The 144179-nt window shown below is 34.1% G+C and overlaps 5 protein-coding genes across 5 annotated transcripts; 3 read left to right on the top strand and 2 right to left on the bottom strand.

Annotated features, from left to right (window-relative positions):
* The first annotated feature begins 50780 nt into the window (after positions 1-50780).
* LOC133327791 (beta-alanyl-dopamine/carcinine hydrolase) lies at positions 50781-88090 on the top strand. Its single transcript, XM_061536327.1, has 8 exons — positions 50781-50885; positions 67681-67774; positions 67966-68069; positions 85619-85729; positions 85786-86020; positions 86298-86418; positions 86483-86599; positions 87790-88090. Exons 1-8 carry the CDS (start codon positions 50802-50804, stop codon positions 88088-88090), a joined length of 1167 nt encoding a protein of 388 aa, XP_061392311.1. The 5' UTR covers positions 50781-50801.
* Positions 88091-91683: 3593 nt separating this feature from the next.
* Positions 91684-95170, top strand: LOC133327788 (zinc finger protein 420-like). Its single transcript, XM_061536325.1, has 4 exons — positions 91684-92100; positions 92160-93171; positions 94446-94977; positions 95037-95170. Exons 1-4 carry the CDS (start codon positions 91684-91686, stop codon positions 95167-95169), a joined length of 2094 nt encoding a protein of 697 aa, XP_061392309.1. The 3' UTR covers position 95170.
* A 4551-nt stretch (positions 95171-99721) lies between these two features.
* LOC133327785 (acetyl-CoA acetyltransferase, mitochondrial) lies at positions 99722-101213 on the bottom strand. The gene is made up of 2 exons (XM_061536322.1): positions 100949-101213; positions 99722-100720 (listed from the first exon to the last, which is right to left on the bottom strand). The coding sequence occupies exons 1-2, from the start codon at positions 101211-101213 to the stop codon at positions 99747-99749; spliced, it is 1239 nt and encodes a 412-aa protein (XP_061392306.1). The 3' UTR covers positions 99722-99746.
* A 3405-nt stretch (positions 101214-104618) lies between these two features.
* On the top strand, positions 104619-106113 carry LOC133327787 (zinc finger protein 780A-like). Its single transcript, XM_061536324.1, has 3 exons — positions 104619-104744; positions 104818-104971; positions 105074-106113. The coding sequence occupies exons 1-3, from the start codon at positions 104619-104621 to the stop codon at positions 106111-106113; spliced, it is 1320 nt and encodes a 439-aa protein (XP_061392308.1).
* Positions 106114-135378: 29265 nt separating this feature from the next.
* Positions 135379-140128, bottom strand: LOC133327786 (transcriptional regulator ovo-like; the record flags this gene model as incomplete). The annotated part of the gene is made up of 5 exons (XM_061536323.1): positions 135379-135570; positions 136226-136756; positions 137381-138028; positions 138137-138741; positions 138868-140128. Coding segments are annotated over 5 exons (3231 nt in total), but the record flags the coding sequence as incomplete, so codon positions are not given.
* Positions 140129-144179: the final 4051 nt, after the last annotated feature.

The following is a 144179-nucleotide window of genomic DNA, read 5'->3' as shown; positions in this document are numbered from 1 at the left end:
CTTTAAATATTCTCCACAAAACAATACAAAATGTTTTTATTCCACAACATAATCTTCCTGAACGAATTGGAGAAACATGCGCCATTAACTACTGAACTAGATTAAACTACTGAACTAGAAGACCGACCTAGTTCACTCTAAAGAGATTAACCAAAAAGAACGATCAGCTAACGCACTCCTCTCTCTTTTATACATTAGTCTAAGATAGGTGAAGTCATATTTTCATACTCAGTTCGTAGCAACTAGAATTGTGTCGTTCCGAAACGAACTAGTTCAATGGAACTATACCGAGCCAGGAACTAGGTCCGGATCTTTAGCTAGATACTTTGTAGAGTCGGAAATGAATATTTCGATGAAAAGGAATGACAAAATTAATATTCCTTTCCGATAATATACTTTATATAGGTTTATTATTACGTATTTATTAAGTCTTAGTCACGCTTTTCAACCAAATTGGCTAAAATTAGCACATCCGGGTTTCCGGATAACTTGGTAGATTTTTGTCGATATAGGTTTATAATTAGACCTTTATTTTCCAACCTAAGTAATTAAAGCATGCATTTTTTGGCAGCTGAACATACTTACTTACTTAGCTGGCTTGTGACAGAACTTTCCATAAACCGAGCTTAAAAAAGATTTCCAGGCGAGTCGGCCTTTTACGCAGTTTTTTCCAGTTTGAAAGATAATATTCGGGAATGTTGTCTTCCACTTGATCTTTCCATCTTATTCGTGGCCTGCCCCTTCTGCGTGAACCATCAGCTGGTTCGCTTTTATATGCCTTTTGGGGTGGGGCATCTTCATCCATTCTCACAACCTTACCTAACCAACGTAGTTGCTGCAGCTCAATACGTCTAACAATGCGATATCCACCGTCAACGCAGATCGGCCCATAGATATTTCGGATAATTTTTCTCTCAAACACTCCAAGAACTGCCTCATCTGCTTGCGTAAGTACCCATGCTTCAGATCCATATAATAGCACGGGTAGCATCAGCGTCTTGTAGATATTGAGTTTGGTCTAGCGGGAGGTGGTCTTGCTTTTGAGTTGCTTACTCAGACTCAGTAGCATCTGTTGGCCAACACTATCCTTCTCCGAATTCCAAAACTGATGTCATTGGTTTTATTTATGGCAGTACAAAGGTACATAAAATCTGTAGTTCTCAAGTTCCACAGTTGGCTCGAGTCTACTGGACGTTTTGCGCTTCGATACCATCAGCTTGGTCTTTTCGCCGTTTACTACCAGACCCATTTTGGCACACTCCTTCTCAATTTGTTCAAAGGTGGCAGTTACCGCTCTCAATGTTCGACCCATTACGTCGATGTCATCGGCGTAGCCGAATAACATTTGGTCTGCAGAGTTCCATTTCTGTTCACTTTTGCCTCTCGTATGACCTTTTCCAGCAGGATGTTAAATAGGTCACACGACAAACTGTCACCTTGTCTGAATCCTAGTTCGTTATTAAAGGACTCCCAGACGTCCTTTCCGACTTTAACTGCTCATCTTGTGCCAGTTAAAGTTATCATGCATAGCCGAATTAATTTTGCAGGAATGCCAAACGCAGACATGACTTTTTACACCTTTGAATGACTAGGGCTCCCGAATGCGATTTTATAGTCGACGATTAGATGGAATGTGTCGTTGTGGGTTTTTTCCACGATTTTGGCGCAAAGTCAAAATCTGGTTAATGGTGGATTTGCCAGGTCTGAAGCCGCATTGGTATGATTCTTTTGTATTGTCTCATTTTTTGTGCACGAGACACAGGATGCTGAGGTTCTAATCATTGGGCAAACATTCCTGCAGCCAAATTGTACTAATCAGCTGGAGCATGCTCTTTACCAGTATCTGACCACTAGTCTCGAATAGTTCGGCACCTGCTGCTTTATTATTCTTCAGCCGATTGATTGCTATTTTGACCTCATCTTGGCTAGGTGGTAAACACTCTATACCGTCATCTATTATTGGTTCTGGGGTATCCTTTTCACAGCTTCTATTTGTTACCAGAAATTTTTCAAAATGCTCCTTCCAGATTCTCAGCATGCTTCATCTCTACAGGAAGATTCGCATGCACTAAAGCCTTCGGTTTGGTGTTTTACTCGTTTGTAAAATTTTCGGACTTCATTCTGACATCTCGATTTGCTCACGCTCACGTTTTTCTTGTTCTTTCTTCTTTTTTCTTAATATACGTTTTTCCTGTCCTTTTCTCCTGATAATTCTCCCTCACATTACGTGTTGCTACTGTCTGCAGGGTTGCCTTATACGCTTTTGGTATCCAATTGTTGATTTTGCTGCAGTTTGTAGGGAGTGGGTAATTCTCTGCCATTGTGCTTCTATACTATTATCGGGACAATAAGTGCTTTCGTCAAGCAGGTGGGTAAGTTGAGCGGAGTAGGTCTCTGCTATCTCTTGTTTTTCGACGTCGAGTTTCCGTGTTACATTAGATCACGCCTCTGCTGCTACATTAAGACGGGTGCGGACCTTGGCTGCCACAAGGTAATGGTCTGAATCGCTATTCGATCCTCGTATCGATCGAACGTCTAAAACACTGTCTTCCGTCTATCACAACATGGTCAATTTGATTTCTCGTTGCTTAATCAGGAGAAATCCAGGTGGCCTTGTGTATATCGAGATGCTTGAATCTGGTGCTGCTAACTACTATGTTTTTTGCTGCCGCAAACTTAATCAACCCCATACCGTTGTCGGATGTTTCTTCATGGAGGCTGAATTTTCCAAAAATATTTTCCCTTCTGAATTTTGCATTAAAATCTCCTAGCAGAATTGTAATATCATGGCCAGGGCAGCGGTTATATGCAGTTTCTAGGCGCTCGTAAAATATTTCTTCGGTCTGTTCATCTTTGTCTTCCGTCGGAGCATGGGCCGACTGATGTAGAAGAACTTCGATTTTATACGGATTATAGCAATTCGCTAACCTACTAGAGTGAATCTGCAGACGAGGTGTTTTATTCTCCTATTAACCATAAATCCGCAGCCAAATTCACGTCTCCTTTCATGGCAGCTATAATACAGGGCGTAATCATCTGATTTACTTACGCCAGTCCCTTTACATCGCATTACCTATATGGCAATAATATCGGATTTGTACTTTTTGAGTACATCCGCCAAGGCGAAAACTGTGCCTGTTCTATACAGCGTGCGCACATTCCAAGTGCAGATTCGCTGATCGTGGCGGGGGTCGTCCATATTAGGGGGTTTGGTTTTCTTTTTCGTTGCTTTTTCATAGTAAGAGGGGTTTTCCGAGTGTGGGCAACTAACCCGACGCCTCCACCCATTTTTTATAGTTTTATGGGTGAACTCGCGGCGCACCTCAGCTCACTGTTTCAATTGATGAGGAAAATAGTTACCACAGGTGACACCAAGGGGAGGTCAGTGTCCACAATTGAGATGAAAGAGGGACCAAGATAAGCCTGGACTTCGCCATGTTAAAACCAATCAGAGCCGTTGCTTGGTATATATCATCCCCTACGTCATTTAGCAGGCTAAACTTTTTTAACATTTATATAGTCCATATCTCTTATAAGAGAATTTCACAATTCCACTGTAATATGTCACTAATATATAATATGTATTTGGCTCACCTGTATACTAAGAACTTTGCTGCTACTACTGTATTGACTCACTAAATTATGTAAAGTTAATGTTATGCATTTGATCTAAAATATAATAGAAAATATCTTTTTAAATAGTCACTTCAGGTGTATGGTAACCCTCACCATATCCATGCAAGATTTTGAGGCAATTAAAAACATGGGAACCTGTAAAAGCGCTGGAATCAGAAGAATGGTAGCTGAAACCAAACAGGATTATAAGAAATTGTTATACCCCAAAATGGTGTTCATACCATATTTCTCCCATCCGATATAGTGGCTATAGTAAGCAAAATATAAATCGACCACTATCCGAACATACATTACGAGCAATACTGCTACAATCGATAGACTGCATGAATTTTGAAAATGTTCATACATTTCATATATACGCTGATAGATTAATTGTTTTTCTAAGAGTTTGCAACGAAGATGTTTTTCAAAATTCCACAATCCAAAGTCATATGTTTTCAACTGCGAATAGTCCACCAAGAGTTGGAGATCCTCTTGAAGCCTTAACAACTCAAGGCGTATTAATTCAATTTGAAATATGAAATTCATATTTCTTAAATGTACGGTATAAATAAATGGGCCATAGGTGCACCATACCAGCACCAATTGACGATCTTTGTGTTGGAAAATACCAAAGAAAAAGACGAACAATATCTCCATTAGAACCACGCCATAGAAGGATATGAAGTAACGACGATGTTTGTGGAATTCCTCACGCCACGCAGGTTTTTGCCAGCAATGTTGATTCCCTCGGTGCTTAGTTTGTAAGTGGGAATAAATCAACCAAAAATGACGGGTATTGTCCCGTTTAAATATCGCTTCCAAATAAATTGTTGTTATGGCAATATCACCGAAAACGAATTTCAAAACATCATTGAAGAACCCGAATTTATCCTCATTGTAGAGGATATTGTTGTCGGTGAAGAGGGCACTGCCAGCAACAATATTGAATGCCAACAGCAGGAAAAAGGACCACAGGTGAAGACATCGTTCGGTTATTGTGGATTTCTGTTGATTTCCGCTGAAGCTTATTGTATAAAAGCCAAATATTTGAAATAGGGCGATATGCCAACGAAGTTGAGGTGTTATCTGCACTTTCATTATTTCAGTTAAACTATTCTTCAATATTTTATTTTGTTGGTTAACTGTTCGGAAAATATGAATTCTTTGGAAACCAATTATGACAAATGGACAGTTTCGTCCTTGTAATCGATACACATTAGATAGGACACAAAATAAATTATAAAGCTAATCGAGAAATTTAATTTTTTCTAAAGACCATCAAGGCGTGGAATTTTAAAAGAAAATTTTTCAAAAGACCATTAAGGCGTGGATTTTTTTAACAGAATATTTTTTTCCAAAGACGTGGATTTTTAAAGAATATTTTTGCCAGGGACTATATAAGGCGTGGATTTTTTTCCAGGGACTATATAAGGCGTGGATTTTTTAAAGATTATTTTTGTCACGGTATATGGTCGTGTATTTTTAAAAGATTTTTTTTTCAGAGACTATATAATGCGTGGATTTTTAAAAGAATATTTTTTCAGAGACTATACAATGCGTGGATTTTTAGGGGATATTTTTAGAGATTATGGATTTTTAAGGAAGTGGATTTTTTAAGGGGGTGGCGTAGGGGATGATAGATACCAAGCAACGGTTCTGATTGGCTTTAACATGGCGAAGTCCACGCTTATCTTGATCCCTCTTTCATCTCAATTGTGGACACTGACCTCCTCGCGGTGTCACCTGGGGTAGCTATTTTCATTACCCGCTGTAATAGTGAGCTAATATGTGCCCACACTCGCAAAACCCCTCCTACTATGAAAAAACAAAGAAAAAGAAAACCAAACCCCCCTAATGTTGACGACCCCCGCAAACGACGACCCCCTTGTGCAGAACAGGAGCAGTTTTCGCTTTGCCTTACAGGAAATGCGAAGCTCCGAACGAAGACAAAGATGAGCATATTTTATTTATTTTATGACCGTCTAGAAATGCATTCATCCAGTGATCGATTCGGACCCATCTTAATGTAGCAGCATTGGTGCGATCTAACACAACACGGAAACTCGACGTCGAAAAGCTGCAAACACACCAGGTAGCCGATGCTTACTCCGCTCAACTTACCCATCTGCTTGAAGAAATCTCTTTTTGTCCCGATAATAGTATAGAAGCACAATGGCAAAGAATTGCCAACTCCATACAAACTGCAGCAAAAGCAACACTTGCGTACCAAAACCCACGACGAGGAAACCCATGGTATGACCCGTATAGAAGCACAATGGCAAAGAATTGTCAACTCCCTACAAACTGCAGCAAAAGCAACACTTGGGTACCAAAACCCACCACGAAGAAACCCATGGTATGACCAGGAGTGTCGTAATGCTACTGATGTGAAAAACTTAACGTATATGGCAACCCTGCAAACAGTAGCCACTCGTAATGTAATGGAGAATTATCGGGGGAAAAAAGGAGAGAAGAGTAACGTGTTTTCAGAAAAAAGAAGAAAGAACAAGAACAACGTGAGAGTGAGCAAATCGATATGTACAGGAGTCAGAATGAAGTCCGGAAATTTTACCAACGAGTAAAACAACAAACCGAAGTTTTTGGTGCAGGCACATCCTCCTGTAGAGATGAAGAAGGAAACCTGGTGACAGATACAGACAGCGTGTTGAGGGTCTGGAAGGAGCATTTTGAAAAGCTTCTGGTATCCAATAGAGGCGGTGAATAAGATACCCCAGAACCAATAAGAGATGATGGGGTAGAGTGTATACCACCTAGCCAAGATGAGGTCATAAAATCAATTAATCGGCTCAAAAACAATAAATCAGCAGGAATCGACGGGTTACCAGCCGAACTATTTAAGACTCGTGGTCAGATACTGGTCAAGAGCATGCAGCAGCTGATTAGTACAATTTGGCTTGAGGAATGCATGTCCAAAGATTGGAACCTCAGCCTGTGTCCCGTGCACAAAAAAGGAGACAAGAAGATATGTGCCAGATATGTGCCATAGAGGAATTAGCCTTCTCCCCATCGCATATAAAGTGCTATCCAGTGTGTTGTGTGAACGATTGAAGCCAATGGTCAATGACATTATTGGACCATACCAATGCGGCTTCAGACCTGGCATGTCCACCATTGACCAGATTTTCACTCTGCGCCAAATTCTGGAAAAACCCACGAAAAAACACATCGACACATTCCACGTATTCGTCGAGCGGTAACAGCCACCTTTGAACAAATTGAGATGGAGTTTGCTAAAGTGGGTTTGGGTAAACGGCGAGATGACGAAACTGATGGCAAGACGTCAGGTAGACTCGGACCAACTGTGGAACTTGAGAACTACAGCTTAGGCGTAGTTACAGATTCTATATACCTTGGTACTGCCATAAATAAAACGAATGACATCAGTTTTGAAATTCGGAGAAAGATTGTGATGGCCTACAGATGCTACTATGGTCTAAGTAAGCAGTTTAGAAACAATGCCGTCAGACCAAACTCACACTTTACAAGACGCCGATACTACCCGTGCTGTTATATGGATCTGAAGCATGGGTACTTGCGCAACCAGATGATGCAGCTCATGGGGTGTTTTTAGGCACTGTATAAGGATTTTTAGGGACTGTATAAGGCGTGGATTTTTAAAAGAATATTTTTTGCAGGGACTATATAAGACGCGGATTTATTATGGACTGTATAAGGCGTGGATTTTTAAAAGAATATTTTTTGCAGGGACTATATAAGACGCGGATTTATTATGGACTGTATAAGGCGTGGATTTTTAAAATAATATTTCTTCCAGGGATGGATTTTTTAGCTTACCTGCACGCTAATGATGTTATTATCTTTCTTAAATTGGCTGATAATTCTATGCAAATTTTGGGTTATAAACTGTACCTATAAATATAAAATAATATATATATTTAAGTATCCCTACTGTGGATTCATAAATATCAGATGAGGGATCTTACCATATCCATACACGATTTCGATGTTATTAAAAACATAGGAAATTGTATAAGAGCTGTGCTCAGAAGAACCGTTTCTATAAAAGGAATTGAGTCGAAGTTAAAATTTCTATATTTTAAAGAATGAAACTATTTTGCATACCACATTCATCGATCTGTCGAAAATGACAATAATAGCCAAAATATGAATCAACCAAAATCCGCACATAAATCATCAAAGGTACAGCACACATTGAGAAACCAAATGAATTTTGAAAATGTTCATACATTTCATAGATCCATTGATAGGTCAACTGCTTCTCCCACATTTTAGAACGTAATAATTCTACGAAGGTATCCGCCGAGCGCTTGCCATCCACATGGAACATTGCATATTCAGCCATTAGAACCAAATCTTGTTTCAATTTCAGCAGCTCTTGACGTATTAGTTCAAGGTGAAATATAATTTGCATATTTCTTAAATAAACAGCGTAAATGAATGGCGTGAAGACACACCAAAATAATATCACTTGTCGTTCTCTGTCTTGATTTATTGCAAATACCCCCATGACCACAATTTCCATAATTACAAGGGTATAGAACATAATTAGAAATCTGCGATTGGTTTTGAAATCTTTTAATGTAAATTTATTTTCTCGATCATTATATCCCCATGGCTTTTGTAATTTCATATAGGTCGCCCAAAACCGGTGGACATGCCGTCGATTTAATATAGATTCCAAATATGAAATTGTCACAGCAATATTTCCAAAGACAATTTTCAAGACATCATTGAAGAAGCCAAACATGTCACTCGTAAATAGAAATTCATCGTAGCAGATTAGCACAACGAAGGTTATAACATTGAAATAGGTCAGCAGGAATATCGACCATATTCGCAAACATTTTTCCACAATTGTAGATTTTACGGTATTATTTTCAAAACTTTGTGTACAAAAGCCAATTGCTTGAAAAATTCGTAGATGACACTTCAGTACAAATGAAATTTCACCGTTCATGGTTTTAACTCAACTATACTCTTTACTTTTAATAACGACTTTACGCAATGTTTTAATAAATGATTAATCAATAATTTAAAAGTGGGGGAATGGAATGGGTATTTGTGATGGCAGCTGGTAAACAGAAAAAAGAGGACATGGTCAATCGAATATGAACATAAAATAAATAACTCTTTGGAGTATAAAATTTTATTATTACTCAGAGATATTGTGAAATTTTTAGATTACAGGTTTTGATACAAGTTAGTTATGCTGAATCGAAAAAGTAAATGAATTTTGTATAAAATTCAAAAACTCGCAGTGTAATTTTTATACTTTAACAAGCAAAATGCATTTCCATAAACGTACTTAGTATGATCTAATGTCCGACCATGTGTTGTGTCGTTTATAGTGATTTTAAAAAACGAGTTTTAAAAAATGGAACTAACTTATGAACATTGTCGTAAGGTCACGATTAATTCGACTAATAAACTTATATACATTTATGTAGTATTTTTGATCTGTTATGCTAACTACCCTCTCACATTCAAATTTCAATATCATACAAATTCCACACATAACCTATGATTAAAATTATTAAAGTTGTACTTTCTAGTTCATTAACAGGATCGCTCTTTTTAGTTCAGCTCTCATGAATGAACTAGTTCGTTTTTTTAGTTCAGTAGTTCAATAGATCGCCGCCACAGAAACATTGGTGAACGACGATTGTGAATCATACACTGAACGATTCTTTTATTTAGTTCGTGAAAATCAGGTGTATATGAATGCAAATACAAAAGGTTGCAAATTGATGGCAAAGCACACCAAATAAATATTTAAAAATTGTTGTTGAAAAAAAATAAATATTCTCTTATAAATAGATAATTCATAATATAAAAATGAACATTTTTGTTTTTAATTTTTTTAGTTGTTTTAATATATGTAAGTTAAGTTTAGGCCAACACAAAAGCTACCGATTTAACGAACGATTAAATAGTTCTGATGGCCGAAAAATAAAAAATGAACTATAAAGAACGACTTTGACTGAACTAGTTCACTTGCTCTTTGAACTGAATCGTTCATCTGAAGTAGTTCGTTCGCGAACTATACATCTTTAAAAATTATACATTGGATATGATGCAGGTGTCTACTTTAAAATCGAGCGTATTTCTTTCCAAGTAACGCTGACATTTTTATTTTTGAATTTTACATTTAAAGAAAATTCGAAAGATGTAGTTACCATAACAGAACCCCCTTGGAGTAGTTACCATAACAGAATCCAAGGGGGTTCTGTTATGGTAACTACTCCTTTTCCTTGGAATTGCAAAATGATTTTTTTGTTAATTAATATAAACCCAAAAAGGAAGAAATGGATCAAGTGTTCACGGTAAACCTATGAATAACATGAGACATTGGTTGTAGAAATCGAAGAAGAGTGTATTTCTTTCTAAGGAACGCTGACATTTTTATGATTTCACAATTAAAGAAAATTCGAACGACGCAATATGATCCCCTTTGGGATCTGTTATGATAACTACTCCTTTGCATTCAAATTGGTAAATTAATTATTGTTTCTTTTTTAGATTATATAAACCCTAAACAGAAGAAATAGATCAGTTGTTATGAATTCCACGATAAACTTATGAATAAAATAGGAGATTGGTTTTAGAAAACAAAAACTTGTCGTTTTTTTTCACAATTATGTACAGGTGTCCAGTTTTAAATCGAGCGTACTTCTTTGTAAAAAACGCTGACACTTTTATGATTTTCACAATTAAAGATACAAATGGTTATGTCTTTTTTATGCACTACACGTGGCCGGGTATATCATTGGGTCCTTTTATGGTAGCTACTCCTTCCCATCCAATTTATATAGATTTGTGTCTTTCCTTATGATAGCTGTATTATTATTTTAACAGAAACCACATTTATGACCTTTTTACATTATAATGCAGACGTGTACGTGTATAGCCACCATAATAATGATAATTCACAAGTTCCTCTCTCAACACGTCGTTCAAGAAAAACACTTCTACTGGGGATAAAAACAAGGACACCTGAATAAAGAGCCTAGTCCTGTTTCAAGCGTCATAAAATAGGCCACCTGGCAATTGCTAAAGCGAACGGATTCACATGCCCCTGAAGATACATGTCATTGAACGTTTCAAATTTCTTTATTTCACTACAAAGAGATGTACAGAGAGGATCGCAATAATTGATATAGAGTTAAATGTCTGTGGACATTGAAAAATGCGCAACATTGATTCAATGAAGAAACGGTTTGAGAACTTCTACAATATGCAAATTGAGGGTAAAGGCCACGCTCTATTTGGAGAACTTTGAATGTCAGAATTAGGCTGATGACGCTTAAATTGAAAGATGGGAAAGCTCAAACAAACACAGATTGTCAATAGTTATGACAAGTTCAAATGCAGGCAAAAATTCAGACATTATAGTTCGACTGGATCAAATACTCGAAGAGAAATATTACCCTGCACTCAAATTCATTAGTAGCCAGTACCATGACGTCAACTGCACTCGTTTATTTCCATTTCACTGAAAGGAGTAACATATCTTGGGTAATGTTTAAGCAGATCACAAACGCCTTCAATAAGAGCTGGAACTCTCGTGCCAACTATTCGTTCAATTTTTACTCATGCCACATGAGTTATTTTTATGACCTGATATATCGAATAGTCGAACCATGAAACGCTTAAATACAAAATTTGAGTCCAATAGGATGAAAAAAATAAGAAAAATTCGAAGTTTAATCATTAGCAAATATTTGTTTCAGTAGTCAGCTGCTCGGTGCTGAAGATTTCGAAAAGCTACCTGTGTCTCCGAATGGCAATAAAAAAGCTCCCACTTGCCTAAGTAATCACCAGTAATGTGCGCGTGAGATCAAAGATATCCAAAATTTATATATTCGGTTGGGGAAAAATAAATTTATTATTTTTTCGGCAGATGGCTCTACTGCTACATTTCTCGTAAAGTATCGATCAAACAATTTCAGATTTATGCTCGTTGGAAGGGTGACATTTCGCAGTAAACAATTATTTTGCTGTTTTTTGTTTGGAGCATTCAGTTGTGAGTTACAGTGTGTAGTTTTTCTTTGGCAAAGGCTAAAATTGTGAATGGTGCATTTTTGGTTTCGTAGATTCCGTTCAGGAATTTTTGACGTTAAAGAAACACCTCGCACAGGTAGGCCGATCTTCGAAAATGTCTATAAAATCGGAGAAATGATCGAAGTTGACCGGCATGTTAGCAGTCGTAACATCGCCCAGGAGCTAAAAGTCTAACACAACTGTTTTACACCATTTACACAAATATATATAATGGATTTCTTTTTTCTTAACCAAATATCTCAACCTCCCACTGAAATACAACCACTTCATTGACAAAGTGTTAAGTACTCACGTTGTCATCCTTGTTTTTGATGATCCTCGAAATGTTACGTATATGTGGCTATAAAGTTTGTGCTCAATTACAGAATGTTTATTCAGAATCCAGAAGATCAAATTCGCCAAAAATTTAAATAATGACGCATTCTTGCTGGTAACTCGAAAGTTAATTACACTGTGCAACAAATTTAATTTTTTTTATAATTATTGTGAAATTCCACTAAAAGCATGATAGAGGGACAAAAATATACGATATGTGTATCAGTATTTTGAAAGTTTACGTCGGGAGATAATCTGATCATTTCCAAGACCGGGGCGAACATTTACGCCATAAGATGCAAATTTCGTCATTTCACACAGAAAGGTATTTGTTTATTTGGTCCGCTGAGATGGCCAGATTTGTTGTGATGTTCGGATTTTTTTATAAAATTAAGTTTTTGGTCAATTTGGTAATCAGTACAGCTAGATCTTTGTAAATATTTACTTGTACCTCCAACATCCGAGTATATACAATATTATACTTGGTATAAATTTAAAGGTCAACTCCTCTTCCTCCAGGAGAAAATATATACGCCGTAGGATAATTTTTGTCCCTTTTGACACGCTAAATATTAACCGATATTATTAAATAAAGCCACGCTTATTCTATGGTCAGACCACATTCTCTGTATAAAATTTCGTGATCATCGGGTCGTAATTGTGGCCTCTATTAATTAAAAGTTTTGGTCCATTTTATTCCCTAAAAATTATCGGATCTTTACCAAAAAACATTCATTGACCAGGAGGCGTCCTTCGTGGCGATCGGTCCATAATTGTGGCCTGTATCGTATTTACAAATATTAATCGACAGACGAACGGTCACATGTCTAGATCGACTCACCTAATGGAGATATGACAATCGGTGTACTCAAAAGCGTTACAAACACTTGGGGCCACACAAAGCTCTAATACCCTGACAGCATAGTTGTGTAGGATATAATTAAGATTAGGATTTCTCGAAATCCTTGCATTTTAGCTATATGGTGTCTTTGGAAATATTACTGATTTAAATGTGAGGAATATTTTTGTAAATATTTTTTTTTCTTAACGCTCAGTCGACTCTCTGAAGGGGTATTTTCCAGAAATACTTGAAAACTCAACAAAAATTATATCTCAATAAAGTTTTACTATAAGTCGCAGAAAAAAACAATACTCGAAAATCGGCCTAAACGTCAGAACTCCTAAAAATTTTAAAACTCATTTTACCGATCTTATTCCGAGTTTGTGCCAATTGTCCCCATTAGATGTAATTTTAAAAGTATGGTGTAATGGGGTGTTTGAGAGAAAAATTCTCCGAAAGATCTACGGGCCGATCTGCGTCGACGGTGAATATCGGCGTCGAATGAACCACGAGCTTTACAATTTATACGCGGACATCGACATAGTCAGTCGTATTGAGCTGCAGCGACTACGGTGTTGTGCGGATGAATGAAAATGACCCAGTTCAAAAGGCATATAAAAATGAGCCTACTGATGTTTCCCGTAGAAGGGGAAGGCCACGAATTAGATGGAAAGACCAAGTAGAAAACAACATCTTGGAGCGAGGTCTTCCAAATTGGTGGACTTGCGCACAAGACCGACGCGCTTGGAAATCTTTTTTAAGTTCGGCTTATGGAACAACCCTTCTGTAACAAGCCAGCTAATTAAGTAAGTAAGGTGTAATGGAATATTCTCCATCAAATTTTAGTATAAGTCACTGAATAAGAGAAATCGGTATATATAATAGATATACCGAATGATAATTACAAAATAAACATTTTCCATTACTCTTTTCAACAAATTGTATGAAAGTACATGACATACAGTACATCGTGCATAGTGTCAACTAATGAAATATTCTACGTACATTTCGCGATGAGACTCAAAACACACGTGGGGCACCTTTGAACAGCGCCCATAAAATCTTGGTTTAGGATTTTTCCGATCCGCAACCACATTTTTGTATATGGCAATCTTGTTCTCTATATGCGTAAACCACTTTGGCTTGCTTTTTCAGCTGTCGAAAAATTGTGCATCAAAATCTTCAAAAAGCCTGCATCTTAGGAGCACTTCGTCAAAGACAAAATCTACATCTACATCGAATTTTACTATTAGTTACAAAAGAAATGATTTTTCTAAATACGATATTTATTTTTAAAAAAATTCCTCTAATTTGGTAAGTCCACATTTATTCTCTAAAGAAGAATGATACCAAAGAAATTAGATGAAGGAGAACATGTTTTACAAAAATATTCCTTATTCAAATTGACTGAAGAAATTTCATATATGTTCATACCTTCTTCATGAACCTTAGATCAACCGCCAAAAAACGCAGGCAATATCTGAAAAACTTTACCTATTCTTGGACTCTTAATATACTCGTTTAGGGCTTTCATTCGTATAATGAATTTTACTCTCCCAATGCAGCAAGAAGTAGTTAATTAATTTTAAAATTCCCCCCACCAATAATTGTATTTATTTCGCTTACCTGTTGGCTGATATCCATATCATGATTATTATATTGACTGATGATACTATGCAAATATAAAGTTATGTATTTAACCTAGAATTCGTATATAAAAATATATGTAGACAAATTTAAGCATTAGGATATCATCTAAATTCTCACCACATCCATGCAACACTTTGATGTTAGTAAAAACATAGGTATCTGGAGAAATGCAGGCATTACTAAGTAGACCCCTGCAAATGGAAAGTTTCCCAAGACATCCAAAATAATACATTTTTAAATTACACACCTACCTAATTTCAGGCGATCTCGAAAAATGTTATAATAGCCAAAATAACAATCGACAACAATGCGAATATAAATCACCAATAGGACGGTAATAATCGATATACCAAATGAGTTTTGGAAATTATCATACATCTCATAGATCTGCTGATAAACCACTTGTTTTTCGACAATTTTCGAACACAAAAATTTCTCAAATCCTCTAAAACCCGTACCATAGGCATGACATCTCGAATACTCGACCATGAGGCACAGGTCATTGCGAAGCTTCAGCAATTCTTGGCGTATCAATTCAATATAGAATATAAATTGCATATTCCGCAAATGGACAATCATCACAAAGGGCCAGAAAGTTAAATAAAAATAAGTGGCGTTCGGTAGTAAGTCTTCGAAAATAAAGAATATCGAAATAATAACAATTTCACTAAACAAAAAAATGTAGAACATTAAAATAAAACGTTGATTTTTACGCCATTCGTTGAGCCATAACATTTTCAGGGAATTATTTGCGGGTGGCGGATCTTGTAGCCTGCTATATATTTTCCAAAACTCATAATGTGATTGTCGTCTAAATATCGCCTCTAAATATGAACTTGTTAGAGCCACATCACTGAAGGTAAATATCAAAACATCATTGAAAAATCCAAATTGATCGCCGGCGAAGAGAAATGAATTATTGCCAAAAATGACGTTAAACGTAATGATATTGAATGTTAGGAGTAAAAATAAAGACCATAGGCGTAGCAATTGTTGTCTTTTGTTATATTCTTCTATGGGATTGCGTTCGAATGTCACGGTACAAAAACCAAACAGACGAAATATGTAAATGTGACATTTTAATAGTGGTGATATTTTCTCCTCCATTGTTTAGAACGAACTAAATTGTAATGTTTGGTGTATCAAAGGATGTTCTTCGAAACGATTAATTATTACAACACAGTAACAAATGATTGCAATCGATTGTAATGTTGATTAATAGTTTGAAAAAATTCCAACATTTGTTGAAATGCTTTAATATTAAAGACATTTTTCTAGAACAAGGCATTGTATGTGAAAATTAACAGAATTTTTCAAGTTATTTTCTTGTCGATATCCTGTAGAAATCTTTGGGCATATCAGCAGGACAATAAATTTTAGGTATATCGGCCTACGTTTTGATATAGCTCCCTTGTAAAGTTATCGCTCAATTTTCGGTATTTTAAAGGTTTTAGGAGTGTTTTCCGAACGGAAAGTCAAGCATTTTAGAGCTTGTTGATAGTCTATCAGTCCAATTTGCAGTTCTCGTCCTGTTTGCACTTCCAATGGCCCTTTACCTTGTTCATGTATACCGATCGTCATATCTCGACTAGCTGAGTAGATCTAGACCAATAGTCACGAAATTTTGAATGTAGAACGGGTTGTGGCCAAAGAAGACCCCTATTGTATTTGACAATGGTCGGTTAATTTTAGACCAGAAGGCCCGATGATTTTGAGCCAAGAAAAAAGTAGTCGGAAAAATTACACAATTTGGTAATGTCTGTGCGGCATCACATAATATATGTTTGAATTTTACGGCGCAAGGGTATACCGAACCCGATTTATTTCATATTCTTTTCATTACACAAAGTGAATTTATGTTTAAGCAGCTGATTGACTAGCTTACTGATTGACTGACTCTTGGCCCAAAGGTATCTGATAAGGCTGGGTTTTTGGAAATTCGTACTAGAACGGCACGGAAAGTACTAAATATGGTAAAATGTGTGCTGAGGGTCATTGATGGAGTGTAGGATATATGTACCAAAAGGTTTTTGGAAATTCGAACTGAAAGTTCGTAGTATGTGAACGGATAGATGTAAAAACTTTAAATGTAAAATGCGATTGAAGGTTGAGAAGTATGGTCGATATAAGGATGTGGTTTTGTAAGCGTATACTCATATATACGAAAGGTACTAAATTTGGTACAATTTGAATTTTGGTTAATAGAATTGGGGTACGTAGGAAGTTTTGGAAATTTATATAAATGAGTACTGAATGGTACTAAATTTGGTACAATTTGGATTTAAGTGAACTGGTAGAGCTGCAGCACTGACATTTGGAAATAAGATTACAATTAGATACAATGGAATAAGATTGGAGTGCAGTATTGCGGGTATCGATGTAGTTTGTACTTATGGGTACTAAATGGTACTAAATTTGATATCATTTGTGATTTTATTGCCCGGCGCCTTAGCATTTGACAGAAGGATGCCAACGTCAATGAGGATATTGTGGATTTTTTTTTGTGACGATGAGCACGTTGCTGACTTGAATGATGAGGCCGACAAAATGGCCGTGGATGCTGTCATTTGATTGGGGTATGTAGATATCAGATTGTTGCCAAAGGCATTGTTATCCCTATCCATTATACTGATGCCACATATATGACAGATTATTTTAAAACAATAGATTTCCACAAACTTTTCAGGATTATAATGCAGGGCATTGCTTTGCAAACATCGACTACTAACACAGATTCCGTGAGACAACGTCGTTTTACACCTTTCAATATCATTAGCCTTCTTCTAGTAGATACCAGGGCAATTATGAAGACAGGTGGCATTTTTTATACCCTACACAACTATGTTGTCAGGTTATTATAGCTTTGTGCAGCCCCAAAAGTTTGTAACGCCGCGAAATATAGAACCACCTTTAAGTATACCGATCGTCATATCTCGAATAGCTGAGTCGATCTGGACATGTGTGTCCGTCCGTCTGGCCACAGGCCACATTCATGGACCAATCTTCACGAAATTTGGCATGTACCCCTATTGTTTTTGGAAAAGATCGGTTAATATTTAGGGGATGAAATGGACCAAAAACTTTATTTTTGTCGGTTTTTCTGGTCGCTCCAGAGGCCGCAATTATGGCCCAAATTTTTGCATGGAGGAGGGGATCGGGCCAGAGAATAAGCATGAATGTTTTGATAAAGATCGGTCAATATTTAGCGGATCAAATAGACCCTGACTATTGTCTGAAAAATTACAAAATTTGCATTCTGGGGCGTATAGATCTACTCCTGAAAGACATAGACCCGAGAAGTTGATTGTGTATCCAAAAGGAGTGGTTGGCCTGTAAATTTATACCAATTATATTGTCGTATGTAGTAAGATGTGTAAGTTACACGTAAATTTTTACAGGTGCTTACGTACAGAGATATTATTTAGTAACCCATTACCACACTAGAGGGCGGAAATATACCGCTGACTGCTTTGAAATTTTCCATGCTATTCCAGTTGTGGTCAAGGACAACGCCTATAATTTTCGGTGATGATCAGAAAATAATTTTAGGATGAAGTGGACCGAAAACTTATTTTTTGTGTTTTTCTTGATTCGATCTATAGGCTACGATTATAAGCCGAACTTCACTACGGTGAAGGGAATATGGACAAGTAATTAGAAGGTGTTGTTGACCTCTAATCTAATCGGGCAAAATATTACCCAGGCTCGGAATAAAAATCCGAAAAAAGATAAAGATAAAAAGACTTTCTACGAAGTTTTATTCTGAGTCTGGGCAATATTTCGAGATAGCTGCACCCTCTTTCCCGATAAGAGGACAACAGCACCTCTTCTTTACACTGACATATTTTCTGAATATTACTAATAGACAGTACAGTCCTTCTAACTACAGTCCTTCTAACTACTCGGAATAAAAATCCGAAAAAAGATAAAGATAAAAAGACTTTCTGCGAAGTTTATTTCTGAGTCTGGGCAATATTTCGAGATAGCTGCACCCTCTTTCCCGATAAGAGGACAACAGCACCTCTTCTTTACACTGACATATTTTCTGAATATTACTAATAGACAGTACAGTCCTTCTAACTACTTGTCCATTCTCCCTTTACCGTAAGTTGTGTTGTAATGTTCTTTGGCTCCATGCAAAAATTCGCGATAATTGCGGCCTCTGGAGCGACCAGAAAATCAGACAAAAATAAAGTTTTTGGTCCATTTCATCCCCTTAAATATTAACCATTTTTTTCCAAAAACAATAGGGGTCTACATTGGCAAGAACTCCACATACATGCAAAATTTCGTCAAGATTGGTCGGCTTGTATCGTGTTTACAAATTATAATGGTCAGACGGACGGACACACATGTCTAGATCGATTCAGCTAGTCGAGATATGATGATCGGTATACTTAAAGATGGGTCTAGGACCAATAATTCGCGGCGTTACAAAATCTTGGGGCTGCACAAAGCTATAACACCCTGACAACATAGTTGTGTAGGGTATACAAATAGAAAATACATCAATAAAACATATGTTTTTGTTGATAGATAGTGAACACAGTTCGTAACATATTGAACAAAGCTAATTTTTCGAGCCGCACTTTCGTACAATTTTGCACAAAATGGGAATATGGGAATTCAAAAACTCTCGAAGCATGTCAAATGGGCGAATATTAAGACATGTTTAAATAATTAGTAGTATTAAAACCAGTAAGGAAAGTAGTAAAGTCGGACGGGACCGACTATATGATACCCTTCACCACTATGGGTATATTAAACAGGACTGTTAGCATAAAATTGGATGAAATAAAATATGTGATATTTACCTAAATGTGAATCTACGTAGATCTATCCATAAAGTATGTAAATCGACTTCAAAGAAATATAAATAGGTCATCCGTTGGGCTATGTCTGTACTTCTAGAAAACGCAACTACATAATTCTATGCTCAATTTTGTACGTTGTGCAAAATTTGATGTCAAACTGACTAACATGAGGAGTTTGATGTCCGATTTACTTGAAATCCAGCGAAAATATATATGGAAGCTCTATCGAAATATTAAGCGATTTCAAACAAACTTGTCACAGGATAGGTTATACTAATTTCAGAACGTTTTGTTCCTATTGGTTCATTGGTGCGTCAATTATTTAAAATCAATCTATAATAATAGGGAGCTATATCTAAATCTGGACCGATTCTCACGAAACAACGCAGACATCACTCTAGGCTCAATTCAGTACGTTATAGTGCACCATTTACATGAAATCGGACGAAACTATATATGGGAGCTATATGTAAATCTTGACCTATTTTCACGAAACTTGGCAGACATCATTCTAGACTCAATTCAGTACGTTATGTCAAATTTCGTGCAAATCGCAAGATATATGTGGTGCACCATTTACTATATATGGGGCTTATATCTAAATCTGTACCGATTTTCACGAAACTTGGCATTCATTCTAGACTCAATTCAGTACGTTATGCCAAATTTCGTGCAAATCGAAAGATATAGAATAACTTCTGGTAATGTGGACCATGCGTCAAATGTGGACCACCCCCCATATCTAAGAAAATGCTTGAAATATGCCAATGCCGCCTTGATAAATGTTTTCCTAATTAGTGAAAACAAACATCAAACTTGGTTTTTAATAAATAATTGCAATGTTGAAAATTTAGTAGGTGAAAATGTAGCTCCGATTTCAAAAGTGTGACTTGAAAATTTTTTAGCACAATAGTCGAACGATTTTGTAACATAGTCGAACATTTTGTTTTTCTCAAATATAAAGAGGTTATGTGGTTTTCTTGTTTTCTTTAACAAAAATACACGTTTTTCTGTAATTACTTTCGCTTATTTTTAAATTTTTATTCATTTTTGAAGCCGATAATTATTTTTAAATAAAAATATTCAATGTCGGGTAATGTGGACCACTATAAAAAAGTGGGACATTTTCATGAGGACGAGTTCGAAACAAGGGCGCATTTAATATGCCAGGAGGTATTCTATCCTCTGAAAACTCGATATCCGAAATTATAGGTGCCTCGGTTGGATAATGAAGCAAGGACCTTCAAAATACCGCAAATGAGGTGGTACCCTTAATTGGGGGCTATTCCAAAACATGGACCCATATATTTTTTGCATTCATTGTTACCCATGAGTGCAATAAATTGAAATTTATCACAATTAATCCACAAACTACCTTTAACTTACTGATCCTCATTACCCACACATACTGGTCCACATTACCCGCCAAGTTTTTTTATTTGCAGTTTAGAGCTTTTTGAAATATAATGCAATAACATTTTTATGGACAAATATATATAATTTTTGACCTGGAATATAATTAGCCACCAAATCTACCATACTGAGAAAACAATTTGTTTTTATTTTTTACCGTTGTTACGCCCACAATATCAAAAAAAGAAAATGGTGGTCCACATTACCCGAAGTTACTCTATAGGGACTTTGGGGTACCATTTACATGAAATCGGACGAAACTATATATGGGAGCTATATCAAAATCTGGACCGATTTTCACGAAACTCGGCAGACATCATTCTCGACCTATATGATTAGGCTGTACCAAATTTCGTGCAAATCAAAAGATATATAGGGACTTTGGGGCACCATTTACATGAAATCGGACGAAACTATATATGGGAGCTATATCTAAATCTGGACCGATTTTCTCGAAAGTTGACAGACATCATTCTAGGCTCAATTCTGTACGTTATGCCAAATTTCGTGCAAATCGGAGGATTTATAGGGACTTTGGTGCACCATTTACATGAAATCGGACGAAACTATATATGGGAGCTATATCTAAATCTGGACCGATTTTCTCGAAAGTTGGCAGACATCATTATAGGCCTAAATGATTAGCATGTACCAAATTTCGTGCAAATCGAAAGATATATAGGGACTTTGGGGCACCATTTACATGAAATCGGACGAAACTATATATGGGATCTATATCTAAATCTAGACCGATTTTCACGAAACTTGGCAGACATCATTATAGGCCTAAATGATTAGCCTGTACCAAATTTCGTGCAAATCGAAAGATATATAGGGACCGTTTACATTAAATCGGTTAAATATATATATATATATATATATATGGGAGCTATATCTAAATCTGAACCGATTTTTCCCAATTTCAATAGGGTTCGTCCTTGGGCAGAATAAGTGACCTATGCCAAATTTCATCCAATTCGGATCATAAATGCGACCTGTACTTTGTTTACAATTTAACATGGACAGACAGACAGACGGACGGACGGACATGCATAAATCGACTCAGAAAGTGATTCTATGCATATTCTCAAAAGGAACCATGGGTCTATCTCGATTATTTTTGCCTGTTACAAACATATGCACAAAGACATAATACCCTGTACCACAGTGTGGTGAAGGGTATAATAAAAAGCTTTTTCCGTAAATTTCGTATAAATTGTAGACTCGTCTGGAGTATTTAACGTAAATAAATCTCATTATGCCAAAAACGCAAAGAATATTTATTGGCGGAAACAGATCCGAATCCCAAAATGTTTGAGTCGGATTTTAAGATAATACAACTAATTCATATGCATACCATTTGAAAGGTGAAAATATTTCTATAAAATATATTAATGTACTCGCCAAGAGTTTCCATTTTCTTTAGAAAACAATTAATTACGTCTATATATACAAATAATCTTACCTGTATACTTATATTGGAATTTTGTTCATTAAACTGACTGATAATCAAATGCAAATTCAAAGTTATGAATTTAACCTAAAAAATAATAAATTGAAGAAATTTAATTTCAAAATTCACTATTCAAAACCAAACCCTTACCACATCCATGCAACTTTTCGAAATAATGAGGAATATTGGAATTTGTATGACAGATGGTGCTAACATAATTGTCTCTGAAATTTGAAAAGCAACATAAATACGACCACATAATACAACCACTTCATTAGCTTACCCAGAATATAACGTTGCAAATAGATATTGTAATAACTAAAATATGAATCAATTAATACCCGAACATAGACCATTAGTAGGACAGCAACAATTGAAAAACCAAATGAATTTTGAAAATTCGAATACATTTCATAAATCAACTGAAAATTTTGTTGTTTTTGGGCAATTTTGCAGCGTAGAAACTTTTCAAAGCTTCGAAAACCCACACCATAGGCTTGATAACGTGAATAGTCAACCAAAAGACTCAAATCATCCTGGATACGCTGCAGTTCTTGACGTATCAATTCGATGTGAAATATAAATTGCATATTTCGCAAATGAATGGTAATTGAAAACGGTATGAAAACACTCCAAAATAATATTAAATGCGTGTTAAATGTTTGAAATCGACAAAATATTAGGGTGCCAATTATTTCCAAAATAGTGCTGGCATAAAATATAATCAGGAATCGACGATTTTTCCAAATTTCTTTCCGAAGTTTGTTATCATCATCATCATCGTCTTGCGATTTATCATTTACCCTGTGAAATTGTTGCAGTTTCAAATAGGCTCTCCAAAAATTCCGAAAGTGTATACGTTGAAAGAAATCCTCCAAATACGAACATGTTATGGCCAAATTGGCACAGGCAATTTTTAAAATATCAATAAAATATCCAAACATATCTTCTTGATGTAGAAATGGATCGCGACCGAAAAGCGCCGTAAAGGCAACACTATTAAAAATCACCAGAAGTAGAAAAGACCAAAGGCGAAGCCATGGTGCGTTTGAAAGGCAACTTGGGGAATTAATTGTTTTTGGTAAAACACAAAACCCCAATATTTGAAATAATCGAATGTGCCATTGCAGTAGAGGTGTTATTTGCCAATTCATGGTTGAAAGTAAACTGGAAAATTGGTGTTTTTTATTTTCATATTTTAAAATTGCAGTAAACTTGATTAATGGATTTGAAACATTATGAAATGAGTAACTTTATCCATACAGAAATTATTAATTGCAGTAAAAGCAGATAGTGCGTAAAAAGAAGGCCGTTAAGTATTCTCAAGGAATCACCAACGGTAGTTAAAAAAAAGTAAAAAATTACAATGTTCGGCCCACCACAATTAGAAAACCAGTGAGCGGAGCAGTATAGTCGGACGGGGCCGACCATGCGATACCCTACACAACTACCACGAACTCTAACTTTCTGAGGATGTTTATTCCGAGTCTGAGTAATATTTCGTGATATTTGCCCCCTCTTGTCCGATTAGAGGTTAACAACACCTCTTCCTTACTTTTTTCGAATATTCAGTACAGTCCTTCTAATTACTTGTCCAGATTACCTTCACGGTGGGTTGTGTTGTGATTTTCGGATTATACTCTACTCGAAAACACACAAAAAATTATGTTTTGCGTCCATTTCATCCCAAAATTTTAATCTGATCATCACCGAAAATTGTAGGCGTTGTTCTTGACCATAACTGGAACTTCATGAAAAATTTCAAAGCCATCAGCGCGATATTTCTCCCTCTAATGTGGTAATGGGTTACTAAATAATATCTGAATACGTAAGCACCTGTAAATATTTGACTGTAACTCCCACATCTGAGTAGATACATCACTATATTTGGTATCAATTTAAAGGCCAACCACTCCTCTTGGATATGCTATCAAATCCTGGGGACTACATCCTCCAGGAGTAAATATATATGCCATAGAATACAAATTTTGTCATTTTTCACACAAAAGTCAGGGTCCATTTGACCCGCTAAATATTGACCGATCTTTATCAAAACATGCATGCTTATTCTCTGGCCCGATCCCCTTCTCCATGCAAAAATTCACGGTGTTTGGGCCATAATTGCGGCCTATGGAGCGACCAGAAAAACCGACAAAAATTTAGTATTTGGTCCATTTCATCCCCTAAATATTAACCGATCTTTTCCAAAAACAATAGGGGTCTTCATTGGCCAGAACCCATCTTACATGCAAAATTTCGTGAAGATTGGTCCATAACTGTGGCCTGTATCGTGTTTACAAATTATAATGGACAGACGGACGGACGGACGGACACACATGTCTAGATCGACTCAGCTAGTCGAGATATGACGATCGGTATACTTAAAGGTGGGTCTAGGACCAATATTTCGCGGCGTTACAAACATTTGGGGCTGCACAAAGCTATAATACCCTGACAACATAGTTGTGTAGGGTATAATAAGTCATTAAGTTCGGCTGGGTCGATCTTTTTTATACACTCCCCCATATAGGTGGATATACAAAATACCTAATAGCATATACTCAGACACTCAGGTTGAGCTAAGACGCGTGACTGTTAAAAAAAAGATGTATGTAATCCTACTGTTATATAAAGGCTATACCAAAATGGGGACCAATATTGAAAGTTTTTGATAGGATGATTTGACATCCAATGCGAATCCGAAATATAAAATTAATGTGAATTTAAAAAAAAACCAAATTTGGGGGTACGTACTAGGGTGCCCACCCAGAAACATGAGCCAATATTGATAATTTTTGGTTGTATGAGTGCGGAAAAACGTGTCCAAAATTTTTGAAATACCGAATATTGGGGAGTTGACCCGAAACATGTGTCAATATTGATCATTTTTGGCAGGGAGAATTACTAGCCAATGATAATTCAAAATACGAAATTGCAATTAATTAGAATGAAACATCTGATAAAAATCCCGACACTATAAAGCGGACCGATAAAATATTGATTTCTAACTTCTATCGTGATTTCAACAGATGGTCGGACGGACAGACAGGCAAACGGTAATGGCTAAATCCACATGTAAACTTATTTTGATATTTTCCTTATGAGATCTCCGACGAATCTTTTAAAGCAAAATATCGACAATCTAGGGATATAACCCAACCCATTCCCAATTTAAAAATAATTAATTTTGTTTTTTATTTGATTCGAACCTACACATAAAATGTTCCTATAAAGTTTCAGGTGAAAATCTGAACAAGTCTTTAATATATAGCGATTTATTGTGTCAGCATCAAGCGCCGGTTGAAGTGATTCTTAAACTTTAAACGCATTTTTCTCGAAACAGTGTTTTTACGAATGGCGGGCACGAAAACTGAAAAACTAATAATACAATCGGTTCCGTATGAACTAGGATAAATCCAATCGGTGAATATCTTCTCTATTTTTAACTTAGTTTGTGGGGGTGTTCCCTTAAGCAGAACAATGATTCCAAACACAAATCGTGAATTAAAAAAATATCCAAACATACCAGAAACATCACCACAGTCACCCCCATTAAAATGATTAAATGTTTAAGGAGATTTCTGCATACACATGTACATATATTTACCGCATTCGCCACTTACTGAATATTTATAAAAGTGGCGCCCAACGTAGAACACTTGTAATTACATGTTACTTATAACATAAAAAATATAAATATGCAGCATTAAGTACTTGGAGTATTAATTTTTTTAACATACAACAAAAATGTATATTCAAAATGGCGCCCAACATGGAACGGGGTTTTTTAATTAAAACTAGCTCCGAGAGTTATAAGTATATTTTTACAGAGATCTACATATTCTTATATTATTTAGTATTGCCATTACCACACTGAAGAGCATAAATTTTTTTTAGGAAATAAGTCGAAAGGCAACAATCCTAATGTGCACGGGGAGTGGGGTTTCCCGAGTGTTCTCGGGAATTCTAATGGGTCTATTTCAACGGGTGAAAGTGTCCACAATTGTGATGAAAGAGAGATCAAGATAACCCGGTGCTTTACAAGTTAAAACCAATCAGAGCCGTTGCTTGGTATCTATCATACCCTAAGCCACGCAACAGAAATATTTTTAATAGGAGTAATTAAAATAGTTGTTATGATCCAGACCATAATATTTTTACTAAATATAGACTTAGTGCAATTATCGGATATGGGTGAAATAAAAAAACTGCAACAAAGTCAAACGCCATAATTTTTACATTTTATTTTTTTTATCTTATTGAATGAAAGCAAAAAAATTGGAAATAGCATCAAATTTTAGAATAAGTTTAGATTTGTTCGAATTGGTCACATTTGGCACGAATTTTGGCCTTCAAATGGCCAATGAAACCGCTGCCAACATTCTCTGCGGTATTTTGGCCCACTCCCGGCGAAGCGCTTGCTTGAGGTGATCGACACTTTGGTATTTTTTAGTGCCAACCTTGCTTCCCAAAATACTCCAGACACAATAGTCCAACGGTTTTGTATCCGGAGATTTTGGTGGCCTTTGTGCGCTGGAAAATAAGCGAGGAACCCCATTTTGTAACCATTCAACGGTCGATTAATACGAGCGGAGAGCGACCAACCGAAGGTGCAGAAGCCATTCGCTTCTTTACTTTTCAAAAATATGTATAATTTATAACTTAACCCTCATGCTATTCACATACCACGAATTAGGCCTGCAGTTAACAAAATTCACTTGACATCAGCTGGCTAAGTGAATTTATTTAACACAAAGAAATAATTTAAATTAATTAAACAGTGTATTGTTCCACTTATTCTATCTTTGATATTCCATCAAATCATTATTTTGTCACAATTCAACACCGTGACACTTGACAGTTTTAATTGTTTTGAACTTTAACAAAATTGCGACTATTTGGTGTTACGTGTATCAGCAACAACTTTTCAAAGTCAATATCTGGACACCATGGCATGACATATGTGGAACCTGGCCATTAGATTTTTTGTTCGAGATATGAGAAAATGTAAAAAAAAACATTGTTTCTCTTAGCCTTTAATTATCACTTTGTAACGTTGCATACAATTTAGCATACAATTTAGCGGAATGCAAGCACTGTGCAATAATTCTGAGCCAATGAAATTCTATAAAATAAATTTTTAATTTTTATTTTGTTATTTTGTAATAAAACAGGAGCGGTCGTGATATACATGTTGCATTTTAAATATTTCATTTTATTCTGTTTTGTTTGAACATATTTGCCGATTTTACAGCGTGACATGAACACGACATGACTAACAATGAGCTGCTGAGTGCTTTCAAACATTTCTACCTGAAGTGTCGTTTTTTCTACCTGAAACGATTGTCAGCACAACCATGTGGTGCAGATCCTATTAATAATGTATTTTAAGTTTATTGGTAACGAATTTTAGCCAGATGTGTATTTTGCATTGGGTGGGAGAGCTTTAATTTTTTGTTGCTTGAAATTTCTCTAAACTGATTAGTCAAAAGATTGTTAACATTTCTTGGGTAGGGATTGACCGGGATGAATCTTTAATTGGTTTCAGAAAATATATTGATTTAAGCCGGGCCGTAAAGATTCCTTTACAACGATGAATTTGATGATGGGAAGATTTTTTTTAATTTTCAGATGCTTGGCAAGAAGAAATGATATAAGTTTAGAAATCGAAGTAAAAATGTGTCAGTCGGTGTTGCCGACAGAAAAATGCCCTCTGTATATGGTTTTAGGAGGTCTACGAAATTTCTGTCAACTGCCGAGGTGGCGTATTTTATAACCACTATAATGTTTCATACTTGTAACTGTTTGTGGGGGGAGGCAAAAGAAATGATGTCCGATAATGGTCTCCTATAAAAAATATTTTTTAGAGGATGATAGATAGAAGGCATCGGCTCTGATTGGCATTATGGCAAGCCCAGGCTTATCTTAGTCCCTCTTTCATCTCAATTGTGGATACTTTCACCCTTTTAAATAGTGAGCTGATATGTTCCGCAAGTTGACTTACTTACATACTTAGATGGCTTGTTGATCCATAAGTCGAGCTTATAAAAGTTTTACAACCTCGTCAGTCTTGTGAGCATCTCATCCATTTTGAAAGACCATTTTCCGAGATGCTGTCTTCTACTTGATCTTTAAATCGGATTCGTGGCCTTCCCCTTCTGCGTGAACCATCTCTTGACTTGCTTGTATATGCCTTTTGAGTGGGGAAATTCTCATCCACTCTCACAACATGACCTAGCCAACGTAGTCGCTGCAGCTCGATCCGTCTGACTATGTCGATTTCCGAGAATAGATGGTATAGCTCATGGTTCCAAGCTATAGACCAAAGACCACCATCGTATGCTACTGACCAAGGAGTAAAACACCAAACCAAAGGCTTTGGTGCAGGCACATCCTTCTGTAGAGATAAAGAGGGAAACCTGGTGACAGATACAGACAGCTTGTTGAGGATCTGGAAGGAGCATTTTGCAAAGCTTCTTGTATCAAATAGTGGCGGCGAAGAAGATACCCCAGAACCAATAATAAATTGCGGTATAGAGTGTATACCACCTAGCCAAGATGAGGTAGGAATATCAATAAAGCAGCGGATGCTGATGTGCTATCAGCCGAAATATTCAACACTGGTAGCAAAATGCTTGTAAGGAACATGGACCAGCTGATTAGTACAATTTTGCTAGAGGAATGCCTGCCAAATGATTAGAACCTCAGCATCCTGTTTCCCGTGTACAAAAAAGTAGACAAGACGATATGTTCCAACTATAGAGGAATTATTCTCCTTCCTATCGCATATAAAGTGTGTGAACGACTAAAGGCAATGGCCAATGATATTATTGGATCATACCAATGCGGCTTCAAACCTGGTAAATCCACCATAGACCAGATTTTCACTCTGCGCCAAATCCTGAAAAAAATCACAAAAAAACATCGAAACATTCCACATTCGTCGACTATAAAGTCACATTTGACAGCTCAATCCGCTCAAAGGTATTTAACGTCATGCCTGCGTTTGGCATTTATGCAAAATTAATAGGGCTATGCAGGATAAATTTAACGGGCACAAGGTCAGCAGTTAAGGTCGGAAAGAACTTATCGGATACCATTTAATATCGAACGAGGATTCGGACAAGGTGACTGTCCTGTGATCTTTTTAACATTCTGCTGGAAAAGGTAATATGAGATGAAAATTTTTTCACATTTGAATGGCTCGCCGACGACATCGATATAATGCGTGAGCGGTAACAGTCACTTTGAACGAATTGACTGGTGAATGGCGAGAAGCCCAATCCGATGGTATCAACGCGCAAGACGTGGTAGACTCGGACCAACTGTGGAACTTGAAAACTACAGCTTCTCGGTACCGCCATAAACAAAATTAATAACATCAGCATTGAAATCCGGTAAAGATTAGTGCTAGCCAACAGATGCTACTATGGTCTGAGTAAGCAATTCAGGAACAAGGCCACTTCTCGCCTAACCAAACTCATTCTCTACAAGACGCTTATTCTATCCGTGCAGGTGTTGTGTTTGAAAGAAAAATTCATCGAAAGATCTACGGGCCGATCTGCGTCAACAGTGAATATCGGCGAATGAAACACGAGCTTTACCATTTATACACGGATATCGACGTAGTCAGTCGTATCGAACTGCAGCGACTAAGGTGGCTAGGCCGAATGGATGAGAATGCCCAGCTCAAAAGGCATATAAAAGCGAGCCTAATCTTTTAAAAAAAAATATGAAATTTATACAAGTGAGCGGAGGAGTATAGTCAGACGTAGCCGACCATATGATACCCTACACAATTTCCACGAAAATATAACTTTCTGTTGTTCTCTATTCTGAGCTTGGCCAATATTTCACCATATTTGCACCCTCTTAACCGACTAGAGGTCAACAAATATTACTAATATTCAGTACAGCCCTTCTAATTACTTGTCCGGACTCCCTTCACCGTGGGTTGTGTTGTGATGCTCGGCTTATAATTGTGGCCTATAAATCGATTCGGAAAAACATAACAAATTTAGTTTTCGGTCCACTTCATTCCAAAAGAGAATTTTGGTCCATAATTGCAGCCTATTAAGCGACCAGACCGCGTTTACAAATTATAATGGACAGACGGACGGACACACATGTCTAGATCGACTCAGCTAGTCGAGATATGACGATCGGTATACTTAAAGGTGGGTCTAGGACCTATATTTCGCGGCGTTACAAACTCTTGGGTCTGCACAAAACTATAATACCCTGACAACATAGTTGTGTATTGAGCGATGCAGAATCTGAATCTTTAGTCTATATACCAATTTGTATATAGATAAATATTAATCCATATTTATCTATTAATCCAGAGCAAAACAAATTAAATTAATCATAATAGTACGATTAATTGTTATTGTCCATCTATTTATCTAACGAATAGATGGACAATAAATTTATGTTCGGCTTATGGAATAAATGTTCTGTTTCTAGCCACTTAACAGCAACAACAAAAAATCTTGAACTATAATACCCTTACAACATAGTTGAGTAGTTTATAAAAAGTTTCTAAAATTCTCTTTAATGTTGGGTATTATTATCTAGCGAATAAATACGGCCAAAAAAAACATTTTTCCCAGTGGCGGATAAAAATCAAATAGACCACAAACATAATAAAGATACGCTTATCATTGTAACGTCAGACAAAGACAAAAATGCAAATTTTGGAAACATCAATTGAAACCACATTTAGTCTGGAATATAAGGCGATAATACGCACATACAGTATATGAATTTCAAGGTCATTAAATGTCCCTGAAAAAAATTATTTTGAATTATGTTTTTGGAAGTAAATATGGGGAATAAAGAACAATATGCGGTTTGTATATACATTCATACATATTCGTATATCTTATACGGTATAGATTTTAAATTTATGTTTTTATTTTTTCGGAATAAGTGTGGTTTTGTGTGAAAGTCAAGCAATATTAATCTTATCATTTCGGAATGCAGATTTTGTCCTACTTCCGTTTAGGGTTTACATAATTTTAAAAATTATCACTTTGTATTTAATACACTGCGTATCATAACTATAGACGCACCCTTAATTCAATTGGTATGTTAGTTGACAAATAAAATGGACCCATTAAGTTATTGTTCACAATAAAACGATCAAAAACACATATTATTCAACAAAAATAATTAATTTATTCTTTATGGTTTTGCCGAATTATGCCCTTTCAAAATTGCTGGTGTTGCATAACTATAGACGCACTTTTACAAAATTAGAAAAAATTATTTTTTAAAACTTAAATAAAATAAAATAACTTTTATAAATAATGAGTAGGGCCTTCCTTATTTTGATTAAGTTCAAAAATTGTATCCATCACACTGTTGATCAAAATTATTCGCAAGTCTTCATCGATTGACCGCCATTCATCGATAATCACTTCTTGGAAATAAAATAAGGTTTTTATTGGCTGTTTTCTGCATAGACACGACGAGTCAATGTTCTCGATCGGATTCTGGTCGGAAATTTTAATATTTTTCGATTTTAACCATACTTGAGTATGGCCATATTTATGAACTGGTGCGTTGTCCTGCAAAAAAACGAGTCCTTGATTGTTGCTGCTTTCCCAAAATGGCAATAATTTGTCTTCCAAGACTTGAACGTACTCCATTGAATTCATCCGACAACATGGAAATGTCAAATAATAACATTTCGATGTTGTCGGATGAATTCAATGGAGTACGTTCAAGTCTTGGAAGACAAATTATTGCCATTTTGGGAAAGCAGCAACAATCAAGGACTCGTTTTTTTGCAGGACAACGCACCAGCTCATAAAAGTGGCCATACTCAAGTATGGTTAAAATCGAAAAATATTAAAATTTCCGACCAGAATCCGATCGAGAACTCGTGTGGAATCTTGACTCGTCGTGTCTATGCAGACAACAGCCAATACCAAACATTATTTTATTTCCAAGAAGTGATTATCGATGAATGGCGGTCAATCGATGAAGACTTGCGAATAATTTTGATCAACAGTGTGATGGATAAAATTTTTGAACTTATTCAAAATAAGGAAGGCCCTACCCATTATTTATAAAAGTTATTTTATTTTATTTAAGTTTTAAAAAATAATTTTTTCTAATTTTGTAAAAGTGCGTCTATAGTTATGCAACACCAGCAATTTTGAAAGGGCATAATTCGGCGAAACCATAAAGAATAAATTAATTATTTTTGTGTAATAATATGTGTTTTTGATCGTTTTATTGTGAACAATAACTTAATGGGTCCATTTTATTTGTCAACTAACATACCAATTGAATTAAGGGTGCGTCTATAGTTATGATACGCAGTGTATGAACTCTTTATTATCACGTCTCGTATTAAAATGTTAATTTGCTTTGACTAATTTATTTATAGCTATAATGAGTTATACGCTAACACTTCGAAATAAAACAAAAGATAGCGACATTTAATGGATATTTTAATTGTCTGTTTTTGCTTGAACTTCGAGCCGATTCGTTTAACAATAGATAATCAATAATGCCTTAGGCCTTTTTTTACTATTATGACATATTGGATTATGTAAGATTGAATTGTGATTATTTTAAAGAGTAAATTGTAGTTGTATTTGGATATACTTTTGGATATTCGTACTATAAGGGTACGAAAAGTACTAAATATAAATATATAAAAGGATGTACTAAAGGGTGTTTTGAAATTCATAAAAGTACCAAATGGAAGGTACCAAAATGTTATCTTAGGTATGGTGTGAACAAATAAAGTAATAAATTCGTGTTCACGTCAGATTTCCCACCCCTGGTAACTTTAATTATTTTCTAATTTCAATATTCTCATGGTACTAAACAGCGTAGCTTGTATGCTCTCACTGCTTGTTAACGATTGGTAAGCGGTCGTTCCAGTACGAAAACCTAAATAAAGAACCATTATTGTTCTTTTCCACCAACTAAATCATTGCTGTTTTTTTTTCTTTCTCCTTTCATTCCCATTTTCGCTGGATGATAATAGTGAGGAAAATATTTTCAAAACTGAAATATTTTCGAGGCTCACAGCAACAAACCGACCAGTCCAAATTTCCCTGTGAAGATTCCCACAATTGGCATTTTCAATTGGAATTGTGTATAGGGTTTGGTAGGTGACGTAGGGGATGATAGATACCAAGCAACGGCCCTGATTGGCTTTAACATGACAAAGGTCAGGCTTATCTTGATCCCACGTTCATCTCAACAGTGGACAGTGACCGTGACTTTTATCGCCCGTTGAAATAGTGGCCTGATATATGCCGCGAGTTCACCCATGAGAACGGAAGACAAAGATTAACATAACAAAGACATATTAGCGCCTAGAACAGCATATGACCGCTGTCCTGTCCATCGCATTAAAATGGTAGTTAGCAGCACCAGACTCAAGCATCTCGCTATACACAAGGACACCTGGATTTCTCCTCATCAAGCAACGAGAAATCAAATCGATCGTGTTGTGATAAACGGAAGTGTTTATCACAACATGTTTTGACGTTCGATCGATCCGAGGGGCGAATATCGATTCGGATCATTACCTAGTGGCAGCCACACCCGTCTTAACGTAGCAGCAAAGTTGCGATCTAATGTAACACGTAAACTCGACGTTGAAAAGTTACAAACACTGCTGATAACAGAAGCCTACTCCGCTCAACTTACATACTTGCTAGTCGAAAGCATTCCTTGTCCCGATAATAATATAGAAGCACAATGGCAAATAATTGTCCACTCACTACAAACTTCAGCAAAAGCAACAATTGGATAACAAAGACCACCATAAAGAAACCCAGGAGTGTCGTAATGCTACTGAAGTGAAAAACGCAACATATAAGGCAATACTGCAGACAGTAGAGAGGAGAAACGTAAGAAAAAACGACGAAACGTTCAGAAAGAACAAGAAAAACGTGAGCGGGAGCAAATCGAGATGTACAGGAGTCAGAAAGAAGTCCGGTGCAGGCACTTCCTCCTGTAGAGATGAAGAAGGAAACCTGGTGATAGATACATAGAGCGTGTTGAGGATCAGGAAGGAGCATTTTGCCATGCTTCTGGTATGATGGCGGCGAAGAAGATACCCCAAAACCAATAACAATACCTGTATATAGTGTATACCACCTAGCCAAGATAAGGTCAGAATAGGTTGAAGAATAATAAGGCAGCAGCTGCCAATGGGTTACCAGCCCAACTATTCAAGACCGGTGGTAAGATTCTGGTGCACAAAAAAGGAGGCAAGACGATATAAACCAACTTTAGAGAAATTAGTCTCTTACCCATCTCATATAAAGTGCTATCCAGCGTGCTGTGTGAACGACTGAAGGCAATTGTCAATGACATTATTGGACCATACCAATGCGGCTTCAGTCCTGGCAAATCCACCATAAATCAGATTTTCACTCATTTCCACAAAAGACGCACGAAAAAAGCATCGACACATTCCACATATTCGTCGATTATAAAGCCGCATTCGACAGCCCCATGCGTTCAGAGGTGTTTAAAGCATTCGGCATTCCTGCAAAATTAATACGGCTATGTAGGATAAATTTAACTGGTACAAGGTCCGCAGTTAAAGTCGGAAACGACCTCTCGGAGCCCTTCAATACCGAACGAGGGTTCTGACAAGGTGACAGTTTGTCCTGTGATCTTTTTAACATTCTGCTGGAGAAGGTCATAAGAGAGGCAAAAGTGAACAGAAGTGGCACTCTGTACACCAAACAACACATGTTACTCGCCAACGCCGATGACATCGACATAATGGATCGAACATTGAGGGCGGTATCAGCCATATTTGAACGAATTGAGAAGGGGTTTGCCTAAATGGTAGTAAATGGCGAGATGACCAAACTGATGGTATCAACGAGTAAGACTTCCAATAGACTCGGATCAACAGTGGAACTTGAAAATTAAAGCTTTGAGGTAGTCAAAAATTGTATATACCTTGGTACCGCCATAAATTAAACTGCCATTAGTTTAAAATTCGGAGAAGGATAGTGTTAGCCAACAGATGCTACTATGGTTTGAGTAAGCAATTCAAGAACAAGGCCACCTCTCGCCAGACCAAAATCACACTCTACAAGACGCTGATACTACCCGTGCTGTTGTATGGATCTGAAGCATGGGCAGCTCTTGGAGTGTTTGAGAGCAAAATTCTCCGGAAGATTTATGGGCCGATCTGCTTCGACGGTAAATATCAGCGCCGACTGAACCATGAGATGTGCCATATATTCTCGGACATCGATCATGTTATGAGAATGGATGAGGGTGCCCTAGCTCAAAAGGCATATAAAAGCGAGTCAAGTGATGGTTCACCCAGAAATGGAAGGCCACAATTTAGATGGAAAGATCAAGTAGAAGACAGCATCTCGGAAAATGTTTTTTCAAATTAGATGAGATGTGCACAAGACTGACGCGCTTGGTAATCTTTTTTTAAGCTCGGCTCGGCAGCCGTTCTGTCACCAGCTAGCTATGTGCTCATTTTAAATGTCTTAAATATGTCGTTTTTGATGTGAGAAATCCAACCTATCTAGGAACTTCAGCACAATGGACATAAAATGAGGCAATAGCCAGAATATTGTATTACAATCCCTTGGGATATTGGGGCTAAAGCCATTAAAGGGGACCCCTCCATTCTCGGTTTCAAAAAATCTATTTTCATTTAGTATGAACATATAACTTCTCAAGAAAGTCCCATTAAAATTTCAAGTGAAAATCTCCACAACTTTTGGAGATATAGCCGACTTACAAAATTCTGATAAAACCTTCAATATAACGAAAATGAGGGGATCAAAACATGGACCTATTCGAAAATGTTCGGCAAACATTTTGAACATTCTCCAAGGACATGCAATGTCAAATTACAGCACCTTCGGTTGAAAAATGTAGATAAGACCTTCAAAATACTGAGGTCTCAATAAAAATTAAAACAAACTTTTTTAATATAAATTTATTAAATAAATAAAAAATTAACAATAATTTATTACAAATCTACATATTTACAAAATTAAATCGGGAATTATTTTTAGTTTGTACTAATAAATATTTTGTTAACATATCCAAAAAAATAAATCTTTCATATCCGATTTACGGATCATTATAATAATCATTATCCAAACCCTGGACATTTCCAGCCGTATAACTGTCATGACCGGTATATGTCTCAATGGTAGGTGTTTTGGCAAATGCTTCAGGCCAATCTATAGTTGGTCTTGGCTTAGGCAATGCCGGAACATCGTGTGTTAACTCATCCAAGAGGGTGTTGTGATGGACATGTGAGGGAGTTGTTACGTCTTTAGGATATCGTGTAGGCTTATGATAGCCATAGCCATCATTACTATATACCGAAAGAGAATTATGCTGAGTATGTGTTGGTACATTATATTCAGAATGTTTTGCGGGACTTTTGGGGACATAATATTTGGTTTCTTCACTAGCAAATGATTCTTCAGAGTTAGGCTGCTGATACGTCGACTTTGATGGGTAATGATAACTTTGATGTTTGGAAACATAATCATCATCTGTATTGGGAGCCCCATAAGTTGTCTTTGGTACATGCTGATGATGATGGTAGGAAGAAGAGTCTGCAATTTCCGGCTTGGGAACATAATATTTAGATTCTTCATTGCTGGCATCTTCTTGAATATATTCCTGATGTGAAGATGGTCGATATTCATAGTGTTGCTTGGGTTCGTCATGATAGGTTGAGGTTTTATATTTTTGCGGAACATAATATTCGGGAACATAGGAATCACCCAGAGCTTTATGTTTCAAATATTTGTCGTAGGGTTCTTCGATATACGTTGGCTTTTCATAGCCAGCCTTATTGGACGTATATACGGGATAAGTAGCATAATCCTTATATTCATAATGTTCCGCAGGTGCTTTATATTTAATTACTTCCTCACTTGCATGGGATATGGTGGCCGGTTGGTGGTAATGTGGCTTACTTTCCGTTATAACTTTTATAGTCTCTTTATAGGGTTGAGGTTTATTATATTCCGTTTGAGGTTGATAATATTGCCATGACTGGGGTTGAGGTTTCTTCTCAATTATCCGCAAAGTTTCCACATGATGTACTGGTGGTGGTAAAGGCTTCTTAACAGTTTCCTCAATCACGGTGTAGGTATCGACATTTGGCGCTTCGTCGTGTATGGGCTCCTTGGGGTTATCCAATTCCGATAATATAATATTTTCCAATAACGGACCGCTTAACGGTTTCTTATGCGGCTTTCGTGGACGATGATGGTAGTGATGAATATGTTTGTGTATTATATCTTTTGGTACATGCAATTTGATGTGCACATATTCATCAACGAAGGTAGGGGTCGCCAATGTTGAGCTTATTTGTAAAATACAGAAAATACTTAGCTGTGGAAGAAATAGAATAGATTTTTGTTATATTAGGATTAAATGAAATATAGATCACATCATAAGGTAGTGACACTATCCGACAATGAAACGAATTTGGTCCACGTTCCCCAAAATTGAAGTAGAAGTTCAGCGGTAGGAAGACCACTGGAGAATGGTTTGAAAACCCCTGGGTTAGAACCACCAGAAGTCTATGAAAAGCAGAAATAAAAATAAGTTATGGAGGCGGAACGGATCATGGAAAACAGGAAGTCGATCTCCACAATGTAGATGTTTATCTCATAGATGGAGAATTTGCAGAAGAAACCAAGTTCGAAGAAGAGATTCTTGATGGGGTAAACCACTATTGACCACTATGGTAACTACTGTGTTGTCTTCAAAAAGTCTAATTGTTGAAAGCCGGAGAAAGTAACTAGATGCGGATAAATGCCGGGAATAACGGTGTATTATGGAAAAGAGAAGAAAGCTGTACATAAAGCGGAAGCAGTTAAAGCTAACAAAAGTCTGAAGCAGATAGATCTGAAGCGGAGACAGCTGTACGTGGGAACGTCAGAACAAATAAACATCTTCATCGCTAGAAAAGTTGACCAGCGGTTTAAGATCCTGTTGACAGAATAATTAACGTCGTTGATGAAGGCCCAGGAGATAAGAATCATTCTATTTTATATGGTGTTAGATTAAGATAATAAGTAGGTTTTGAACTTCGTACCAGGATTATACTAAATACATATTGTAAATTTTGTATCGAATGAAGTTGAATTTTGAAATTCGGTGTAGCATATGGTTGCTCAGAAATTTGAGCTTGTCTTTCAACCGAATTTCATACATTTCGTTCTCATTGGGCATAAAATCTTCCTACCAAAAATTATTATAACCTCAGTCATATGTCTAATGAGGGTATATACACTTTGAGTGGTCAAAATGTGCCTCATGTTGCTTTGGGCCAAATCCGTTTCAGAAAATTTGGAGTCGATTTACATTTACAGGTGCGCCCGTCCGTTGGCTGGTGCGAATGGAATGTTCGATTTGAACCAAATTTTGCACAACCTATTATCTTCACCAAACCTAGATCAAGTTTGAAGATGGGACCCATTGGTCCACTCCTTCTGGTACCTGCCACACAAAATGCTCAAAATTGTGTTAAAAGTTAATTTTTAATAACATGCAAACGGAATATCCGATTTTAACGAAACTTTGTACAACCTATTATCTTTACCAAGCCAAGATCAAGTAGGAAGATGGGATCCATTGGTCCACTCCTTCTTGTAACTCCATTTTGTTGATGTTTGTCTATTTTGCACCCAAATAGGCATTAATTCAAGTGTTTTAGATTCTAATTAGTATTCTCCCGTTATTCGTCATTTTGGGCACGCTTTTTAACCGATTTAGATATAATCTGATATTTAAGGTTTTAATTTTCAAATCATCGTAACCAAAATGTATGCCATGGATAACCCCCAAAAAAGAACCGGTGGATTTTTGGTCTTTTTATACCCTCCAACACAAGGAGCAGTACCCTCCAGTGAGCGGAGCAGGATATTCGACATGGCCGACGATATGATACACTACTACAACTACCACGAAATTTTTTCTTTCATTTTGAAAATTTACACCATAAAACCGGTAAGGAAAGTAGTAAAGTCGGACGGGGCCGACTATATGATACCCTTCACCACTATGGGTATATTAAACAGCATAATTAACATGAAATTGGATGAAATAAAATATGTGATATTTATCTAAATGTGAATCGGACTAGATCTATGCATAAACATGTCATTCGTTTGGGACAAAAGTATGAAAATCGACTTCAAACAAATATCAATAGGTCATCAGTTGGGCTATGTCTGTACTTCTAGAAAACGTAACTACGTTATTCTAGGCTCAATTTTGTACGTTGTGCAAAATTTGATGTCAATCTGACAAACATGAGGAGTTTGATGGACAATTTACTTAAAATCGGACGAAAATATATATGGAAGTTATACCCAAATATGAAACGATTTCAACGAAACTTGTCACAGGTTAAGTTATACTAATTTCGGTACGTTTAGTTCCTATCAGCCATATATTGGTTTTTTGGTGCGTCAATTACTTCATATCAGCTATATCTAAATCTCAACCGATTTTTACGAAACTTGGCACACAAAATTCTAGACTAAATTCAGTACGCTATGCATCATAAGAACTTTGGTACATTATTTAAATTAAATCGGACAAAAGATATATATCTAGATCTGAACCGATTTTCAAGAAACTTGGCAGACATCGCTCTAAGCTCAATTCAATACGTCATGCCAAATTTCGTGGAAATGGAAAGATATATAAGGACTTTGGTGCACCACTTACATGAAATCGGTCGAAACTATATATGGGAGCTATATCTAAATCTGGACCGATTTTCACGAAACTTGGCAGACATCATTCTAGACTTAATTCAGTACTTAATACAGTACGCCAAATTTCATGCAAATCGTAAGATATAGAGGGACTTTGGTGCCCTATTTACCTTAAATCGGACGAAACTATGTATGGGAGCTTTATCTAAATCTGAACCAATTTTTCCCAATTTCAATAGGTTTCGTCCTTGGGCCAAATAAGTGACTTGTGCCAAATTTCATCCAAATCGGATTATAAATGCGACCCGTACTTTGTTTACAATTTAACATTTACAGACGGATGGACATGCATAAATCTTCTGAGTCGATTTGAGTGATTCTATGCATATTCTCAAAAGGAACCATGTGTCTATCTCGTTTCCTTTTGCCTGTTACAAACATATGCACAAAGACATAATACCCTGTACCACAGTGTGGTGAAGGGTATAATAACAATTTGATCACTTAAGGTTTTGGTTGATTCGACCCTCGGAACATTTAAACAGTCGCTCTAAGTATTTATCAGATCCACTTCACAGTGTAAAATATGTGATGTTCTGCATATAATAATGACCTCTAGAGCGCTCCCTAAATATCATCATCTATCATCGGTAATATCGTAACACATAGAAACCTGTAAATATTTCCGTATAACTCCCGCATACGAGTACACATTGGTATCAATTAAAGGTCAGTCATTACCCTTGGATATACTATCAACTTCTCGGGTCTATGTTCTATACGCCATAGAATATAAAGTTTGTAATTTTTCACACAAAAGTCTGGTTCCATTTGACGCATTAAATATTGACCGATCTTCATCAAAACAGTCATGCGTATTCCATGGTCACACCCCTTTGCCTGTCTAATATTTCGTGATGTTCGATTGACCATTACCAGAAACAATAGGGGTATTCTTTGGCCAGAACCCGTCCGTACATGCACAATTTCGTGGCGATTGTCCATAACTGTGGCCTGTATCGTTTTTACAAAATATATTGAACAGACGGACGGACACATATGTCTAAACCGACTCAACGTGAGTCTAAGACCAATATTTCGTGACTTTACAAACTCTTGGTGCCAGACAAAGATATAATACCCTGAAAACATACTTGCCTGTGGTATAAATATCGCATCGGCTTAATTTTTTTTTTACTCATTCATATTTTGTTTTATAGCTATTCAAAATACAGAATCTACACCTCAATAATAAACAGCCGGACCAAATTAAACCAAAAATCCAACGATACTATTTTGGTTGAACCCATTTACCTATATTGTACATTATTTGCGGGTATGTATTTTATCCTCTGAAATGCCGAAATGTAAATTTTGACTAGAATGTTCAAAATACTAAACTTAAAATGCAAAATGTCTTTTTGCAGGTATTTTATCCACTGAGAACTTGAAAAGCCCAATAATAGTTCGAATATGAGGCTAGGGTCTCCAAATAGCTTAAAATAGGTCGTTATCTATATATGTAGGAGCAATGTAAAAGCGTTGACCTAGAGGAGGCAGTATCTATATCAATAGTCTACGTTATGGTATAGCTGCTACATAACGGTAGAGCAAAATATTCGGTATTTTTGTGGACTTTTGGTTTTTTAACCGAATTGTCGGTAATTTGGTATTTTGAGTTTCCATAGGGTAGCAAGGCCCCAAATTGGTCTACATCGTTCCACTTTTTATGATAGCTGCAATAAAACGGTACTGCCTATTATTCGGTGTTTTGAGGAGTTTGACCACTTTTAAATCAAAGCAAATATCCCTTGCAAAAATTATCGATATCATTCCACTTTATTCAGAATTTTTGCCAGGTTTTAGCTGTAAGTTGGACCTTTGAATTTCATTGATTTCTATCTCATTACCAAAAATGATCGAAATCGGTCAAAATTTTAGAATAGCCCTCAGATAACAGTACTCCCATTAATGGGTATTAAGGGGATTTTGGGCAGGGCTCTAATTTGGTTTTCGTTGGGTGTAAAATTTTCCTACGAAAAATTTACCATGGCATGGTAGAGGGTAAAAAAAGTTCGGCCCGACTGAACTAAACGACGTTTTAGCTTGTCTTGCATGCACAACTTGATTGTAGTATCCAATTTTACAATTTGCATTGATATATTTTGCATTGTCATATTTTAACACAGCTTTCGAAGGGTTTCACCCCTATGACACTAGCAAAAATGCTATGCAATTGTTCACCAATAATTCACTTTCAATTAAATTTTATAAAATTGTTTCTTTCAAATACTAACTGTTATAATTTTATAAATTTCCATTTTGTTCTTTCTTTTTTATTCCAAAACTTCCGCTGCACAACTTTGACCGTCACCCCGCGGACACTTTTAACAAAAACTTGTTAACAGTTTGACGTCTCGAATTTGTTTAAACCTTCAAAATAGTTTCGTTAAATGATTTTATAAATTTTTGGGACGCAGAAGAAATTCCAACAAAAGAAATCAACCAGCTGCACACTTATGTGCGAGGGAACTGACCTGACCCATGAAAACAATAGTTAATCATTTCCAAAAAAAATTAATAATCGTTGGTGATACTCATAACGGAAATTGATGAGTTATCTGCCGAAGCAGAAGTCATAAAAACGTTTTTACTACTTGTTGTTGGAAATGATAAATTTTACAATGGTATCGATTTTGTGGTGAAAACGCTTTTGTTTTAAGAAATTGTTTTCATTACAGATGCGGCCACATAAATACATACATACACATCTATGCAAAGATGACTGTGAGGTAACACATAGTAAAATATTGGGAATATCAAACGTACGGTTTTTGTAAGATTTAAATCTAAACAGATATTGTTTTGACATATGAGATTATGTGAGTGTATCTGTGTTTTGAATCAATTTGTCTCTTTTGTTGTGATAATTAGCTACAACCTAATATAGCTTTACAATTTCATTATTTTATTAATAGCAGTTGGTAAAGAAATTACGTATTTCAAAATTGGTCATTTTTTGATTACATCGGATGTAAATTGATAATTTATCAATGGGAATAAACATACAGTGTGGGTCAGATAATTAGTACAGCTTAAATTTATTTTGTTATATCCCAGATAGCATTTGGAAGATCGTTTTTGAAAATATCACCCTGCGGAGTCTTTAAAGAGCCATTTGATGAACAAAAACGGATTGCGTCACTTGGACGACAAAAAAATGGACTCGAAAACGACTCCTGCTAAAGATGACAAATAGTTTAATTTATAATTTATTAATAACATATTTGATAATAATAAGAAGATTAATTAAAGTTATCAATTATACTAAATTTTTATTTTTATACCCTACACAACTATGTTGTCAGGGTATTATAGCTTTGTGCAGCCCCAAGAGTTTGTAACACCGCGAAATATTGGTCCTAGACCCACCTTTAAGTATACCGATCATATCTCGTCATATCTCGACTAGCTGAGTCGATCTAGACATGTGTGTCCGTCCGTCCGTCCGTCTGTCCATTATAATTTGTAAACACGATACAGGCCACAGTTATGGACCAATCTTCACGAAATTTTGCATGTAGGACGGGTTCTGCCCAATGAAGACCCCTATTGCTTTTGGTGAAGATCTTTCAATATTTAGGGGATAAAATGGACCAAATACTTAATTTTTGTCGGTTTTTTTTTGGTCGCTCCAGAGGGCGCAATTATGGCCCAAACATCGCGAATTTTTGCATGGAAAAGGGGATCGGACCAAAGAATAAGCATGTCTGTTTTGATAAAGATCGGTCAATATTTAGCGGGTCAAATGGACCCTGACTTTTGTGTGAAAAATGACAAAATTTGTATTCTATAGCGTATATATTTACTCCTGAAGGACATAGACCCATAATTTTTTTGTATTTTTTCGAGTCAAGCTAGAGGCCACAAGCCGAAAATCACAACACACGGTGAAGTGAATCTGGACAAGTAATTAGAAGGACTGTACAGAATATTGGGATATTCGGAAAATATGTCCGTGTAAGGAAGATGTGCTGTTGATCTCTAATCGGTCAAGAGGGTGCAAATATCACGAAATATTGATCAGGCTCGAAATAAACATACGCAAAAGTTAGAGTTCCGTGGTAGTTGTGTAGGGTATCATATGGTCGGCCCCGTCCGACTATACTGCTCCGCTCACTGGTTTTTATTTCATTTTTTAACATTAAACTTTTAAACCGTAATATAATATTTAATTTTTATTTTATTCTACGTTTATAAGGACACCTGTATATTTAAAAATTTCAAACACTCATATACGACCGATAAACGACTCGAATTTAAAACATAACAGACTCAAAAAGGACTTCCGATCGAATATATGTATGAGTTATATAGTAGACTCACAATAGAGTTAAATTACCTTTAATTACACTGTGCGACACGAAAATTTTTCAGGGGTTCTAATGTACCAATTCTGTTTAGTTGGAGTCTCTGGATCACGAAAATACCTTTGGTTTTTCTGGGTCACTTCGAAAATTAATTTTATAACGGTAAATATAGAGAAAAACGAGGTTTCATGGATTTTCCATTTGAAACTTGAATAACTTATTTACTATATAACGGATTTATATTATTCTTTTTTTCTTTCAAAGAGTACAATTTTTCCTTTCAAACAAGATATATATTTGGTAAATCGGTTGAGGATTGGCTGAGTTACAGCGGTTGAAATGTGAAAAAATACGCATAAAATGACAAAATTTATTTTTCTTCGGACTGTACGATGAAATTATGATATCAAGCCATATAAGTTTTATTATATTACGGGGAAGAAAATTAAATTAGCTTTCGAAAATGATAAAAATCAAAAAAATCGGTTAAAAAATGGATGACTTATACACATTTTTGTATTGATTCTATGCATATTCTCTAAAGGAACTATGGGTCTATCTCGTTTCCTTTTGCCTGCTACAAACATAACGGTTTGTAACAGGAAACGATACAGACCCATATTTCCTTTAGAGAATATGCATAGAATCAATACAAAAATGTGCATAAGTCATCCATTTTTTAACCGATTTTTTTGATTTTTATCATTTTCGAAAGCTAATTTAATTTTCTTCCCCGTAATATAATAAAACTTATATGGCTTGATATCATAATTTCATCGTACAGTCCGAAGAAAAATAAATTTTGTCATTTTATGCGTATTTTTTTACATTTCAACCGCTGTAACTCAGCCAATCCTCAACCGATTTACCAAATATATATCTTGTTTGAAAGGAAAAATTGTACTCTTTGAAAGGAAAAAAGAATAATATAAATCCGTTATATAGTAAATAAGTTATTCAAGTTTCAAATGGAAAATCCATGAAAGCTCGTTTTTCTCTATATTTACCGTTATAAAATTAATTTTCGAAGTGACCCAGAAAAACCAAAGGTATTTTCGTGATCCAGAGACTCCAACTAAACAGAATTGGTACATTAGAACCCCTGAAAAAAATTTTTTTGTTATTTTGTAGCACAGTGTTATACTTGGCTAAGGAGTGTTTAAAATCTGATTCGAAACAGACCCCTAAACCATTCAGAAAGAGGTTAACAAAGACGAATCGAAGCTAATGCCGAGGAAGACTCATATGTGATTGGTAAAGAGGATTCGCGCCGGGTCGCACTTTTCTCCCGACGACAGAGTCAATGGCAATCAGAATATTGGATTGCGGATATTACAGGTTATTTTTGAGAAGACATGTTTTCAATTATATCGAATGAGGAATATTTTTGGTGAAGGAAAAGATAAATTAGAAAATCTTCACACCAAAAATTATAAAAATTGATCTACTTTTAGTCCCCAAATAATGGTACATTTGGGAAGTTTGGATACGTGTTTCAATCAAATTTTATATTTTGGATCCAAATTGGGTCGGAGTGTTATCAATATCTATCCGTGTTTCATTTTTCAACCCAATTAGCTCTCATTATACCCTACACAACTATGTTGTCAGGGTATTATAGCTTTGTGTAGCCCGAAGAGTTTGCGTCCGTCTGTCCAGTATAATTTATAAATACGATACAGATCACAGTTATGGACCAATCTTTACGAAATTTTGCATGTAGGATGGGTTCTGGCCAATTATTTTTGGTAAAGATCGGTTAATATTTAGGGTATGAATGGACCAAAAACTTTAATTTTGTCTGATTTTCTTATCGCTCCAGTGGCCGCAATTACGACCCAAACATTGCGAATTTTTACATGGAGAAGGGGATCGGGCCAAAGAATAAGCATGCCTGTTTTGATAAAGATCGGTCATTATTTAACGGGTCAAATTGACCCTGACTTTTGTGTGAAAAAAATACAAAATTTGTATTCTATAGCGTACATATTTACCCTTAAAGGACATAGACACAAGAAGTTGATAGTATACCCAGAGGAGTGGTTGACCTTTAAATTAATACCAATTATATTGTCCTATGTACTCGGATGTGTGAGTTAAACTTAAATATTTACAAGTGATTACGTATTCTGATATTATTTAGTAACCCATTACCACACTGGAGATTCCATGAGATTCCAGTTATGGTCAAGGACAACGCCTATAATTTTCGGTGATGATCAGATAATAATTTTGGGATGAAAACTTAATTTTTTGTGTGTTTTTCGAGTCGATCTATAGGCCACAATTGGAAGCCGAACATCACAACAGAGCCCACGGTGAAGGGAATCTGGACAAGTAATTAGAACGTCTGAACTGAACATTAGTAATATTTGTTGACCACTAGTTGGTCAAAACAGTTCAAATATCGCGAAATATTGCCCAAGCTCAGAATATAGAACCACAGAAAGTAAGATTTCCGTGGAAGTTGTGTAGGGTATCATATGATCGGCCCCGTCCTACTATACTGCAACGCTCACTTATTTTTATCATGGTGTATTGGTGCCTGGGTATGAAGATCGGATCGTTAATAGCCGGCTGCTTACAGTCGGCTCGAAGCTAATCGGTTGGTTGGTATTCGGGTTTGTTGTGGTCGTCTCGAAGGTGCTCGGTTACTGATGTCGGCTGGTTACAGTTGGTACGTAGGAGATCGGCAGGCTACAGTCGACTCGAAGATACTCCCTCCGCTAGCTGATGTCGGTTTGTTGGAGATCGACTGGCTATAGAAGGCTCTAAAATACTCGGCTCGTTGATGATCGGCTGGCTACCGTCGGCCCGAAAATACTCGGTTCTTTAGTGATCGTCTGGTTACAGACGGCTCGATGCTACTTGGCTAGCTGATGTCGGCTCGAGGATACCCGGCTAGCTGATGTCAGCTCGTTGAAGATCGGCTGGCTATTGTAGGGCTCGTTGATGATCGGCTGGCTATTGTAGGGCTCGTTGATGATCGGCTGGCTACCGTCAGCTGGAAGAAAACCGGTTCTTTAGGATCGGCTGTTGTTGATCGGCTGGTTCGAGTTTGTCAGGATTCGGTTAGTAGTTAGTGGTTATTAGTGTGGAGCTGGCAAAGAGGGAGAAGTTGGCTATGAGTGAGCAGCTGACTATGAGAGAGGAGCTGGCTATGAGAGAGGAGCTGGCAAAGAGCGGGCAGTTGGCTATGAGCAAGGAGCGAGGCCGAACCTTTGTTAACGTTTACCAGTATACGACACTGCGGACGAGACACACATCTTCGTCACTCGTGGTTCGTTAACATGCGGCATCTCAAACCAAATTACAGCCATTTCTGTTTACAACTGCGATTACGATCCCGAAAAAATGCACGTTTTGATATGATCCCCATATAACCACCGCCTTTTTAGCCTAAGTTGTAACACCTAGATAGGTTTGTCGGAGACCCCATACAATACGAGTAGGTATATTGTTGATCAGATACCCCCTTTATTCGGTATTTTAAAGCTTTTGGGCACGGACTAATCAGCTGTAATTTAGTATATGGGTAGAAAATATTCTAACTATTATTGAAAAATATAGGACCTCATATAACCCTACATTCCCAATTTTCCGTATTTTGACTGTATTTTTTTTTTAATTTTTGTAATTTTCTTCTTTTGATTAACATTACTGACCCATGTTTCCGAATAGGCTCCATATTATTGTTTCTCCCATTAATCGGTATTGGTCAAATTGAATGTTTGAGATTATTGTAGGCTGTCAAATGTCTCTACCAAAAGTGTTCTTATATTCTGAGAATAATCCATATAGGTCCATGTGTTGACATCGACATTTAGGAAACGAAATGTAGTTGGACTACGAATAAGCATAGCTGTTTTAATGATGATTGGTCAACTTAGCAGGTCAAGAAGACCGAGACTTTTTGTGAAAAGTAGAATTAGTTCCAAAGAAATTTGGCAGTAGTTTAGGGTTACACATCGTCGACACCGTTCGAATATACTGCGGCGCTTACTTCTTTTTTCATTGAAAAAAATTGAATTTCTGGAAGGCAATTTCCATGGCGGGAATTCACCAACGCCGACGCAGACCAAAAAATCAAAATTATTTATGATCATTATGTATTTGTCTATGGCAAAAGTTTTAAAATTTAATTTTTAGTGTTATTCGTCTCCACTTGTAATTATTTATTTCTGTCTTCAAAGCAGTAGTTCAATATTCATACTTTCCAATTCTAACTTTTTCTCTAAATGGATTTAGAAAAATCCCCTCACAGTACCTCCACTCTACATGAGACAAACATATAAAACGAAAGCGCCAGTCTAGACATTATGACGTCGTAGTTTGTAACAACAATATGTACAACAGCCGTCTATTAGCATATTCTTCCATAAATGTAGGAGGTATTTCAATTGTATAACCGGTTTTATGTTTATTCATTTCGAACTGTATGTAAAAGCTTGTATTAGAATATTGATTGGTTTATCTTCCATTGAGACCGAAACTAAGAAATTAAACACTTTTTATTTAAAAGCATAAACTTAAATATAGAGGAATGTCAAATTACAACCACACGGAATAAAAAAGGGAGATACACGATATAAAATACCAAAAATATATACGGGGACTATGTTTTAAAAATGCAAAGACTCTTATACGGGGTTTATATCAAAATATGGACCGGTATGTTATTTTTTAGTTAATGTTAACCGATCATTTATTATTTAGCCATATATACGAGAACAATGTAAAAATGCCAACATCGTCACGAAACTTAGCACTCACCATTCTAGACCTTGGGCCAAATAAGTGACTTGTGCCAAATTTCACCAAAATCGGATCGGATCATAAATGTGATCTGTACTTTGTTTACAATTTAACATCTACAGACAGCCGGACAGACATGCATAAATCGACTCAAAAAGTGATTCTATGCATATTCTCACAAGGAATCATGTGTCTATCTCATTTGCTGTTACAAACATATGCACAAAGACATAATACCCTATATCACATTGTGGTGAATGGTATAAAAAGGGGTTATATTGGGACTACCCCTAAAAGGGGGGCGAATATTAATAATATTTGGTAGGTAGATTTGTTACCATATGCGAAATACGAAATAATATGAAAGCTATGCCTAAACGAGGACCGATATAGCACATCTTCAAAATTGACCTGCCTGCAGACAAATGACGACTCTATGCAAAAGTTGGCGATCTATCTTAATTCATGCTTTGATCGTCATAGAGTTTTACGCTGATCAAGAATATACTTTATAGGGTCGGAAATGATTTTTGCGATGAGTTACAAATGAAGATTTGACAAAATATTACGATTTGCAATGGTTGAATCCCATTAGAAATTCCATTATCTTGATATTGGAGCAATTAATCGATGAGACGTTTTTTGCCGTAATAAAGTGTATATACCCTCATTAGCCTTAAGACTGAGTGTATGAAAATCAATTTTATTTGTAGCCACAGCATTTTGTTATAATTTCAATTATGCTCCACACTGTAGCAGTCAGTATAAGAGATTTAATGTATTTGCAAAAAATCATTCATAAGTCGATGGAGAATTTTGTTTGTTTTGTTTTCGTTTAGGCGATTTTACGAGAACAACATGCTAACGCATAATAATACTGCCGCAAAACAAAAGCAGCCGACAAAAGTCATCATCGTTGTTGCCGTCGTCGTTGTCGTTTGTTATAGATTCGTTGGATTGATGGTGTTCGTCGGTCAGAGTCAGTTAAATGTGTGATAACAACACCTTAGCCGATGCGGTTGTTAAACCAAAAAAACGAAAACAAAACACACAGTGAGAAAGAGAGTCAAATAACCAACCAGTCAACCAATCGACGTCTAACCAACAATAAACAAACAACCGACAACCAACGAACCCAACCAACCAACCGACCATCCCACCCAACAATAAACAAATTATAGCGAAGTTACTTAGCAGGCTGCGAATCCATTAGCAATTAGTTTGAAAATTACTGTTAAACGCTGTGGAACAATAAGAAATTTTGAAACGGAAAATTAAATCAAAAAAATTATATAAAATTCTTCAATAAAAATTAAATGTAATAGAAGAAGAAATTTTTAAAATAATAAATTCAAAACAAAAATCCTTTAATAAAAAATAAATGTAATATTATAAATTTTTAAAAAAAATACACTTAATTCTGTTATCTTCATTTGTGATGATAATAAACAACTGTTATAAAAAAATTAAATAAACATTAGAGATATCAAATAATTGTTGTTGTTGTTTTTTTTTTTCGAAAAAGAATTCATTCGTTAATGCCATCAAGTGTGCTCTGAATTTGCAATTAAACGTTACTTTTGCAGTTAACTGATAAACAATTAACGTGTAAACATTTCAGATTAACGTCTGGTATTCATCAAATTGAGAGCTCTACAATAACAGAAAGTGATAAGAAACTTTGTTTTATTTATTAAAAATCCTATTTTTTTAGAGTGTTCAACAATAGTTTGTTCTGCGATTCCATTTAATTGTACATAAACCAACGTTACCAAGCAACAAAACAAAAAAATGACCGCTAAAAATATTCCTCGTCGCCAGGCTATTCCCATCCTTTATACTCGGGGCACTCACTATGATGTGGGATTTGATATGGTAAGTTTTTTAAGGACATTTTGGTTCGGTTCAAAAAAATTAAAATATAGGAGGTGATGCAAATGTGGTATAACCATTTGTTTTTAGATTGCCAAATTTTTATTTTTTGACCGATTAAATTGAAATTTTACACTTAAAATGCTATATGTGTTGTCTTTCCATGTATCAATTTGAAAATAATATTATTCTAAAAATTTAAGAGATATTTGAGAAAATATTTGGAATTCCATTAAAAGTGATTTTAAAACCAGTGAGCGGAGCAGTATAGTCGGACGGGGCCGACCATACGATACCCTACACAACTACCACGAACTCTAACTTTCTGAGGATGTTTATTCCGAGTCGGAGTAATATTTCGTGATATTTGCCCCCTCTTGTCCGATTAGAGGTTAACAACACCTCTTCCTTACTTTTTTCGAATATTCAGTACAGTCCTTCTAATTACTTGTCCAGATTACCTTCACGGTGGGTTGTGTTGTGATTTTCGGATTATACTCTACTCGAAAACACACAAAAAATTATGTTTTCGGTCCATTTCATCCCAACATTTTAATCTGATCATCACAGAAAATTGTAGGCGTTGTTCTTGACCATAACTTTAACTTCATGAAAAATTTCAAAGCCATTAGCGCGATATTTCTCCCTCCAATGTGGTAATGGGTTACTAAATAATATCTGAATACGTAAGCACCTGTAAATATTTGACTGTAACTCCCACATCTGAGTAGATACATCACTATATTTGGTATCAATTTAAACGCCAACCACTCCTCTTGGATATGCTATCAACTCCTGGGGTCTACATCCTCCAGGAGTAAATATATATGCCATAGAATACAAATGTTGTCATTTTTCACACAAAAGTCAGGGTCCATTTGACCTGCTAAATATTGACCGATCTTTATCAAAACATGCATGCTTATTCTCTGGCCCAATCCCCTTCTCCATGCAAAAATTCGCGGTGTTTGGGCCATAATTGCGGCCTCTGGAGCGACCAGAAAAACCGACAAAAATTTAGTATTTGGTCCATTTCATCCCCTAAATATTAACTGATCTTTTCCAAAAACAATAGGGGTCTTCATTGGCCAGAACCCATCCTACATGCAAAATTTCGTGAAGATTGGTCCATAACTGTGGCCTGTATCGTGTTTACAAATTATAATGGACAGACGGACGGACGGACGGACGGACACACATGTCTAGATCGACTCAGCTAGTCGAGATATGACGATCGGTATACTTAAAGGTGGGTCTAGGACCAATATTTCGCGGCGTTACAAACATTTGGGGCTGCACAAAGCTATAATACCCTGACAACATAGTTGTGTAGGGTATAAAAAGTGAAGGTAATGTGGTATACCACATGATGTTAATGTGGTATAGTATAATTTTCACTTCCAATTGATATCTTATATAATTTATTGTTTTTAATGAATGTGAGTTAGCTCGAGATTTATGTCTGTTAAGATTTTTAACGGATACGTTGAGTGGAACATTAATTTTTATTATATAATAATGTCTACACATGACAATATTTAATCTTCGTACGGAGAAGTAGTTTAAATCCCATGGCCTTTGTTTTCCTTCCTTGTGATACATGATATGCTCTCGTAGAGGACAAATGTTTCAAATAGTAATAAAATTTTGTCTTGTGCTGGCTTTTTTTCATACAGACTCAAGGTATACCACATTACCTGCACTTGTGTTCCCTGAAAAATTGTCTAGTTTTTTATCCTAAATTGGTAAATATGTGGTGCAATCGCGCATATTATTTGATTTTTAGTACTTATTGATTATTTTAATGCTTTCATAATAAAGATTAAAAAAAATCTGTAAAACAAAAATTTATTTTTAAACTTCAACCGAAAAAAGTCAATTTCATGAAAAATTTAATTTTTGCTACTGATTTTCAACGTAAGTTAAATAAATTAAACAGATCATTGCTATCTTATTTTTTTGAGAACAGCAAACTATAAAACATGTTTCAGTTATTCTAAAATTTTCAGTTTACAAAAAAAGTGACTATACCACATTACCAACCTGTACCACATTTGCACCACTTCCTATAAATGTTAATAAAATATTAGCCATTACATATGATCCATGGTCAATTTTTAATTAGATGCATTGTATTTAATTTGATGAATTATATTGTCAAAAATTACAACCTGTTTGTCAACTGGTTCCTTATAGCTGGTAAAATTGTGTTAGGTCATTTACAAACAAACGGGCTGGTCAAGCAAAAAAATTGGACCACAATTTGAATTTTTAAATTTGTATTAAAAAATTCAAATGTTTCCAAGAACTATATATTTGGCTTTGAAATCTAAAACATAAATTTGTAACAAAATTCTAATTTGCATTTAATTACTTCTATTCTGAATATTCGATAATACCCGCTGATATTCACATTTTCAAGTCCTAATTATAAGCTACGCAACTATGTTGTAAGGGTACTATTGGTTTGTGTGGTCCCAAGAGTTTGTAACGCCGTGAAATATTGGTATCATATCTCGACTAGCTGAGTCGATCTAGACATGGGTGTCCATACGCCCGTCCATCTGTCCATTATAATTTGTAAACAAATATGCAAACTGACAAACAGACAATCTGACTTGATAAAATTTTATTCTGATCATAATTAGATTAACTTCGGGTAATGTGAACTATGCGTTTAATGTGTACCACCCCCATATCTCACTTGTGATAGTGCCGCCTTGATGTATGTTTTCCTAATTAGTAAAAATAAACATCTAACATGCTAGTTAAAACGTTTTAAAAATCAACATCGGATAGGGCCGACTCTATTATACCCTTCGCCACGTTCGGTACATACAAAAGATGCTCATATGTACAATATCCTTTAGATAGAATAGACATAGCATCTTTGGAGGGTCATTGAAAAGGACTCGAACGAAATTACCGTGAAGTACATAGATATTGGAAGTATATTAAAACAAAAACAATCGGACAAACAAAACTTCGCATACATTAATTTGGACCTAATTCAGTACGATTTGCAAAATTTTGTGCCAATCTACCTAAATTTGGCTCTTTCTTTCTCCATTTACATAAAATCAGACGAAACTATATATGTGAGCTACATCTAAAACTGAACCGATTTTAATGAAACTTCGCATACATCAATCTGTGCCTAATTCTGTATATCTAAATCTGAACCGATTTTCTTCAATTTCAATAAGGTTCGTCCTTGGGTATGTGCCACATCTCATCCAAATCGGATCATAAATGCGACCTGTACTTTGTTCACAAAAATACATTGACGGACGGACAGATGGACATTCATAAATCGACTCAGAAAGTTATTCTATGCATATTCTCAATAGGAACTATGGGTCTATCTCGATTTCTTTTGCCTGTTACAAACATATGCACAAAAACATAATACCCTGTGCCACAGTGAAGGGTAAACAAAATATTGTATTATTGTAACGACAGCCTTATGGCTAATGAGGGTATATACACTTTGATACGGCAAAAATGTGTCTCATAGAAATATGAGATCAAGTCCAAAGATAGGACCCATTGGCCCACTCCTTCTGGTACCTCCCCCACAAATAGTCAACATTTTCAATATTTCTAAATTCAATATTAGGCGAATGGAATGTCCGATTTGATCCAAGCTTCGCACAACCCATGATCTTTACGAAGTCTAGACCCGAATATGGGACCCTCCTTCTGGTACCTCCCCCACAAATGTTCAAATTTTTTAATATTTCTATATCCAATATCAGGCGAATGGAATGTCGGATCTGAACCAAGCTCTATACAACCTATTATCTTTACCAAGTCTAGCTCAAGTTTAAAGATGGGACCCAGTAGTCCACTTTTTCCGGTATCTCCCTCACAAATGGTCAATATTTTATAAAATTTGATAAACAATATATCCGAAACATCGTTGATAAAAACATATTTCATATATAAAACTAATAATAAAATCTGTGTGTAATTCCTGCGCAAACCATAGGCTGGGAAATATATCTGTCGGCAACACCGACTGACACTTTCTTACTTGTTTTCTGCTCCTTTAAGTCTTCAAAAACATGTATGCAAAATTACAAGTCTTTAACATAATGTATGCTTATTTGCCAATCGTAAGGGGGAGTCCCCTTAAATTATGTCCTCACAGAGAATATATTTGTAACATATATTTCATACAATATTCATTACTATTCTCCGTCATCAACATTATTATCCATAAATGTTATAAACACATTATTGGATCAATTCGAAAAATATTTCCCACAACAGCAATTTCTCAATTTATATATTGCATGCAATCTTTGTTTATCAATCACATATTATCGAAAAATTAATTAGTAAATGAATATGAAATGTTCCAATATATGGTTTCTGTTGAAATAACCGATTAGCATTTCTTTGTTTTAAAAGAACGTAATAAATTAAATATTATTTAATTCATAATACCTCCAAGAGACCTATAAATACAATATTTCCCACGGTATTGTCAACCCACACAAATTAAATTATGGAAATAAAAAGAATGATATTCACAAAATGTATCATATACATATATCAAAATGTCAAACGAATATATCAAAATCTCAAAATTTCAAACGAAATGCCTACAATTAAATTGGAACAGAATACAATTAACCCTTGAATAGCTGAAAAAGAATATTATAAGAAAAACAAGTTTTAAAAATTAAATACCTCCATGGGTTAATCGTTAAATAATATTTCTAATTTTTAAATACAAACTTTCTTTCTTCTAAGTTCTCAAGGAGACTTAAATATTAATAAGTTTTGACACGCAACAGAACCAACATGCATTGTCTGATAGACAGACATTCGTGTGACAAACAAACAGAAATCAATTGCATTTATTTGTTTTTTTATTTTCGACTGTGAATAATTTAAATGTACTACAACTGTTGTCTTTTTAGACAACTCAGAGAACATTGTGGGCATTGACCCAAAAGAATATATTTTTTGTCTATTAATAACACGTTTTTTGGTGTTTTATTAAAAAAAGACAATTCATCGAATTTTTCGGAATTCTAAATGAACGAAACAAAGAGAAGTCGTATACTTTCTTGTATGTAACAAGGTATGATGACGTGAAATCCGCATTTTTATTGACAAATTACTTTTTAAACCACAAGATTCAAATTTTTTTGTTCTCAAAAAGAGGTAAAAGACAAGTTTATGTATTTTTTTAATTAAAGAGAATTGTAAATAATTTATTTAATTATTTATTTATATTATGTGTACCTAAATATATTTCTATTATAAAATTCTTACAGACTGAACGATTTTTTTTTCATCTTTAGTTGGTTTACATAAATTTTGGACTATAAGGGACTATGTTTGGATGATTTAATGCCCAAAACAATTTAGTATGAAACACGGGTCCATAATAGTTATGTTAATGTGTGCGATTAATAAATTAATTTCAATTTTTTACAAAACTTCTGATTAGTATAGCACGTGAACATTTTGTACATTTTAGCTATACAGTCAACGCCCGGTATAACGAGTGATATATTGTCAGGCCCTTACGTTATAGCGACAAATTTGTTATATCACGAAGTTTTTTAAATTGCCGAGTCGACTATTTTTCTCATTCCTTATATACCGAATTCGTTTAAGGGGACCCCCCCCCCCCCCCCCCCCCCCATTCGGGGTCAAAATTTTTGTTGACATAATTTGAATCTAAACTGATTAAAGAATGTCTCTACAAAATTTCAAGTGAAAATCTCAAGAACTCTTGAAGATATATCCGATTTATTGTGTCCGCATCAAGTGACGGCTGAAGGGCTTCTCAAACTTTAAACGCGTTTTTCTCTAAACATTTTTTTGCGAATGGTTCCAAATTTTGCAACGTTTCTCTGGGAGTGTATAGCTCTCGTATGAACTAGGATAAAGCCAATCGGTGAAGATCTTCCTTATTTTTTAACTTGTTTTTTGGTCAAAAATCGGTGATTTTCCAAAAATATTTTTTCAAAGGTCCACCATTTTGTTAATTTTAGAGCGAAGCCAATAATCCTAGTTCATACGAGAGCCAGACATGTACTCTTTCTAACACCGTTGGAATTTTCGGATTCCGATGTTCCATCGAGGAGTTATCATGCCCGCCATCAAAAATAAGGACTTTTCTTTAATTACAAGAAACAACAACAAAGCAATAACAAAAATTTTTTGTAAATTATCTTTTTTTATCTTTTAAATCTTCAAATATATATGTGCAAAGTTAAAACCTTAACAAGCGTTGGTATTGATTTACCAGCCCATTAAAAATCTTAAAAAATTAAAATCGAGAATGGGTGGGGTGCCCTTAACTGAGTATTCGTTTTACCGGGCGTCGACTATATTTTCATATCATTAATAAATTAATACAAATAAATTATTGTTTTTAAAAATAAAAACTATATGCTCTTCAACATGTGCGATTTAATTACTCGATAAATTACTAATAATTATTTTGTTTACAATGACATAATAATGTAATTTAGACAGAAGTGCGACAGAATTTTTGTTTGTGATTTTATGGCTATAATTAATTTGTGTAAATTTATTTAATTATCGAATGGGAATTACAAACTTTAATTGTGTTATTTTTCTAGGCATTGGGTTTCCCGTTATTTTCAATAGACTAATGAGCATTAGAGTCAATTTTACAAAAAAAATATACAGTATGTTAAGAATGAGTTTACACACAGATTATTATTAAACGCTTTCCGAACGCAGTCGGTCTAGTAAAAAAAAAAATACGATATTGACCCTAAAATTAGTTTTTGTTTTTTTTTTTAATTATTTACGTTTCGGATGAGTTTTTTTTTTTTTTTTTTTGAGTTTTAGTCTATTCTGACATTCATAGTAAAACTTAATGGCGAACATTTCTGTAGAATATTCTGAGCAGCTTTAACCCCGTTTTGAACGAGTTTTCAGTCATTTCTGGAAAAGGGGACCGAAAAGACCACTTCAATGAGTGTATACCAAAATATTCCGCCATATTTTATCAGTAATATTGCCGAAGACACTATATACCTAAAATGCAAGGATTTCAAGAAATCATAATTCGAAAATGATCAATCTTGATCAATTCTGGAAAAGGGGGAATATTGCCCCCCCCCTTTTTTTTGGTTACCTCCCGACGTAAACTTTCAAAACGCCGATACACGTGTCTTCTTTTTTTAGCCCCTCTTTCATAATCTGTTGGAATTTCTCGGTAAATATTTTTTGTGTTGCACAGTGCAATCATTCATTACGGTTGGTTGAACTGCCAGAACTTAATTGAACGATAATAAGTAACTGAAAAAGGTGAACGACCTAATTCATTAAAAAAAAAACAATCTAGTTCGTTCGATCACTGAACTAAACGAGATTGCCCAAGACTAAATTGAACATATATATATATAAATCAGTATCTCAATTATATTCCAAAATCGATTCTGGGATCTAACAATCCATTAATTTTTTACCCATTTTTATACCCTTTACCACACATTCCAAAAATAAAAAACCGTAAGGAAAATAGTAAAATCGGACTGGGCCGACTCTATGATACGCTTCACCACTTTGGGTATATTCAACAGATGTATCCTCATTGACATAAAATTGAAAGAACTTAAATATGTGGTCATTATTTATATGTGAACTGACTGGCATCAATCCATACGCATGTCATTCTGCAACCTATGCTAAATTTTGTAAATCGATATTACTTTTTGCGACATGTTGTGTCAATCGACCTAGCTTTGGGTCTTTAGTACACCATTTACATAAAATTGGGCGAAAATATATATGGGAGGCATATGTAAATCTGAAGCGATTTCAACAAAATTTGGTACACGTAAGGCTATTCTAACTTCAGTACATTGTACAAAATTGTGTGCCAATCGGCCAAACTTTTGGGTATTTAGTGCACAATTTACTTAAAATCGGAAGAAAATATAGATGGGAGCTATATCTAAATCTTAACCGATTTGCGCGAAATTTAGCACACATTATTCTAGTCTCAATTTTTTACGCTATGCCAAATTTCGTGAACATCAAAAGAAATATAGGATCCTCAGTGCACCATTTACATAAAATCGGATATATATGGGAACTATATCAAAATATGAACCGATTTTCACGAAACTCAGCACACATCATTCTAGACACAATTCAGTGCGCTATGCCAAAGATCAAATCGAATCATATATAGGGACATTGACATAAAATCTATAGCTATGCCTAAATCTGAACCGATTTTCAATCAACTTCAACAGGGTTCGTGCAATCTGTACTTAGTTTGCAATTTAACATCAACAGACAGACGGACATGCGTAAATCCACTCAGAAAGTGATTCTATGCATTTTCTCAAAAGGAACTCGTTTCCTTTTGCCTGCTACAAAAATATGGTGAAGGGTATAAACATTTAGCTCCATTGTTACTTTTGAGGAGTCGATGTTTGCTTGCCCGTCCGTCTCCCTGTTTGTTCGTGTATTATTGTAAACAAGTCGCCTTTATGATCTGAATGAGAGGAGCTTATTTATTTGACCCCACCACAAAGTCGCAATTTTTGTCCTATTAAAACGAAAGCTTCAAATCTGTCTCGATTTAGATATAACATATCCCACATATATATTTCGATCGATTGGTATAGCTACCCCATTGTCTGTATTTGAAGATTTTAGCCGTATTTGTGCATTGAAGTTGCGGTACAGGATGAAAAACTTTGCTGGGGAACAAATTTTACCCAGGCTCGGAATATACCGCCCCATTTGGGGTATATTTAAGGTTTTAACTACGTTTTCCCACCATATTAACAGTAAAATAACATTGCGAGATTTTGAGGACTCGCATTCATACATGCAAAATGTTATCAATTTATGTCCATGTTTTGAGCTAGCCCCCTATGTAATGGTACCAGTCCATTTTCGGCATTTTGAAAGTTTTAGCCGCCCCCGGAGTTTCTTCGAGGCTGATATACATTTTATAGTTCCAAGTTTTGACATATATTGACATTCCGTGTTTTTGAATGGTGAAAAACATCCTAGGAGAATATATTCAATATAGGTTTATGTTTGGTCACAGCCCTCATAGAAATATCCCGCCCCATTTTCGATATTTTGAAGATTTTATCTGCATATCACAACTAAAGTGGCTGTCAAGAAAATTTTCAATATAGCTTCATATTTTACATAGTCTCCATACTTATATCCCGTATAATTTCCTGTATATTTAAGTTCCTTATTCAGTTTTCAAACCTAAATATCTACCCTTAAATATTAACCAATCACCGCCGAAAATTATAGGTGTCTTCCCTGACTGCAACCGCAACTACATGGTTGCAGTCTTAAAACCAGTGAGCGGATCAGTATTGTCAGATTGGGCCGACCACACACAATTGAGCGCCCAGTTTCTGCGACTCTAAATTCCGAGCCTGGACAATATTTCGCGATATTTGCACTATTGACATCTGTAGCATCATTTGACCCGCTAAATATTGACTTTCATTCGACTTGTCTTCCACATGGAAAATTTGTGATGTTCGATTTATAATTGTATTGATTTGACATAATTTAAATGTTTGACATAATAATAAATGTTCGGTCACCGAAACACCATCTGATCATCACCGAAAATCGAAGGCGTCTTCCTTTACCAAAACCTGAACCTCATGCAAAATTCCTAACCATCAGCGCTAAATTTCCGCCCTAATACTTAAAAATAAAAGAATACAAAGATCCCGGTAATGTTTAAGTATAACTCTCGCATCCGGTTACCTATATCAGTATATATCAATTCAAAGGTCAACAACACGTCTTGGATATGCTATTAACTTATCGGGTCCATGTCCTTCTGGCTTAAATATATACCCCATAGTATGCAAATGTTGCCATTTTTCACATCTAGGCGCATTTGATCCGCTAAATATTGACTGATCTTCACCAAAAGTCATGCTTATTCCATAGTCGGGCGCATTTCTCTGTGTAAAATTTCGTGATGTTCGGGTCAAGAGCGACCAGACAAAAATAACGTTTTTGGTCCATTTATAACCTAAATATTAATGGATCAGTACCAACAAATAGGAATCTTCTTTGGCCTGAACCCATCCTATATGCAAAATTTCGTGACGATTGGTCCTAACACGAGTTATGATCGGTATACATAAAGGTGGGTCTTGGACCAATATTTTGAGGCGTTACAAACTCTTGGGGTTGCACAGAGCTATAATAACCTTACACCATAGTTCCCTTCGCAACAATAAATATTTGGGTATAACTCTTATAATTGAACACACACATCAATATAATTAATATCAGATTAAAGGTCAACGATCCCTCTGAAACACAGTAAACTTGTTCGGATCACATATTCAGGGCTAATATTTACGCATAAAAGACAATTTTTGTATTTTTTTGCACAAAAGCCTTTGATTTGATCTTCAAAATATAGATGGAACTTCATCAAAATAGCCACGCAAATTGAAAGTTTGAAAATCACTAAAAAATGCTATTCCTTTCCCAATTTTAAAACAATTGCGAATTTTTCCAATTCATTTAATCTAAATCCAATTCCAATTAATCAAAATCAATTTGTATCCCATGGCAAAGGTACATACAGACCAACTTCATTTTTTTTGTTTTCCATTATCAATTTTAATCGATGACGATTGTCTATTTCACAGCTTGATATTTTTTACCTTTCAAATACTGCTGCAGTTGTGGCCCAAATACCACACACAATTGTTTCAATTCAAATTTGTTGTATTTATTATCTTTGCAATTAATTAGAACAATAATAATATAAATAATTAAAAATACTGAAAACAAAAGAGATGCATATGAACTTCCTCGATTGAGTTACCTCTCACTGAAACCAATTAATTGACAAACCACTTTTCCTCTTCCACTCAATTTGCAATAAATTAAAATGATCAATTAAAAAAAATGTATCTAAAAAAATTAGAAACAACGAACCATGCCAGAAATAATAATAATTCACATCCTATTTAATTGTTAACAAACACTTTACGCGAAATTTGTTTGAACACACATCCATCAATGATTTTTTTCTCATTCTTAAACAATTGAATTGACCGACCGCCCATGCCATTAATAAACTTATCGACAAAATTAATGAAAGATTAAATGCCATTTTTATGTTTGCTTCTAAAACAAACACTTCATAAATTAAACAAACGTCCAATGGGCGATCATTGACTGCATGGACGGACGGATGGACGGACAAATAGACAGACAAGAAAAAACTGCACACAAGTTATAGCAAACAGTCACGATCTTGGTATTGAATGAAAAAATGCTAATAAAGCAAACTAAGTAACAACAGCAAGTTGTCGGAATAATGCCAAAATGAATTTAAAATATAAATAGTAAAAAAAACAAATACGCGAAAATGTAAAATGATATTATAACTATTTAATCCGCTACAGACATTAAACATGCCGCTATACTTAAAGAAATGCCAACAGATGTACAGACGGACGTACGTCTGTTATTAAGCACACGACCGAATATGCAAAGTACCTTAAAGCTCTCTTAACAGTGGTCTGGAAAAGCATTTTTTTTTAAATTGTTAATTTATTCAATTTTCTATTCAAGAATTATACTTCAGGGTTCCCGGGGCCCATCCAGAATTTGTTTATACCCTCAGCTTTATTCACTTTAGTACGGCAAAATTGTGCCTCATCGAAATGTTGGTTTTAGATTCAATTCTTGGCATACCTCCTCCACAATGGTTCAAGATTTTTATACCCTCCACCATAGTATGGAGGGTATATTAATTTTGTTTTTCCGTTTGTAACTCATCGAAATAATCATTTCCGACCCTATAAAGTATATATATATTCTTGATCAGCGTAAAATTCTAAGACGATCTGTCCGTCTGTTTAATCACTCTAGCGTCTAAATGAGTTGAGATAGATCACCAAAATTTTGCACAGAGTCGTCCTTCCTCATATAATGATATGCCCAAATATTCACTATTTCCTACACTATGTAATCAATATTGTTCCCCCTCAATACCAGAGATGGCCTATCAGAAACAGTGACGTAAATGACATACATTTCCGACGTATAATACATACGTCAGAAACGTCGGAAACCTACCCAAATCCATTAGGTTTCTGACAAAATAGCTATTTCCATTAATCAATTTGGAAATTACGCATGCTTTATTCAAATTAATATAAAATTTCAAAATTTTCTTCTCAAAAAATTTAAATTTTTTTATCAGTTCTTGTATGGAATAGTCAGATATATGTAAAAATAATATATATTCTTGAAAATAACTGTGTATGCTGATAATATTGAAATAAATGACTTTTACTACATTTATTACATTTTATACAGGTATATGACGTTTTCGACGTTTACACCTTTTTGACAGTCGAAAACCTAAAAATTCGTCACACGGACCATCCCTGCTCAATACCCTCATATAACTTTGTAATCTAAATTACAGTAGTTTGAGGATTTTATGCTCTAACATGCGTTATCAGTATCAGTCCACTTTTTGGATCTTACAGATTTTAGGAAAAATCCCCATTAAAAATTGGTGTACATAATGGTTTACATAAATCGGTTTGTAGAATTATCGGTATATGCCCACTTTTTGGTATGTTCCCTATATTTTCATTACATGTATCTGTCAGTATAACTATGTTCGGCCCGGCCGAACTTAACGCTTTTTCACTTGTTAATATCTATAAATTCAATATCAGGCGAATGGAATGTCCGATCGGAATCAAACATTGTACAACATTTTGTCTTCACCAAGCCTAAAACAAGTCCGAAGGTGGGATCCATTGGTCCACTCCCTTTGGTCAACATTTTCAATATTTATAAATACAATATTAGGCGAATGAAATGTCCGATTTGAACCAAACTTTACACAACCTATTATGTCTACCAAGCCTACAACAAGTTCGAATGTGGGACTCGTCGACCCCCTCCTTTCGGTACCTCCCTCACAAAGGGTTTAATGTTATATTTGATCAACATTAATTCCAAAAACTCTTTGATAAAAACAAACCATAGGCTGAGGGTTATACCCTTTTGTTTTAAGGGTATTAAAGCTTTGTGTGGCCCCAAGAGTTTGTAATGCAGCCAATTATCATATTTCATCCATCTGTTCATTATAATCGTCAAGAAATGTTGCATGTAGAACAGGTTCTGGCCAAAGAAGTCCCTATGGTTTTTGGATGAAATGGACCAAAAATTGTATTTTTGTCTGGAGGCCAGAATTAGGACCCGAACCTCACGAAATTGTACGCAGAAAAAGGGGTATGACCATGGAATAAGTACAACCTTTTTATTAAGATCAATCAATGTTTACAGGGTCAAATGGACCCAAACTTTTGTGTGAAAAATTTCATTTGCATACTATGGCCAATATGTTTGAGCCTGAATGACATGGTCCTGGGAAGTTCATAGCATATCTTTACTTAGCTGGCTTGTTACAGAACATTTGTTCCATACGCCGAGCTTAAAAAAATATATCCGCCGGACTTGAGCGCAGCTTTTCAAATTTTTAGACAATGCTTCGAGATGTTGTCCTTCACTTGATCTTTCCGTCGAATTTGTGTCCTTCCCCTTTTAGGTGATCCATCAGTTGGCCCGCTTTTATATGCCATTTGAGCTAGGGCATCCTCATCCATTTTCACAACATGACCTAGCCAACGTAGTCGCTGCAGCTCGATACGTCTGACTATGCCGATATCATGGTTCATTTGACGGCGATATTCACCGTCAACGAAAATCGGCTTACAGAAGTTTCGGGGGATTTTTTTCTCTTAAATACTCCTTATAACAGCACGGGTAGCATCAGCGCCTTGTAGAGTGTGAGTTTGGACTGGCGGGAGGTGGCCTTGTTCCTGAAGTGCTTATTTAGCCCATAGTAGCATCTGTTAGCCACCCTTTTTTTCTTTTCTCCACCGAATTTCAAAACTGTTGCCATTTATTTATGGCGATACCTAGGTATATAAAATTTTTGACTACCTCTAAGATGTAGTTCTCAAGTTTCGCAGTTGGTCCGAGTCTACTTCACGTCTTGCGCCTTCATATCATCAACTTGGTCTTCCTGTCATTTACTGTCAGACCCACTTTTTTACTCACATAGTTCCGTGTTGATTCGGATGAAAAATATATATAAAGGAACGAGATCAGAAAAGGGAACGAGATAAAATATGAACGATATCAGTTGAAGGAACTTTATTAATTAAGGATCAGGAACTAGTTCCGATCGTTTCTTTCTCTGAATAGTTCTAATGAACTAGTTCGTTCCCGAACTACCCAACTCTAACTTTCGCTCACACATTCTCAATTTGTTCATCGCTCAATTTATTGTTACCGCTCGCAATGTTCGACCCATTATATCGATGTAATCGCTGTGATAAAATATGGTCTATGATGGATTTATCAGGTCTGATGCCGCATTGGTATGGTGCAATAATGTCGTTGACTGTTGACTTCAGTCGTTCACACAACACGCAGCATATCACTTTATATGCGATGGGAAGGAGACTTATTCCTCTATAGTAGTCACCTATGCACGGGACACAGTTTGCTGAGGTTCCAATCATTGGGCATGCATTTCTCCTGAAAAATACCTGACCACCAATCTTAAATAGTTCGGCTTGTAATCAGTCGGCACCTGCTGATTTATTGTTCTTCAGCCGATTAATTGCTATTCTGACCTCATCTTAGCTAGGTGGTATACAATCTATACCGTAATTTCTTATTGGTTCTGGGGTATATTCTTCACCACCACTATTTGATACGAGAAGCTTTTCAGAATGCTCCTTCCAGATCCTCAGCACGCTATCTGTATCTGTCACCAGGTTTCCTTCTTCATCTCTACAAGAGGATGTGCCTGCACCAAAACCTTCGGTTTGGTGTTTTAGTTGGTGTTAAAATTTTAGGACTTCATTCTGACATCTTGATTTGCTCACGCTCATGTTTTTCTTGTTATTTTATATATTCTGAAAATACGTTTCTCCTCTCTCCTTTACGCTGCGTTTTTCGCCTCAGTGACATTACGACACTCCTGATCGTACTATAGGTTTCTTGATGGTGGTTTTTGGTACCCATGTGTTGCTTTTTTGCAGTTTGTAGGGAGTGGGCAATTCTTTGACATTGTGCTTCTATATTACTATCGGGACAAGGATTGCCTTCGTCAAGCAAGTGGGTAGGTTCAGCGAACTAGATTTCTTCTATATGTTGTGTTTGCAGCTTTTCAACGTCGAGTTTGCGTGTTACATTAGATCGCACCTTTGCTGCTATATTAAGACGGGTGCGAACCTTGGCTGCCACAAGGTAATGGTCCGAATCGATATTCGCTCCTCGGATCGATCGAACGTCTAAAACACTGAATGAATGCCTTCCGCCCATCACAACATGTTTTATCGGGAGAAATATGGTGGCCTTGTGTATATCGAGATGCCTGAATCTGGTGCTGCTAACTATCATATTTTTTGCTGCCGCGAATTTAATTTACCTCACGCCGTTGTCGGATGTTTCTTCAGGGAGGCTGAATTTTCCGACGGTGGGAGCAAAATATATATTTTCTCTTCCTATTTTTGCATTAAAATTTGGAATTTGAATGTCATGGCCAGGGCATGTCATGGTCTGTTCATCTTTGTCTTCCATCGGAGCATGATCGCAAACAAGACTGATGTAGAAGAACTTCGCTTTTATACGGATTATAGCAATTCGCTCATCTACTGGAATGAATCTGAAGACGAGGTCTTTTATTCTCCTTATAACCATAAATCCGCAGTCAAATTCATGTCTCGTTTCAATGCAGCTGTAATACAGTGCATAATCGTCTGATTTACTTACGCCAGTCTCTTTCCATCGCATCTCCAGTAGGGTAATAATATCGGTATTTGTACTTCTTGAGTACATCCGCCAAAGCGAACAAGTGCAGATCGTGGTCCTTTATATGTTTGCGGGGTTCGTCAACATTGGAAGTGGTTTGTTTTTCTTTTTCGTTGCTTTTTCATAGTAGGAAGGTTTTACCGAGTGTGGGAAACTAACCCGACGCCTCAACCCATTTTTTATAGCGACACATATCAGCTCACTATTTCAGCGGATGATGAAAATAGATACCCCAGGTGACACCGGTGTGCCATTTTGAAGCCAATCAGAGCCGTTGCTTGGTACCTATCATCCCCTACGTCACCCACATCGATGTTGGTCGTTGAAAAAATATTTTACAAAAGTCCAAGCCTATGTTGGTCGTTGAAAAAGAGATTTAAAAAAAATTCACACCTATGTTGGTATAGCCGGTAATATTCTTAAAACATTTGTCCCTTGCTGGCCACTATAGAAGACCGAAAGAAACAAATTTTAAATGGGAAACTATTTTGATCATGATCAGTCAATATTTTGTGGTTCGAATAGATATGACTTTTCAGAAAACACTGTGAAACAAATTAAGTGACATTTCAAAGAAATATTCACACAAATATTTTGTTACACTAATAGGTAACTGTCAGCTGTTAAATGCCAGTAAAATTAAATACAAGTCAAAACAAATAAAATAGAAACTAAAGGAATAAGTCGTGACTGATTTATTACAGAAAAGTTATCGAACTTATAAATCCAAGTAAAATAAATAGTATTGCCATTCTCTTCAACTAAAATAATATGTAAATTAATTTGATAACTGCACTGAGGGTCCTTTACAGTTTTTGATTAACTGATATCTTGTGGTGTCAAGTCATGTTTTTTACCTTTCCAAAATATTTCAAAATCACAAACAACTAAATGTTATTTTTTTAATATTTATTTTCAGGGTCGCACATTTGCCTCAATGATAAAGAACTTTTTATTGCTCTCCGGTCCTTTAAATGATGTCTATTTGCCATTGTATGCCACCGAGAAGGGAAGTAAGTAACTGAAAAATAATCGTTAGACACTAATGTATAACCATTAAAATTTCTCTGGTAATAATTAGAAATATTAAGTAATTGGAAAATTTTCACTTTTTCGTTTGCAATAACCATGTTTTTTGATGTCATAATTTAACGGATATTAATTTTTTATTATTGTTATTGTTCTCCCATCACGTTTTCTCTAGAAAATGCCTACAATGAAACACTGGAGACGGTGAAAAATTCATTCCCTCAATATATTCGTGAATTGGAGGGTGTAGCCGATGGTGCTCAAGTTGAATTTCATAAGGTAAGTAGTACTAGAAGTTAATTTATTACAAGGGTTTTTTTCACTCAATTCAAAACAAAATAAATATTGTAAATAATACCGAGACGACTTGTGTGTCATATTTATATTTCTTATCTGCTATAATATATAAAATAATAGATTATTTAGCACATGCTGATTGTAAAGTGTCGTACTTATTATAGTTGAATTATATAACTCGTGAGAGGGTGTCGTTGCAGTTTTCAGACAGATGTTAAGTGTTTTATAAAGAAATATCAAGTACTATTTTGTTACAATATAACAAAATCAGTAAGAATGGTATAACAACGTAAATTTATATATGAAGGTTAAATTTTTGATATTTTTTAAAAATCCTCGCCTAGTGGTTGAAAAAAATAGTTTTAAAAAATCTATGTTGGTTTTTGGAAAATATAGTATAGTCGGACGGTGCCGACCATATGATACCCTACACAACGAAAATCTAACTTTCTGTGGCTCTATTTTCTGAGCATGGACACGATATTTGTACCATCTTGACCGACTAGAGGCCAACAAATATTACTAAGTTTTAGTACAGCCCTTCCAATTACTTGTCCAGATTCCCTTCAACGTGGGTTGTGATGTTCGGCTTTCAATTGTGGCCAATAGTGTTACTAAATCTATATTTATGTGTGTACGAATGTAATATATGGTACTATATTTGGTACAAATTTAATTTATAGGTACTAATCTAGCTGGAATCCTGGAAATTTATATTAACATTACCGTCGGAGTGTATGATTGGTATATGTACGTAGTTTTGGAAATTTGTTACTTATGTGTACGAAAAGTACTAAATCGTACTATAATTGGTACAATTTGGATTTGGGTGAACCGATAGAGCGAGAACAATAAAATTTGGAATCAGCATCACTGTAGAGGTGTAGGATTGGAAATTAATACTTATGAGTACTAAATGGTACTAAATTTGGTACAATTTGAGTTTTAAGTGAACCAATAGATCTAGCATCATGAAATTTGAAGTCAGGATCACTGTTGAGGTGTAAGATTGATTTATGTAGGATGTTTTGGAAATTGGTACTACTATGTACTAAATTTAGCACAATTTCAATTGTGGGTGAACCGATAGAGTGGGAATCCTGAAACTTGGATTTGGGATCACTGTGTGGATGTAGGATTGGGGTATGTAGAAAAGAAATAATGTATGCTAAATGGAACTAATTTTGGATTTGGGTGAACCTTTATAGCACGAATCAGGAAATTTGGTACTAAATGGTACTCAAATTTAATTTATGGTCGATATTAATTTGTGGATTGTTTTTTTCTGACATACGCAGTATTTCCAAATTCACTAACGAAGTTGAGGGCATATGCTAGTCTTAATATATAAAAAAGCTTAGTGTTAAGTGAGTGAGTGAGTGACTGAAAGATCATCGGCCAGACGAAACGGCTAAAGCTAGAAGCATGAAATTTTGAGTGTGGGTTTTTGTTGATGTGTAGGCGTGAGATAAGTCTGGGTTTCTGGAAACTCGAACTAGAAAGGTACGAAAAGTACTAAAAATTACCAAATATTGTAGCCTTTGTATTACGCGAACGGGAAGAGCTAGAATTCTGAAATTTGTAATGTGGGTCACTGATGGAATGATAGAAAGATGTGCAAAAGGGTTTTTGGAAATTCGATCTATACGTGTACGAAAAGTACTAAAATTTACTAAATTTAGTTTTAATTGTATATATATTGAACATATAAAACTAGAATCTTGAATATTTATATGGAATACAGTGTTTTGGTGGTGTTGATGTATGAAAAGGGTTTAAGAAATTCGTACTTATGTGTATAAAAATTACAAAATGGTACTAAATTTGGTACTATTTGCGTTTAGTTGAGTGTATAGAGATGGAATCCTGAAAAAAGGAGTTAGGACTACTATTGGTGTACAGGATTGAGGTAGCTTTAAAAAATCGTACGTATGTGTACGAAAAGTACTAAATGGTACTAAATTTGGTGCAAGTTGAATTTATGTGAATAGATAGAGCTGGAGTCTTCAAATTGGGAATTAAATTGACTGTTGGAGTGTAGAATTGAGGTAGTTTAGGTATTTGAAAATAAAATTACTGTTATAGCACATGATTGAGTGTTGGAAATATAATTCTGAATGTTGCAACTTATGTTACCGTGGTAGTGTAGGAAAAGTGCAGAATGGTACCAAATCTGGTACAATTTGGGGAACAGGCAGAGCTGGAATGCTTAAATTTGGACTTACGATTAATATTTGAAAGTAGGTTTGGAATATTGAGATACAAAAATTACAGAATGGTATCAAATCAGATATAATTTTGGTACGAAAAGTACTAAATTTGGTACAAATTGGACTTTGGGGAAATAAGATTACTGTTAGAGTGTATGATTGATGTAGTTTTAGAAATTCTCATAGAAAGATACTAAATTTGAAACAAATTGGATTTGGTTGAATCCTGAGATTTGGAATTTAGATTATTGTTGAAGTGTAGTATTGAGCTATGGAAACAACTTTGGAAACTCGAATTTATGTGTACAAAATAGTAAATAGAATAGAAAATTCACTAAATTTGGAACAATTTGGATTTGGGTAACGGAGAGCTGGAAACCTAAAATTTCAAATATGGGTCACTGATGGAGAGTTAGAGAGAAATGCCAAAGGGTTTTTGGAACTAAATTTAGTGGTGGTAGTGTTATGGAGGTAGTGTTGAAAATGTGTAGTTATGTGTTCGAAAAGTGCTAAATGTAAGTAATGTGGAACCTGTACGAATTTGCTGAAATATGTAATTGGAATTCTGACCTATTTCTTTGTAATGGAAATAAGAAAGAGATGTCGGAAATAAGTGTTTATGTGTATGAAGAGTACTAAATGTTAATAAACTTGATATTAGATGTAGGAATAGAGGTGGAATTCAGAACTATAGTATAACAAATTATACAGTATTTACGATTTCCATATGAAATAATATTTTTTGTTATTCCCTTTCCGCATACGAAGTAGCGGGCACTTTGCTAGTAATATATAAATACGTAAGCATATGCAAATATTTAAGAGCACCTACGAAAATATAATTGGTATCAATTTAAAGGTCAACCAACTCCTCTTGGATATACTATCAACTTCTCGGGTCTATGTCCTTCGGGAGTTACTATATATACGCCATAGAATACACATTTTGTAATTTTTTACACAAAAGTCAGAGTCCATTTGACCCGCTAAATATTGACCGATCTTTATCAAAACAGGCATGCTCATTCTTTGGCCAGATCGCCTGCTCCATGTAAAAATTCACGATGTTCGGACCATAATTGCGGCCTCTGTAGCAACCAGAAAAACAGACAAAAAATTAGTATTTGGTCCATTTCATCCCCTATATATTAATCCATATTTACCAAAAACAATAGGGGTCTTCATTGGTCAGAACCCATCCTACATGCAAAATTTCGTGAAGATTTGTCCATAACTGTGGCCTGTATCGTGTTTACAAATTATATTGGACAGACGGACGGACGGAAACACATGTCTATATCGACTCAGCTAGTCGAGATATGACGATCGCTATACTTAATGGTGGGTCTAGGACCAATATTTGGCGGCGATACAAACTCTTTGGGCTGCACAAAGCAAAATATAATACCCTAACACCATAGTTATGTAGGGTTTTTTTTTCAATTAATTAATTTAATTTGGAAAGGGGCGTATAAGTGTTGTCAACACTTATACGCTTCCATTTTCTTTTCTTACATTCTAATATTAAATATTGGTATTAGTGACAAAATATTTTTATTTCATTGATTATGACAAAATGTGTGTATAAATATGAAATATTTTTTAAGACATTCTAAATATTCAATTGTGAAGGTTATCCAGATAATTAACTTCATAGAGAAATGAAACTCGTAAGTGATGTAATTAGCAAATGCGATTTATTTCCCCCCTCCCCATTTACGCAAATGATATATATGCATATTTGATTTAATGTGAGTTTTGCATATAGGTTTTAACATAATTAATTTAAACAACACAACTGAATGTCATTAACATTTCCGTTTTTTTTTCGCAATACTCGTATAATTTATGCAGGTGGTCATATTAATTACAGAAAATATTTTGCTATGAATATAATCATAACTTGTAATAATAAATGTCAGTCAAAATGTTGCTGAGATATGAGCTGTTAATGAAATATTTACAGAATAGTACCAACAAGTATTTCTAGCAAATATTTTATGAGACTGGATAGATATAAGTCGGCGAAGGGATATCCTGACATGGTAATTTTATTATTGTCACAATTTCAACTGTTTTGGCTCGAAGGGCTCAAAATTTTCTCAAACTTGATTTCTTAGCCCTTGGGGAAAATACCGATCCCAAGACCACTAAATTCTTAAGGTAAAGACCGCCTAAATAATTTATTTTAAATGATTTTTTTTTTTTCAATATTTAATCTTTTATACAACAAGCAAAACCTCCCCCTACGACACTACACTCAATTGAATATAACTTTTTTATTCAATTTTTTTAAATTATCTCATTTATTTTATTAAATTTATTATTTACTTTTATTAGTTGTTATGGAAATAATAATTGAATTAACACACATTCCATAAATTTTCATATAACATTGCCACGGTTCACAATGTGCCAGAATGACTGACATAATTATTATAATTCACTTCATATATTCTAAACAAATTACAATTAATGGAATTGTGTTTGAAAAAATATTTTTCATCATAAATACTTGATTTTATTATTAATGCGTCAAAATAGTTGTTTTTTTTTTTAATTAACGTGTTACTCACACCGCTTCTATGGCAGTAATAAATTGGTACAAGAATAAAATATTTTTTTTCAGAATTGCTTTAGAAAGCATTATGAAGTGTGTTGGATGTTTTAATTTAATTGAACGCATAAATTAGAAATTTAAATAATAAACAAGAATATACTTACTCGTAAAAATTGTATATCCGCATCCGTTAAATAAAAAATAAAATATAGGAAATGCTGCAAAGAAAAAACAAACAACATATGAAAACCAGTGAGCGGAGCAGTATAGTCGGACGGGGCTGACCATACGATACCCTACACAACTTTCACGATAACTAACTTTGTGTGGGTCTACATTCTAGCTTGGGAAATATTTTGCGATATTTGCACCCTCTTGTCCGGCTAGAGGTCAACAAATATTACTAATAATCAGTACAGTACTACTAATCACCTGCCCAGATTCCCTCACCGTGGGTTGCGATGTGATGTTCGGCTTATAATTCTGGCCAATAGATCGACTCAAAACACACAAAAAATAAGTTTTCAGTCCATTTCATCCCAAAATTATTAACTGATCATCACCAAAAATTATAGGCGTTGTCCTTGACCATAACTGGAACCTCATGGAACAAATCAAGGCAATCAGGGCTATATTTCCGCCCTCCAGTGACGTAATGGTTTACTAAATAATATCTCCCACATCCGAGTACATACGACAATATAATTGGTATCAATTTAACGGCTAACCTCTCCTCTTAGATATATTATCAAGTTATCGGGTCTATGTCCATCAGGAGTAAATATATACGCTATATAATACAAATTTTGTCATTTCTCACACAAAAGTCAGGGTCCATTTGATCCGCTAAATATTGAACGATCTTTATCAAAACAAGCATGCTTATTCTTTGGCCCGATCCCGTTCTCCATGTAAATTTTCGGCCTCTGGAGCGACCAGAAAAACCGACATAAATTTTGTATTTGGTCCATTTCATCCCCTATATATTAACCGATCTTTACAAAAACAATAGGGTTCTTCATTGGGCAAAACCCATCCTACATGCAAAATTTCGTGAAGATTGGTCCATAACTGTGACCTGTATCGTGTTTACAAATTATAATAGACAGACGGACGGACGGACACACATGTCTAGATCGACTCAGCTAGTCGCGATATGACGATCGGTATACTTGAAGGTGGATCTAGGACCAATATTTCGCGGCGTTACAAACTCTTGAGGCTGCACAAAGCTATAATACCCTGACAACATAGTTGTGTAGGGTATAATTAAAAAAAATATTTTAGAAAGTGAAAAATGTTAAAATGTTTATGGATGTGGATAAAAATATGAATATTTAGTTTTGAAAATAGTCACAAATAATGTACACTATACTTCACAATACTGAGAAGAGCCTTCTTCTTTTAAAATATTTTGTACAATCAAAGTCATCAAAAATCGAACTTATTCCTAAATCATTAGTTTTTTTTTTTAAATTATTTTAAATGTACTTTTTTTAATACAAAAACGCATTGACCATTAAACCTTCTAAAATAATTTAACAACAAAATATTGTTCTAATTTACAACTGCACATAAATGCCTTGAGGAGTATGTTAATTGACAACAGCAATAATATATTTTCAATTAGTAGTAGACACAATAACTAAATCCAAAACAAATTATGAATTTATTGTAAATTGAGTATATATGAAGTCAATTAGCAATTATATCTGTCATGTTATTGAGCTGCCACATTCGACAATATTATATGAAATTTATGGATTGTGCCGCTTATTGCAATAATTATTTCAATATTAGTAATAAAAATAAATAATACATTTATTGTAAATTAAACTAATGAATTTTTGAAGTGAATGTGTAGTATTGTCAGGTGACTCCTATTTGAAATCAAATTTCAAATTAATAATCTCGAATTGAATAATGAAATTTTGAGAATTTTTAGGGACCTGTCTTGATCTTTTTTCTTTTGGAAGTATTTCAATAGGGATGAAATGATCTATAGGCTTGGACTTCTTTAAGAATATTTTATTAGGAAATCAAGATTCGTAGACACAAATTATTAAGAAGAATATGTTAAAACAATATTTTATTTTAAAATATTTTTAAAAAAATCCACGCCTTGTTAGTCGTTCAAAAAAAAACATATATATAAAATCCACGACCTGTTGGTCGTTGGAAAAAAATCTGCGCCTATTTTGGTCGTTGAATAAATTATTTGGTGTTGAAAAAAAAAAAACTATTTTTAAAAATGCACTACTATCTTTATTCTTGAAAAGTATATTTTTAAAAAATCGACTCTTATCTTTAACATTTCTTACTGAATATTTTATTAACAGATCAAGATTCATAGATGCATTTTTAAGAATATGTTAAGAGAGAGATGGCTCGAGTATTTTATAATACTTCAAAAGATATACAGGTGTATTAATTTTCTCTATTTGAATGTTGACTGTAAGGGCGATGCTCATTTGAATGAGTTTTTAAGTCAGTGTTTATACCCTTCACCACACTGTGGTACAGGGTATTATGGCACAAAGACATAATACCCTACCCTATATGTTTGTAACAGGCAAAAGGAATCGAGATAGACCCATGGTCCCTTTTGAGTATATGCATAGAATCACTTCCTAAGTCGATTTACGCATGTCCCTCCGTCCGTCGATGTATTTTTGTTAACAAAGTACAGGTCGCATTTATGATCCGATTTGGATGAAATTTGGCGCAGCTCACTTATTTGGCCCAATTGAAGAAATTGAAGAAATCACTTTTCAAATGATCACAAAAATTCAAATAACAAAAATTAATTTCAGCCGAGCACGGCTAGGGCTCGAACCTAGGTCCTCAGAGCAACACAGATGTTGCCAAGACCGCTTAACGTTCTGAGCCATCAACACTTCCAAAAACGGTTGCGCAAAAACATGTGTATACCAGGAAGCAATTGTAGGTGTGTGGATTAATTATCCATCGCTACAACAAAAATCTGCTTTGAAAAGGACTGTTCCTAGAATGAAGACAAATGTCGAACTTTGACAAATTTGAATTTAATTCGCATATGCAAGTTTCGCATCAGGGCGGAATAAATACAAGTTATCAACGTACGACCTTTGTAAAGCCACATAGCCCAATATGCCTGATGAGCCGCTTAACCAACGGCGAAACGCGTCGCATAATGGTGGGTACGTAGGTTCTTCTCCTGGCTTTCCTTTTCATTGCAAAATTTAGATCATCAAGCTCGACTCGAAAGAGTATAAATAATCACTTAAAAAAAAAAGAAAATCGAAATATATATTTTCATATCTTTCGATTTGCACGAAATTTAGTGTAGGGTACTGAATTGAGGCTAGAATAATGTGTGTCAAGTTTCGAAAAATCAGGTCAGATTTAGATAGATTTCAGATTTTGTCCGATGTAAGGTAAATGGGGCACCGAAGTCCCTATATATGAGTTTAGGATGACGTGTGCCAAATTTCGAGAAAATTGGGTCAGATTTTATGTATAGCTCCCATATATAATTTCGTCCGATCGAGAAAATCGGGTCAGATTTATATATTTTCGTCCGATTTAAGGGAAATGGGTCTCCAAAGTCCCTATACATCTTTCAATTTGCACGAATTTGGCATAGGGTACTGAATTACATCCAGAATGATGTGTGCTATGTTTATCTAAGATAATCGGTTCAGATTTAGATTTAGCTCACAAATATATTTTCGTCCGATTTAATGTAAATTCTGCACTAAAGACCCAAAGTTTGGCCGACCAGGACACAATAATTTTCGGTGATGTTGAAATGATATTTAGGGGATGCAATGAACCAAAAACATTAATTTTGGCAGACTTAAGTCGCTCTAGAGGCCATTATTATATGCAGAACATCACATATTTTACATGGTGAAGAGTATTTGAATAAAAACGACTGATTAGATAATAATCGGTCAATATTCCGTGGGTCAAATCAACCAAAACCTAAAGTCAATTTTATATTTTATGGCGTAAATATTCAACTCGGGAATATAAGATTTCGAAAATATGCCAGTGTTAAAATGTGGAGCTGTTGATCAGGAGGGTGCAAATATCGCGAAAAATATAGAACCACAGACTGTCCGACTATTTTACTCAGGATATAAGAACAATTAGAGTGGATATTTAAGAATATTTTATTAAGTATCTAAGGACGGGTGGTTACATACATATAACGCTACACCTCAAGGATGGGTCTTTTGCGGAGCTTGAGCACGTGCTGCAACTAATTTGGGAGCAATTTAATATTTTGGATTCTCATTGAGTAGAAAATTTCTCTATTAAAAATTATCAACATTTGGGAGCGTTTTTAACCGAATTGGCTCCTACTAAAAATTATCAATATTGGTTAAATTTTTAGGGAATCCCCCATATAACGCTACGTCCAATATCCATTATTCGGTATTTTGAGAGTTTTTGGCACTTTTTCCCCCCAAATTTGATTTTTCTGAATTTCGATATTTTGAAGACTTTAGCCGCATTTTTTCTGAAAAGCTGACTTCTATAAAATTTGTGCAGTATATATATTGGTCCAAGTTTTTATATAACCCCATATAAATGTTCCGCTTTTTTTTACAATATCGGATTCTTAGTGAATAAAAAATGAATTAAAAAATGCCCGTTTAAGTTTTCCAATAGAGTGTCTATCACATAATGCCATAACATAGTCCCCGTATAAATGTCCCGATAGACTTAAGAAATTTTAAATGCACCCCACGAGGCGGGTGGTATAAATAGTTTACTGTTTTATATATATATATATAAGATGAGGGTAGCGTATACGCGCTGACAGTACCCATACGCCCTATCATATGACGGAATATGGTTAAATTTATCTGTTAATCAGACATAAAATATAAATAGAACGATCGAAATTATATACGAAAGCAGTATCTAAACTGATTTATACCAAACCTGTGGGTCGATTCACTATCAAAATTAAACAATTCTCAAATCGATAAAATATTATAACGACAAAATAAACAATATTTTAATTCTATAACAGTTTTTAACAACAATTGTTAAAAATGTTGTTAATAAACAACACCAAAAAATTCGAAGTTAACTTATCGACAAATATTCTTCAATATTGAATATGCCTTGTTTTGTTCCAAATTTGTATGTATGTTGTTTTCAAAATGTTTCAAATTAAAAGCTTTTTGAAAGTTTATCGACAATTTGTCTACATTTTTACAGAATAACATGTTCGTTACTGCAAACGATTTTATGTGTAGACAAAATTGTCGATTGTCGGATCATTATAAGTTAATGAATCGACCTACTGATGATATGTACACCTTCGAAATGAAGATTTTAGTCCTCATGTTTCTTTGGACCATATTCGTTTCAGACAATTTAGAGAATACATTTTATTTGAATCGAATATTTCCAAACCTTCATTAAATTTAAAGATGGGTATATAACACAACAGCTTCTGTTACCTACACACAGATTTTCAAATCTTTATTAAAAAAATTATATAAATATTATAAATAAAAAATTCTAAACAGTGTGAGGCGTTGAAAAACAATAAATCCATTTTGCATACATTAATTTGTCAGGTGCAATTTGTAACGGTTATTGTGCTCAAAATTGTCTATTGAATGTTTGCGAACAAATTAATTCCATTAGTAAATCAAACAAAATAACTACGAAACGAACAAAAAAACAATGCACTACTTTAGGCCACACACATAAAAATTCTGAACAATTGGCAAAAAACGGAATTCAATTTACTTAAATGCATGCCATTAGCAATGAAAAATTCAACAACAAAAACTCGATACTGACAGTTATTAATTTTGTAAATTATGGTCATAATTATGGTAATTATTTTTGGAAGTGATATATCGATAGAATGTAAGTTAAAACAAAAAAACAAACAATCAACAAGATCGATAATAAATCTAAATTCGTATTACAAACATTATTGATATTGAACAGAATCCAAAGCAATGACCGTTAGACAGATGGTTAGTGTTTGTTTTCTGTTTTTTTTTTTTTTCTTTGGTACCAAAACGCTAGATCAATCATTTCAAGGCCAATTGAACTTGTCGAGACTTGAATGCCAATATTTGACACCTTATCAATGTTGTTCGGCACCAAAAAACAGATGTTATGGTTTAAGTTTTGGTGCCAACATTAAAACGGTAATTAAGAAATCCAGTAAGTTTGTTTAACAATTATATGGATGTGCTCAATTGATCTAGAACAATATGCTTTACAATGTACACTGATCGGCAACTAATTCATAATTCATTAACTCTCAATTTGAAAAATCTCTCGCCCATGGTAGATGGCACTACTAGAATTGAATTACATATTAGTTCAGGCAATAAAACACATATGGTTCATATCTGCGTTATAGCATGACAGCGCTAGTGTCTGCTAGGATTGTGTCTTTGATAATGATCACAGGGTCACTAGACGTGATTCATGTCTATGCTACTAACATGAATGCGCCATCTGACGAAAATTTCATTAAATAAGATGTAATATAACTGCGTTTTGAAGCAATTCCCAAATCATCCCTACTGAAATGCACAGAATTGTGGAAGAACCTTTAAGGGGGACTAAATAGTCATGAATGATAATTTTTAAAATAAATATAGCTGTTCTATTTAGATTTGAATTAGAATAATTTTTATAAAATATAATAACTGTTTTATTTAGATAAAAAAGGTCGAATATATGTATGGTAGGTAAATATAATTCCGAACTGCATTCATGTAAACTTGACAGAAGTCATTCTCATATGCCAAGTTAACATAATGTATGCTTATTTGCCAGACGGTTGAAACTCGTCAAAACCGGAAAAAAGAGACAACCGAATATATAAGAGACAATATCAAAATATTTATCTATTTTGGAAAGGTTCTTCCAGGAAGTCATAATAAAAAATTAATTATGTTTTTGCGAACAAATTGTTAACCATCACATCGGTTGGACAATACGCCTAGAACAATATAAATACCTCAAATGGGGAGGGACACTAATATGGAGGCTATGTGAAAACATGGTCCTGCATTGAAATATATCAGCAGATGTTGTCAAAAACCGAATTAAATTGCCTGGTGTGCCCGTTCTTCTGTAGAACTTTGATTTGTATGCCTTACACAACTATGTTGTCAGGGTATTATAGCTTTGGTCAGCCCCAAAAGTTTTTAACGCAGCGAAATATCGGCCCTAGACCCACCATTAAGTATACCGATCGTCATATCTCGACTAGCTGAGTCTAGACATGTGTGTCCCTCGGTCTGTCCACTGTAATTTGTAAAAACGATACAGGTCACAGTTATGGACATATCTTCACGAAATGTTGCATTTAGAAACGGTTTCTGCTAATGAAGACCCTTATTGTTTTTGTTAAGATCGGTTACTATTTAGGGGATGAAATGGACCAAAAACTTTTTTTCCCGATTTTTCTGGTTGTCCTAGGGGATCGGGCCAAGGAATAACCATGCCTGTTTTGAGAAAGATCGGTCAATATTTAGCGGGTCAAATTAACTCTTACTTTTGTGTGAAAAATGGAAAAAATGTATTCTATGGCGTATATATTTACTACTGAAGGGCATAGACTCGAGGAGTTGGTAGTATATTCAAGAGAAGTGGTTGACCTTTAAAATTATACCAATTATATTTTCGAATGTGGGAGTTACACTTAAATATTTACAGATGCTTATGTATTAAGATATTATTTAGTAACCCATTACCACACTAGAGGGCGGAAATATAGCGCTAATCGCTTTGACATTTTTCACGTTATGGTCAAGGACATGTTATGGTCAAGGACAACGCCTATAATTTTCGGCGATGATCAGATAATAATTTTTAAATGAAGTGGGTCGAGAACTTAATTTGTTTGTGTTTTTTAGGGTTGATATATAGGTCACAATTACAAACCGAACATCACAACACAGCCCACGTTGAAGGGAATCTGGATAAGTAATTGGAAGAGTTGTACTGAATATTCGTAACATTCGGAAAATATGCCAGTTGAAGAGGTGCTTTTGAACTCTAATCGAGCCAGAGGTTGCAAATATCACGAAATATTACCAATGCTCGGAATAAACATCTGCAGAAAGTTAGAGATACGTGATAGTTGTGTAGGGTATCGTATGGTCGGCCCCTTCGGACTATACTGATCCGCTCACTGGTTTACAATAGGCTTTGGATTTTTATAGTTATTGTTATTTTGATATTTATTATATATTTATTATTTCTTATCCGGATTGGCATATCGAAAATGTTGTCCTCATAGTTGTGACTATTCGGGACGGCAGTATTTAATATATATGTTTTTATGTACGATAGTGTCCAAAAAGAATTAACATCTCAATTAAATGTCTTAGACTAAATCATATAACAATGCTAAGGCCAAAAACAAAACAAAACCCGTTGAGGTTGTCCAGATGGCAGAAGCCAAATAAATTCTCGTTGTTGAATGTCATTCAGTTTTGGCGAACACACATACATTTTTTCGCCGACAGAACACAATTCAAATTTACACTATGCTCTTATATTTAGCTAAGTTGGTAGTTTATTTTTTTCTTGTTATGTCAAACATTATTCAATTAGCTAACCAATTCTTGTTGACTTTAGACGTTCCGTAATTACGTCTTATTTTGTGGCAATACACATCGACTAAATGGTGGTAATACATATCGATCATACTAACAACGGTGAATGCGTTAGAACATGGTTACATCAAGAAATGTAACTACTTCTGTATGTAGATATTTATGCACATTGTTGTTATTATTTTATAAGTTCGTTATGGCAATTAAATTTGTTGTTTAGTTTGTATAGCATATCGTTATCGACATTCCATGTTTCTCCTCTAGGTTAAGGTGGCCATTTACAAGAAAAAAATTAACGAACCTATCCACCTGCATGCGATGTACAAAGTTTACATTAATTTATTTAATAATCTTGTAATATGGTATATTATACCGCCACCGGGGTTAATTATGTATAGTAAGTCAATAGTTTAGTTACGCTATACGTCAAAAAATAAAAAAAGTAAAATACATTTTATATATTAATACAAATTGAACTAAAATTTTATGTATAAATATAAAATCAATAAATCCAAAAGCTCCAGATAGTAATACGAGTTCTACATAAACATATGCACAGATCAGACATTGAATATAGTCCAGCATACAAAAATTCAAAATATTAAATAAATCAAAAATACAGCTTCAGACAATTCCGCCTCTTTGACTCATCTACACCTATGTTCTTCGGCTTCGTCATATCTATTGGTAGCCCACCCTTCCAGCGTTGACGAAACTCATAAATTAGTCTTCTTATATTAACTGTAATTTAATATCCGTGTAGATCCAAGACATTTCCTCTCGTAGGGTGAAAAACATACAGGATGTCAATAAGGAGAATATGCATAGAATCACTTTCTGAGCCGTCCGTCCGTCCGTCTGACTGTCCATGTTAAATTGTAAACAAAGTACAGGTCGCATTTATGATCTGAATTAGATAAAATTTGGCGCAGCTCATTTATTTGGCCCAAAACTTTATTGAAACGGGGAAAAATCGGTTCATATTTAGATATAGCTCTATAGGTAAATAGTGTACCAAAATCCTTTTAAATCCTTCGATTTGCACGAAATTTAGCATAGTTAGTACACTATTGAGTCTAGAATGATGTGTGGTAAGTTTCGGGAAAATCGGTTCAGATTTCGATTTAGCTCCCATATATATTTTCGTCCGATTTTATGTAAATAGTGTATGAAAGGCCCTACTTTTCTTTCGATTTACATGAAATTTGGCATAGCGTACTGAGTTGAGTCTGGAATGATGTCTGTCAGTTTCCTTAAATCAGATTTAGATATAGCTCCTATATATATTTTCGACCGATTTTATGTATTTGGTGCACCAAAGTCCCTATATATCCGTCGATTTGCACGAAATTTAGTATAGCGTACTGAATTGAGTCTAGAATGATCTGTGCTAAGTTTCGTAAAAATCGGTTCGAATTCGATATAGCTCAAATATATCCGTCCGATTTTATGTAAATGGTGCACCAAAATCCCTATATATGCTTTAATTTGCACGAAATTTGGCATAGCGTACTGAATTAAGTCTAGAACGATATATGTTAAATTTCGTGAAAATCGGTTCAGATGTAGATATAGCTCACATATATATTTTCGTCCGATTTAATGTAAATGTTGTATCAAAGTCCGTATATATCTTTTGATTTGCACGAAATGTGCATAGCTTACTGAATTAAATCTGGAATTATGTGTGCTAAGTTTCGTAAAAATCGGTTCAGATATAGATAAAGCTCCCATATGTATTTTCTTCCGATTTTATGTAAATTTACATACCGTACAATTTACTGAAGTAATATAAATTAATCACTGGACAGTTTCGTTGAAATCGGTTCAGCCAATGAGAATACAAAATACAGCCAATTGGGTGTCCAGAATCCCTAGAATACTAGGGGTACCGTTATATGAGGACCACCCTGCAGCTTTGGTCAATAGTAATATTTTTTGGTACGGATATGTGTTATTCAATGAGAAACCAAAATTCCAAATTATAACCAATGCGGTTGGAAAACGGGTCCAAAATACCGAATATTGGGTGGGTACAGATATATGAGCGCAATACCAAACATCCCAGAAGTACTTGCAAAATTTTAGAGCTCTAAATTAAATATTGCGATTTCTGTCGTGATCTCAACAGGCTGTCAGACAGATATGCATGCGTAATTCGAATTAGAATTTTTATTCTGATTAATAATATATATACTTTCTGGAGTCTCCCGTGAATATTTCGAGGTGTTGCAAACGGAAATACATATTTAATATACACTCCACCTTTTGGTGGATGGTATAAAAATAAGAAGTTTTTCGATGTAGGTACTCGCCCTTGGAGAATATTCTTAGACTAGCTTGCAGAATATGCTCGACGTCAAGGCAAAATCTGGCCTACAAATAATTGTCCACGATTTGGTATTGGTCCAAATAGCAGACCTTTCATCGATATTTTGACAACATCAGACATTTTTTTCCCACATAGTGCCGAATTGGTATTTCTTTTTCTCCTGTCCCAATGATTTAAGTTATTTTTAAATGTTTTACATCTACATGAATAAACCTTAATTCGGACAGGACATTTCAGCTCAATGTGAAGAAAATTAAAAAATCACTTTGTCATTTCCTTGACCGATTCAAATGGATCGATTTTCAAGGTGGTTACTTTAAGTTTCGTGTTTTTAATGTCTTACAAAAATAGTAACTTGGCCACCATGAAACGGAATACATTTCATACCACGCAATATTTTTTGGCTTCCAACATTTGTGTAAACATACATACGAATATGTTGGTTGTAACATTGCCACTCGAACGGTTTTCAATGTTAAATTGTGGTTTAAAACTAACTACCCCACCGACCTACCTCCCTCCCAACAAATACTAACGGTTTATTTTTACGTTGCATGAAGAGTAATGAACTATAAATAAATTAAAAAAAAAAACATTGGCGTGTCATTTTCTTAGCGGATTATTGTAACCGTTATTTAAAAAAAGAAGAAGAAAAACATGTTTGAATTACACTTGAAAAGAATAATAAAAATAATTGGGCAATTAAAAAATGTGGAAGGATAAATATTATACCATACATTTACTGATTATACCCTTCACCACACTGTGGTACAGGGTATTACGTCTTTGTGCATATGTTTGTAACAGGCAAAAGGAAACGATATAGACACATGGTTCCTTTTGAGAATATGCATAGAATCACTTTCTGAGTCGACCGTCTGTTGATATTAAATTGTAAACAAAGTACAGATCGCATTTTTTATTCGAATTCGATGAAATTTGGCACAGCTCATTTATTTGGCTCAAGCCCTATTGAAATTGGGAAAATCGGTTCAGATTTAGATATATCTCCCATATATAATTTCGTCCGATTTAAGGTAAATGGTGCACCAAAGTCCCTATATATCTTTCGTTTGCACGAAATTTGGCATTGCGTACTGAATTAGGCCTAGAATGACATACATGAAGTTTCGTGAAAATCGGTTCAGATTTAGATATAGCTCTCATATTTTTTCGTTCGATTTAAGGTAAGCGGTGCGTCAAAGTCCCTAAATATCTTTCGATATGCACGAAATTTGGCATAGCGTACTGAATAGAGTTTATAATGGCGTGTGCTAAGTTTCGTTAAAATCGGTACAGATTTAGATATAGCTCCTATATATATTTTCGTCCGATCTAAGGTAAATGGTGCGCCAAAGTCCCTAAATATCTTTCATTCAATTCCATGTCAATGTTCTTTCGAACAGGCGACGTCTAATAGGAGACTATGTAGAATATACCCAAAGTGGTGAAGGGTGTCATATAGTCGGCCCAGTCCGACTTTACTACTTTCCTTGCTGGTTTTGTAATGTTTTTTTTTTATATTATTTCATCCAATTTCATGTTAATAGAATATACCCATAGTGGTGAAGGTTAAAAATGAGGTTAAATATATAGCCAATAACTAAACCAATGCTTATAGGAAAATAGTCAACATAGTTTATAACGACTGTATCCAAAAGTCCCGAGAAAACTTATGTCCTTTATTTGATATCGTTTATAACAACATATCCTCTATAGCGACCAATCTCACCGACCCCTTGTCGGTTCCTATAATATATTTCTACAGTATGTTAAAGTTTATTTTAAAATTTGTTTTAATATCGATTTTTTTTAAATTTCAATTTTAGCTCTTCCTCTTGCACATGGATGATATCCTGCCCCAGAGTGTTAAGCATTTGAATACGATCAAAAAACAACCGGTTGGATGTTCTACTATTATTGTCAATAACGATAAGGAGGTATGAATAAAATATGTCCATTTTTTTTAAATACTACAATTTTGTTTACTTTTTAGAGAGTTTTGGGCCACACCGAAGATGCCCTAACAGAAACATTGAATCACTATTACTTTGTTGTGGCTCACATCATCAACGATACACCGCAAGGCAAATACAATGTAAAAGAGGAACGTTTTATGTCGCTATGCTATGCTGGCCATTTGCCAGGCTATACCATGAATTACAATCACCATGGCTTGGTATTTTCGATTAATACCCTATCGGCTGAGGTATTGCGAAGTGGCAAGACACGTAAGTTAAATAGTTAAATAATTTGTATTTAATGTTTGTAATTTATACCCTACACAACAATGTTGTGAGCATACGAGGTCTGATATTGTGATATGGTTTGATATTACCATTACCGAATAAGAGAATGCAAAAATTTGGAAATTTTGCCAGCCTCGGAAGTTACCTCCACATAACGTTGATGTTCACTGGTAGTTGTGTACGATATCATATGGTCGGCCCCGTCCCACTATGTTGCTCCTCTTCCTAATTTTTTATTATTAATTTTTTTTCATTTTAGCAAGACACTTCATTACCCGTGCCCTTCTAAGTGCCGACAGCACGGATCAGGCCATGAAAATTATTCGTGATGCTGGTGTGGGTGCTGGAGATGGTTGTTCCATTAATATGTGCTTCATAAAGTAAAGTTTTATATTTTATTTGAAATATTTGCTTTAATTATGTTGTGTATTTTCTTTATTTCAGCGATCCTTCCAATTTGTGCTATAACATTGAAATGGCTCCCACCGAGGGCAACTCCAAAGAGTCCACATTGAATATTCGTAAAATTGAGAAAGGAGACCACAGCTATCATGCCAATAAGTGAGTATAAATTTTATGAAAAATATTTTCTGAACATAAAATCATCCAAAATTCATTAAAGCTTTTCTATAGAAAAATCGAATATTAATGAGGATAGAAAAAAATTGAAAACAGTTTAATGAGACTTTTTGGATAGGAACAAATTATCTTTGTTAATGGGTTTTTTATAGAAACAAGTAAAACCAGTAAGGAAAGTAGTAAAGCCGGACTGGGCGACTATATGATACCCTTCACCACTATGGGTATAGTCTACATAGTCTCCTAACAGACGTCGCCTTTTCGAAAGAAAATTTGCATGAAATTGAACATAATGATATATAAATCTGAACTTTTCACGTGCACCATTTCAATTAATTCAATACGCTATGCCAAATTTCGTTAAATCGAAAGATATATGACTTTTTACACCATTTACATTAAATTGGACAAAAATATATATGGGAGCTATATCTTAATCTCAACCGATTTTCACAAAACTTATAAGAAACTTAACTCACCTCATTCCAAACTTAATTCAGTACACTGCGCCAAATTTTGTGCAAATCGAATGATATATAGGGACTTTGGTGCACAATTTACATTAAATCGGACGAAAATATATATGGGAGCTATATCTTAATCTCAACCGATTTTTACAAATCTTAACACGCATCATTCAAGACTTAATTTAGTACGCTATGTCAAATTTCGTGCAATTCGAATGATATATAGGGACTTTGGTGCACCATTTACATTAAATCGGACGAAAATATATATGGGAGTTATATCTAAATCTGAACCAATTATCACGAAACTTAGAACACATCATTCTAAACTTAATTCAGTACTCTATGCCAAATTTCCTGTAAATCGAAAGATATATAGGAACTTTGGTGCAGCATTTACATTAAATCGGATGAAAATATATATGGGAGCTATATCTAAATCTTCAACAGGGTTCGTCATTGGGCCAAATGAATGAGCTGTGCTAAATTTCATCCAATTCGTTTCATAAATGCGACCTGTACTTTGTTTACAATTTAACATAGACAGACAAACAGACGGACGGACGGATATGCATAAATCGAATTAGAAAGTGATCAGTCCTAAGATAATAAACCTTATAATTTTTATAATTACTTATTTTTTGAGACCATTTTATTTTAGATCTCTATCTTTAAATTTATAAAACCTATTTCCTCTACTTTCAGATACGAACGCATCGAAATCGAACAGGGCAATCAGATTATGATCGATTCCAGTGTATCGCGTATGAACACATTTAGCACCTATGAACCGGCTAAATCGAAACAGGATGTTATTAATATGTTGGGTGATTGTTCGGGTGGTGAACATTGTGTTTTCCGTGAAAATAATTCGTTGGATCAAGAGGTGAAAACAATTGCCATTGGTATTTTCGATTTGAATGAGAGAACTGTTGCCTTATATTCGGATAATCCACGAAATAATGAACCCCATGTTGTTTTGCCAATGATATTGAAGGATAATTAAACGAAAGAGGAAAATTATGAAATGGAACAAAAATGCTACTTAAAGACTTATTGTCAGAAACATTTAAATATATAAGAAAAGGCTTTATGTTAAAGAAAAAGTTATAAAAAAATAAGAATTACATAATAAACAAATAGTTGTTGTTGCAATTTATGAGGAAGATGAGTTTTATTATTGATGGATTTAAATAAGGGTTGGTCTAATAAATATTTCTGGAAAGGTTGTTGGCAATATAATATAATTTTAGCTGTTAAAAACGCTTCAGGTTGACAATTTAGAACATTTCCCGCAAAGAAGCTCTTAACATAATTTTGAAAGATACATTTATTTATTTAAAGCCTTCCCAAGTATGGTACATACCTTTCAGAACTAATCACCCCCACTCGGAGACCTCTGTTTCATTGTGACTTCTTAATATCGAGTCATATTTCTTTCTGATATGAAGTTAGGCTATTAAATTTGGAAATAACCAATAATGATAAATTTTGGTATGTAAATTTTCTACCCAATCAGATAATACGATCTCTATCCATGATTCTAAGAGACATACAATTTTATTTTGATTAGGAATTCCTATGATAATTGTTCCAAATGCATATGAAAATCGTGGAAACTGTATAATTTCTTGTACTATAATTCCACCGAATTCCACCTATATTACACAATAAATTTAATCATAAATTTCAGTATCCCAGTTCTATCCGTTCACATAGATCCAAATTGTAGTTTATTAAGTACAATTTAGTACTTTTCATACTTATAAGTTCGAATTTCTAACACTTCCTCAATCCTGTACTATAACAGTAATTTTAATTCCAAATATAAGTTTTCCATCTCTATCGTTCACTCAAATCTTAATTTTACCAAATCTAGTACCATTTAGTACACATAATTACGAATTTTCAAAACTACCTCCATGTCTCAATCCTATACTCCAACAATAGTTTTAATTCCAAGTTGTAGGATACCCGCTCTCGTTCACACAAAACAAATTGTATCATATTTAGTACCATTTAGTTGTTATCGAATCCATAAGTACGAAATTCCAATACTACCTAAAACGCGTAATTTCAATTCCAAATTTAATATTATCATCTTTATCCCTTCACTGTACTAAATTTAGTACCATTTAGTACACATAATTACGAATTTTTAAAACTAGTTCCATATCTCAATCCAGCACTTCAACACTAGTTTTAATTCCCATTCAGATTTTCAACTCTATCCGTTCACATGACAACAAATTGTAAAATATTTGGTACCATTTGGTACTTTTTGTTTCCATAATTAAGAATGTCCTAAACTACTTAATTCTACACTTCAACAGTAATTTTAATTCAAAACTTCTTGTGTCAAGCTTCACCCGTTCACACAAAATAAAATTGTACCAAATTTAGTAACATTGAGTACAAGTGCGTACGATGCCACCATATCTCAATTCTACACTCCAACAGAAACCATTATTCCAAATTTTACCAAACATAGTACCGTTTAGTACTTTTTAAATACGAATTTCCAAAGCTGTCTCCATAGTTCAAACCTTAACAGTAATCTTAATTCGAAATTTCAGGTATTCAGCTCTATTCGTTCACCCAAAATCCAAACTGTACTAAATTTAGTACCATTTAATACTTTTCGTACCCATAAGTATAAATTTTCTAAAATACCTCAATCCTACACTTCATCAGTCATTTTAATTTTCAATTTCAAGACTTCACCTTTTTCTTTTCACCTAAATCCATCGTGTACCAAAATGAGTACCATTTAGTACTTTTCGTACATATAAATAAGATTCTTTGAAGCTGCCTCAATTCTGTACTCCAAAAGTTCATATTTTCAGTATTCCATATCTATGCGCTCAACAAAATGCAAATAGTACCAAATTTAGTATGATTTAAAAATTTCCAGAGACATAAGTACGAAATTTCAAAACCCTTTCTATACATCAACACCATTTCCCAACCTGTCTTCCATACAGCTATATATGTTCAATATATATACAATTAGAACTAAATGTAGTAATATTTGGTACTTTTCGTACACTTATAGGTCGTATTTCTGAAAATAAAAACAATTTGTATATCTTTCTAATTTTCCATCAGTGACCCACATTCCAAATTTCAGAATTTTAGCTCTTCCCGTTTGCCTAATACAAAAGGTACCATATTTAGTACAGAACTTTTTGTACCCTTCTAGGTCCAATTTCCGAAAACCCAGCCTAATCTACAAAAACCCACACTCAAAAATTCATCATTTAGCTTCAGCCGTTTCGTCTGGGCTATGAGCTGTCAGTCACTCACTCACTTAAGATGACACATCAATTCATCCTTTATTTCTGACCTATAATCCTGACCTACATCCTTTAATCCAACGTGTACCATGCAGCACCCAGTAGTATCAAATATAGATATTACCTCTGATTTTGAGTGGCTAACCATTTTCAGTTTGTGGACCAATTTTTACAACATAGATACATCTGACTTTAGGGATTATAACATGTCACAGCCGAATTAGATATCGCACTCTGACCAAATGGAACTTTAATGAAGTGGACTATTCCTGTCTATGTGAGGATGTTAAAAACATAGAGACAATCGAACATTGACTCTGTAGATGCTGAATGATTCGACTTAAAACAAATTCTTCAGAATAAATTAAACCAAAATGCCAAACATTTATTTTGGCTCAGCTATATCACCTAAATTCGGCCGTTCTCTATTTTTCTTTACTCAGAATGGGCACAATGGACCGTTGAATTATCTATCTGTTCTGCACTCTATAACCCAACCTACATGGATTAACACTGTATCGTAGAAGTGAGAGATTACCTCAGATTTCGAGTGGAATACTCTCCGTGCAGTTAACCAGTTCGCTTCACATGTCCGTTTTCCATTTGTTACAATCTTCCCTGAATAGAAGAAGTTAGTATAAATTTTCAACATAATAATCTGACATAAATGTCGTTAAACGTTAATAAGAATAAGGAATTAGCATTGCAGGTGATAAAAAAATTACCTCAGATTTCGGTAACTTGCTGCCTTTACATGTCCATTTTCCGTTTGTGACAATCTCTCAGAATCTTCAGGATAGTAGAATAGTTTCCATCACTCTCTTGTTAATCTGAGGTAAATGTCGTTTAACGGCAATAAGAACGATGAACTTCCTTAAATCGAACTTTCATAAGCCGAATTTTCTTTAAATCGAAGCACATGTAGTGACAGTAGCACAAAGGAGGCAAATTATAATTAATTTCATAACACCATGCCCCCATAAATCAAAGTTTCTTTCGTGGGGGCTCCCCCATATCTCTATTGGACTATTGCCGCCTTTTTTAATTCAAACTGCAGCCAGTCTACGTTACGTCATAACTAACCTCAATTATTGTTATGTGTTCAGTGCTGACAACCTCACGTTCAAACTCCCCATCTAAATGGCTGCGTTGACGATACGATTAACTCCAAAACGCTTACATTGTGTTTAACAATAAGTGACGCTCTCGGTACATGCTCGACTGAACACACGACCTCAAACAGATGCTTCGATTCAATCGAAAAAAAAACTCAAATGTAAACAAATTTTTCGGGAGCAAAATCATGGATACAAAACGGTGCCGCATTTGCCTCAACTCTTCCCATCGGTATTTTGATATATTCGATAATTGTAAATCCTCCTTCACCTATGCCGATAATATTCGGCACATTGCGGAAGTAGATGTTCAACAAAACGATGGTCTACCACAAAAAATATGCGGTGATTGTTCGGAGGAGATTCGTAATATATTTGAATTTGGTTTATTAATCCGCCACGGAGATGAGGTACTGCGAAAGGAATTGCGTCAGATGAAAGGGATTCATGATGCGGAGGATGAAAATATCCAAATCCTGGAGGAAGATTGTTTTATAACTGAGATTGAACATGACGGCGAGGGTGGTGGTGATGAAAGTATGGCGGCTTGTGTTCTGGCCGAGGAAGAGGTGTTGACGGTGGATGGTGAATTGGTAGAGGAATATGTAAGTATGGTTGAGATTTCAATTCAAACGGGTTATTATATTCTGACTACCATTTTCAGGGTTCCCATGATGAGAATTTTCAAATCATAGAGGAAGAAATATTCGAAGTTGTTGATGATATACCAGATGTGGACGCCCCAGCACAACAAGAACCACTGGCTAAAGATAAAGAACTAAGTGGTCACTTGGAAGAGTTGGCCCAGGTGGCTGCCACCCAGCAAAATGTATTACTTAATAAAGAAGAAATGCGTCAAGATCATTACGCCGATGACGAATGTGACGAGGATTACTTAATACCCTACAATCCTGCCGAAGAAGCATTTTATAATTTTAAACCACCCAAATGGAAATGTATTGAATGTAAACGTGTGCTGCGTGGTGATGTATCCTATGAAGGTCATATGAATATTCACAAACAATTGCATCCTCATACATGTCCACAATGTAAGGCGGAATTCCGTTGTCGTATTGCCCTGAAGAAACACAAAGATAAACGACATAATGCTAAACAACATCCAAATGATTGTCAAGTATTGGATCAAAAACAAAACCTTGATACCGATATCTCTTCTCAGTCGTTCAAATGTCCCGAATGTCAGCGGGAATTTGTAAATGATGCCGATCTCCTTCTACATGAAATTAGCTTAACACATGGTAATCGCTGTCATCTAACATCCTGCCCATTTTGTCCGCATATAAAAGTAGACAAACTTATAGACCATTTAAAATATTTCCACATACGTAACGAAGAACAGAACGACGAAGTTGAAGAGTTGTCAAATTCGAAATTAGCATTTCAATGTGAATCATGTTCCCAAACATATAAAACAATCGAAGAATTACATCTGCATCAGGAACAATGTTGTAATGTATCGGCAAGTGAAGATCATGACATAACAGTTGAAGATGACTTTGAAGAAAACATGTTGGAATCCATCGATGCCATTGTCTATTGTGAGGTGTGTAATAAAAAGTTATTGAAGAAAAATCTCAAACGGCATATGTTGGTCCACCAACGAAAGGATAAGAAAACCACGGAGGATGTGAATAAATTGTTGTGTGCCTATTGTCGTAAGTATTGCAACACCAATATGTATTCTTTTATGAATTGGTATTTTTGATTATAAAGAAAATTTCGAATTATAAGTCTAGCTTAAGGCACGGTCGCAGATTGTTTTGACATTTTTACTATAAGTAGTTCTTGGGACCCCGGTCATTAGCCCAACAACCAAAATACTATTGTATTTAAATTTTTTTGGAACTATACAAGATGTGATTTTAAAAATAATGTTTTTCAATATTTATAAAAGGCTGGATTTTCTAAAAAAAAAAATCTGGAACTATATAAGGCGCGGATTTTTTAAAGAATATTTTTTTAGGGACTATATTAGGCGTGTATTTTTAAAGAATATTTTTTTCATGGACTATATAAGGCGTGGATTTTTTAAAGAATATTTTTTTCATGGACTATATAAGGCTTGGATTTTTTAAAAAATATTTTTTTCATGGACTATATAAGGCTTGGATTTTTTGAAGAATATTTTTCAGGGTCTATATAAGACGTAAATTTTCTAAAGAATATTTTTTCAAGGACTATAAAAGACGTGAACTATAAACGGCGTGGATTTTTTAAAGAATATTTTTTCAATGACAATAAAAGGCGTGGATTTTCTAAAGAATATTTTTTCAAGGACTATAATAGGCGTGGATTTTCAAGGACTAAAAAACGCGTGGATTTATTAAAGAATATATTTTTAAGGACTATAAAAGGTGTGGATTTTCTAAAGAATATTTTTCCAAGGATAATAAAAGGCGTGGATTTTCTAGAGAATACTTTTTCAAGGACTATAAAAGGCGTGGATTTTCTAAAGAATATTTTTTCAAGGACTCTAAAAGGCGTGGATTTTCTAAAGAATATTTTTTCAAGGATTATAAAAGGCGTGGATTTTCTAAAGAATATTTTTTCAAGGACTATAAAAGGCGTGGATTTTCTAAAGAATATTTTTTCAAGGATTATAAAAGGCGTGGATTTTCTAAAGAATATTTTTTCAAGGACTATAAAAGGCGTGGATTTTCTAAAGAATATTTTTTCAAGGACTATAAAAGGCGTGGATTTCCTAAAGAGGTCCACGTAATGATAGTACTCTGGGTGGACATACCCAGTTATTCAAGACACGTCAAATGGTGGAGGGTATAAAAAATATTTTAGGTTTCCATTGGGTGTCAAATTTCCTCATATTTTCAATAAATATTTAAACCATTTAAAAAGTAGTGCTACAATATTGTGCAAATGTGAAAAAAAAAACAAAAATTAATAAATAAAAACTTCAATACTTTGTCTGCAGCACGTGAATTTAAAACCTCCAAATCTTTGCATCAACATGAACGCATACATGAAAGTGAATCGGCTTACACGATATATACATGTGATGATTGTGGTCGTCAATATGCAACACAACTTCTGTTGGATACACATCGTAAACAGGCCCATAAGGAACGTGACCATATCTGTTCAATATGTGGCAATGCCTTCAAATTGAAAAATCAATTGGTTAATCATATGAAACTACATTTGGAAAAGAATATCCAATGTCCACACTGTGATAAGAAATATGCACGACAATTTGATTTGAATGTTCATCTGCGATCGCATACCGGAGAAATGCCTTATGCCTGCCATTTGTGTAGCAAACGTTTTGCCATTAAAGTACGCCTTACATATCATCTGCAAAAGCATTATGGTGTCAAGCATCGTTGCAAAGAATGTCATGCGGAATTCAATTCGAAGCAGAAACTTAAAACACACTCCTTCAAACACACCGGAATGCCATATCGTTGTGAGCTGTGTGATGACCACGGGTTTTCAACGCGTGTGGTGTAAGTATTTTTTGGGTTTTATATTTGAAATTTTAATGCATCATTTTTTTCTATTACAGATTTAAACGTCATTTATCTAGGGTCCATCATTCGACAATGTCCGACGAAGCCTTAAGTGAAATGTTTCAACGTAATACTGGCAAAACAATAAAAATTAAACAAATTAGCTCGAAACATGAAGATGAGTTTTAAGGAATGTCCCCCCCAAATGCCAATATAGTTTAGAAGTCTATAGTGTAAAAATATGTAATTTTTAATTATATCCTGTAAATATACCTGATAAACAAATATACAAAAATAATTATCGAACATTTTTTCCTACATTGATTAACTGAGGAGGAGAAGAGATTTATACTCTCCTTATAAAGAAACAAATATTTTCTCTCCCTTTCCAGCTAAACTATTTTCAAACGGAGATGATTTGACTTTACACATTCAACTCGTACATGACAATGAATATTTTGTAATACTAGATGATGAATACCATGAAGTACCCTATGACCGTATGAAAACTCAATTCGAAATAAAAACAAATACAACATAAGCAAAAATATATATGCCAGGAATGTGGTAACACATTTAGTGGACAGTCACAATTATCGGCCCATAAACGTTTACACAAAGAACGGTCATATAAATGTAGCATATGTCCTAAAGCCTATCCTCGTCAAGTTGAACTTGATATTCATATGCGTAGTCATACGGGTGAAATGCCATACACCTGTCATCGCTGCAGTAAACGTTTTGCCATTAAGGTCCATCTAACCTATCATCTGCAAAAACGTGAAGGTATAAAACACACCTGCCAATACTGCGATGCTGTCTACGATAATCGTAATAAATTAAAAGCGCATTTATTCAAACATACCGGTATGCCTTACAAATGTGAAATATGTCCAGGTGTGGGATTTGATAGGAGGATCAGGTGAGTATGAAAGAGAGGAATATTAAAAAAACTATATATTAAAATAAAATTAATAAACAAGTAAAAAATCAAATAAAATTGAACTTTTAACAGGAAATTTATTAGGCGTTGATTTCTAAAGAATGTTTTTTCTGGGACTATAAAAGGTGTGGATTTTTTAGGGAATATTTTTTCAAGGACTATAAAAGGCGTGGATTTTCTAAGCAATATTTTTTTAAATGACTGTAAAAGGCGTGGATTAAGGGCGTTGATTTATAAAGAATATTTTTTCAAGGATTATAAAAGGCGTGGATAAAGGTCGTTGATTTATAAAGAATATTTTTTCAAGGACTATAAAAGGTGTGGATAAAGGGCGTTGATTTATAAAGAATATTTTTTCAAGGGCTATAAAAGACGTGGATTTTTTAAAGAATCTTTTTTTCAGGGACAATAAATGGCGTGGATTTGTTAAAGAATATTTTTACAGGGACTATAAAAGTCGTGGATTTATTAAAGAATATTTTTTCAGGGACTTTATAAGGCGTGGATGTTTTAAAGAATATTTTTTTTCAGGGACTTTATAAGGCGTGGATGTCTTAAAAACAGGGACCGAAAATAACAGTTATTTTTTAAAATGCGAACAAAAAAATCTTCATGTTAGAGACATGGGACACCAATAGTGTCATATACCAATAGATTCGTACTGAGGAGCCCATTAAGGGTATTGAGTGATCTTGAGAAAACACTCTCAGTTCCCATGTTAAGGATTATTTTTTAACGGAAAAAATAAACGTTGATTTTTAACTGTTAAAAATGATTTTTATTTTTTCCGTCAAAAATAAAAGTCTTTTTGCGATTTTTATTTTTTCCGTCAAAAATAAAAGTCTTTTTGGACTTTTATTTTTTCCGTCAAAAATAACAGTCTTTTTGGGACTTTTATTTTTTCCGTCAAAAATAAAAGTCTTTTTGGGATTTTTATTTTTTCCGGCAGAAAATAAAAGTCTTTTTGGGATTTTTATTTTTTCCGTCAGGAAATAAAACTCTTTTTATGTAAAGAAGTTTATACAACTTGTAATCAGTTATAAAATTACAATTTATAAATCTCTGTCCTTATTACAACAAGTGTACACATAAGTAATCAAGATCAAAGGTAAAAAATATTTGTTATAAATTTTTAAAAAATAGTCTAGTGTACCAAATCATGAATATAAATTAAAGAATCATTCCCCTGATTTATATAACTGGTACCAAACTCTATATGTTTATTTACGTAAAAAGACTTTTATTTTCTGACGGAAAAAATAAAAATCACAAAAAGACTTTTATTATTGACGGAAAAAATAAAAGTCCCAAAAAGACTTTTATTTTTGACGGAAAAATTAAAAGTCCCAAAAAAGTCTTTTATTTTTGACGGAAAAAATAAAAATCCCAAAAAGACTTTTATTTTTGACGGAAAAAATAAAAATCATTTTTAACAGTTAAAAATCAACGTTTATTTTTTCCGTTAAAAAATAAATAATTAAAGTGGATTTTTTTTATTTAGGTCACATAATAACAGTTATTTTTTACCTGATTTGATATAAGTTATAACCGTTACGGTCCCTGCTTAAAGAATATTTTTTCAGGGACTATAAAAGGCGTGGATGTTTTAAAGAATATTTTTTTCAAGGACTTTATAAGGCGTGGATGTTTTAAAGAATATTTTTTTCAAGGACTTTATAAGGCGTGGATGTTTTAAAGAATATTTTTTAGCGACTTTATAAGCCGTGGAGGTCTTAAAGAATATTTTTTAGTATTTTTTCAGGGACTGTAAAAGGTGTGGATTTTCTAAAGAATATTTTTTCAGGGACTGTAAAAGGTGTGGATTTTCTAAAGAATATTTTTTCAAGGACTGTAAAAGGTGTGGATTTTCTAAAGAATATTTTTTCAGGGACTGTAAAAGGTGTGGATTTTCTAAAGAATATTTTTTCAGGGACTGTAAAAGGTGTGGATTTTCTAAAGAATATTTTTCCAAGAATTTAATATACACATCTCCTTATGGTTGAGATTATAAAAAACTAGTATTGACTTCCATTATTTTGAAGTTTTTTTTTTTTTTTTTGCCGAACGACTTCTCCCACAAAAAAGTCTTCGCCCCTGATTAGTTTATTTGTTGACTTTAAAGCTCAAAACAACATCTTAATATTTAAATTCTTCTCATTTCAGGTTTTCTAATCATATGCAAAGAGTCCATCAACGAGCACTCACGGACGATGAATTGGCTGATATATTTGCAAAGAATACTGGAAAAACAATACGATTTAAGCCGACATAACAACACAGCTGAAAATGGGTGTTCTATTTTTGTACAACAAGTTTTTTTGTAGGCAAACATATTTGTAAATATTTTTAAAATTGTTTTTTTTTTTCTAAGATAAGGAAATATTTTAATTTATTTGGATAAATAATATGAAAGAAGGTATATTCTAGAACAGTGTTTCAAAAACTAAAAATCAATACTATATCAGTTGGATGATTAGATATAGCAACCATTCTAATCAGAATTCAATCATATCATCACATTGATGACGTTGTGTTCAGATGGTTATGATATAATTTTCTTAAGGAATTCCGTTACCACCACTGTTAATATTTCTAAAAATTAACAAAGATAGCTGCAAAAACAAATCTATGTTCTTGTTGATAAGCTGTAAATTTCCACATACATATGTATATTATCAGAATAGACCAGACAGGCCTAAATACACACACACACACACTACAATGGATTCGGTGTTAATCTATCCACAAACAATCTAAGATAATTCATTGAAATCTATTTATTTATTTTTTCATATTATTTATTTACAAGATATTTTTAGAGATTTTATTGACGTATGCAGTAATCAAGACAAGACTTTTTAATGCATGGATTTTCAAGGACTATAAAATGCATGAATTTCTAAAGAATATTTTTCAAGGACTATAAAAGGCGAGGATTTCTTAAATAATATTTTTCAGGGACTATAAATAGGGTAGATTTCCTAAAGAATATTTTTCAATGACTATAAATGGCGTGGAATATTTTTCACGGAATTGTTTGTAAGGACTAAAAAGGGAGTGGATTTTGAAAAGATTTTTTTCAAGGAGTAAAAAGGAGTGATTTTTCAGACAATATTTTTTTAAGGACTATAAAAGGAGTGGATTTCCGAAGGAATATTTTTCAAGGATTAAAAAAATAACTTCAAGAAAATATCACAATTATTTTTTGTTTTAGCCCACTGTGCTAAGACCCAAGAGAGTGGGAGAAAGACATTGTTGCTCTGAATATTAATCAAGCACACTGATATTAAAATTTTGCAAATAAAAAAAAAATACTGAAGGCATGTGTGGTGCTGGTCAATAAACATCACTAAGTGATAATGCATTTTAAAATAGTGTTGCTATTTGTTTTCCATAATTTCCAACAGCTAAGAGATTTTGTTAATCTGACACACACGCACACATACTTATTATAAATTATTCATAACAATAATAGTATTGTTATTGTGGGCAAAACACAAAAGTGGTCCCCAAAAACTTTCCTCACACAATAAAAATAAAAGAAATTAAATATTTTTTTAAAATTTCTTATCTCGATTTTGTTTTTTTAACATTTTCCTTTTATTATATTCTTTTTCTCATACATAAACAAATGCACATAGCTCATATCACATTTTATTTAACGGGATTACATAATAAAATTTTGCGAAAATTTAATTTTCATTTGTTTGTAAAAAAATATATGTATGTTTTTATTTTTTCTATTATATAAATGCATTACTGGTAATAGATTTGACTTTTATGATCTTATAGAGTAGTTTTGATTTTGTTCTTCTTCAGAAATTTACAATTTCTGAATCAAAATGGAGGAAGCACCACCACCACCATTGCAGATGGAGGCACAACCGTATTCACCGGTCTTCAAGGCATGCGACAAATGTGTTACCAAACGAGCGCCGGACATACCAATGGGATGACCCAAAGACACAGCACCACCATGGATATTCACTTTGTTGGGATCAACATCCAATTTGCGGATATTGGCACAGACGACCAAAGAGAAGGCTTCATTGATTTCCCACATGGCAACATCTTCCTTCTTGACACCGGCCTTCTCCAACAATTTGGGTACAGCCAAAGCGGGGGCAATGGGGAAATCGATGGGATCGGTTTCGGCATCTTGGAAGGCAACAACACGTGCCAATGGCTTCAAGTTCATCTTGGCAGCGGCATCAGCAGTCATCAGGACAACAGCCGAACCACCATCATTCAATGTGGAGGCATTGCCAGCGGTGACGGTGCCATTTTCCTTTTGGAAGACAGTGCTCAATTTGCCGAACTTATCGAAATTGACACGCTTGTATTCTTCATCTTCGGCCACGATAATGTCATCCTTGCGTTTTTGTTTAATGGTGACGGGGGCAATTTCGGCATCGAAGACCTTTTCACTCCAGGCCTTGGCGGAGCGTTTGTACGAGTTGATGGCGAAGTCATCTTGATCCTGGCGAGTGATACCCATTTTCTTGGCAGTATTTTCGGCACAGTTACCCATGTGGAATTTGTTGTACACATCCCACAAACCATCAAAGACAATACCATCGATAAGGTTAACACCGCCATAGGGGGTTTGTCCTCTCTTCAAGTAGTAGGGGACATTGGACATGGATTCCATGCCACCGGCAACGGCGATTTCAGATTGGCCCAACATCAAGGACTGGCTGGCAATCATGACAGCCTTCATGCCAGAGGAGCAGACCTTGTTGACGGTGGTGCAGCAAACATTTTTGGGCAAACCGGCAAAGATGGCAGCTTGTCTGGCTAGAAAACAAATAAAAAATAAAGAATACCATACAGTTTTCATAACCTTGTTATCTATCTTGCGATCCAATTATTAAATGACTTGATTTCTCCAAAAATCATACATACACACAAACAACTAGACATCACCCCATTTTGATTAATTAAGAATTCACTTGGTGTTGTACAACAACACCAACAATTAATAAAACACTCAATATGTTGCCTATATTTTTCTTTTATGCTTACCTGGAGCTTGACCCAAACCAGCCGATACTACATTACCCATGTAGACTTCTTGGACATCTTCCTTGCTAATACCGGCTCTTTGGACGGCAGCTTCAATAGCAACAGCACCCAATTGAGTGGCACTCATTGGAGCCAATTGTGATTGGAAACTGCCCATGGGAGTACGGGCGGCCGAAACAATGACAACATCATTAATTTTTGAGCTAAAGAAACGGGCTGGAGCAACCGAACCCATTAATCTAGAAGCCTTCAAAAATGCCGACATATTTTCTTTCTTATTTTTATTCAATTAAGCGCAATGAAAAATCAGAACACCCTACTCCACCAACAGGTTGAATACTAATGTATTCCACACGTAGAACTTGTCAAATTGCATAACACTGGCAGCGACGATAACAGCGTTCGTTAATCGAATCGACTATAACAGAGCAACAAGTTGTATGGGTTACGCGTTAAGCTTTTTGCGCTATTTTTGGAAGAGGTGATGTGTGTGAAAGAAATAGAAATCAATTTCGATGAAAATCTTAAAACGTGGAAATATAAAACCAAATATTAGGTGGAGAAGAACCCCAAAAGCTTATTTAGAAAAATTTGTTTAGAAAACTGGAAATATTCTTCAAAATTGGCCAGTACCTTTAAGATAAAAATTTTGATCTCTAATCAAGTAGAATTTAAATTGTTAAATTATACCCAATTTAATTGTAGAATCCTCAAAGAATAATGGTCGCATAGGACCATCACCGTAACAGATTTTTATATGGGGACAAAGGCCTATATTGAAACTTTTCGGTAAAGACATTTTCATGAACCCGGAATGCTGAATTACAGCCAATTCGTTTGTAATATGCGACTATAATCTTCAAAATATCGACAATAGAGCCGTGCCATTATATGTGATCTATTGTAAACACACCTACTGATTATTTTCTGAGAAGAGGATATAAATCTCATAAATTTGCATTGAACCATAAAAATATCTAAAATGGGATGGACCTGTATATGGGACCTATCTTATCAATTTTCAGCCAAAATGTTTTTCACCACCCAAGAACTTGGAATGCAAAATTATAGACACCTGCATTGGAAAATGCTCATCAAAATATGAGACCCAAATCCGATGTCTAAAATTTTCTGTCAACATGTTTTCCCACTTCGAAAACTCGAATTGCCAAATAACATCCACATCGGTTGGAAAACGCCACCAAAACCAAAAACCTTAAAAATGTTGAATATGAAGGTAACGTTATATACCAGAACATATATCAATTATATCACTTTTTTCTATACCACACAACCTATGGAAAGTATCAATGTATGCCCAAACGTTCTAAACTCTATCTGAAATTCTGCAATCTGTATTTGAGGTATTTTAAAGTGTTCCAAATGGAGTAACAAATTGAATATTACTTCTACCTTATAGTGGTGCAAATTTTTAACCGATTTAAAATTTCTAAATTATGGATCATCCCATTATAGCGGGTTTATATTAGTAACAATTATTTGAATCAGTAACTGCTTAAATCTCCATATTTCACAGATATATTAGCACATAAAATGTTGCTTATGATGGCCTCAGACAAATACATATGTCCACGTGTCTAACCGCATATTTATCTATTGCAAAATCTACAGATTTACGGAAACACTCATTGGAAGTACCTTGGATCTACTTGTTCAGGATACCGTTCAAGGTAGAAAAAGTTTGAGATAATTTCCTGACATCTAAGATTGAATACTGGGTATTAGGGAGAGATAGTGCTTTAGATAGTGATACCTAATCCAAAGAAAATAATTTCCACAGACCAACAGAAAGAAAACGACAAATTTAATATTACCTACATTCCTCAAAATATACATTTTAAATATACATACTTTGAAATTATACTTTGTTCATTGTCCATGGTATTTCCCATAGACGTTTTTGCTTTACGCGACCGACTAATTTTGTGCCACACAATCAGCTGTTTATTGTTGTATATTTTCTATTGTCAATTTTTTATAACAATTTGTAATAAAAATAAAATCCAAGAGAACACACAACAAAATAAACAAGTATATAAATAATAACATTTATTTAATTTAATATTTATTTATTTCATCAAGTGTTAAATCGCAACAACATTTGTGGATTTTGATATGTAAGGAACTTCTTCTGGTAAACATAAAGAGAAAATACATTGGGATAAAGGAATAATATAGAATTCGTATACCCCTGCCCTTCTTTTTTGGAGCCTTAATATTTAAAATAGTGTAGTAGAATAGTAAAAACTTAGTTCTGATATTGAGGCGAAGAAGTTACTATTTATTTTGTTTCTTTTCCTAACCACCGTCAGCTTAAAAGACGTTGTGGCTTAAATGTGTCCAACTGCCTGTAAAAATCACACGGAGCTTGCAATAGTTAAGCTAGTGTTTTTGCAAATATTCTCAGTCTGCGTAAAGGTAGAAACATTTAAAATATAGCTAATAATTCATAGTTTGTATTCCATCAAATAGCCTTTACGTTTTATGACTACTACTCCTAAGCGCTCAGACATCGAAGACATCATAGATACTTGTAGAAAATATTTTATCGTATGTTATCAAAAAAAAAAAAAGTGCAGCTGTAAAAAAAGCATGTTGAAATTGAAGAAGCAAGGCTCTTTTCCGAAAGAGTTAGACAAATAAAACCAGGTCCAATGGCTCATATTTCAAGAATATTTTGGTAATATTTACCAACACAACTTACCAAAGCTTCAAAATACACATGAAATGGAAAGCGTCATAGAAAGAGCCACTGCAACCGATTCTAATATGATTACTTTTAGTGACTTCCATTCTTTTCTTACTGCTAATGTGAATTCTAGATTAACGACTATGGAAAAAATGGTTATCCTTAGTAAAACTTTTAATGAAAAAATCTTGCGGATTGGATAAAATATCTAATTTTATAACAAAGAAATTACCGACAAAAGCGTTTGAATATCTTACAATCATATTTAATAATTGCTAATGCAATTATTACTTTCCAGATAAATGGAAGATTTCCAAAATAGTTCGAATTTTAAACAAGCCAAATAACATCGATATTTGTTATCTAAGACCTATTTCCATGTTATCCAATTTACGTACAATTTTCAGCGAATTATGCGCATAAACATGGATTACATGAGTGAGGAACATCGTATATCCCATAATTCAATTCGGCTTTAAAAAAAAAGGCATTCGACGCCCTTCTTAATCTCCATAATGATATTGTTAATAATTTACGAGAACGAAAATGTACGGTAGCGATCTCACTTGATGTTGAAAAAGCTTTTGATGGAGTATCACACTTAGGTATCATCTGCAATATGGCTCAACTACACTTTGATCCATTCGTTATTATACTTTTCCAAAGCTTTTTTTTCAAATAGAAAGTTTGGATAGAATTTAACCGGATTTTATCTGAGCTACATAACGTTAGTTGTATATATATATATATAGCTCCCATAGCTCCCATTTTCATCCGATTTAATATTAGTGGCATTGAGTCTAGAATGATGTGTGCTAAGTTTCGTGAAAATCGTTTCAGATGTATATATAGCTCCCATATATATTTTTTGCTACTTTCCATGGCTACTTTATTTTTATAAATATTTTCACCTATTTGACTTACTTGGCATGATACCACGATTTCCCCGAAAATAGCATTATGACACAACAATACATTTGCCGTTTGTGCGGGAACGATTACTCGGATGAGTTCTTTCAAATATACGATGAAAATGGTAATCCCAGTGAAGGATATAAAATTGCAGCAAATTTCTTTAACTCAAGGGTAAGAAAGTAATACACCAATATTATCGTTACTTCAATCAATTGTAAATCTATTTTTATATATTTTTCTATAGTTTTTGGATTTAAAAAACGGCAATCCCCTAAAAAGCATGTGTTCCGATTGTTGGACTCATATTTATGAATTTCATAAATTTCAAGGATTTGTATTTCAAATGGAAACAAATGTTATTGCAAAGCTACAGGAGATTAAAGAGAATTTGGATGAAGGTAATAAAACAGGAATGTTCGAGGCAATTCCTAATATCGCTAAAATTAAAACAAATACGCGACAAAATTTCAAAGTAGTAAAATTAGAAGAAAAAAAAGAAGAAAATAAAACTACTACAACGAAAATTGAATCATATGAAATATCCGATGATAGTGACATGGAAGATAATGTGGAGCTAACGACGACAAATAGTGCCAACGAAGAAACCCTAAACTATGAAAGTGATTGTGAAGATGATTATGATATTTCATATTCCGAACTAGATGAATTGGATACAGATTTACGATCCCAAGAAAATGTAACGGAGCAAGAAAAAGAATGTAAGCCAGAAAATACTACCGCGCAACAAAATGACCGAAATCATCACAACCATGATGATGACGATGATGTCGATTATAATCCAAAATGTGAACGTACGAAAAATCGTAAAAGAAAACGTTTGCGAATGAAATACTTTGCCACACCGCCACAAGACTCAACATATCGAGCGCAACAGAATCCAGTATTTTTAAAATTCATTGAATCCGATCATCGAACTGCCACGGATGCTGATGAACTCATTGCTCAGTGGCTTCCCAAATTACCATGTACCGAATGTAATCGAGAATATGCCACGTTTACCCTGCTGAAAGAACATTTCCAAGATGCGCATAAAGATAAACAATTCTACGTTAAATGTTGTCAACGTAATTTTATCTATCGCTGTCAAATTGCCGAACATGTTTGCCTACACTTCGATCCATATATATTTAAATGTCGCAATTGTGGTCGTGTCTTTACGAATCGTTCGAATTTGTGCTCGCACAAAAATGATCACTGCACACCGTTGGAGCCGACGCGAGAAACGCGGAAAACCTTTAAAGAATTGGATGATATTATAGCGAAAGTTAAACCGAAATTGGAATGTGTAGTGTGTAAGGAAACATACGATACATTTACACTGTTGAAGCAGCATTTTCAATTGAAACATTCAAAAAATAAATTTTATGTTGTTTGTTGTCGTCATCGGTTTGCGACCAGATATCGCATGGAGGAGCACATTCAAACGCATTTGTATCCAGAGGATTTGAAATGCGCCACGTGTAGTAAATGTTTTGCGACCAAAGAACTTGTGCAGGCCCACAAATGTAATGTCCGATAATTTTGTTTTTTTTTTTTTTTTAATTTTTAAGTGAAGATTTGAAAATAAATGTATGCTCTTCAGAATTGTAATTACTATCGTTTTTATACCCTTCACCACACTGTGGTACAGGGTATTATGTCTTTGTGCATATGTTTGTAACAGGCAAAAGGATACGAGATAGACACATGATTTCTTTTGAGAATATGCATAGAATCATTTTGTAAGTCGATTTACGCATGTCCGCCCGTCCGCCTGTCTGTCTGTCCGACCATGTATTTTTGTGAACAAAGTACAGGTCGCATTTATGATCCGATGTGGATGAAATTTGGCATAGGTCACTTATTTGACCCAAAGACAAACCCTATTGAAATTGGAAAAAATCGGTTCAGATATAATTCCCATATATATTTTCATCCGATTTCTCTATATATCTTTCGATTTGCACGAAATTTGGCATAGCATACTGAACTAAGTCTAGAATGATGTGAGTCAAGTTTTGTGAAAATCGGTTCAAATATAGATATAGCTCCCGTATATATTTTCGTCCAATTTATTGTAAATGGTTCACTAAAGCCAACTTCTTTCCTTACTGGTTTATATTAAATTAGTTTACTTATTTCTATGGATGGAGGATGGTGAATATTCTTAGCTTGAAATAGTTGAAATGTATATCCTACAAAGTATGGAATTCCATTTCGTCAATTTCCGTCCCGTCTGGAGGGTACCGAGATACTAAAATAAGTCAGGTACGAAAATTTGCTAAATAAATAAATAATTTGATACAAATTTAAATAGTTTTATTAAAAATATATTATTTATATATACGCCATACTTATACTCTATATATGCACATACATATGCTTAGGCTACAATACTTTTACGAACAAATTTAGAATACAGTCTCAAATATAGGTACATATATGATTTTTTTTTCTATTTCGTCCCATTGCATTGGGATATATGCAAATGCAAATAACTTGTTGACTTGTAATATTTACCTCATTTCACACATTCTAATTTACCATTGTTGAGATGCATCAGACAATGATTTCCTAGAAAATAACGTCTGCCAAATTTTTGATCACAGCATAAGACATAAAATTCTTTTTTCGGATGTTCCTGATGAACGTGGCGCTGCAATTCGGTAAATGTTTTGAATTTTCCTTGACAACACCGACAATCTAATTGTGGTTTCCATTGTGCAATAATACTATCCAGTTCCTTAAAGGTTTTCTTTTCTCTGCCCCTTAGAAGCCATTGCGACATTAAGTGCTTCTTAGCAGCAACAGTATTACTGCCGTTTGCCCGTTGTTCAGATTCGATGTTACTTAAATATCTATATCTTAAGTGTTGTCCACGCTTAGAAGTATATCTTCTTTTTATTTGTCTGGGTTTTCTTTGTTTTGAAGCAAATCTGTTCGCTGGAATGTTGTTGTTATTATTGTTGCTGATATTTTCGTCATTGTTGGGGTTGGTGATAACGACTTTCGATTCATCAAGTAGACTTTTTGTTGTATTGTTCAGGCGATTAGTTCCAATATAGTAATGCACCTTCAAAAGTTCATCATTATCTGTTGTCACTTCATTACGCCCTCCATTGATGGCTTCTGCTGTTTCTTTCGCCACAATTTCTTCTCCACTCAATTCTGTTTGATAGCGAGGATCATGATCATTTCCTTCAATATCGGGCATAGCGGCAAAATTGTCAAAGTCATCTGTGGCCAATTCAATTTTCAAAATTGGAAAGTCATTTTCCAAATCTATTGCATTTGTTGCTCCATTATGGCTGGAATTACCGTCATTCTTGTTAGACGAGGCCTTATGGAGGCTTTTTACTTTAGCTATGATCTCTGCTTCCAGTTGAAATATGGAATTTTGAAATTTATAAAATTCATATATGTGACTCCAGCAGGGTGTACACAATTTCTTCAGCGGATTACCATTGTTCAAATCCAAAAACTGAATAAAAAGTTTGATTTTGGTTATTGTAATTGTGCATATTATTTATTGTTGTTGTAATAATCTTACCCTCGATTGAAAATAATTTGCTATAATTTTATACGCCTCACAGGGACTGTCATAATCATCGTAGATGTCGATCATCACCTCCGTATAAGAATTCCCACATAGACGACAAATATTTTGGTGGGCTAAAATATTGTGTCGGGGAATTTGTGTGAAAATATCCGCAGAGGAACTCATTTCAAAAACTTGTTGCTTTAGCTCTCTGTTTACATCGGCGTTCAAAAAAATGGATAATGGTTTTCTCTCGTCCCTTTTTTACCGATGATAGAAAAATTTTAAATAAAAAAATTTTAAATAAATTACGAATGGGGTGGGATGGATACTAAATGAGAACCGAATTGTTTACGAATGAGGACATACTTAGATACTCGTCACCACTAATGTTTGTTATTCGGTAACCAGTCAAATGGAGTTTGATTAACAGTACTACCTAAAACAATTACGGCATAAACATACTTAATTTCACCACTTCAATAGGTACCTCGGTGCACCATTTACCTAAAATCTGACGAAAATATATATAGGAGCTATATCTAAATCTGAACCGATTTTCTCGGAACTTAGCACACATCATTCTAGACACTATTCAGTACGCTATGCTAGATTTCGTGGAAATCGAAAAATATATTGAGACTTTGGTGCACTATTTACATAAAATCGGACGAAAACATATGGGAGCTATATCTAAATCTAAACCGATTTTCACCCAATAAAGTCATTCAAGTCTCAATTTGATAGGTTGTGCAAAATTTTGTGTTAATCAGACAAACATCAATTAAAATCGCACGAATATATCAAACCGAAATCACAACCGAAACTTACAACACATCATTACATACTCAATTCAGTACGCTATGCAAATCGAAGGAAATAGAGAGGAGCTGTAGGCCTAGATTTTTAAAGAACATTTTTTGAATGACTGGATTTTAAAAAAATAATTTTTGAAGGAAGCTATAAGCGTGGATTTTTAAGAATATTTTTTGAAGAGCTATAAGCGTGGACTTTTAAAAATATTTTTGAGGGACTGGAAGATACATAAGCGTGGATTCGTAAAGAATATTTTTTAAAGGTCTAGAAGCAATAAGCGTGGATTTTTAAAGAATATTTTTTAAAGAATATTTTTTAAAGGTCTAGAAGCAATAAGCGTGGATTTTTAAAGAACATTTTTTGAAAGACAAGAAGAGCTATAAACGTGGATTTTTAAAAAATATTTTTTGAATGATTGGAAGAACTTTTTTAAAGAATTTTTTTGCATGACTCCGAATGTTACAAGCGTGGATTTAAAATAATGTTTTTTGAGGGACTAGAAGAGATTTGAAGTAGCAGAAAAGCTATAAGCATTGGCTTTTAAAGAAAAAATATTCTCTAAAAATCCACGCTTATAGTTCTGATGATCCCTCAAAAAATATTCTCTAAAAATGCACGCTTATAGTTCTGGTGATCCCTCAAAAATTATGCTTTAAAAATCCACGCTTAAAATTCTGATGAACCAGAGTCTACCAAGAAAAACAATCCATCACCAACAATATATTCAAAACACTCCTTGTTAAAAATTCATTTAGAATGTAATTAAATAATTTTATTTATATATAATGATTTATTTTATCATCCGACTTGGACCAAAAATCTTGTACATCACTTGAACAATCATACAAATAGATGCCACGACAGGTTGGACATCTTAATTTACGGCATTCAAGCATTGTTTCGAAACAATTTTCACACACAAAATGCTTGTTTTCACAAAATCGTGCATCACGACGTATAAAATCCAAGCACACGGCACATATTAGTTTATCTGCAGATAGGTTGACAATAGGGTTATTATCCGACAATAGCTTCACATCAGTTTTGGAATTAGAATCACAGTCTCCTGTATCCTCCAGTTCAAAAGAGACTCTTAATATTCTCGAATGTTCACTAAGCGTATCTAGTAATTTGAATTCAACTATAACTTCATAGATATCATTATGACGCCTTGAAGGATGTTGATCCTGTTGTGTTGAATATGGACCAAATTGTTGATCGATTCCCAACAACTGCACATTGTATTTCATCCGCTGCGATTCGCCAATATGAAAAATGCCAAACGATATGCCATTTGAGTCATTTCGAAAATCTTGAGTCAACCAATAGAGTCCTTGTTGGCATACAAGCACCAGCGTTTCATGCTGCAAATCCTTGAGTGATAAATCAAAATAAATTTTCCCATTCGATTCTCTTAACAATTGACGATGTTCCGATTCGATATGATAGAATATCTCCTGTTCAGATCCTTGCCATGGACACTGCGTAACACGACAGTAAATGCTCATTGCTTTGTTTGATCCTCTTCCAGCCAAAGTCTTTTCAAGTACTGAAACTATTCTTGTAATTGTGCCCTGTATTTATATATGTTGTAGCAGAAACGACAAGTTTTGCAGTATATCCTTTAGTGGACATAAAAATATAGAAATTATGATTAGAATTATGACACTTATTGTCACCAATTATGATCACTTCGCCTTTATGGAGGGTGCATTTCATTTACAGGATCATGCCGATAATTTCCAATACCATCTGAACACAAAATAGTTTCTTCGTTTGTTTACAAGTTCAGCGAAGTATTGTACTACGAATGTGTATTTGGTTTCATCTCGAGCAAAGTACAAATAACAGAAAACCAGTAACAACATCAACAATAGTCAATTCTGTTCATTTCTGAATAAACAACTGGGTTGAGAATAATTTACAAGGATAGTGTGATCATCATCATGATCGCAGAATTTTGTCAACATCATCTGAATCTTATTAAGAATTCAGTGTTTCGGACACAAAATGTTTTAGCGCAATTTGGAATGCATCCCAAATCAATGGATGGAAAGTATTTTTTGAATACTTTAATGTAATAATATGAAAGAACTGTAACACATAAACACATGATATTTGAGAATTCATGACTATTAAACTATAATTGTAAGGAATGTTAGAGTTATAATCATACATGGTTTAAGAATCCCTCTGAGGAATTCTTAAAAAAATACTGTCACAATTCCGATGATTCTTAAAAAATATCCTAAATACCTTAAGTTTATAAAAAATCCATAATAGAAATGAATTTATTCTTCAAATAATATTCATATATCACCCTGATATTCATAAAGCGTCCATGTTTAGAAAATTCAACAAACATTTTTTTAAACCCTTCAACTTTGTGATTCTCCAAAAATATTTTTAAGAAATCAACTTTTATAAATCCAAGCCTATAAAAATTCTGATCGAAGAAGTAAACTGGTCCTTCACAACATATTTTAAAAGTCTTTCAAAAATATTTTCTAAAAATCCATTCATTTAGCTCTCAACGTCCAGAGTTAAAATTCACATTTATTACTCCGAATGACTATCAATAATATTCTGTAGAAATTCAGTCTTATATGTATGATAGTTCCCCAAAAATATTCTAAAACCAGTGAGCGGAACAGTATAGTCGAACGGCGCCAACCATACGATACCCTATTCTGCGAATGTTTATTCCAAGCCTTGGCAATATCGTGATATTTGCACCCTTTTACCCGATTAGAGGTCAACAGCACCTCTTCCTTACACTTACATATTTTCCGAATATTGCTAATATTTGTGTTGTGATGTTCGGCTTATAATTGTGGTCTATAGATCGACTCAAAAAAAAAAAAACGCACACAAAATTCAGTTTTCGGGCCACTTTATTACAAAATTATAGCAATCAGCTAATACGTAAGCAACTGTAAATATATAAGTGCAAATCCCACATTCCAAAAAAAGTAATTGGTATCATTCTATAGGTCAAGTACTCCTCTTGAATATACTATCAGCTTCTCGGGTCTATGTGCTTCAGGAGTAAATATATACGCCATAGAATACATTTTTTCCATTTTTCACATAATAGAGTCTATTTGACCCGCTAATATTGACCAATCTTTCTCAAAACAGGTATGCTTATACTTTGGCCCGATCCCCTTCTCCATGTAAAAATTCGGGATGTTTGGGCCATAATTGCGGCCTCTGGAGCGACCAGAAAAGTCGACAAAAATTAAGTATTTGGTCCATTTCATCCCCTAAATATTAACCAGTCTGTATCAACCGATCTGTATCTGTATCTGTGTAGGATATAATTACACGCTTACAGATTTTGTAGTCCTCCAAAAAATATTTTTCAAAAATTCCAGACTATAAAAAAAAGAAATAAAACAAAATCCACGAGTTCTTCAAAAATATTCTTTAAAAAAGCACGCTTGTAAATTTGTGGGTTCTTCAAACTATTCTTCTCTTCTAGTCCTTGAAAAAATAATCTTTAAAAATCCACGCCTATATCTCTTATAGTCATTCAAAAAATATTATTTAAAAATCCAGGTCTATACCTCTTATAGTCCTTCAAAAATATTCTTTAAAAATCCACGCCTATTAAAAATTTACGCTTATATCCCTTCTAGTCCTTCAAAAAATATTCTTTACAAATTTACGCTTATATCCCTTCTAGTCATTCAAAAAATATTCTTTAAAAATCCAGACTTTTAGCACTTCTAGTTCTTCAAAAAAATTTCTTTAAAAATACACGCCTATAGCTCTTCTAATCCTTCAAATACTATTCTTTACAAATCCAAGCTTCCAACTTCTCTAGTCTTTCAAAAACTATTCTTTAAAAATCCCAGCTTATAACTCTTCTAGTCTTTCAAAAAACATTCTTTAAAAATCCCAGCTTATAACTCTTCTAGTCCTTCAAAAAATATTCTTTAAAATCCACGCCTATAGCTCTTCTAGTCCTTCAAAAAATATTCTTTAAAATCCACGCCTATAGCTCTTATAGTCCTTCATAAAATATTCTTTAAAAATCCACGCCTATATCTCTTATAGTCCTTCAAATAATATTCTTTAAATATCCACGCCTATATCTCTTATAGCCCTTTAAAAAATATTCTTTAAAAATCCACGCCTATATCTCTTACAGTCTTTCAAAAATATTCTTTAAAAATCCACGCCTATATCTCTTATAGCCCTTCAAAGAATATTCTTTAAAATCCACGCCTATATCTCTTATAGTCCTTCAAAAAATATTCTTTAAAAAACCCCGCCTAGAGCTCTTCTAGTCCTTGACAAAATATTCTTCAAAAAACGCCGCTTATAGCTCTCCTAGTCCTTTAAAAAATATTCTTTTAAAATCCACAACTTTTAAGCAAATTATATACTTAACGATCTAATCATAAATAATTACCTGTTTGAGAGCGATCATGACGATGACATTTGAAGAGAATATAATTTGGAAAAATAAAATAGGAGAAATGACACAACTCTTTTTATCCAACATGGTTGTTTTGATTTCCCAGAAAACAAACACATACACACACTTGCAAATAAAACAGGCCATTTTAATACTAACAGAATGGTGGGAAATTTAATATTGCTTCTTCTTCGCCATTTTTTGAAATTCGCAATACACACACACAGGAACCGGACGTTTTACACAATTTTCTCATTATCAACACATTAGCACACAGAGAGGAGAATACAAATACAATTACTTTCTCAAAGAGGAACCCGACATTTTTTATTATTTCCCTATTTTATTTACAAGAAGGGGAACATACAACAATAACTTATCTCCCATTAGAATTTTCCCGCGCAAAATCTGAAAGCTTTATTGCACACAATGCAACGAAGAGGGGAATTTCTTTCGTTAACTTCGTTGATTGAACACTCACACACGCTCATACGCGAATCGCGACTCTTGATAAGGAAATAAACACATTTTTGGCAAATATTTTCAATTTTAGAATCGAAAAAACACTTCTCACTTGCAAAATATAAACTAATTTATTCGATTTTGTAATTTTTCTTTTAATTTTCTTAGGATTTCTCACTGATTGACACAAAATCATCAAGAGCAATTCCACGACCGACCGTTTCTTTAGACTGCGACGTTAGAACTGATTTGGCAAAGAGAAAATTCTGTTGTGGGAGCTTAATGTGGTACTTCGTCAAATTGGGGATATTGTGTGAAAAGGATGACTATACGGGAGTTGAGTAGAAAAAGGAAATAGCAGATCGAATGGACTTTTCTTGGCAGAGTTTCAGGATTTGTTTTTTGTAAATGTAAAACAATTTGGGTAATAAAAAATCTTAGGTAAGAATATTTGTTTTGCAGTAAAATGAGCCCTAATATGGTTCTTTGCAAATTAGAATATTGTGAGAAAAGGATGATTATACAGGAGATGAGTAACAATAGGGAATAAGAAATGGGATGTACTTTTCTGAGCAGAGTTTCAGGATTGTATATATAATTGTAATTATTTTGGTAATAAGAAACCTTTCGAAATGGAATGAAAAATATATAGTGCCAATGAAAATTCAAACCATTATTAACCATTATTTTTAAAAACTCAAAAATCTGAAACATTGTTTCAAAACAACATACAAATTCTTTTAAAAATTCAATTAATGCAATGTTTCATTTCAAACTTTGAAAGCAAAAACTTAAATGAAAATATATTTTTTTATTTCGAAATTATAAAGAAAAGTGAAAGTAATGTAATCTGTAGTCTTGACAAGACAATGGAAAACTTCTGCACCAAAGATATATAAAGTAATATTAATTGATGAGAAATCGAAGCAAAATGAATTATGTTCTCCATTGAATTCTTACTCTCGTACTCTATATAAAATACCTATAAAAATACCAGAATATTTAATACCAACTTGATTACAACTCTGGTATGAAAAAAAAAATATTTGTGATAAATACTCAATAAATAAATCCATCATGTAAAAAAAATTTTCGTGAAATGGGGGGACTGTCATATACCTTCGAAATGCATAATTTTAACATTTCGGATGTATATGACGTAAATATACTATATATACCAAGAAATTTACTATAAAAATTATGAAATTGTTTGCCGTTACCTTTAACGCAATCGACGCTCGATGTTTTTATTATCCTGTGATAAGCAAAATTACAATTAAAATTTATTAGGTTGGGGAAAAAGAAATCCATTTTTTGTGTAAATAGTTTAAAACAGTAATGGTCGATGTTTAGCTCCTAGACGATGTTACGACTGCTATCATGCGGGTCAACTTCCATCATTTCTCCCATTTTATCGACATTTTCGACGACCGGCCTACCTGTGCAAGGTACATCTTTAACATTAAAAATTCCTGAAAGGAATTTACGAAACTAAAATTGCACATAATTGGCTGTTACAGTATTGGAACCAAAAACACCATTCACAATTTTAGCCGCTTTGCTTGCATTTTCGCCTTTGTTAAAGGAAAAACTGTAAAATGTACCGAATTTCACTCTTTTTTTCAAATCCATTTTCACCAAACAAACAATAGCAACATAATTTGTTTTTACTACGAAATGTCATCCTTCCATCGAACATAAATCTGAAATTGTTTGATCGATACTTTAGGAGAAATCAGTACATCAGTACAGCCATCTGCCAAAAAAATAATGTATTTCTTTTTCCCAACCTAATATAAAGAGGTACTAGATAAGGGCCGACGGAACTTATATACCCCCTTCACTATGAGGAAAAAATAAATATAAGTCAACTTCAACAAAAACAAGTAAATACCACATGTTTCGCTTTCGGGAGATAAAATGACAATCTGCAGTAAAATCGATTAAAAAATAATAAAATAGATAGGGACACCGTCCTATATAAGGAATGTGATTAAACATGGACCTACATTAAACATTTTTGCAAAGGAGATTTTTTATTATTTTTAAACCGAAAACATTATGAAGGAATATTTGTTTGAATTATGTCAAACCATGAACTGACATTTATTGCACATTTTCCTCTAGGATTGAAAGACCAAAATGCCTAATAATAGGCAAAACGGTTGAAAAGTTCGCCCAGGTTCGTAAAAATACCCACAGCGGACTCGTAACTTTGTATGAAGAAGGCTCTGATAAACAATAAATCTATATAGAAATTATCAGGAAGGACTTGCTAAAATGTGGACCAAAGTAAGATTTAAAACTTTCATTTTAAATTTTAAAGGGAAATTCTTGAAATAGATTTCTATTAAATAATTGTTTTTAATACTCTTAAATATGTCCTGCCAGCCGTTGTTGACCATTCTCCATTAACCTTTCAAAATCGAAACGAACTTTTCGTTATTATATCCATAATTTTCTACAAAGTTGAAGAGAAAGATCCACACTGAATATGTTTTTTGGCACTGTCATTAAATAAAGGCTATATCAAATATTAAGCCTATATTAAATTGATTGAAGACTAGATTGAAAGACCCACACATATACAATTCACATCTTAATCTCACTTCCATCCGAACAACCAGACGAATGGACAAGTGAATAAGTTTAAATATTTCTAGAAGTTTACCATGATCAATAATATATATGGTATAGGATATAAAATGACTATTCCGAGGAGTTATATACCCTCCATTATATGGATGAACAGTGTGTGATTTAAATGTGTCAAACATAGTTTAATTTTATTGAAATCAATAATTTGATATTTTTAAAAATGAAATGAACAAGTTTTTAATAAATGTATCTACATAAGGGAAATAAATAGTTAAATATCTAATGGCATGCAAATTACCTTTTTCAGAACGACGAAAACATTTAATGCAGAAATTAAATAAACACACACTTTTCAATAAAAACTAATGCTTTTCTACACTTAAACACACATTTCCAAATAAATAACAGGCCATTACAATATATTCAAATTGCTTTTTCTATATATTTTTAACTTTTTCAATATTTACTCCCGAGAACCGGATTTTTTTTTATATTTTCTCTTTTTTTCATAGTGGAAACACAAACAAAAATTTCTCACATAACAGACCATTGCAATATATTCAAATTGCTTTTTTTATATATTTTTAACATTTTCAATATTTATAAACGACAACCAGATATTTTTTATATTTTCTCATTAACTCTAATTTTTTTCATATAGCCGTAGGGGAAACACAAACAACAAAATTACTTTTTCTATATTTGCACAAGGGAACCGGACATTTTTTGATATTTTCTTATTAACTCTCATTTTTTCATTTACACAAAAGGGGAAAGCACAAACAACACTTTTTCTCACAAAAGAAACTGACAACATTTTGTTATCTCTTTTTTATAATTAACAAGGAGGTGAATGCAAAAACAAAAAAGAGCTTATCGCTCATTTCAACATTCCCGCGCAAAATCTTAAAGCTTTATTGCACACAAAGAAACTAAAAGGGGATTTTCTTTCGTTAACACTAACACATTCACACAAACACTCTCTCGCGGCTCTTGATTGTAAAAAAATGCATTTTTGGACAGAAAAAACACAATTCGAATTGGAAAAACACTTCACAAATGATAAACATACTTTTATTTATATGATCTACTAAATTTTATTTCATTTTTATAGGATTTCCGACAAGAACGACACAAAACAATCAAGAGCAATTTCAAGTGCGACCGAATGCTAGGACTGCGACGATAGAACTGATTTAACGAAGTTGCAATTTTGTTAAGGAAGCATAGAGATGAGGTTCTTCGTCAAATAAGAATATTGTGTGAAAGGGATGACTATAGAGTAATTCAGTAGAAAACAGGAATATAAAATCGGATGGACTTTTCTTAATAGAGTTTCCGCTTCTAATTTGGAACAGATTAATTAGATAATTGGGGTTAAATACAAATTGTCCTATTGTAGTGAAATAAAAAGGGAATTATGGATAGAGATGGGCAGTGGGTAAATACCCAAAGGGTAAATACCCGGTAAATGGGGTAAATACCCATTTGGGGGTATTTATTTGGGTATTTACTATATTGAATAGGTAATACAACATCTTACACCCTATTTCCGGGTTTCTGTTATCAAATCAAATGAGAATGGATAGTTTTACGATACTTTAAAGACGTGGGTAAATACCCGAGTTTTTACCCACAAATTGGGTATAAACAAAATGGGGTCCCTGGTTCCAAGTTTTTATATAGCCCCCATATAACCGTATCTCCCGATTTATGGTATTTTTTGTCTATTAGATACTTTTTACAACCAAATTGGCTGTAATTTGGCACATAGTGTTCTTTCTGGGTACCAAATGTCCATGCAAAAATGTATGTATGTAGGTCTAGGTTTACTGGTAGCCCCCATACAAAGGTACCCCTATTTTGAGTATTTACCCAAAAATTGGGTATAGTCATTCTCCGCACCCTGCACTTTCAGCGATTGTTCCATTGTAGAGAGTCTGCAAATATTAGTTCTAGTGGTAGTAGCTTTGGCTATGAAGCTAGGCAGAGGCTGTAGTCTGTGCGGTTCTAGCCTGGCAGGTGGTATTGGCCTTTCGGAGAGCATCGCGGGAAGAGGTTCGGCTCGGTGCACGCGTCCAAATACGTGTGATCGATCGGTACCTGCTTACTGGTATTTACAGCATCGCGGGATAATACCGCACCCACGTACTCTAAGCGATCTGTTATATAGGGAGTATTCAGCAAAACGATAGTACTTAAGAAAAGTACAAATGATAAGACAACCAACGTTGGGATAAAGGAGTGATGTTCTCTGTTACCCTAACGTTCACTATTGTACTGGATGAAAAAATGAATGAAGTCTGCTCTCAGAGAAGACATATGCAAGACTTAGATGATGTGGATAATATCTGCCTTCTTTCTCACAAAATATTCAACGGGTCTAGAAGACTTGGAGAGGCTGGCTCACAATGTTGAACTTAAAACCAACATCAAAAAAGGTAATGTATGTGTGTGACCTTTAGATGTCAACGTCCGCCGCTAGAAAATATAGCTTTAAAAGTCAAACTTTAAGTCGCAGTCGAGGATCTGAATTTCAACCAGACTGAAAACGGGGATAATTACCAAGCTATGACCATGGTGCTGAATGTGCCCATCAAATGCCGAAGCTACCCCGGATAGGGGCATATTCGGCGAATTTGACTTTTTTACATTACTGTAAAAATGTTTAACTAATAATGATTTATTATATATTTTGGTACTAGTTTTTATAATTAAGTATCAGAGGACAATAATCGGCCATAAAGTTTTTATATATGTTAAATAATTACTATGATATAGAGTTCTAAACAAAAAGTGCCGAATGTGCCCCAGTCTCCCCTACTAAATATTTGAAAAATACAACTTCTTTATTATTCCTTTATTGTTTCCCATATATTCCTTATTATAAGCGGAAACTCTGTTATGAACATTCCGTCCGATTTCATATTCGATTTTTCTACTGAATTACTGCATAGTCATCCCTTTCGCACAATATTCTTATTTGACGAAGAACCTCCTCTCTATGCTTCCTTAACAAAATTGCAACTTCGTCAAATCAGTTCTATCGTCGCAGTCTTAACAAACGGTCGCGCTTGAAATCGCTCTTGATTGTTTTGTGTCGTTCTTGTCGGAAATCCTCAAAAAGTGAATTAAAAGTTAGTAAATCGTATAAATAAATGTATGTTTATCATTTGAGAAGTGTTTTTCCAATTCGAATTGTGTTTTTCTGTCCAAAAAATCATTTATTTCACAATCAAGAGCTGCGAGTGAGACAGTGTGTGAATGTGTTAGTGTTAACGAAAGAAAATTCCCTTTTGTTTCTTTGTGTGCAATAAAGCTTTACGATTTTGCGCGGGAATGTTGAAATGAGCAATAAGCTCTTTTTTGTTTTTGTGTTCACCTCCTTGTTAATTAGAAAAAAGAGACAACAAAATGTTGTTGTGGTTCTTTTGTGAGAAAAAGTGTTGTTTGTGTTTTCCCCTTTTGTGTAAATGAAAAAAATAAGAGTTAATGAGAAAATATAAAAAATGTCCGGTTCCTTGGAGCAAATATAGAAGAAAGTAATTTTAGTATATTGCAATGGCCTGTTATGTGAGAAATTTATTGTTTGTGTTTCCCCTAAGTGTTTGAGAAAAAATGAGTGTTAATGAGAAAATAAAACAAAATTTCCGGTTGTCGTGTGCCAATATTGCAAATTTTAAATTTATAGTAAAAGCAATTTTAAAATATTGCAATGGTGTGTTATGTGAGATTTTTTTTTATGTTTCCACTATGTCTATATGTAAAAATAAGAAAATATAAAAACAAATTCCGGTTCTCTGGTGTAAATATTGAAAATGTTGAAAATATATAGAAAAATCAATTTAAATATATATTGCAATGGCCTGTTATTTATTTGGAAATGTGTGTTTAAGTGTAGAAAAGCATTAGTTTTTATTGAAAAGTGTGTGTGTTTATTTAATTTCTGCATGAAATGTTGTCGTCGTTCTGAAAAAGGTAATTTGCATGCAATTAGAGATTTAACTATTTATTTCCCTTATGTAGATACATTTATTAAAAAAAATTCATTTCATTTTTAAAAAATATCAAATTATTGATTTCAATAAAATTAAACTATGTTTGACATATTTAAATCACATACTGTTCATCCATATAATGAAGGTTATATAAATCCTCGAAAAAGTAATTTCATACCCTATACCCTATATATATATCAATGATCATGGTAAAATTCTAGGAAGATTTAACCTTATTCGCTTGTCCTTTCGTCGGATTGTTCGGATGGAAGTGAGATTAAGATGTGAATTGTATGTGTGTGGGCCTTTCAATGTAGAAGTCAGTTTACATTTAGTGCAAACCATTTTCGATATGGGCCTAATATTTCATATACCCTTTATTTAATGGCATTCTCAAGAAATATTTAGAAGCCCCCAAAAACATATTCAGTGTGGATCTTTCCTCTTCAAGTTGGTGAGGAAAAAACCAACTTTGTAGAAAATTGTCAATATTATAACAAAAAGTTTTGTTCGGTTTTGAAATGTTAATGGAGGAGGGTCGACAAAGGTTGGCAGGACAGATTTAAGAATATTAAAAACAATTTTTTCTTATTTGATAGGAAACTATTTCAAGAATGTTCCATTATAATTTAATGTGCAAATTTGAAATCTCACTTCGGTCCACATGACATCTCTGATGGGTTCAATCGCACTAAAGTGGATATAATTTGGTATTTCAAGTTCTCAAAGCGTAAATATCGAATCGAAGATTATTATATATCGGTCCACATGACATCTCTGATGGTTTCAATCGCACTAAAGTGGGTGTAATTTGGTATTTCAAGTTCTCAAAGCGTAAATATCGAATCGAAGAATTTTTTCCATATAGGTTTATGGTTTATTAGAGACTTCATCATTCAAAGATGCGGCTTCGCTGTTGGTATTTTTATGGTCCTGGGCGAATTTTCCAACCGTTTTGCCTATAATTAGGCATTTTGGTTTTTCAATCTAGGTTGAAAATGTGCAATAAAGGTCCCTCCATGTTTTGACATAGTTCAAACAAATATTCCTTCATAAGGTTTTTAATTTAAAAAAATAAAACAACCCTTTGCAAAAATGATTAATGTAGGTCTATGTTTGAACACATTCCTTATATAGGTGGGGTGCCAATCAATTTTAATTAATTTAATAAAGGAAGGGGGTATTCTCCATGAAAAAAAATTAACATTAAATTTCGTCGGTCCGCATCTAATGCCTCTTTATATTAGGTTGGGGAAACGAAATTCATTATTTTTCGGCAGATGGCTGTACTGATAGATTTTTTGTAAGGTATCGTTGGAAGGGTGACATTTCGCAGTAAAAAAATTGATTTTGTTGTTTTTTGTTTGGCGCATTCAGTTGTGAGTTACAGGGTGTTTAAAATGGAAGTGAAATTCGATACATTTTCTTGACAAAGGCGAAAATGCAAGTCAAGCTGCTAAAATTGTTAATAGTGTTTATGTTTCCGATACTATAACAGCCAATTATGTGCAATTTTGGTTTCGTAGATTCTGTTCAGGAATTTTTGATGTTAAAGATGTACCTTGCACAGGCCGGTCGTCGAAAATGTCGATAAAATCGGAGAAGTGTTCGATGTTGAAGTTGATCGGCAAGTGAGCAGTCATAACATCGCCCAGGAGCTAAAAATTTATCATAACTGTTTTAAACCATTTACACAAAAAATGGATTTTTTTCTCCAACCTAATATTTTTTTTTTTTAATAACTAATTGTAAGTTTGCTTATCACAGGATAACAAAACATCGAGCGTCGATTGCGTTAAAAGTAACGGCAAACAATTTCATAATTTTTTTAGCCAATTTTTTGGTCCTATTTTTTAATCATTTATGAAAACGCCAGCTCCTCTTAGTTATTTTCAGTATTTTTACGTCATATACTTCCGAAATGCATAGTTTTAATAGTCCCCCCCCTCTCACGAAAAATTTTACTAATTTTCTGATATGATGGATTTATTTATTGAGCATTTATCACAAATAATTTTTTTCCTACCAGAATTGTAATCATTTATTATTTTCGTATCGCAAATTGTTAATAAACATTCTGGTATTTTTATAGGTATTTTATATAGAGTAAGACAGTAAGTATGCAATGAAGAGCGGCAAAATATAATTAATTTTGCTTCGATTTCTCATTAATTAATCTTACTTTATATATCTTGGGAGCAGAAGTATGAACATTTCCATTGTCTAGTCAAGACTACAGAATAAATTACCTTCACCTCTCTTGAAAATTTCGAAATAAAAATATGTTCATGTAAGTTTTTGCTTTTAAATTTATTATGAAACATTGTATTAATTGCATTTTTAAAAGAATTTGTATTTTGTTTTGAAACAATGTTTTAGATTTGTGAGTTTTAAAAATAATAGTTAAAAAATTTCCTTTGCTCAGAAAAGTACATCCCATTTCTTATTCCCCATTTTTACTCATCTTCTGTATAATCATACTTTTCACACAATATTCTAATTTGCAAATAACCTTATTAGAGCTTATTTCACTCCAATACAACTGTTCTTACCAAAGGTTTATTTCTTATTACCTAAATTGTTAAATTTACAAAACCAAATCCCGATACTCTGCCAAGAAAAGTCCATTCGATCTGCTATTCCCTTTTTCTACTCAACTCCGGTATAGTTATCCTTTTCTTACAATATCCCCAATTTGAAGAAGTTCCACATTAAGCTCCCTCAACAGAATTTTCTCTTCGCCAAATCAGTTCTAACGTCGCAGTCTAAAGAAACTTTCGGTCGTGGAATTGCTCTTGATGATTTTGTGTCAATCAGTGAGAAATCCTAAGAAAATTAAAAGAAAAATTACTAAATTGAATAAATCAATTTATATTTTGCAAGTGAGAAGTGTTTTTTTGATTCTAAAATTGAAAATATTTGCCAAAAATATCTTTATTTCCATATCAAGAGTCGCGATTCGCACATCAGCGTGTGTGAGTGTTCAATGAACGAAATTAACGAAAGAAATTCCCCTTTTAATTTCATTGTGTGCAATAAAGCTTTCAGATTTTGCGCGGGAAAATTCTAATGGGAGATCTTTTCTTTTTGTGTGTTCCCCTTCTTGTAAATAAAAAATGAGATGGTAAAAAATGTCAGATTCCCATTTGAGAAAGTAATTGTATTTGTATTCTCCTCTCTGTGGTCTAATGTGTTGATAATGAGAAAATTGTATAAAGTGTCCGGTTCCTGTGTGTGTATTTTGCGAATGTTAAAAAATGGTGAAGAAGAAGCGATATTAAATTTCCCACCATTCTATTAATATTAAAATGGCCTGTTTTATTTGCAAGTGTGTGTATGTGTTTGTTTTCTGGGAAATCAAAACAACCATGTTGGATAAAAATAGTTGTGTTATTTCTCTTATTTTATTTAACCAAATTATATTCTCTTCAAATGTCATCGTCATGATCGCTCTCAAACAGGTAATTTGTTTATTATTAGGCATTTAAATATATAATTTGATAAAAATAATATTTTAAGGAATAATACAGCTATAAGCGTGGACTTTTAAAAAATGTTAATATACGGACATAAACTGTGGATTTTTAAAGAATATTTTTTGAAGGACTAGAAGATCTATAGGCGTGGATTTTTAAAGAATATTTTTTGAAGTACTAGAAGAGCTACAAGCGTGGATTTTTAAAGAATATTTTTTGAAGTACTAGAAGATCTATAAGCGTAGATTTTAAAGAATATTTTTTGAAGGACTAGAAGAGCTACAAGCGTGGATTTTTAAAGAATATTTTTTGAAGTACTAGAAGATCTATAAGCGTAGATTTTAAAGAATATTTTTTGAAGGACTAGAAGAGCTACAAGCGTGGATTTTTAAAGAATATTTTTTTAGGAACTAGAGGTGTTAAAAACCTGGATTTTTAAAGAATATTTTTTTAGGAACTAGAGGTGTTAAAAACCTGGATTTTTAAAGAATATTTTTTTAGGAACTAGAGGTGTTAAAAACCTGGATTTTTAAAGAATATTTTTTGAAGAACTAGAAGTGCCATGAGCGTAAATTATTTAAAGAATATATTTTGAAAGACTAGACGAGGTATAAGCGTGGATATTTAAAGAATATTTTCTCAATGACTAGAAGAAGAAGCGTGAATTTTTAAAGAATATTTTCTCAATGACTGGAAGAGCTACAAGCGTGAATATTTTCTCAATGACTAGAAGAGCTATAAGCGTGAATTTTTAAAGAATATGTTTTGAAAGACTGGAAGAGAGGAATAGTTTTGAAGAATCCAAAAATTTATAAGCGTGGATTTTTATAAAATTTTTTTTAATAATACCCTGACAACAATTATGTTGTCAGGGTATTATAGCTTTGTGCAGCCCCAAGAGTTTGTAACGCCGCAAAATTTCGGTCCTAGATCCACCTTTAAGCATACCGATCGTCATATCTCGACTACCTGAGTCGATCTAGACATGTGTGTCCTCCCTCCGTGCGTCCGTCCCTCTCTCCATTGTAATTTGTAAACACAATACAGGCCGCAGTTATGGACCAACTCTTTACGAAATTTTGCATGTAGGACCGGTTCTGGCCTATGAAGATCTCCATTGTTTTTCGTAAAGATCGGTTAATTATTAGGGTATGAAATGGATCAAAAACTTTATTTTTGTCTGTTTTTCTGGCCATTCTAGAGGCCACAATTATCACCTTATTATCACGAAATTTTACATGGAGGAGGGTATCGGGCCATAGAAAGATCGGTCAATATTAGCGGTTCAAATAGACTCTTACATTTATGTGAAATAAATAGTATTCTATGGCGTATATATTTACTCCTGAAGGACATAGAGCCGAGAAGTTGGTAGTATATTCAAGAGGAGTAGTTGACCTTTAAAATGATACCAATTATTTTTTTCGAATGTGGGAGTTACACTTAAATATTTACAGGTGCTTACGTATTCAGATATTATTTAGTAACCCATTACCACACTAGAGCACGAGGAAATATAGCGCTGATCGCTTTGAAATTTTCTATGAGGTTCCAGTTATGGCCAAGGACAACGACTATAATCGGTGATGGTCAGATAATAATTTTGGAATGAAGTTGGCCGACAACTTAATTTTTGATATATAGGCCGAACTTCACAACACAATTCGCGGTGAAAGGAATCTGGACAAGTAATTAGAAGAGCACCCTCGAGCAAGAGGGTGTAAGGTATCATATGGTTGGCGCCGTCCGACTATACTGTTGAGCTCACTGGTTTTAGAATATTTTTGGGAACTATCATACATATAAGCCTGAATTTCTACAAAATATTATTGATGGTCAATCGGAGTAATAAATGTAGACGTTTAATGCATTTTAAAGCTGGACGTTGAGAGATAAATGAATGGATTTTTAGAAACTATTTTTGAAAGACTTTTAAAATATGTTGTGATGGACCAGTTTACTTCTTCGATCAGAATTGTTATGGGCTTGGATTTATAAAAGTGAAATGTTTTAAAAATATTTTTGAACAATCGCAATGTTGAAGGATTAAAAAAATATATATGTGTTGAATTTTATAAGCATTGATGTTTTAAGGATAACGGGATGTTTCATGAATATTATTTGAAGAAATAACATATTTCTATACATGGATTTTTTAAAACTTTGGATTTTTAAGATATTTTTTTTAATAACCAGCTGTTTCGATCATGCTGATTTTTTAACAATTCCTCTAAAGGATTATTAAACCATGTATGATTATAACTCTAATATTCTTATATTTATAATGTAATAGTTCCGAATTCTCAAATATTATGTGTTTATTTGTGACAGTCCTTTCATGTTATTTCGTTAACGTATTCAAAAAATACTTTCCATCCATTGATTTGGGATGCATTCCAAATTGCGTTAAAACATGTTGTGTCTGAAACACTGAATTCTTAATAATGTTCAAACGATGTTGATGATCACACTATCCTTGTCAATTATTTTCAACCCAGTTTTTTTATTCAGATCATTTACAGGTGTAATGTTGACACGAGCCGCCGTTACACATATGTATGGTAATGAGGAAATCAACTGAATTGAGTTTTGATGGTGTTGTTGCTGTTTTTCTGTCATTTGTACTTTGTTCGAGATGAAACCAAATACATATTCGTAATACAATACTTCGCTGAACTTGTAAACAAACGAAGAAACTATTTTGTGTTCATATGGTATTGCCGATTACCGGCATTATCCTGTAAATGAAATGCACCCTCCATAAAGGCGAAGTGATCATAATTGGTGACAATAAGTGTCATAATTCTAATCATAATTTCTATATTTTTATGTCCACTAAAGGATATGCAGCAAAGTTTGTTTTTCTGCTAGGACATGTATAAATACAGGGGGCAATTGCAAGGATAGTTTCAGTACTTGAAGAGGCTTTGGCTTGGAGAGGATCAAAAAAAAAACAATGAGCATTTACTGTCATGTTACGCAGTGTTCATGGCATGGATCTGAACAGGAAATATTCTATCATATCGAATCGAATCATAGACAATTATTAAGAGAATCGAATGGGAAAATTTATTTTGATTTGTCTCTCAAGGATCTGCAGCATGAAACTCTGGTGCTTGTATGTCAGCAAGGACTCTATTGGCTTACTCAGGATTTTCGAACTGGCTCAAATGGCATATCGTTTGGCATTTTACATATTGGCGAATCGCAGCGGATGAAATACAACGTGCAGTTATTGGGAATCGATCATCAATTTGGTCTATACTTGACACAACAGGATCCACATCCTTCAAGGCGTTATAATGATATCTACGAAGTGACTGTTGAATTCGAATTACTGGATGCGCTTAGTGAACATTCAGGAATATTACGAGTCTCTTTTGATCAGGATGCAGGGGACTGTGATGCTAATTCCAAAACTGATGTCAAGCTGTTGTCGGATAATAACCCAATTGTTAACCTATCTGCAGATAAACTTATATGTGCCGTGTGTTTGGACTTTATACGTCGCGATGCACGATTTTGTGAAAACAATCATTTTGTGTGTGAAAATTGTTTTGAAGCTATGCTTCAATGTCGTAAATTAAGATGTCCAACCTGTCGTGGAATCTATTTGTACGACTGTTCAAGTGATGTACAAGAATTTTGGTCGAAACAAACAAAGTCGGATGATAAACAAACCATTGAATCTAAATAAAATTAATTAATTCCACTGTGTACCCATTTTTGTTGAGTAGGAATTGGAATATTTCTTTGATTAGTAAAAGTCTTTCTGTATTATAAGCCTGGATTTTTAGATAATATTTTATGAAGGACCCTCAAAATTATAAACGTGAAGTTTCAATGAATATTTTTTGAGGGATCATCAGAACTATAAGCGTGGATTTTTAAAGAATATTTTTTGAAGGATTGGAAGGGCTATAAGCGTGGATTTTTATGGAATATTTTTTGGAAGGATCATCAGAATTAAAAGCGTGGTTTTATTAAGAATATTTTTCAAGGATCATTAGAATTGAAAGCGTGGATATTTAAAGAATATTTTTTGAAGGACCATCACAACTATAAGTGTGAATTTTTAAAGAAGAGTTTTTTGGGGATCATCAGAATTATAAGCGTGCAATTTAAAGAAGATTTTTTGAAAGATTAGAAGGGCTATAAGCGTGGATTTATAAGAAATATTTTTTGAGGGATCATCAGAATTATAATCGTGGATTTTTAAACAATATTTTTTGAGGGACAATCAGAATTATGAGCGTCGATTTTTAAAGAATATTTTTTGAGGGATTATCAGAATTATAAGCAAGGATTTTTAAAGAATACTTTTTGAGGGATCATTAGGAATAGAAGCGTGGTTTTGTAAAGAATATTTTCTGATGGATCGTCAGAAATGTAAGTGTGAATTTTTAAAGAATATTTTTTGAGAGACCATTCGAATTATAAGCGTGGATTTTTAAAAAAATATTTTTTGAGAGACCATTCGAATTATAAGCGTGGATTTAAAAAAAATATTTTTTGAGGGATCATCAGAGTTATAAGCGTGGATTTTTAAAGAATATTTTTTGAGGGATCATCAGAGTTGTAAGCGTGGATTTTTAAAGAATATTTTTTGAGGGATCACCAGCGTGGATTTTTAAAGAATATTTTTTGAGGGATCATCAGCGTGGATTTTTAAAGAATATTTTTTGAGGGTCATCAGCGTGGATTTTTAAAGAATATTTTTTGAGGGATCATCAGCGTGGATTTTTAAAGAATATTTTTTGAGGGATCATCATCGGAATCATAAGTGTGAATTTTTAAAGAGTATTTTTTGAGGGATCATCAGAATTATAAGCCTGGATTTTTAAAGAGTATTTTTTACTGAATCATCAGAATTATAAGCCTGGATGTTTAAAGAATCATTTTTTAGACAAAAACGTTTTTAGAAAATATTATTTGAGGGATCACCAGAATTATAAGCGTAAAATTTTAAGGAACATATTTTGAAGGATCCTCTGATTTATAAGATATACTTTTCAAAGAGTATTTTCTTAAGGACCATCAGAATTATAAGCGTGTTTTTTTAAGAACACTTTTTGAGGGATCATCAGAATTATAGGCGTGAGTGATAAATCAAAGTATTTTTTTCTACTGAATTCTCTTAAAAACTACCTACATTTTCATACATGGAACATCTCTTTTTCATATCCATGTCATGGACATCCCATCACTAGACAATAAACGATCATTTAACAGTTCTGCATTGCCAGCCAACAAAATTTTTTAAAACTGAAACTTGTCTTGCTATTGTTCCTGGTATTTGTATACATCCTAGTATAAAATACAAAACAAAGCGGCATATCCTTTTTTATGGCATAAAAAAGTACAAATTATGATTAGAAGTATGACTATTATTATCACCAATTATGATCACTTCGTCTTTATGGAGGGTGCATTTCATTTTCACGATCTTGGCGATAATCTCCAAATACGACATGAACAGAAAATAGTTTCTTCGTTTGTTTTACTAGTTCGGCGAGGTATTGCATTACGAATTTGTATTTGGTTTCATCTCTAGGAAAGTACAAATGACAAAAACAAACAAAAGTCAACTCAGTTCATTTCCCCATTACCATACATATGTGTAACGGCGGCGCGTGCCAACATTACGGCTGTAAAGGATCTGAATTAACAACAGGGTTAGGAATAATTGACAAGAAATAGTGTGATCATCATGATAGCAGAACTTTATCAACATCTTCTGAATCTTATTAAGAATTCAGTGTTACGGACACAAAATTCCTTAAGGCAATTCAATGAATCCCAAATCAATGGAATATGTTAACGAAAAAACATGAAAGGACTATCACAAATAAACACATTATCGCCCATGTGACATGTTCCGAGAGTTTTTGAATTTCCATACTTTTTTAAATCCCCATATTGTGCAAAATGGTGTGCTCAATTTCGAGCGAAAGTGAGGCTCGAAAACATAGCTGTGTTCAATATGTTACGAAATGTGTTCAATAAAAAACATATGTTTCATTGGAATTTGCAATTTGTTTAACAACAAAATTAAGAAGAAATATGGCTGCTGGCTTATTAATTGTCCTGGTTTCTACCAAAAAAAATCTAATGATACTGGAACGTGTTAAAATAAGCATTTATGGATATTTTGAGAGAAGTTTGTCCTTTCATACACAAGGATACCATTCCCGAAAGCCTGCAGTTAGCAGCTACCTTAAGATTTCTGGCTGTTGGTGGGTTTCAGAGGGTAGTGGCAAATGATTTAAACATAGGTGTTGATCGCAGAACAATGTGTAAAATATTGTGGAGAGTAATGAAAGTCCGGGAAGACAAAAGTGTGTGCAAGCTGTGGACAGCAGCAGACCAAGATACAGCCATGATGCTTTTATTTGGCATATGAGTGCAGGTAGGCAGAAGAGGAAATGGTATGCAAAATAGTTGGCTTCTAGGAGACAGTGGTTACGCTTTAGAAACATTTTTGATGACGCCCTATAAACAAGTGGAGCATGGATCTTGTCAACATCGATATAATAAAGGGCACACATCTGCAAGAAACATTATTAAAAGGACTATTGGAAATCTTAAAAGTAGATTTTTTTTATAGATTCTATTTTTATTTTGATCATATGGTGGTTGAGTTGCCAGATTGATCTCAAAAATGTTACGCGCTGTTTTTGATAAAATGAGCCCTTTTTATTTTCTTTAATTTTACTATAAAACTAATGTAAGTATTGTATTTTTTAAATAAATATTGTAAAAACACGTTAAATATTACTTCAGCGTTCTTTTTTAATGGGTACGTGCTCAGAAAAACACGTACGATCTCATTTCGTTTTCAATCCACAAGGCTATATGTGCTCGAATTATATTCCTAATATTTTTTGGGAATTCGGAATGGAGCACACCAAATTTGGGAAAATGTTTCACATTCGTGCAAACTCGAAATGCAGCACATGAGCGTATATTTGAGAATTCGGTTATAATCATACATGGTTTAAGAATCCATCTGAAGAATTCCTACAGTAATGAATCTGTTGGTTTTTGAAAAAAATATATTCTTATAACCCCAATATATAAAACAGCCATGTATAGAAATATGTCAGTTCTTCAAATAATATTCATAGGTAACATCCTCATATTCTTAAAAAACCATACTTTTAACATTCAACAAATATTTTTAACATTCAAAAAATATTTTTAACATTCAACAAATATTTCTTAAAAATCTTTCACCAAAAATATTTATAAACCAGTAAGCGGAGTAGTATACTCGGATGGCACCGACCATATGATACCCTACACAACTACCGCTGAAGTCAAAGTTGCCTCGATCTATATTCCGACACTATTTACCGGTATTTGTACCCCTTGATGGATTATAGGTCAAGATCTCCTCTTTCTAACCCTGACATATTTTCCAAATGTTGTTTTCTCAAGGTGAATATTTACAACATAAAATACAAAATTGGTTGTTGTTGTTGTAGCAGTTTATATGAATTTTATATTTCCTGTTAAATTTCCTCCAGTTCTGTCTCCAAATTTAGAAATGCAGCTACCTCCACTGGCTGTAACCACAGATGAGGTGAGTAGGTTTGGTTGGGCAATTGAACAAGTGCAGTGTGGTATGAGGGCCTGTACCACATGCTGGGCAGACATCCTGCACCTGGTCATCAATCCGTGCCCAATACGAATTGCGCCGACTGCACCATCCAGAACGTAACTGAGCCAAAACTACTCTGGGTTGTCTGGGCAGCTGACGTTCGTCAGCTGCAACGTCACTGTAGGTATTGGTTGTTTTGGCCCTCGGAATATTGACCGATCATCATCTAAACAGTCGTTCTAAATATTTGGTCAGATCCCCTCACCGAAAATTATAGGTGTCGTCCTTGACCAAAACCAGAACGTCATGTAAAAAAGCTCGAAATTTACCAAAAACAATAGGGGTCTTCATTGACCAGAAACCATCTGTCATGCCAAATTTCCTGACGATTGGTCCATAACCTTGGTCTGTATTGTGGTTACAAAAATGGACAGACTGACGGACTTATCACCAATAGATAGTATAGGACCAATATTTCTCTGAATTACAAACTTTTGGGACCACACATAGCTATAATACCCTTACAACATAGTTGTGTAGGGTATAAACAAAAATTAAAAATCCATACCTGTAGAATTAAAAAATTATTCTTTAAAATTTTCTATTAATCTTTAAAAAAATATTCTTTAAAATTTTCTATTAATTAAAAAAAAATTCTTCAAAATCCGCGCTTATAGCTCTTCTGGTGCTTCAAAAAATATTCTTTAAAAATACACGTTTATAACTCTTCTGGTCCTTCAAAAAATATTCTTTATAAATCCACGCTCATACCTCTTTTGGTCCATCAAAAATATTCTTTAAAATTGACGCTTATAGCTCTTCTGGACCTTCAAAAAAATATTCATTAAAAATTGACGCTTATAGCTCTTCCAAAAAAATATTTTTTAAAAATCTACGCCTATAACTCTTCTGGTCCTTCAAAAAATATATATTTTTTAAATCCCGCCTTTAGATTTTCTAGTCCTTCAAAAAAAAAATTAAAAATCCACGCTTAAAGTTTCTCCAGTCCTTCAAAAATATTTTTTTAAATCCACGCTTCCAACTCTTCCAGTCCTTCAAAAAATATTGTTTAAAATCCACGTTATAACTCTTCCATCCCTTCTAAAATATTCATGTAATAATAAACCCTTAATCCCTTAATCCAAATAAAAGACATGTTTTTATTTGTTTTTAATATTCACTTTTTAAACATTTTTATTTTATTTATTCAGCAGTATATGCGTTGTTTTATAATGCATATTATATATTTTTATATATATAGTTCACAACAACTGTTGATATTATAAACTAAAATTAAAAAAAAATTAAAACTAAAAATTTAATTCATTTTTTTCGATCATTTTAAAATAATTCATTAATAATAGAGCTTATAAAATAGGGGAGGTGTTTTTTTTCTTTAAATAATAAAAAAAGATCAAACAAAAATGTTTTCCAATGGAAGAATGAGAAGCAGGTTATCATTGGTGATATAAAAATTAAAGTAATTTAATCGTAAAGCCAAATTAAAGTTATAGTGGGGGTGGGAGTCATGTCAAGAGATTGAAACTACTAAGACTACATGGTAGTAAAAAATAAAATAAAAAATTATTACATACTAACTAAAAAAAAGTAGAGTGTCAACACTTTTGGGTGGGTTGGACGAACGATCGATCATATGTTTTCTTCTTCAAGTAGAACATAAATCTAAAGATCAAATAAATTAAAGCGCAGCAGTTGTTCTTGAGGGTAATATCAAAAAATAATAAAATTAAATTATAAGGAAAAAAAGTAATCCAAGGTTAACAAAGAATTCTAATTAAAACTGGGGGTAAATAGTTTAAAACAAATAATTGCTATTATGTGTGTGTGTGCGTCTGTGCATGTGAACTTAAAATTATACTATTGTTGTAGTTTTTTTCTTTTTTAAAATAAAATAATAATAAAACCATCACCATTGATTGCACAATTAACCCGATGATTATGTTTCATAAAAAAAATCTATATAAAATGAAATTGGAAATACTACACCATGTACCTCCGTTATGTGGCCACAATTCGTGTTGCAGTATTTTTTAGAATTTAAAGAGAAATCTTTTGGATTTGTTTTTTGTTTTCGAAAAGATTTCTTTTTGAATTCCCTATACATGTGTTGTGTGTGTAATTTGTATTTTGCTGTTTATAAACAAAATAAAATACAAGTTAAATTTATATATATTTTTAAATTATATATCTTTGCAAGTAAAGCTGTTTTTCATATTGTTGTTGTTGTTTTAAACTTATTTTAAAATAAACAAAAAATAATCAGTTCTCTTAAACAATTAGTAATATAACAAAGTAAAAGGAAAAAATGTTTTTTTCATTCATTTATGAACAGCAAAATATTGAAAATAAAATTAAGAAAGGAATTAAAACTAAAATATATTTTTTGTTGTTGTTTTAATATGTATATTTTTATATTCAACTTTAATATTATGTTCTATAAACTAATATAAATTATAATAAAGCAATAGATTGTTTTGTTTTTTTTTTATAAGGCCTCTTGTGAGTTTTGTTTTTGTAGTTGTTTTTTTTTTAGAAAATTGGAAGTCGTTTTGAAAGGCTTGAAATATACAATGATTGGAGGAAGATGTTGTAATAATCTTAAGCTAATTTAATTTTAACATGATAATTATTAACTAGTAATGTTAAGTGTTTGGTTTTTTTTTGTTTGTTTTCAAATAAATCAAAATTAAATTAAAATTTAGAAAAAAAACTGAAAAATAATAATTAAAATTCATTAAAAACAAATAAAATTCATTACATTTAATTTCTCCAAAAGAAACAAAAATAAATTATAATTCATGAATTCTTAGGGGAAAACAGTTAACTCAAGAAAATTCACAGAAAAATAAAATTTCAAATTTTCTGCATTAATTTTTAACATTCAAAATAATGAAATTAGATAAAGAAAATTGTGTTCAATAATCCACAAATTTCCTTATTTTTTTGTTTAAGTTTTAATTTGAATAATTTTATGAGGTTCATTGTATACTTATGTGTTAAAGGAAAAAATCAAAATTAAAAATTTCTTAAAATTACAAAGAAAAAAAGAAAACACTTTACAAAAGAATTTACATTAAAAAAATAATAAAAAGAAGGTGGTGAGAAGAAAATAAAGTTTGTACAAAAATTCCAGGTGATGAGAAAGGGAATGTCCCTTTTTCAAATCCCTTAAAGAAAAGAAAAAACTATTTACATTTTGTTTAAATCATTAATAAAATATGAATTTCAAGTAAAGATAAGATAAGATAATGATTGTTGTTGTTGTTCGAGGAAAACTTTAAAAGCTTCACACAAAAAAATTGTTTTCAAAATTAAAGCAAGGTTTTTGTTTAAACATCAATATTAAAAAAAATATCATCACTTAACCTAAAAAATTAAATTGACTTAAAATTAAAAAAAAATAAAATAAATTTGACTTTCTTTTTTTAAATCAATTCATATAGGTGTATATGTATATACTAAATAATTTATAGATAATTTGGTGAGAGAATGTTAATTTTCGGTGTATTTTTGTTTCCTATATACATATTTGCTCAGCAAAATGTTACAAGGGGAAGTAGGTGTGAATGTGTGTGGTGGAGGACAAATCAAAATCTAATTTCAAGTTTTTTCAAGATTGTAAAGCATTAGTATCAAAATAAAAATAATATTGTTTAACGATAAATTAAAATTAAATATATATGTATGTTGTATATCAAAAAAAAAAAAAAAAAATAATCTCTGATTTTTTATATAAGGCAGTTTTTTCTTTCAATTTAATTTTTGTGTTTTTTTCGGTTTTTGTAAGATATAGTTTTTTTCAAGTTGTATACCATTTTTTGTTGTGGTTTGTTTATTTATTTTATAGAATTATGTTTTTGAATATCTTACAAACTAATTATGCACCGGCATTGGCAGTTGTCCAAGTAAATTATTGGCAAATTGTGAGTTATTAAATTTGAAGTGTCTTTTGTCGTAGAATTTCAATAGGGCCGGTGAATAGGGATGATTCTCTTTCAAGTGAATATAATGAACCTCTGGTTCGCAGGTGGTGTGGCCACATTCCTCGCAGACATACATCTATAAAATAAAGAAAGAAAACATTGATAAGTATTTTCAATGGTATAAAAATGATTTTTAAATTTTAACAATTTTTCTTTAGAGGATAACATAAAAGGGACTTTCTTAAAAAATAGGGTATGCCATAAGGTGGAGAGTATATAAAATTTGTCATTTCGTTTGCGATACATTGAAATATTCAACGGAGATCCCACATAGATAGAGTTCGCAATATTTAATATAGGGATCTGAAATTTTGCACAGTCATTGCTAGTACTCCTAGGAGGTTTGGTGTGGCAAAGGGAATATATCGGTCCATGTTTCAGGGTAGCCACCATATAATGGTACCCCCCCAATATTCGGTATTTTGGCGATTATTGACACTTTTTTTCAACCAATTGGCTGTAATTTAGTATTTCGGATTCTCAATGTAAAAAATATCCCCATACCAAAAATTATTAATATTGACCCATATAACGGTACCACCCAATATTCCCCGTTTTTGTATAGCCCCATGTAACATTGACCCCACTATTCAGTATTTTGAAAATTAAAAACATGTTTTTGCCCACGTCTTTTTCGGTATGTTCAAGAAACCCCTATCAGTTCTCACTTCAAAAAGAAAAATAATTAAAAAGAAAAACAAAAATACTATTTTTTGTCAACATCTACTTACCTTAGTCCGTCTCTCCTTATACGCATACTGATGCTGTACACTGTGCACCTTTAAACAGTGCGATTCCAATGAACATCTTTGGGTAAAACTCTTCTCACATAAATTACACTTGTACGGACGGACACCGGTGTGGGTGCGAGTGTGTCGTTTCAAATCGAATGTATCATTGAATCCTTTGCCACAGAACGTACACAAATAACGTTTAATTTCCGAATGACATTTCATGTGACGATTCAAGAGACGCTTCAGTGAAAATGATTTCAAACAAATGCGACAAACGAAATTGTTAGATTCTTGGCTATTTTCACTATTGCTACTGGGATTACTACAATTGCTGCTGCCGTTCATGCTGCTGGCACCTCCGATCCCACTGCTGGCATCTGCGATAAGTGATGGTTTCTTCATATCATCTAAACAATCAATACTGCGTATACGATGATGATGGCCATGGGTATTTTCAATGGCCAAGGGGTTCTTAATGCCATGACCGCCATTGACAAATTCCAATTGAACCTCTGGCGGTAAGCCCAGCTGTAAAGAGAAAAGAAAATAAAATATAAAAAAAAATTCTTTACAAAATAATTAACAGCACATATATAAAACATATTTACAAAAGGTTACGTCGTATTATCGCAGTCAAAATTTGAGTGAAGAAGGTGCGGTGTGTTAGGGCAACGAAGTCGTAATCTATAAAGGTCAGCAGCAATGTGACCAAAAAATAAATGGGTATTTTTGTAAACTACTATGCAATTTTCAAATATAATTTGAATTGGGATTTAAAATCTCTCATATCAATTTAAAAATAATAATAAAATATTTAGTGAAATCTTAAAATCAATTCAAATTTAAATAAAATACATTAAATTAAAATGACATATTCTATATATTCTAAATATATAAAAAAATATTTAAAGTTTTAAAAACTTAAAAGCAAATAATTTTTAAACCCTTTTAATTTTCAATATTTAATTTTTTAGAAAATTCCATCATGTATTTTTAAATTATATTTAAAAATTGCATAGTCGTTTGCATAGCATGGAACAAAGTCATTAAATTTCATAAATTAAAAAAATAGTAACTATTATTTTTTTAATAAAAAAATAAAAAATTAAAATTTCTTTTCAAAACAAAAAATAATAATTGGACAATGCTTACCCGCTGCTGTAGCACTTTGCTTTCATGCAGCTTAGCAACAGTGGGAGAAGTTAAATTTAGAGAAGCCGCAGCGGCAATTAAATTTAAAGAACGTTTTTGCTTGCCAGCAGTGGACGATGACGACGACAACGAACAAGTGGAGGAGGACGACGATGACGAACAATAATTATTGGGACTTACACTTTGTATTATCGGTTTGGTATCCAACAATGATGTATCCAATATAGCTGAAGCTGAACCCGATGATGTATTACTGGCAGCCGATGACATTGGATGATGGCCTTGTGATGGTATCATCATATGACCATTGGCAGTTGTTGTGGCAGAATTTGTTGCTGACGAATTGGGTGAGGGCAGTGATAGATTGCTGTTATCACTATGATGTTGTAAATGGTGAGGATGTTGATGATGATGGTGATGATGAGCAGCAGCAGCAGGTGGGCCACCATGTTGTTGCGATGGATGACCACCATGATGATGGTGTTGATGATTAAAATGTTGTTGCTGCTGCTGTTGGTGATGTTGCTGCTGATGCTGATGTTGTTGAGTTGATTGTTGATTTAACGAAGGATGTTGTAGTTGTTGCTGCAGTTGATGATGTTGTAGCTGATGATAGTTATTACCATGTTGTTGCTGTTGTTGTTGCTGGTATTGTTGTTGTTGCATTAAAATATTATTTTGGCTTAGCAGATTATTTAAAGGTGGCTGTGAAGAGCTGTTGGTACTGTGTCCATAGTTGTTTTGTTGCTGAGGCTGCTGTTGCATTTGCATCATATCTCTGGTGGCATGTTGATAAGAAGGTGGAGGTTGTTGTTGCATGCTATGATGTTGCTGTTGTTGCTGCTGCTGCGGCCTCTCATACGGAGCATAATTGCCAGCAGTCTGTTGAGTCCGACCCATATTATTAGTCAATTGTTGCATTAAATTCTCATGGAAAGAATCCAATTGCGAGTTCGTTGAATTATGACAATCTACCGGGGTAATGGACACCGAGTCGGGTGTTAACGAAGGAGTTGAGACCAGCTCAAAATCTTGACGCGGTGATGTGGAATTCTCATCATCGACACAATTACGTTGCAGGAATGAACTCAAGTCCACGGCATCGGATAGCTGTTCCAACAAATGATCCGTTTGCGAGGACAACATCAGCGTGGCAGTGAATTGCAAGGGATCAACTGTACCATTGGGCCCCTGGGCCGCCGATGCCAAATCAGACATAATAGCATCTTCATAGGCCGAAGCATTGAAATTACCCGAATTCCCCATAGTTGCCTGAATGATATTCTGAGCAAAGGCTCCAATATCAATTTTGGCCTCATCATATTCAATGTCCGGCTCATCCTTGAGAATGATACCATAAGCTGAGGGATTGGGTCCATACGGCAGATGTGGAGGATAATGTTGCGGTGATGAAGTCGAGGAGGGAGAAGAAGGTTGGTTATATTTAGCGCAGTGTGCTAAAGAACTGTAAGGAAGAGAATTATTACCGTGGCCATTAGCAAATAACATGCTAGAGGCGGACGAGGGTGTTTGATCCAATGAAGATCCGGAGAGGCTGGCTCCAACCGGTGAACCACCACCGCCGCCGCCACCACCCATGTTGTCACCACCGCCTAAGGGATATTGTTGACCACCACTACCACCGCCATTGCCAGCGGCAGACATTAAATAAGCTGCCGCATTTTGTAGCAAGAAATTCGAAGATGCTGTGGAATTAAAATTGGTAGTCGAGGAACCATTCATGGTGTTGCCACTTTTCAGTGATTCATAGAAAGGTGGCAAAGCACCAGATGGTGGTGAATTGGGACCATAATTACCACGACCATCACGTCCGCCACCCATTCCGCCACCTGCTCCTCCGCTAAGACCTCCTGATCCGCCGAAACCCGTGGGAGAACCACCGCCGCTGGAGGGTTGTTGTGAACCAGAACCGTTGGAGCTGCCAAAACCACCCTGGAAACCTTGTCCTTGATTACCGCCGTTCGAACCCGATGTTGTGCGACCGTGTCCAGCAGCTGCTGCCAATATGCCGGGCAAGGAACGAATAAAACGTGGATTAACTCTGGCCTGAGCGAGAATGGTGCGGGCAGCCAACAAAGCACTGCGACGTCTAGCTTCTCTTAATTTGCGTTCTCTTTCCAAACGCTTGGCGTTCAATTGTTGCTCCTCGTCGTCGTTATCGAGCGTAGACTTTCTACGTGGTACGTGATAGTCGATGGGTTCCTGTTGCTCGGGACCCAAGTGTTCCAAATTTGACAAAGGTAAAAGGACTTCGTGTGAGCGTCTTCTTTGGTTTTCTTCCAAATTTGAGGGTGTCCTCTGTATAACACTACACCTTACTGCCGGTTCGGGACAAGGTGGTGGTGAAGGTCTTTGATCTTCTGGAGGTGGTGTAGAACGTACACGCAACGATAGGGGTTGTTCCTCGGGTACTAAAGGTTTCTCATCGACAATCAGTTTTGAACCATCATCTGAGTCGCTATCCGAATCGGAATTATCATCAATGATGGAGGAGGGAGGTTGCTGCTGCGGCTGCTTATTTTTCAAGACCTCACTTTGAATTTTTTGTACAATCTCCAAAGGATATTCTTTGCGTTGGGCTTGGGTCAAAACAACATTGCCAATGAGAGATTTATTGTACGACGAAATGTAGCGATGTTTGGGCGATGCAGATTTGGGAGAATCGTTTTGTTCTTCCACTGCTGCTTGTGGAAGATCTTCAGCCTTTGGATTTGAAACTTTGGGTAAAAATTCGGTGGTGATGCAGTCTTGTTGGTGGTGTGGTGGTGATGCTGTTGTTGGAGGAGGAGATGGTGATGCACGGGAGGAAATCACAACGTTGCTTTGGGCAGGTGGTGATGGTGTACGTGAGTGATGAGCTTCTGCTGTGTTGGTGGTAGTGATGGAATGGTTGATGCTGCCGCCGGTGGTGGTGGTGACCTCTGGGGATAAACGATCTTTGCCCTCGGCCAAAGATGTGACAGGACCAACTGTAAGAGAGAGAAGAAAAAACATGATTAGATTAGTATAAATCGAAATTAGAGTGATAAATATTATTAAATAAATTAAAAACTTTCTTTAAAAAAATCACGTAATGGAACTTTTCAAAATGGCCGCTGTGTGTTTCTACTTTGGGGGCAAAATGTGTGTTCAAATCCTAGAAAAGTGCAAGGTAATTAATTGTCCAAAGAAAATGTGCAATTTTATTTAATTTTTATCAACACTTTTTTGTTTTTAATTTCACTGATCCAAAGGACTTTATATAATTTGGGGGATAATGGTTTTTGCGCGAACAAATCACGTTTCTTCAGGTTAAATGCAAACGAAATTCTATCTGTTGCAGTTTTCTAATTGCTTCTGTTGTTCAAAAAACATAACTGTTCTTTTGCGACATCTCTTTTTGTCTTTCGTTATATTGTTGTTGGGGAGAGAGAGAGGCAATGGCATTGCCAGATGAGAATTATTATTGGACATATATTTTGTTGTTAGACGACGCTTTGTTTGTGTGGGGGGTTGTGAGAGGGAGAGTGCAATGCAAATTTCAGTGGAGTTTTTTAGCGTTTGTTTTGGCATGGAAAAACAAATTAAAACAAGATATTTGATTAATTCATTAGGAATAAACACAATGATTACAGTATAATAAAAATCACTTGGGGGTTTTCTAGTAGTTTTATATATTTATATTTGATATCACTTAATTCTTGATAGAATTTGTTTTAAATTGGTGGAGTTTTTTATTTAAAATTTATGGATATATATCCAATAATTCCCTATAGAGTTTTGTCATTTGTTATTGGTTTACAAACATTATTGCATTCCCCCAAAGAAGGTGTATCATGCAACTGTGCTTAACGGTTGTAACGGATTATTATCCTTCTGCCCACAAAATTAACAATTTTTTCTTTTAATTGTTATAAATTTTATTTTAATTATCTCACCATTGCCACAAATATTACAAAATAACACATAATTCCATTTATATGGTTTTATAATTAGAAAATGATTTTGATGCTTGGAATTTTCTTGATTTTTTAAATATTTTTGCAAAATAATTTCATTAAACATTTTTATGCCAAATTATTTTATTTCAGTAATATTTATTATTAATTTCAAATCACTTTATACACCAATAGACTGCATCAACACTAATTTCAATAAATAATTGATACGAATTTATTAAATTAATAACACTTCTTGAATTATTGTAAAAGGCTTTGTGGAAAATTAGCGGTTTTGAAAACGGCATTTTCTTTCTTTACTGAATTCAAAACCAAACAAACAAAACTGTTGCTGCTGTTATCAATTGCAGAAAAAAACAACAAAAACACCTTTGCTGCACTCACGCTAGTAATAAGAAGTCAGAGTTGAAAAGAACTATATTCACGGCGTTAAATTTGATTTTGTGTGCCGTGCAAATATGCTATTTTGCAGAGTTGGATGTGGGTTTGATATGGAGTTTATGGGTAATTTGCATTGAAATATCATTAAGAAAAATGCAAATTAAATTGCAAGTAAGAAGGAAACTAAAAAAAGGAAATATTTTTAGAAAAATTAGGGGTGCTTTAGGTTGAATATACCATAAATAAATAAGATTTTTCTTTAAAGATTACGTTTTCGACTAAAATTGCCATAATGGATATTAATTATGAATTGTTGTCTAGAAAAATATATGCTACATTTTATAGACTTCTAGGTTGGCCATAGTGTTTGAATTTCATTGTTTTATTTATTTAATTTCCACAATTCCGACTAATTTGACTTTTCCTATTAAATCATTGAGAAGAAGATTGTTTATAAATGTATAACAATAAAACAATATTAATAAAATACATTTATTATTATTATTTTAATTAAATAATTTAATTTTACTTTAAAACATACTAGTTTTAGAACATCTTAAACGGTTAACAATTTATTAATTTCATTCTTCTTCTTGTTATCACACATCAAAATATTGGCAACTCTGCTTTTGTGTCTCTTTAGTTTTTTCAATATTTCTCACATTGGCCGGTCGTGTCACTTTAGTCGTTAGAATAAAACCGTATATTTCTTAATTAAAACAAGTGTTAATTTTTATAAATTCAATAAAAAGTGATTTGTCAATATTTTCTTTAAAAGTGAAAACCATTTTAAAGCTTTAAAATGTATTATTTTCTATGTAAACATTATTTGCAATCAAATTCATATGTGAAAGAGTGTATCTTCTTCTTTCAATAAGTGTTATTCACCACGGACTGTTAACACCTTTCAATATTGTGACACTTGCATTGGCCGTTCAAGTCTCTGCCGTCGTTAGAAAGCAAAACGCAATTTTTTATAATAAAATTGGTCTAAATTGTTATAAAAACAATTAAAAGGTGATTAGAAAATATTTATTTAGTGTGGGCGCTTCATTTCCGTTGAAAAAGTAATAAAGTCATATGTGAGAGAGTGTATCTTCTTCTTTCAATGAGAGCTATTCACAATGGACTGTTAACACTCGTAGTGGCAGGGTTTTGACTGCCCGTTGGGTGGCATTTAGTTGTTTCTTACACCACATAACATAAAAGTGAATGGAAAAGTGTATGAGGAATACAGAAAAGTGTTTAATTAAATAAAACAATAAGAAAACATATTATTTTAAATGCAGAGTGTAATGGAAACATATAAAAAAGAAAATTGTGTTTATGCTTGTCCATTAAAGTTCAAGTGTGTGAATGAGAGGGAGAGAATAACAACAGTACCAACATATAATCTCTCTTTAACGTTTTGTTGTGCTGATCATTTTAGTGAAGACAAAAACAATGTGTGTTGTTGCCATTGTTGATGTGCTAGTGGTGGGAGAGAGTGCAGTTTGCTGGAGAACATTTAGAAGAGCGCCATCATGTTGTGAGCAAAGGTACTGTCTGGTTGTGGCGTTTTTGTTTTTGTATGTGATTCAGCAATAAATAGTGGGACAAAATGGTAGCAAAAGGTTTGTGTATTGAATAATGAAGTGTATGAAAACAGTGTTGGAAAATGACTAATAGCCACTAACAATGGAGCAATAGTGCAAAATAAATGGAAGAAATTAAAAAAAAAAAAATTTAAATGGAGAAGGCAATTGAAATCTCAAGAGGTAAGCATATTCATGTGATATTTGTTTAATTTTGTTCTTTTAAGTAGAATAGCCATGCTTTTCAAGTATTATTTTGTGTATTATAAATTGCGAAGAGAAATTCAAAAAGAAATAAAAAATAATCAAAACATCCTAAGCTTGAATTCCTGATAGCGTGTTTTGCAAAAATGCTCAAAAGAACAAACGCGAAAAAATGTACAAAATAACCGAATTTTATTCTAAGTTTTGTGCTTGCTAATTATGATGAGGTTGCCTTTGACGTTCTTTCCGTGGTCTGCCTGGTTGGTTATACCTTTAAGTGTTATAGGCTGTTTTTTTGCAGAACCGGTTTCTGCCGTTCTCACATGAGTTGATTGGCAAAAAAATGGATTAATGTTACTTTCAAATAATAGACTACACATGTTCGACAAAGATTTATTTTTGAGGTTTTGATATAGGCTTTTGCGGAAGTGTTTATTGGGGAGTAAATTGACAACGATGACGAATAAAAAAATTAACAAATTTTCAAAAATTCAAATACAAAAATCAAAACATTCGAAACAAATATATACAAAATATTTTTTTTCAGTTTGAAAATTAAAATCAAAAACAAATGAAATATTTTTTTTAGTTAGCTTATATCTAATCCATTTAAACCCCGTCATGGAAATGTTTGTTGTAATTGTGTGTTTTTTCCTCATTGTTTTACAGCTTTAAGTATTT

Source organism: Musca vetustissima, unplaced genomic scaffold (assembly GCF_032173495.1).
Source record: "Musca vetustissima isolate MV318-11 ecotype Yass unplaced genomic scaffold, APGP_CSIRO_Mvet_v1 utg20579, whole genome shotgun sequence".
Taxonomy (NCBI): Eukaryota; Metazoa; Arthropoda; class Insecta; order Diptera; family Muscidae; genus Musca; species Musca vetustissima.
This window is presented reverse-complemented; position numbering and strand designations above follow the sequence as displayed.

Excerpts from the sequence above, each read along its gene's own strand:
- LOC133327791 (XM_061536327.1), top strand. The coding sequence starts at position 50,802 with ATGACCGCTAAAAATATTCCTCGTCGCCAGGCTATTCCCATCCTTTAT. Across the intron at positions 67,775-67,965 it reads GTATGCCACCGAGAAGGGAA|AAAATGCCTACAATGAAACA; the intron begins GTAAGTAACTGA and ends CGTTTTCTCTAG. Across the intron at positions 85,730-85,785 it reads TTGTCAATAACGATAAGGAG|AGAGTTTTGGGCCACACCGA; the intron begins GTATGAATAAAA and ends TTTACTTTTTAG.
- LOC133327788 (XM_061536325.1), top strand. The coding sequence starts at position 91,684 with ATGGATACAAAACGGTGCCGCATTTGCCTCAACTCTTCCCATCGGTAT. Across the intron at positions 92,101-92,159 it reads GTGAATTGGTAGAGGAATAT|GGTTCCCATGATGAGAATTT; the intron begins GTAAGTATGGTT and ends TACCATTTTCAG. Across the intron at positions 94,978-95,036 it reads GGGTTTTCAACGCGTGTGGT|ATTTAAACGTCATTTATCTA; the intron begins GTAAGTATTTTT and ends TTTCTATTACAG.
- LOC133327787 (XM_061536324.1), top strand. The coding sequence starts at position 104,619 with ATGACACAACAATACATTTGCCGTTTGTGCGGGAACGATTACTCGGAT. Across the intron at positions 104,745-104,817 it reads CAAATTTCTTTAACTCAAGG|TTTTTGGATTTAAAAAACGG; the intron begins GTAAGAAAGTAA and ends ATTTTTCTATAG. Across the intron at positions 104,972-105,073 it reads TAAAGAGAATTTGGATGAAG|AAAATAAAACTACTACAACG; the intron begins GTAATAAAACAG and ends AAAAAAAAGAAG.
- LOC133327785 (XM_061536322.1), bottom strand. The coding sequence starts at position 101,213 with ATGTCGGCATTTTTGAAGGCTTCTAGATTAATGGGTTCGGTTGCTCCA. Across the intron at positions 100,721-100,948 it reads TGGTTTGGGTCAAGCTCCAG|CCAGACAAGCTGCCATCTTT; the intron begins GTAAGCATAAAA and ends TTTGTTTTCTAG.